Below are 144,179 nucleotides of genomic sequence, written 5' to 3'. Positions count from 1 at the left end.
TACAGCCAAGGTCAAGTTGATGTCCATGGCCAGTGTTACTGCAGAAGACAAAGTAGAAATCCTTAGCCGGCACTGCTACCCAAAGCCATATTCATGTTCGTGATTCATGCTATCCCAGCGGGCCATGACTGACTATGTGATCTTATTGCAGCTTGGTGTGTGTTGATGTCCATAGCCGCTGCTACCACTGAAAGCCACGGGGATGTCGGTGGTCTATGCTGCAGCCTGAAGCCATGATGATGTTTGTAGGCAATGCTGCCCCCAGGCGGCCACAATGATGGAGGTAGCTTGTGCTGCCACCTGAGGCTATGGTAATGTCTGGGCCTGTGCTGATGCTGAGGACCATGTTTGGGTTCATGGTCCTACTGTGACCAGGTTCTTGATGATGTTCGTTGCCCATACTACCACGAAAAGCCAGGCACATGTCCATGATCCCAGCTGCATCAGAGGGCCCTATCTGGGTCCACGGCCCTGCTGCAAGCAGGGGTATTGTTTGTGGTCTGTGCTGACACCAGAAAGCATGTGGAAACCCATGATCTATCTATACTCCCACAAAACAGGGACCTGTACAGTGATATTGATGACTGCACAGACACAGCTGAGAAAGGGGAACACGGAAGATTTCTGTGACAACCTTTACCTCTGCTCCAACCCCCAACAAACAAACAAACAAACAAACAAACAAACAAAAAACAAAATACAAAAACAAAACAGGAAGCCATTGGAGAGAACTCTTAAAAACTACGATAGGCTCTGGGGTGTCCCACTTTCTATCTCCTCTTCTGCAGGTTCCTTGAGTGGAGGAATTGAGTGACAAAATCTCACTTAGAGTAGAGCTGTGTTTCTCAAGGTCTCTCTCTCTCTCTCACTCTCTCATGTGTGTATGTGTGTCTGTATTTATTTCCATCTTTTGCAGGTGGAAGCTTCTGTGATGATGGCCGAATCTATGACATTAGGACATTAAGAGTCAGTCTATTGTTACATTTTGTTGGTTTGTTTGTTTTTCTTCTTTTGGTTCTATCCTAGGTATCTGGGCTATCTAGTCTCTGAGTCTTGGCCACCCAAGCAGTGTTCAGTATGGGGTCCATCTCATGGAGTAGGACTTAAGTCAAACCAGACATTCGTTGGTTACTCCCATAAGCTTTGTGCCACCATTGTCCCAACATATTTTACATGAAGGACAGAGCGAATGTCAAAAGTTTTGTGACTGGGTTGGTGTTTACAATTTTCTTTTGGCAGCCTTCAGAATATGCTTCTATACCAAACACACTAGAATGCAGGAATGAAGCTCTGTGGAGGCACTGGCTTGACCTCACTATGTTTAAGGAGTTGTATGGGTGTTGTCTTCAGCAATTTGGGCCTTGCTGTTAATTTGTGGAGAGCAACCTATTGCCTTGGCAACAGGCTGGGTAGTTTGGGGATTTTTATGGGACCCCTTTGGCCAACAATTCATTGGCCATTCCCGGTACTAGAAGATTAATGTTCTGACAAGAAATGGCTTGTTGGGACTCCATGTTCGTTACTATTTGGAGACCTCATTAGGATTGCCTTCATATAACTTAGCAAGCTCTCACTACTTTAGTTTTTCCATAATAGCCCTCAAATGCCTCTCAATTTCAGTTGTCCCTCCTTGCATTCTGTCCCTCAAGTGATGAATTTTAATCCAACAACATACTGTTCTGACAAGGGATTATATCCAAAGACCTTCTGTGTGATCTAACTGGAACACAGACACACTCTGGATTACAGTATGATCTGGCTGGAATACGGATATGCCCTTAGTAAGCAGCTTTAATCCCTAACAATGAAGGTTCAGTTAGTATGTGGAAGCAGGCAGTGATGTTTAAAAGTGACATCTAATTGAGTGGCAGACAATGTGGCAAATCAGTGAAAGGTTTGACAGAATGAGTCAGAGATAGGATACACCCAAACTCTCATGAGAACAGACAGGAAGGAGAGGGTACTTAAGAGCATCGAGAGAAGAAGGTAGTGTGTGTGTGACAATTATCTCTAATAAGTAAAAGTTGCTTTTATACTCAAATCCATTTTCCTCTCCATCTTCACATGATCCTCCTATCCCCAATCTACCCATAACATTTATTCTATTTCCCCCTCACAGGGAGATCCATATGTCTCCAATAGTCCTTTCATCTATAGCCTAACCTATCTGGGTCTACTGATTGTAGCTCGTTACCATTTATTTAAACTATAATATCCATATACAAAACAAATATATTCTATGTTTAGCTTTCTGGATCTGAGTTACCTCACTAAGCTGATTTTTTTTCTAGTTCTTTCCATTTCCCTGCAAATTTCATGATGTAGTTGTTTTTAACAGCTAAGTAATACTCCATTCTGTAAATGTGCCACATTTTCTTTATCCATTCTTCTATTGAGGGACATCTATGTTGTTTCTAGTTTTTGTCTAGTATAAATAGAGCAATAATGAACATAGTTTAGCAAGTGTCCTTATGGTAGGATGGAGTATCCTTTGGCTGTGTCCCCAGGAATGGTAGAGCTGGATCTTGAGGTAGATCAAGCCCCATCTTCCTGAAGTACTATCATACGAATTTCCTTAGGGGTTGTATAAGTTTCTGTGTCTCTTGTTCTGTCACACTTTCATTTCTGATTTTGTAGTCTGGATTCTGTCTCTTTGCCTTTTAGTTAATTTGGATAAGAGTTTGTTCATCTTACTAATTTTCTCAAAGAACCAACTCGTTGTTTCATTGATTCTTTGTCTTGTTCACTTGCTATCTAATATAGTCCGTAAGTAGTGCAGCAAAAGCCATCAAAGTGTTATTCAGGCCCTCCTTTCCATCCCAGTCTATGGCCATTGTAAGATGCCAAAATGGTGGCATCTGTCAAAATGGCAGTACCTGTGGAAACAGAGCAGCACCTGTGCTAAGGAGAATTTCTCTCATAGCTGTGTGGCTCCTGAGCTCCCATGTCTCAGGATCCCTTCCACTAGGAGACCTTTTCCCCTCAGAGCTGGATGATTCTTGGGTTTCCAAGTCCCATGATTGCTTTCCATCCAAGTAGAAACACTTATAATTATTAGTACATTGTGTCCTTCCCTATCTCTTCTAATTAGATTTGGGGTGAAGTATGTTTTGTGAGACATTAAAATGGCTATACCAACTTGTTTCTTAGGTACATTTGCTTCAAATATCTTTTCCAACCCTTTTCCCTGAAGTAATGTCTATCATTAATGTTGAGTTATGTTTCTTGGATGCAGCAGAAGGATGAATCTTGCTTTCACATCGACTAGTCTGTGTCCTCTTATTGGAGAACTGACAAGATTGATATTGAAAGGTATCAATGACCAGTGACTGTTGATTCCTAATAGTCGATGGTACTATGTGTGCTTCCCTTCTTGGGATTTTTCTGGTCCTGAGCTTATTTATTCCCTGTGTTTTCTTGTGTGTAACTAAACTCCTTAGGATGAAATTTTTCTTCTAGCATTTTCTGTTGGAGGGAAAGATCTGTGGGATACACAGGAGATATAGACAAGAGGCAGGAATTCTGAAACAAGGGATGAAACAGGGACCTTGGATTTGGAGGACAGGAGGGAGTCTTGAAGTTCTTCAGCTAGGTGGACTATTTATTTCCCTGGACTATTCAGCTTATATCAATTTTTTTAAATTTCGTTTTAGTGTTAGTTTTTGTATTTACTGTTAAGTTATTTGTTTGTTTTGTTTTGGGTTACTTGCTTGTTTGCTTTTATACTGCTGTACTTTATATTTACAAGGTAATTGCTAACCAACCCACAGGTAGTTTCCAGGGAGCCATGGAGATAGTGCTACCTTGGGAAATGAAAGTAAGGACCCTATCAGATTTAGGATTGGGAAAAATCCTTTCTCAATCTAATGGTGGTCTTTTTGTCTTATTGACAGTATCTTTTTGTCTTACAAAAGCTTTGCAATTTTGTGAGGTCCCATTAGTCAATTCTTGCTCTTACAGCACAAGCCATCGCTGTTCTATTCAGGAATTTTTCCCCTGTGCCCATAGCTTCGAGGCTTTTCTCCACTTTCTCCTCTATAAATTTTAGTGTCTCTGGTCTTATGTGGAGTTCTTTGATCCACTTAGACTTGAGCTTTGTACAAGGAGATAAGAATGTATCAATTTGAATTCTTCTACATGATAACTGCTAGTTGTGCCAGTACCATTTGTTGAAAATGCTGTCATTTTTCCACTGGATGGTCTTAGCCCTCTTTTCAAAGATCAAGTGGACATAGGTGTGTGGGTTCATTTCTGGGTCTTCAATTCTATTCCATTGATCTACCTGTCTGACGCTGTACCAGTACCATTCAGTTATTAGCACAATTGCTCTGGCGTACAGCTTGAGGTCAGGCATGGTGATTCCACCAGAGGTTCTTTTATTGTTTTTTTTTTTTTTTTTAGTTTTTAATATTTTTTATTACGTATTTTCCTCAATTACATTTCCAATGCTATCCCAAAAGTCCCCCGTACCCCCCCCCCACTTCCCTACCCACCCATTCCCATTCTTTTGGCCCTGGCATTCCCCTGTATTGGGGCATATAAAATATGCAAGTCCAATGGGCCTCTCTTTCCAGTGATGGCTGACTAGGCCATCTTTCGATACATATGCAGCTAGAGTCAAGAGCTCCGGGGTTCTGGTTAGTACATCATGTTGTTCCAACAATAGGGTTGCAGATCCCTTTAGCTCCTTGGGTACTTTCTCTAGCTTCTCCATTGGGAGCCCTGTGAGTTTATTGTTGAGAATAGCTTTTGCTATCTTGGCTTTTTTGTTGTTCCAGATGAATTTGCAAATTGCTCTTTCTAACTCACTGAAGAATTGAGTTGGAATTTTGATGGGGATTGCATTGAATCTGTAGATTGACTATATTAATCCTGCCAATCCATGAGAATGAAAGATCTTTCCAATATATACAAAGAGCTCAAGAAGCTGGAATCCAGAAATTCAAATAACCCCATTAAAAAATGCGGTACAGAGCTAAACAAAGAAGTCTCAACTGAGGAATACCGAATGGCTGAGAATCACCTGAAAAAAATGTTTAACATCCTTAATCATCAGGGAAATGCAAATCAAAACAACCTTGAGATTCTACCTCACACCAGTCAGAAATGGCTAAGATCAAAAATTCAGGTGACAGCAGATGCTGGAGAGGATGTGGAGAAAGAGGAACATTCCTCCATTGCTGGTGGGATTGCAAGATGGTACAACCACTCTGGAAATCAGTCTGGTGCTTCCTCAGAAAACTGAACATAGTAATACCGGCAGATCCAGCAATACCTTTCCTGGGCATATACCCAGAAGATGTTCCAACTGGTAATAAGGACACATGCTCCACTATGTTCATAGCAGCCTTATTTATAATAGCCAGAAGCTGGAAAGAACACAGATGTCACTCAACAGAGGAATGGATACAGAAAATATGGTACATTTACACAATGGAGTACTACTCAGCTACTAAAAACAATGAATTTATGAAATTCTTAGGCAAATGGATGGATCTGGAGAATATCACCCTGAGTGAGGTAACCCAATCACAAAAGAATTCACATGATATGCACTCACTGATAAGTGGATATTAGCCCAGAAACTTAGAATACCCAAGATACAATTTGCAAAACACAAGAAAATCAAGAAGAAGGAAGACCAACGTGTGGATACTTCATTCCTCCTTAGAAGAGGGAACAAAATACCCATGGAAGGAGTTACAGAGACAAAGTTTGGAGCTGAGATGAAAGGATGGACCATCCAGACATTGCCCCACCCAGGGATCCATCCCATAATCAGCCACCAAACACAGACATTATTGCATATGCCTGCAAGATTTTGCTGAAAGAATTCTGATATAGCTGTCTCTTGTGAGGCTTTGCCAGTATCTGGCAAATACAGAAATGGATGCTCACAGTCAGCTATTGGATAGATCACAGGGCCCCCAATGGAGGAGCTTGAGAAAGCACCCAAGGAGCTGAAGGGGTCTGCAATCCTATAGGTGGAACAACAGTATGAACTAATCAGTAGCCCCAGAGCTCGTGTCTTTAGCTGCATATGTAGCAGAAGATGGCCTAGTCGGCCATCATTGGGAAGAGAGGCCCCTTGGTATTGCAAACTTTATATGCCCCAGTACAGGGGAACACCAGGGCCAAGAAGTGAGAATGGGTGATTGAGTATATAATATCTGAGGAAGTGGGAAATTATGTCACAGTAGAGAGATAACCACAAGGAGCCTTAAAAGATTGACAGGAAGTTTGAATATACCTAACTCAGCCAAACAGCAAAGTAAGAGAAAATAAGAATGTTGGCAACAAATTCAATCTTTTGTTTTCCTAATAGTTATTAATAGGTAGCACAAATTTAGTTTTCATGGAAAAAAATTCATGAACTTGAGGACCTTCTCAAATATGTTCAGCTAAATGAATGTATATTCAACCATATTCCAAAGTGTAATAATCTCCACATCCTAATATTTGTCTGTTTTAAACAATTTAAATTAGACATCTGTGCTGGGGATCTAGCATGTGCCTGTAACCACAGCATTCAGGAGGCTGATGCACGAAGATCATCAGGAGTTCCTTTCTACATAGTGAATTCTGGATCAACCTAGGCCTATCCTGAAATTTATGAAGGAGATCAATGAAGAGGGAGTAAGATGAGATGGAGAACGAGAGGACTACTTTGTCATGATATTGAGTATACATTTCATGAGATAAAACTCATGAAATCTTGGGAAGCTGCTTAAGAAGCAAAATGGTATAAAGAGAAGAGAGACATCCCACCCTGTGGGGAAGCTCATTCAGACTCAGGGAGTAAACAACTCAGAAGATTCTGCAGGAAGTCCAGAAACTGACCAGACGTACTAGGTTCTTCCTCCCTACCTTAATATAAACAAGAATAATGCTTAAGAGACACTCTCTGACAAGACACGCTGCCTAGAAGAGACTCAAACTATCCAAGCCACATGGGAGAGGCAGAGAATAGCTGAGCTGTAGAAAGTGGCTTAGACCAGCTAAGATGTCTAGAAGAGAAACTGTCCAACCTGCTCCATACAGTTCAGTGAGCTCTAGCTTTGCAGCTTTCATAAGTCCTCCCATATTGGAGTGGAATTTTAGTGACATAACTGTCTTTAAATCGTTTGTGTGCCTCCAAGTAACCCCTTACCCATATTCCCATAAGTAACCCCAAGAAACTTATTCGTTCACCAAGTTGGTCTTTTGTAGTGTCTTGACTTTGGTCTATCATCAATTCTTTACCTTGAGTGAGTAGATAGTTCTTTATGTCTCCTCAGGGATACGGTCACATAACACATGGTACTATAAAGTATTTATCAATAGAGTTAGCATATATAAAATTACTATCACCTAAAAGGAAAAAAAATGACCTGTGTTTGTTCATTCAGCGACTTTCTGGAATGCCTAGTAAAAGCATTGCTCTTGACATAGACGATTCTGCATGCAAGCATTTCCTTTAGCTTCTCTTTGATAATAAAGGTTCAGATTCATTTTCAAACCAATTTTCTCAAGACTAAAACATTATGAAAGAATTATGGGAACTGATTGAGTCTTACTAGAGGAGAGAACATAAGAACAGTCATAGAATAGACTCCTCTGTACAGTCTAAGGGCCTAGAAGCCAGTACAACACTTCCAGTTGTTTGGTAAGTTACCTACTAACTTGAGACCTAATTCGAGTGTTTTAGTCCGAAAGATGAGCAGATTGAGCATTAGAGCAATTTTAAATTAAATTGGAAATGGAACCAATCATAAAGCAAGCTAAGTAATGAAAGTTTTTCTTCTCTTGTTAAAAAAGATTTATATCATTAAGAAAATTATTTTAATTCATTTATTATCCCATCTGTCTCTTACTGACTGAAAAGACTTCTTCCCACCCTTGGTAATTTTATTGCCAAAGAATTGAGTTCTATTGTACTGCTCTAATTTCATGGCAGATGGTTCTTCTCTTCCATTCACTAGGTACATTTAATTTCTCCAAGCATCTGTAGATTTTTTCCTATGTAAACTTGACCTTTATGATTATTTTAATTACATTTTTAAGGATTTTGTTGAGAACACGACCTCAGCCTTTGCTAAGAAAATGATCATTGACTGTATCTCAGGAACATGGCACAGTTTCAAGTTGGCTGAGCTGCACGGACATAACCATCTTGTGTTGAAGCCCTTTGCTGGAGTTCTGTCACTATGTAAATGTGCATATAGACGTTCAGATCTGTTTAAAAGATACTTTTTTTTTTTATAAAACTGAAAAGGGATTTCTGTAGGTTTTGTCCCATCAATTATCTTGCCTGTCGTCAAACATCTTTTTAAAACTATTTGTGAATTACATGTTTCCCTCTGCAAGGTCCTATGATAAAGAGTGACTACTCTCTGAGAGTGTAGCATCAGAATTAGATAGAACTCCTTAGGAGACAACTAGAACTCTAAAACTGCAAATCTGTTTTAAATAAGGGTGTACGTGGCATCTAATAAATATGGGATGAATTATGCATTCTGGTAGAAATATTAGTGACTGCTTAGAAGCTGTGCCTTGGACTGATCTTTAGCCTAGTAGTAGAAACACTAGATAAAACTAAGAGGACAGACAATGTTGTTGGTTTTCCCTGACCTCTGCCACTCCATCTCTTAATGATTTGGTTGGTGTCTCCTAAAAGCTTTGGTGTGTTGTCCAGCAGTTCACATAACTACCCTCTGGAAAGAAAAAAGTGCCATGGGCGTGGATAATTGCAGCTTTCTTGCCCTCAGTTCCCTCACTAACAAGGGCCATTCATTAATTGGATGATGTCCAAAAGCACCTTCCAGGGTTTCGGGGTTAAGCAGTTTCTGAGGAACAACTGTCACTTCTCATTGCATCAGGCTGACTTTAGAGTCTCCTCAATCCATCTCCTCCTAAAAGTCCTTGATTATTTTTTCTCTACTTTCTTCCTCAATTAAATTGTGCTATGACAGTGACACCCAGCCCTGATGTATGGAATTAGCTTCAAGAATGAGTTTCTGGTGCCTGAAAGTGAGCTGGAGTCTTGGAGCAGGTTGCAGAATGCAGAACTGGATGAGGCAATATATCAATCACTACAGGGACATGATCCAGTGAGACAGATCACATGCTCTCTAGCAAATACCAGGATGCCCCTCTGAGAAGTTTTGAGGGAACATGGGGAAGTATTAGCTCCTAGTAAGAGAACACAATACAAAAATTCCACTGGCAGAGGGCTGGAGGGAATTACAGGCACAGTGGAGCAGAGGTAGCTGGAAGGCTCCATTATGCAAGTTCTGTAAACACAATTGATTGTGTTTCCCTGCAGGACCTGGAGACATCCATTTCCCTTGGTTGGCCCAGCTTCTGTTCTTCCAGCAAGAAAGGAGGGAACAGATTTTAAAGGCAGCAGGCCTTGTATGGTGGGTAGATATCTCCAGAAAACATTTCAAAGAGAAATTTGACTAGTGTTACCGGACCAATCGCCTAAAAACAATATGGGTCACATGTCTTTAAAAATAAAAGTTTATGGGAAATGAACAACAACAACAAACACATAGGAATGCAAATGCTTTCAAGAAAATCAGTAGGCGCAAAAAAAAAAAAAAAAAAAAAAACCAAAAAAACAAACTTAGCATTGAGTAATAGTGTCTCTTCCTTAGAGAAAGGCAGCAGTCAGTAATGTTGACCCAATCTGGAAAGTATTGTATTGGGACAATTGAGTATTGACCTAATATAGTGGATTTTGTGTTGGTGCCAAAGCAGTAGCAACATCTCACTGATTTTTTTTCTTTCATCTCAGAATGGGAGAGCAGCAACTTGGTATGAAAGCACAAGACCCTGGAAGCAGCACAGAGAGCAGAGCCTCTACATGATCGTGGAAGTGCAAACCAACCAGGAAGGCAAGCATTTCAAATGGAGCAGAGTGTGCATAACAAGAGCAGTTACAGCCGGGCAATGGCAGCCTTGAGGATCAGTGCTTTTGTTATTGTGTCACAGAAAGGGAATTTGGAGTCATTGACACATGGTGTGTTAGGAAGGAACATAATGTTGGCCCCAGCGAAAGGTGCTCTGTAGGCATGAAAACCGTAGTCTGCCCCCACTCCTAACATCTGTCACCTTTGCCTATGCCCAAAATGTGGTTACTGTTGCTTTTCTCAGAATGTATTTTAGACTTTCATTTTCAGCGAGATCTCACACACACATCGCCCATCAATCCTTTTGCAACATTTGCTGAGACATATGGGTAGAGCAGTGAGCAACAGAAAATCATTGGCTAAGAGAAAAATAGCAGAGCCAAGATCAGTTGCCATCAGTTAACCCAGGATTCCTCTGGGATGGAGTCATGGGAGCAAGGAAGTTTGCAAAACAGAGGAAATACAAAACTCTTGAAGTGGACTCTGTCCAACTGCTGCCATGTCTGTGGTTAAACATGAACCAGCAGAACACAAACACGGTGCTCATCACTAAGCATGTACCAGCATCTCTACCCTGATGCCACTTAGGACTTACATGCATTCTGCACTCATCAGATCTTTCATTTTAATAGTTTCTCCTTCAAAACACTGAGCTGACCATTTTGGAAAGGCACCAAGAAAAGAAGGCAGGATTGTCTTGTCTTTATGAGGCACAGATTTATCATCTGAAAGAATGGTTGTCTTTATTAATCAATGCTCTTCTATTCTAGTATTTACCTTTCTCCACTCACCAATATCAGCATAATAGGATCATAAATGGCAGGGCAGGGAGCCCTGAAGTTGCATAGCATCTGATGGTGGTCAGTATCTCCTCTAAAAACTGATTTTTTTTTCTCCTTAGGAAATACATCTGCATAACTATTATCTTGGATAAAGGCCAAAGCTTTTATCCTTGAAGTGTCCTTTGGCAAAGCTGATCAGACACAAATTTTTCTAATAAAAGAAATGGTACTGGTGCCAGACCATTTTCAAATAGCTAACATATCTTATGGAGTGTACTTCCTTTCTTGCCTTGTTTTCTGAAATAATGGCATGGCCCACAGTAGCTAAAATTAAGACATTTCCTACTACATAGTGGGAAAGACTTCATAACCAAGAAAGAAGAGAAGAGGAAGAAGAGGAAAGTGCAGTAGCAGCAGCAGCAGCCTTCTTTGTCCTCTGGTTCAAATCAACTCAAATTACCCGGGAAAATAAATGCAGTTTTCACGCAAAGCCTCACCCAGGAGAAAATGAAATGCGAAGGAAATCTAAAACCTATGCAGCATAAAAAGCCTATAAATTTAGAGGGTTAAGGCTGTTCTGAAACTAGCAATATCTCATGGGACCTGGGTTATTCTATCCTTGGATGTTTTGGTTTAATGAAACAGACATAAAACCAGGAAATCGTATTATTGGAAGGTTGCATCAACGTTCCAGATAGATATGATGTACTGGAAGTCAAAGTCAATGTCTTGTACAGATAACAGTCATAGCCAAGCAAAGGCTAATGATAATACCAATAATAACAACAACAACAACCAAACAAAGTGATGTGTCTTCTAGATAGGCTGACACTGAGGAAAGGGACTTCCTCTTGAGAGTTCACAGCCAGCAGCTCTGAGAAGCACAGTCACTCATGATTTATAGCTTGAATCCACTTTTGGGTGAGGCTACAATCTCCTGAGTTGAAAATCAGCTTCCAGTGCACTCGACTGGCTGCTCCTCCAGTACATGGCGGATAAAAAGGCAATTTCTCTGTGAAGAGATGCAATTCACTTTAGCCCACTAAAGCCTAAATTCAGCCAAATGGGGATTTGTGAGGAACCTGGAGTTAGAGGTTTTTTAAATGTTCTGTGTGTGAGACAATGGTTGGGGGCTTGGATTACTACAACGTGAGAAGGATTCCCAACGCCTTTGTGCTCACTCTATGATCATTGTACAGAGAGCACTTTTCTAAAAGGTGTTCAGAGTTTTCTAGAAGTCAAGACACTGGCTCTGTAATAAATTAGAAATTCACCTAAGAGAACAAACTTTCCCAAGCAAATTAGCAGCTATGACTTTCAAACTAACAAATCCCTTGGGCCCAGCTGTCAGGGAGAGAATGTTAACGAGATAAAATTATGAATCCTGTTGACCACTAATTAGTAAAATTCCCGAGGGTACCTTCTCTATTTTTTTTCTTGAAAATACATCTTTTTTTCTCACATGATATATCTTGATTATGATTTCCCCTAATTGTATTCCAACTAGTTCCTCTCCATCTCATCTCCCATTCAGCTCCATCCCCCTTCTGTCTCTCATTGGAACATAAAGATGCTTCTAAAGGAAAATAATAAAATAGAGTATGACAAAATAAAATATAAGATAAGAAAAAAACTAACCCAACAGGATTAGACAAAACAAGCAAACAGAAGGAATGAGCAAAAAAAAAAGGGGGGGGGGGGGGCATAAGAACACACTTGTTTCCAAACTCAGGAATCCCATAAAAATTCTTAACTGAAAGCCTAACACAAAGGGCATGTAGGCTAACAAGAGAAGAAAACATATATATAAATAAAATAAAATCATAAAAAAATAAGAAGATAAAATTAGCAACAGTAACAAAAACATTGACAGGAGATTGTGAGACTAGGACCCTCCAAATATGGCCTTAAGTTCATTTTCTGTTGACCACCTACTGCTGGTCATGCAACCTACCCTTGTTAGTAGTTTGTCCCCCAGTGAGTCTACCTTGTAGAAACCTAAATTTACATTTGCAGTGGTTATTAATTGAAGATTACTTCTGGGTTAAGGATGGAGACATTTGTCTGCTTTTCTCTTAAGCCCCAAAGCCCAATCTAATACAAACCACTGTATGCCTTGTGCATGCTGCCTAGGTTTCTCTGAGTTCCTACATGTATCAGACCTGCTTTGTTAGAGTTCCTTGTTTTCACGGTGTCCTTCATCCCCCCTGGCTCATACATTCTTTCTGCCTTCTCCTCCATAGGGTTTCCTGAGTCCTGAGGGGGTGTATTTTGTGAAGACATCCCATTTAGGGCTGAGTGTTCCATGGTCTCTCACTCTCTGCATAATGTCTGGCTGTGAGTCTCTATATTTTTTTTCCTATATGCTGCAGGTAGAGGAAGCTTCTCTTACGATGGCTGAACAAGGCACTGATGAGTATAGTAAAATGTCATTAGGCGTCATTTTATTGCTATGGATTTTTTGTTTATTTGTTTTTTGTTTTTAGAATGGTGGTATTCCTATGTACCCATTATGGAAATGAAAGCACTGGTTCCTCAGAAAGATGGGAATTGATCCATCCCAAGATCCAGGTCTTTAGCAAATACCCAGGGATGGTTCATCATACCATATACTTGCTCAACCATGTTCACTGTTGCCCTCTTCATAATCATCAGAAAATGGAAACAAACTAGATGTTTCTCAACAACAACTGAGTGAAGAAAATGTGGCACATTTACCCAATGACATATTATTATTCAACTGTTGACAAAAATGACATCATAAAATTTGCAGGTGATGGATAGAAAAATATCACTACGAGTGAGGTTCTCAAACCCAGAAAGACAAATTTGCTATGTATTTGCTTATATGAGGATATTAGCTGCTAAGTCAATGATAACCAAGCTACAGTCTATCTATACAGAAAGAGAGTAAGTACAGAGTTGGGGAATAGAGGGAACAGATAACTCTCCCACCCTAGGAAAGGGAAGTAAAATAGATAATTATGGATGGATGGGGGTGGTAGAAAGGGAGATCAAGTGGGGACAGGGATGGAAGAGAGACTTGAGGGAGCAAATATGGGGAGAGGCAGCTAAAATCAAAGGCATTTGAGGAGTCATGTGAAAGCTAATGTAGTAAAAACTTCTAAAATATACATGAAGAAAATCTCAATGAAATAACCAAATAATGAGGCAGGCAGAATCCTAACTGGATATTGCTTTTCACAGATTCTTGTATGGAGATTGGATTACATCTAGTTGAGTGGTTGGCCAAAAGAGTCCCATGGGAATCCCCAAACAACTCAGACTATTGTCAAGATTACAAGTTGTTCTCCACAAACTGACAACAAGACCCCACTGCTGAAGACAACACCCACACCATTCATTGAACATGGAGGAGTTGAACTGGTGCCTACATAGAGCCTTTCTTTACTTCTATCTTCAGTGTCTTTGACACAAGAACATATTCTACAAACTACCAAAAGAGAAGCATAAACACCAAGCTAGTCACAAACTCTCTGATCTATAGTGGTGTCCTCCCTGATGATATGCTAGGGCAATGGTAGCACAAACCTTGGTAAGTAACCAGCCAATATCTGATTTGACCAAAGGCCCATTCCTTCTAGTTCCTGACTCCGTACCTACCCTCTGTGGTTCTATGGATTATAGCTTGACTATCATTGAGTTAACAGCTAATATCTACTTATAAGTGAACACATAACAAAATTGTCTTTCTGAGTCTGAGGTATGACATAGAATAATTTTTTTCTAATTCTACCCATCTACCTGCAAATTTCACAATGTCATTTTTGTAAAACAGCCAAGTAATATCTCATTGTGTAAATGTATAGCATTTTCTTTTTGCATTTGTCTGCTGAGGGATAATCTAGGGTTTTTTTTCCCAATTTCTGGCTATTTTCAATAAAGCAGCAATGAACATGGCTAAGCATGTGTTTCTGTGGTAGGATGAAGCATGCCTTGGGTATATGGCCAAAGGTGGTGAAGCTGGATCTCGAGATCCTAAGAAACCACCACACTGATTTACATAGTGCTTCTACAAGGTTGCCTTTTCACCAGCAATGACCGAGTATTCTCCTTGCTCCACATTTCTGCTAACACAAACTGTCATTTATTTTATTGATCTTACTCATTCTAGGGAGTATAGGAAGAAACCTCAAAGTAGTTTTGATTTGCATTCCCCTAAACTAAGAATGTTGTAAATTTCTTTAAGTGTTTCTCAGCCATTTGAGTTTCCTCTTTTGAGAATTCTCTGTTTAGATATGTACCCCATTTTTAAACTGTTATTTGGTTTCTTTGAAATATATTTTAATATATTTTGGATATTAGCCCGCTATCAGGTGTGTAGTTGGTAAGAATTTTATGTCCTATTCTGTAGACTATCCTTTTATTTCAATGACTATGTCCTTTGCCATACAGAAGCATTTCTTCATGAAGTCCTATTTACTAATATTTGCCCTGTGCTAATGATGTTCTAATCATAAAATATTCTCCTGTGCCAATGAGTTCAAGGCTATCCCTCTACTTTCTCTTCTGTCAAGTTTAGCGTATCTGGTTTTATGTTGAATTCTTTGATCCATTTCGAGTTGACTTCTGTTCAGGGTGGTCACAGAGGATCTATGTTGGAGGCACAGAGGTCCTCGTACTTGAAGTGGAGCACTAAGAGACCCAGAAGTGTTAATCACACAGGAGGGGATAAAAATCTGGATTCCATCCAGAAAGCTGAAAGTGGATTTTGTTAGCAACTAGTAACCCTTGTGCTAAAAAGTGGGGGCAGGCCTCGCCCACTTTTTGCTATGGATGCAGACCTCATCCAAACCCTTCAGAAGGATTGTCTCAGACTCTTTCCTCCCTAGACCATTACCATCCTTAGGGGAAAAGTCATATGTACATTATGGCCTGCTGACCTCAAGCCATCTGTCAGAGACCACATTAGATTTTAGGCCTTTTAGCTAGAGAACACAACCTCATGGTCACACGTACTTTGTAAAAGAATGTTGATATAATCACACCATACACTTTATTGTATACCTGCAGCTGGACTGATTGAACTGATTGTTGCCTGGAAACCTTTCACAAATTGAACTGTATTTTAAATATGCTGACATTACACTTCCGTGGTCTGATTCAGGTTGACAAAGTCAATCTGAACCTGGTTTTCATTCTTTATCTATTGACACGATTGGCTTTTCTGTCATCAAATATATTTGGAATTTTCTACATGTAAACATACAGTTTAGGCACTAATAATTGCCCTTTTTCAAATATTGTGAAAAAAAGAAAATGCCTATATTTCTTAAAGCAAATAACTAGGATTTTATTATGTCAAAATGGTTTTCCCCTTTTCTTTCTTTTTTTTTTTAATTCATCTAATAATTTTTTGGTTTTGTATATAATTTTTTATTAGATATTCTCTTTATTTACATTTCAAATGCTATTCCCTTTCCTAGTTTCCTCTCTGAAAGTCCCCTATACCCTCCCCCTGCCCTGCTCCCCAACCCACCCATTCCTGCTTCCTGGCCCTGGCATCCCCTGTACTGGGGCATATAATCTTAGCAAGACCAAGGGCCTCTCCTTCCATTGATAGCTGACTAGGCCATCCTCTGCTACATATGCAACTAGAGACACGAATTCTGGGGAGTGGGTGGGGGTACTGGTTAGTTCATATTGCTGTTCCTCCTATAGGGTTGCAGACCCCTTCAGCTCCTTGGGTACTTTCTCTAGCTCTTTCATTGGGGGCCCTGTGTTCCATACAATAGATGACTATGAGCATCCACTTCTGTATTTGCCAGGCACTGGCATAGCCTCACAAATGATAGCTATATCAGGGTCCTGTCAGCACAATCTTGCTGGCATATGCAATAGTGTCTGGGTTTGGTGGTTGTTTATGGGATAGAAAAGTATTCTCAACTGAGGAATACTAAATGGCTGAAAAGTACCTGAAAAAAATGTTCAACATCCTTAATCATCAAGGAAATGCAAATCAAAACAATCCTGAGATTCCAACTCAGATAAAAAATTCAGGTGACAGCAGATGCTGGAGAGGATGCGGAGAAAGAGGAACACTCCTCCATTGCTGGTGGTATTGCAAGCTGCTACAACCACTCTGAAAATCAGTTTGGCGGTTCCTCAGAAAATTGGACATAGTACTGCCAGAGGATCCAGCAATACCACTCCTAGGCATATACCCAGAAGATGCTCCAACTGGTAATAAGGACACATCCTCCACTATGATCACAGCAGCCTTATTTATAATAGCCAGAAGCTGGAAAGAACACAGATGTCACTCAACAGAGGAATGGATACAGAAAATGTGGTACATTTACACAATGGAGTACTACTCAGCTATTAAAACAATGAATTTATGAAATTCCTAGGCAAATGGATGGATCTGGAGGATATCATCCTGAGTGAGGTAACCCAATCACAAAAGAACTCACTTGATATGCACTCCTCACTGATAAGTGGATATTAGCCCAGAAACTTAGAATACCCAAGATACAATTTATAAAACACATGAAATTCAAGAAGAAGGAAGACCAAAGTATGGATACTTCGCTCCTTCTTAGAATGGGGAACAAAATACCCATGGAAGGAGCTACAGAGACAAAGTTCGAAGATGAGACAGAAGGAAGGACCTTTACTTTCTTTCTAGATCACAAAGTCAATCCTTTATTACTAGTTTCCTGGTAATTAAATATCCAAGCCAAAAGTTACTTAGGGGAGAAAATTTCTATTTTTGTTTATAACTTCAGGTCATATTCCATCATTAAGGAAAGTTCAGGCAAATACTCAAGACAAAAACTTAAATGTAGGCTGCCTTACTGTTGTATATAGATAGTGTTACTACCAACTAAAAAATCTCACTTCACAGCCAAGAGTCATGGAGGATGCTAGTAGCTGGTTCTGGCTTATACTAAACAGCCTCCTTGCTCATTGTGGGCTATGCCCTGCTGAGTGAATTAACAAGCTTTCCCCTGTAGATATGTTGACAAGACAATCTATGCTCAGATGGCTCTAGTTTGAATCAAGTTCACAGTTAAATCTGACTAAGGCACATTATTGTTTATATTTTGCAAATTTTGTACTGCTCAGAGTAATTACATGGTTTTGTGTGTTACTTTGCTTTGGGAGATACTGTGTACTATAGGCTGGTCTTGAACATGAGAACTTTCTGCCTCAGTCCCCCAGTTATGGGATTTATAAGAATTCACTACTACAGCAGGCTATACATATTGAGTTTTAATAATGACTTTTCTATTACTTAAACAAAGCCTCAAGTTAATTCAAACATGTTAGAGATATTTATTTGCCCGTGTTCTAAAGGACCTTTCAGGGGATAAAAAAATCAAATAAAATCTTGCCATGATCTTAACCTTCAGACCTAGTGAAGGAGTGAAAGAAGTTGAGGCACCCTTTCCCATAGACCTGCAAAAACTAAGTCTACACAGAATGCCATTCTCAGAAAGATGCAAAAAGCAGCCATTGGTTTGCTTGTTGTGATTTTGAATAATTTGCCACACCAACGTCAAAAAGATTCATGCTTAAATGTTGAAAGCTCATCCCATCATTACTCATAATACTCTCATCTTGAAAGCAAATTTTCCATTCTAATGCAAGCCTCCTGCCTTCTCCCTATTTAGAACTGTAATTTGTGAGCATTAGAATTGCTAAACCTGGAAATTAGCAGTTATAGCCAATTCCCACAGTAGGAGAAAATCCCTTGGCATGTCTACAGACTTCTCAGCGCTTTTGAAGTAAATCATCTTCATTATGCCTTCCTGAATTTCGTAAAATCTATTGTCTTGCTTCAAGCTTTTGCAGGTGAGAAACCTTAAGAGTCTGTTCAATGAGCTCCCGAAGATTGAAGACTAATGCACTTGCATAGAGCACAAGAACTCACAGCTAACCAATTCAGTGGCAGATTTTTTCATTATTAGAGAGGAGGTTTGCTAAAATTCATTAGATACCTATGAAACAGCAAGCCATTTAAGACACTCTAGCTCTCCCTTCCTACACCTTTGCCTCCCCAAACAGTCTTCCTCTTTTGATAAATGCAGGCAGCAGGCTTGGTGTTCGACCTTGTCTCTTCCCCAGCCCCTCAGTAACATAGATTGACTTGATTTTCTTAATCTTTTTTCATATATGCCTCTCATCTGAATCTCTTTAGCACTCTGCTGACCCCATTCTGAGCCTAGCCCTTTCCATTTCTTCCAATGTCTGTTAAGTTGGATCTAGTTGAAAATATCAAAAAAGTTACCATCTTACCTGCTTTTTTTTCCAATTGCAAACTTCACAGTACACACACACACACACACACGCACGCACACACACACATGCACGCACACACACACACACACGTGCACAAACACACACGTGCGCGCACACACGGGCACACACACGCACACGTGCGCACGCACACACACACACACGCACGCACACACACGCGCACACACACGCACACACACACAGACACACACACACACGCGCGCACAAACACATGCACACACACACACATGCGCACACACACATGCGCACACATACAGGCACACACACGTGCGCACACACAGACACACACACGTGCGCACACACACATGCACACACACATACACACACACGCGCGCGCACACACACATGCACACACACACATGCCTGCACACACACACAGACACAGACACAGACACACACACACACACACACGCACGCGCACACACACACGCACACACACACAGACACAGACACACACACACACATGCACACACACACATGCGCGCGCACACACACACACACCCCAGAGGGGTGGGCAAAGGAAAATCAGACATAGAAACTTCCTTTTACCTAAAAACATTGGTAGAATTTTACAGCTTTTCTTTCCAACTATTTCTAAAGGCATTGCCACGTGAGAAGTTATGGGAATAGACTTTTTATATTTGTATCAAGTGTCTCTCTTTCTAGTAGAGCTATACTACATATTTGGATTATTTATTACAAAAAGAAAGGAAAAGGAAAAAGAGAAAAAGAAAGGAAAATCCCAAGTGGGAAAAATCCAGAATGAGTATATTCAGCCCTCCCCTTCCTCAGCTTCCTATCCAGTGCTAGCTTAGAAGTACAGGGGAACACCAGGGCCAAGATGTTGGAGTGGGTGGGTAGGGGAGAAGGGTTGGGGGAGGAGGGTATAGGGGACTTTTGGGATAGCATTTGAAATGTAAATGAAGAAAATATCTAACAAAAAATTGAAAAAGTAAGAAAAAAAAAGAAGTGTGCTAGTTTTTCTAACTTCTGGCTCATCACTGCACAGTAATAAGCTGACCAGTGTCTGTGCATCACCAAGGAAATGTAAGTCATACCTCTCCACGATTTGATCCCCATCACTGATCACTCATTTGCTATCCATCTACAAATATTTCTGTCATCCGATTTGTACTCACTGAAGAAGTGATGGTTCAGTCAGACTCCATGGATAGCTGAAAGTAAGTATGCCTCCATCTGCTGAAGTCTGACATCTACAGGAATGAGACAAGGAAAATCTACACATCATCTTCCTTCCTTCCACAAATACCAGATAGCTTTGAAGCAAGGACAGTCAAAGTCACCTCCTACATTTATTAGATCCCTTACTTTTCTATGTAGATTGTGAGGACATATTTCTGGTCACCCTATTATGTTGCCAGCGTTGTGGTGTATAGCTCCTTTTATAGTTTAATCTGCTTACAATTGAACATATATGATGTTTGGGTGTGTCAGCAGGATGTTGTCTAACTTGAACGGCAGTGTGCACAGGGTAGAAACTTAGAAACAAAAAGGTAGAAGAATATGACTTCTAGGTAAGTTTTAGTGAAGATTTGTGAATCCAGAACTTCACCTTGCCTTGTTAGTCAGTATACAATGGGAAACTCATAAACTACTCTAGAGATTATTAAGAAAGCAGCTGAATCTGGAAGCTTGGTGATGGATGTATTACAGAGGCTTCGAGGAAAAGACTCCTCTGGAGCAGAGACTTGCCACCACTGCTATACAGAGCCAGCAGCCTAGACTCTCCATTGACTCTGCGAAGGAGCTGTCCTCATTACCTCATACGGGGCATCCTGTTGCTAACTTGGTACAGCAGCAGATGTAGTGGGAAAGCAGGCAGCTTCCTGAGCATCAGAGCAAGATGTCCTCTACTTCATCCAACATGACACATTTCACACTCCATTGGCTGATTCAGAAGGTACCTGTAAAATGAACTAGTGAGTAATGGATGAGTGAATAACTGGATAGTTAGAGGAAGGTGTTCAGTATTGTAAAAGACACTGTTCAATAATGGTTTTCATGACTGAAATGGAGGCTGCCAGAGGCAGAGATGGGAATGACAGTCTTGTAGCGTTGGAAATAGGAAGAAGCAAGCTAAGTCAGAAGTCTGTGTAGGAAAAGAGACGCTAATATTAGGATATCAGGTTCTGATGTTTGAAATTGAAGAAGTTCAGGCACAGTGGATGAACACAAAAAGAAAAGCTTGTGAGTTTTACCTGGAACTCACCCTCTGGCAAATGACCTTGGCATTATGTTCAATGGGCCCATGAGATTTATAAGAAAGAAATTTACCATCAGATCAATCAAATATGAGCTAAAAGGGGGAAAAATAGAGGCAGACACTTTCTTCTAAATACCATGGCCAGAATAAATTTTGCTAAAGATAAATATATCCCAGAACTCTGGCTGAATGACTGACTTGTGAAATGCCCTAGCCAGTTCCCCTTCCCAATCACAGTCACCCACAATAACAGCAGGGAAATCTCCTGGAGACATGTGTGGTAAATGGTGAGTCAGTTCCAAGCAGAGAGGTGGGAGAGGGAGTAGGGGGAGATAGAAATAAGCCCGATGACACGGCAAGTAAATTTAACATCAGGAAGAGAAAAGAGCTGGAAATCTTAAGTGTACACAACCGGCAGAGGCAACAACAGCTGTTCCTTGGCTTGGTGAGGAGACTGAAGAAGGCAGGCACAGCCCTTTTCCTTTCCAGAGAACTTCCAGATGGCCACCTGTAGCTTTGTACTACCCCTTCCCACCCATCCAGCCCATCCTCTGCCAGTCCCTCCCACTGCATGCATGACCTGGGCATGCTTGCCTTGGCTTGTGGCCAGCAAAGATGCAGATTCCACATGAATGCAGAACAGGGCACAGATGTTCCTCCGTGACAATGAACCCACTTGAGCAGGGTTTCCTGAATGCTTACTCAATGTGACCAGCATATAGATGTCCTCAATGTACTGAAATTTAGTACACTTAACCAAGGACATTAAATTAGAAAGCAATACATACCTTCTGCTCCTCTAGCAAGGCTTTGCCAGTTGGTTGGAACATAATACAAGCAGCTTGCCTTGTCACAATTACAATAGGCGCATAAATTATTAATGGATAAGCAAGGACAATAGTGAAATTAAAACGCTGTTAATGAATTTCACCCTCTACTACTGCCTGGTAAAATTCTAAAGTTCTCCAGAATAAAAAGCATGTGGTTTGGGTGGGAAAGCTTGTTAGAGTATATACATAATCTGAATAGTGTTTCTGGTTCAAGTCTATTGAAGGATCTCTTCAGTTCTCTACCTGTAGCCAAATGAGTCAAATACGTCAAGATCCTTGGTGGAGTTGCCAGGTTTGACACTGTGTGTGTGTGAGAGAGAGAGAGAGAGAGACAGACAGACAGACAGACAGAAAGAGAGAGAGAAAAAAACCTCTTTCCTATAGACTATAACATTGTAAGCAATACAAAGATTTTAAAGCTTATTTCTTGTAGGATCAGCTAGCAGTAGCACCCTTCCCGATATAATTGCTTAGGCAATTAAGTAATTTTTATTTAATATGAAACATAATGGTGTTTCCCATATAGAAAATAATATTACCATTATTTAAATAATGGTGATTTTTAAAAAATATTTTATTAGGTATTTTCTTCATTTACATTTCAAATATTATCTGAAAAGTTCCCCATACCCTCCCCACCCCAAACTCCCCTACCCACCCACTCCCACTTCTTGGCCCTGGTGTTCCCCCGTACTGAGGGATATAAAGTTTGCAAGACCAAGGGGGCCTCTCTTCCCAATGATGGCCTACTAGGCCATCTTCTGCTACATATGCAGCTAGAGACACGAGCTCTGGGGGTACTGGTTAGTTCATATTGTTGTTCCACGTATAGGGTTGCAGACTCCTTTAGCTCTTGGGTACTTTCTCTAGCTCCTCCATTGGGGGCCCTGTGTTCCATCCCATAGCTCATTGTGAGCATCCACTTCTGTGTTTGCCAGGCACCGGCATAGCCTCACAAGAGACAGCTATATCAAGGTCCTTTCAGCAAAATCTTGCTGGCATATGCGATGGTGTCTACCTTTGGAGGCTGACTATGGGATGGATCCCTGGTGATTTTTAAAAATCAATACATGAAACTATTTAGATTATTTGCAAGTAAGATTCAACCCAACGTCACTGGGTTGGTTTGGTTTTGTTGTTTTTAAGAATAAGCTGCATCTATAAGTATTACACAAATAAGGAAAATATCTATACCTCAGTTCTACACTGGTTACCTAAGAGGGCACCAAAATCTACAGTGGCTCTCCTTCCAACACACCTCCATCCACTAGGGACTCTACCTCTTATGAGGATGTAGGGTTTCCTATCACACATTTAACCTTCCCTTCTAGCCTACCCCTCCATTCCTTTGTGATGCCTGCTTACTAGCAGAACCATGTCTCTCAGTGACCCCCGAGGCCACACTTGCCTGAGACTCAGGTAAGTGCATTGCTTACCTTCATCAGAGAAGCTTTCAGAGACCACAGATGGACCAGAGGCTTTGGAGCACCCAGCCCAAAAGTCTTTATCATACCCATACTCAAGGCTCAGGGACACATGTACAAGAGGAGGCAGGAAAAGCTCTAAGAGCCAGGATGTGATGGATAACTCCAAGGAAATAGTGTTTCACACACTCACAACAGAACTGTAACAGCACACATAAGACCTTCACAGGAAGTCCCAGCACTGAGAAGAGAAGGCATATACTAAGTCCCTTCTCTAATAACATTGCTATTTATAATTGCTACACACTGGGAAAGGAAAAGTCAACTTTCTCTGATGGTATGCATGGGTACATTAACTACACTCTAAGGTGGGCCTCATACCCAGGAATAGCTGTCCAACACAAAATAGACTTCATGTTTTGCTTTGTTGTAGGTTTGTGTTATTGGGGGGTTGGGGAGTCTTGGGTTTTTTGTTTGTTTTGGGGTCTTATTTATTTTTTGTTTATGTTGAAAGATAGAGAGTATAAAGTTGGGTAGCTGGGTGGTGGGAAGGATGTGGGAGGAACTGGGAGAAGAAAAAAAGAATATGATCAAAATATATTTATGAAAAAGAATTTTAATTAAAAGAAGAAAATTAAAAAAATAGAAAAAAGAAGAAAATCGATAATGGAGAGGATACAAAGAAGAACAAAATGATCAAGTCAAAGACAAGCATGCGAGGCTCATCTGGCATGCACGGCATTTTAAAGGGAATGGTTTTCCAACATTTAAACCTGAAAAGAATGTAATAAATATATGCTGCTTGGTCTACGCTGGGCAAGCTGAAAGTCTCCCCCTCCCCCACCAAGCTACCAAAGAAATTGCCTCTTGAATTTCATGCCAGCCCCACTGTCCGCTGGCACCTCGGGTGAGTTTGGTCACACTGATCAGTGCTCATAAGCTGTTGCTTTTTTTTTTTTTTAATTCTATCGGCCTGGATCAGTGATACACTCACTCCCAGTGTGGTTTAGGATCATACTTGCCCTGCAAACAGTCTCCAACTGCAAGTTCACCTTCAAACCACACAAGTGAAGGTGCAACGGAGTGATGAAACCATGGTGTTGGAGGGGCAGAGCCTTTTGCATCAGATCCTCTAGATCAAGAGATTCCAAATTTTTATGTTCAAACACAGCCTCAAGGAATGTTGAAAACTTTGGTTCACTGAACATTTCTATACAGAAATCCAGTTTTTGCCCGAGTTTTTAAGCAGTGGAGATGATGTGAGTTCTCAAATGTCAGCCTACCTTTTGGCTTGAGTCACCCCCCCCCCATATATTGGTTAGTTTTCTATTAATATATGATAAATTCTGTCTTGGTGATAAAGCTGTATGGATTTTTACACTGTCATCTACTGAATGGCATTGTCCCATCCCTCTGAAGCTGAACAGTCATTGTCCCCAGGTTCCCATCTGAAGTCATTTACCACTAGTCCTTACTATGTATTCTTCTTCCACAGAACAGAAACACCTGAAGAGTCATAAGTACAGAAACTGAATTACAAAGCAAGAAAAATTACATCTCACCTATGGCAAACAGTACCCTTTAACATCTGATAGACATTTGTCCTTTCTCCTATGGTAGAGAACTGCCAACTTTAGTGGAACACTCCGTCTGTCAGAATAAAGTTTATACTTCTCATGCCTCCTTAAATCTGCCTTCTCCACATAGCTGGGTTCTAGTCCAAGAAAAAATGAGGAAGTGTTGCCGAACAACAACAACAGATCTCACAAGGTAGCATCTATAACTTTTCCTCTCCCTCTACCACTTCAGCTGAATCTTTGACATGATGATTCACCTCTTGCCTCTATAGCTGCCATTTTGGGCCACTGGGACAAGAGTCACACTGTGCAGAGCCCTTGTCCTATAGGATGTCTTAGGGCTCATCTACCATTCTGATCCTTAACTATTCCCTTAGCCTTCAATGAAAAAAATCTCTCTCTCTCTCTCTCTCTCGTTAAACACACTGTATTTCATTTTATTTAGGTTTTCGTTTAATTGTAGTTGTTTCTAATTATAGCTGTTATTCCAGCTGTGCTTGGAGTAATATTAATTTGAGTAATATAACATCATCACTTGAAGTTATTAAGTGACAAGTTATTGAAAATTCCTTGGGTGCAGCCCACACCATGCTCATAAGGGAGAAAGATATGACAAAGAATCTTAAGTACATAAAGAGAGGAAGAGAAATAATCTTTAGCTACATCCCTTGGAGATAATCTTAACATTTTCCACACTTACTAAGCTATCTCTGTGCCTGTATGTGCCAAGATTAACTCGGTGTTGCTGTTGTTACCCCCACCTACAGAGCAACATACAATGAGAGCAAAATGATTATTTTCCAGATTGTCGCCTTTGTTCAAAATATTCAGTATTGTTTTCCCGAAAGGTCAAATGAGGCTGTCCTATAACTTTAAGCTTGGTAACAGAAACAAAACAAAACAAAAACACAACAAACAAACAAACAAAACAAAACAAAAAGAAAGAGAGAAGAAAAAGAAAGAAAAATTGGCTTCTACTCTTGTTTTATCACACATGTCCTCCTTCCATGGAAATACAATTTTGGCTCCACTGGGAATTAAAATTTATAAATTCATCTTCACAAATAAACTGAAATAAAAATAAGCAGATCTTCCATTATCCGAGCTTATTATAGGCACTCTGTGATCCATATGTTGATTCTAAAGATATTTCTCAAAAGCCAGACCGTACATAAATTTCCACTGCAACATTTCTCTCTTCCTGCTGCAGAGCTTTAAAATTCAAATGCAAACAGGCCATCCTTAAATTATCTCGCCTTGTGAGTGACATTCTCCATTACGGCCTAAATTTACCTCCAGCCCACATAGATGCAGTGTCCACGGTCACTGCTGTGAATTTTAATAGCTGCAATGAAGAATAGTGAAATGGAGGTTTGAGAAATTACTTCTGTGGAAAAGACTTTGCCTCACGTCACGTTAGATATTCTTTCTGAACAGTCAGCCTCGGAGGAAGATATTTACCAAAGAGTCGACTGTGTCTTGGTGTTCACAGAAGAACAGGAAGCACAGACAGGAAATGTCCCACCAGCCACCTGTGTTGCCCCTTGAGATGAGGCAGAGCCCTGTGACACCTTCAAGATGATAAAGCTGGACCGGGGTTGGGGGCTAGAATCCGGTGCTGTGTTCTACCCAGTGTCAAGAAAGGTCAAATGAATCATAAGCATATCTATAGAAATGAGGGGAAGAACCATGCGGAAAAAGCTAACAGTGAGTAATGAGGAGAGAGCTGTGCTACCTACCATGAGCAATCAGCAGAAGAGAAAAAGACGCTGGGAACCGCAGCTTGGATGGAACCAGGCAAGGAATGGACCCAGGTACCCTGTTTCTCCCGGATGAGAGAGGAGAAGCAGAATTCACGGGGAAGTGTAGCTCTAGAAATGTTTTAGAGGTGTATGGTGTGTCAGCAGCACAATATCCCTTCTAATCTTCTCTCTCTGCCTTTTGACTGAGGTCCTAACCAGCCTTGGCAGACTCCATCCCTGAACCTCCTGCCTCACCTGTTTAAGCATCCCTTATCTCTAGCCTTCTAAAGTCACATAGAAGGAGATCTGTAAACTTACGGCTCTTTTCCTGATTCTTTTTCTTAAATACGCTTAGGAAAAGGTAAATCTATCATTATTTATTCATTTGTTACTTCCTAGAAATTTCTGGTTTTCTCCTTTCCCTGTCACCCTCCCTTAGTGTTTCCATACTGCATTTGCAGTTTTCTGGACCTTGAAGTTTCTTATGTAAGGGCATTCATATACAGAAAAATGGTGGTTGTTCACACAACTTAAGCTATTCCAGGATTCTATTCCCCACTCCAAAGGGCAATAAGTAGGGCTAAAACACGCGGCCAGGATTGATATATATTTTTAAAGTCCCTTTGGTGATTCTAATGGACACCTTACTTGGGAGGAACTAGATCAAGAGAAAGTTACAATTCATCATAATATTCTCATCAGTCTCCGTGAGCCCCAATGAGCCCAGGCTAGCTGAATCTGTGGGCCATGCAGTGTCATTGGTTGTCATTCTTCTTTTTTTTTTTATTCCATGTGTATTAGTATTGTTTTCTCCCAATAAATAAAATGATATCTACATACTTCTCGTTTTTTTCTATCTTTATCTATTTATTTTTTCCATGTCTCCTCTGGCTGCACTTTGGATTTGCAAGCTCCAATCTCTTCTTTACTCAAGAGTAACTAAGGACCAGCAACAATCTAGAAAAAAAGACAACATGAAATCTTCTACCAGGGAATGCATGACCCAGAGATGGGGGAAAGGGCAAACAGGGAGAGTTCCAAAAGCTGTAGGATGCCTGTGATTTAAAAGGCATCAACTTCCAATCCCTGTAAAGTACTCTTGCATTCTTTCCTAGTATCACGTGACTCTCTTTTTTTCTCTTATCATAATATTCCCTATTCTATGATATCCTTAGCCATTAGGAATCTCACTGTAAGACATTTCTCCTAGAGAAACAAGTTACACAATTAAAAAATAAAATAAAATAAACAAATGTTTTTTTAAAAACTGAGTAAGAGTAAATTGTTAAAGTTATTGTTGAGAAATACCCTCTGAAGAGTAGGAAAAGTAGTTTAATGCCACTGTAAATAGTTTTCCTCTATCTTCCATGAATGTGAGGCAAGAACGATAAAAGTGGATGTTCCTGGAGCTTACTAGAGTGATCTAACGTTATATATATTATAGAGTAGTGTTTCTCTCTTCATAGTTTAATCCCAATACCCTTATACTAACAGCAAATTGCTCAGGAGCATGAAAGAGAAGAAAACAGATAAAATACACATAAAGGCAAAAAAAAAAAAAAAACTTTAAAAAGTGGTGTATTTCTCTCGCCATTTTTCTCAGTTTTCATATTCAGAAAGCACAGTTGGCTAGAACAGGGAGAACCACTGAAGAGTGAAAAAGACAGATACATGCCCATCATTCTAACTATAACAAAAACTTGCGGGTGCAAAGTTAATGTGAAAACATAAATTTAATAAAATTAAAACTTCATTAGACAAAACCATATATATATATATATATATATATATATATATATACACACACGCGCGTGTGTGTGTGTGTGTGTGTGTGTGTGTGTGTGTGTGTTATTTATATGGCAAATTCATCCTTTCATTTATCCTCTTATTTCATCTTATGAAGTGTTTTTCCTTCCCAAACTCTAGTAAAAATACATAAAATACTAGTATCCACAGTTTAGAGTTCATGCATTTCTTTTGCTTTTGAGTATTCAGGGAAATTAAGTATGATTTTTATTAAAGTTAATAGAATTCTTTCTGACTTTTCATACATAATTCTTTGTAATTATTCCCAAAAGCTAAACATCAACCCAATATATGCAAATGCAGTGATTTAGTTGACACTGTGCCTTTTATCATGATTTTTGCATTGTAAACAAATGGTTATTTTAACTACTTATGCAATGCATTATTGAAAGGCAGCTAATAGCAATCTATATATTTATTAATATTATATTCAAAATAATAATCTCCCCAGAATATGGATTATGTAAGGTGACAGAAGTGTTAATTTCCGTTAACTCCTATATCATATAAATTTTTATTTGCTGTTTTTATAAAATATAGCCCATAATATGTCTTCAATGTTTTTATTATGTTCCAAAAGTCATATTAACAATTTTATGTAAAATGGTGAGCTACGCTTTTCTGACAGAAATAATGTCCAATTTGATTAACTTGACTATGAGAACTGGCTTTTAAAAATCATGTCATACATACATACATACATGTAATGACAATGAATAAAAATGGCAATAAATTTGAAGAAGATCAAAGAGTGGTATGTGGGAAGGTTTCAATGAAGGGAAGAGAAAAATGAAATATCTCAAAAACTAAGTACTGAAAAATATTCTTTAATATTTTAAATCAGTCGGTGGAAATATGTGAAAAATCTGTGTTAGGATTCTCTGCTATGCACATGGCAATACTAGACATATAAGGGGTTGATTGGGGGTAAACTTTTATGGAGACTAATGAGAGAATTAGCGATGTAAGTGTAACTACCACATCATAGTTCTGATACATGGAAAAGGAAAGGAGAAACAAATTGAATAAGCAGACTCACACAGCAATTCAGACCTGAAAAGGTTTTGGCCAACACACTTCATATATTTTGTCTGTTACCATTACTAATATCTCCATTGGTTGGAAGCAATTCAAGGGCAGGGCAGCCTAAGTGTAAACCCTGTGGCAGGTGACCGGAACATTCCACTACTATCTCCTTGAGGTTTGTTCCATAACTGTTGTACACTAAGATAAACCTATAATCAATGGTTTTAAATTTTAAAGGGAGTATTTTACAACATGACTATGTAACATTCTTACATTTTACATAGGTTTACAACATTTCTATTGATGGTGTCATTTGTTGGATGTTGTTTAAGCGGACATGTTTTTTTGAGAATTTATGGGCATAGCTTCCCTGATAATTCTAGGAGACACAATCTCACAGCACACTTGCTGTTCCTCTGGCTCTTAGAATCTTTCCACATCCTCTTCTGAGATGTTCTTTGAGCCTTATGTGCAATAACTGTGTTGCAGACCTATCAGTCAGGGCTGGATACCACACGGTCACTTGTTCTCTGCATTTTGATTGGTTGTGGTTTTCTGTAATGGTGTCCATCTGTTGCAAAACCAAGTTTCCTCATTATAGCATCTTCTTTTCAAATGAAATAAGTAGGAAACAAGGATAGAAGTCTAAAGGCCCAGGAATACTAGAAAGTTCCTAGACAAGAAGCTGAAAAACAGGGTGCTAAGCACACATCTCAATAAAGGTATCCCCTCCTTGATTTGTTCAAAAAGAGATTGGATTTCCTGTGTAATCAAAAAGAAAAATTTTCTTCTCTCTGGATCTCTGAAATCACTACCAGCCACAGAACCCCAGACCATGTAGAGTTCCTTATATTCCCACAAGGTCACAAATACATGACTTTCCACTGGGACTGCTTAATCACTAAACGTGCTCCATTTTAAGAAAAACTTGATCTGACTATACATGACTTGTAATATCAATTACCAGCACCCATGATTTTGGCAAATGTGACCTTGATACAATCTTAAGGCCTAATTTTTTTTTTATCAAAGGATGAGATTATCAAACAATTCTACCATGAGAATACCACTCAGTGAACATTTCTAACTCATGGAATGTTCATCTCCACTTCCCACAGTCTTGACCCATCCTCGCATTATCACTCACTTGGTGGTCACTCATTGTTACTGCTCTCAGGGTACATATATTTGCTTCACCTTTTAAGCAAAGCATTTGATGGCCACTGGGCCAGTCTATAAATCTTTTACTGGTGAGACTAAGAATCTATACAAACTTCTTCAGGCAACCTTCCTGTATTAGTCAGGGTTCTCTAACAGAACTTGTCAGATGAATAGATAGGAGATAGATAGAGATTTTACATATTTTATATATTTTAACTTGAGAGTTATTAGAATGGCTTACAAGATGTGGTTCAGATAATCCAACAGTAGTTGTCTATGAACAGAAAGTCCAAGAATCCAGTAGTTGCTTAGTCCATCAGGCTAGGGGTCTCAGCTGGTCTTGGGATACCCTGGCATCCTGAAGAAGTGGGGTCTAATGCCAATGAAAAATGGACTTGGCAGGAACAAGCAGGCAAAAGGAGATAGATTCCTTCTTCCATAGTCTTCAACTAATTTTCCAGCAAATGGTGTGGCACAGATTAGAAGTGGGTTTTCCCAGCTCAAAAGATCCATATTAAAGGCATGTCTTTCTACTTCAAAAATTCAGATTAACAGTGGATCTTCCTACATGTGTGACTTCCGTTTTTGGTTTTAGTTAATTCCAGATGTAGTCAAGTTGACAACCAAGAATAGCCATCACAAGTCTACCTCTTATGGACACTTGACATACAATCACATCTCCATATTTTGTGATTCATTTCCAAGTGAAAACAATAACCTAATATAATTATGCCTAACATGACATAACTATCCCTCATACAACACAAACGCATCATAAATGTATAATAGTGGCAATGTCCCTTGAGGGACATTCTCTTTCAGTACCCCAAACTTAAATATAACAACCAGTGATATTCTCTTAATTGATGTTACATCACATGATAAAGAGATTGAGAAAAGAAAACACAAATATCTGTGCAAACACATACATAAAAATATGACAAAACACCCATGTCAATTATAATTCTCAGTTCAGTAACTGGTCACATGGACTTAGCTGATATTTATAACTGCCTTCCTCTGCTACCCATTTGGAATTTTCTCCAGCCTCAGAAAGAAACATAGCAGGTCTTGACTCTTTTTTCTGAAGGAGTTACCCATTTCTTCGCTCCTGATGGGTCTGCTCCTTTTATCAGTCTGCCTGGATGAGGTTATTGTAGTTTCCCATTGACTTTAATCACAGGACATGGTAGCACCAAGAGACACCTTAAAGGACCTCCTGCACTTCATTAACTGTCTTACTTCCATTGTGTAAAAACAATCCAGTTTCCACGTGGTAACCTGGACCCCCCCCCCACACACACACACCAATAACAACAACAACTACAACAACAACAACAACAAAACAAAATACCTTTCTTCCCCTAGATCCACTCCCCCTCTCTTTCCGCTTCAGAAAAGAACAGGCCTCCAAGAGACAACAGTCAAACAGGACAAAACAAGACACACAAGGCAAAAGCCCTCATATCAAGGCTGAACAAAGCAACCCAATATAAGAGAAAGGCCCCAAGACCAGGCTAAAGATTCAGAGACATGCCCACTCCTACTGTTAGGAGTCTCATGAAAACACCAAGCTAACAGTCATACAATACACACAGACCATGTGGTGTAGACCCATTCAGGCCTGTGCTTGTTGCTTCAATCTCTGTGAGCCCATGTGGGCCCTGCTTAGTTGATTCAGTGGGCTATGATTTCCTGGTGTCCTCCATCTTCTCTGACTCCTACAATCTTTCCTCCCACTCTTCCATGGGGTTCCCAGATTTCTGAGGGGAAGAACCCAATGGAGACTTCCAATGTAGAGTCTCTCTCTGCAAAATCTCTAGCTCTGAGTCTCTGCATTTTCACCCCTACCTGCTGACACAGGAAGCCTTTCTGATGACTAGACAAGACACAACTCTATAAGTATAGCAGTTTATCATTAGGAATTATTTCATAGATTTTTTTTCCAGTCATGTTTGGTCTCTAAGCTATCCAGTCTCTGGTTCATAGCCACCCAGGCAGTATAGGTAGGAAATGGTCTCTCTTTTTCATAGTATGGCCCTCAAGTTAATGCAAACATTAGTGAGCCACTCCCAGGTTTGTGCCACCATTGCCACAGCACATCCTGCTGGCAAGATAGACTATAGGTGGATGGGTTTTGAGGCATTGGAGCCCTGATATCAGTTTTCAAAGAGCAAACTTTTATCGAATCATCACCCTGGGTTACATTTGGTTGAGTTGTTGACTGACAAGTTCCCACAGGTGTGCCTTTCATTAAGGTCCTTCCTCAAGGGAACCTGGATGTTCTTTCATTCAAGAATTTCTGGGTCTGCAAACTAGCTCAAATCTGAAAATTGATTCATAAGACAAATTCCCTTTTGCCATGATCCAAAGGAGCCTTTTTTCCCATTTGTTTGAGAGTTTTTCCATGTATGCAGATCAAACACAGATTCTGTAGGCTTCTTATCTATTTCATATCTGAAAACTCCATGATTGGATAGTACCATGCCACCATAAAATTCATTTTGCTTTAGCTGGTTATTGTACGATGGGCCACTCCAGGCATTACTTTCTCTGTTCTTATTACCATAATTATGATCACCTTGCCTTGCTGACACCTGGCCCCTGCTACCTCGGGGACCAATTAAATCATTGCATTTAATTTATTCAACTGAGCAACAGCATCTCCAATCCTAAGGTCTGGCACAAGAAAAGAGGCCACAACAAATCTCTTCAAATGTGCTGGTGCCCCTCTCACCATTGTTTCTTATAGGATTAGTGAAGGCCTTATCTTCTAGGTCTTCCCATTGTGGAAAATTAGGCTTTTATAAAAAATACATACTCTAGAATTGCAGTTTCCCTGAACTTTAAAAATCCCTTCAACAGCACTAACCCAAGGGATACCAGGTATCTCCAACTCCTTTTCAGTAGGCCTTTTTTTGACACCCATGTTTCAGCCAACCAATCAAACAAACTTTTGACACCTTTTTAAACTGTACAACCTTCCATATTAAATCTAGAATCTTCAATCAAACTGCCCATATCAACAAACTCAGGCTGATCCAGTTTTATGTTCCTTCCACAATTATTCAACACCCTTAAAATCTGTTCCCACACATATTCCCCAGACTTCTGTCTGAATGAATTAGCAAACTCGTCAGTTTTATCTCTGTACTCATCGCTTCCCTTCATTGTATTCTGAGATGCTGAAAATTGGTTGATTTTCATCACAGGGCTCATTCTTATCCTTTGTTGGTTTATCCAGAGAGGCTAGGAGCAATCAAGCAGCATCATTACTTTCTTTATTTTTCACAAACTGTCAAAGTTTTATGTACAGAGCCAAATAAACTCTGTGTGTGTGTGTGTGTGTGTGTGTGTGTTGCTGCCCACAATCAGTGAATCAGGATAATCAAATGCATTAATCCCTCTTGTATGTAATATAGTTCACACCATGGGCTTCCAGGACTCTCTGAGCTCCCAGGAGAGGCTTCAGGAATTGGAAAAGCTTTGATAAGTCTAGGTGTTGATGAATCTGAAAGCTTATTCACAAACGTAACCATTCATTGTTATACTTCTAGTACTCTAGAACCATTTTGGAACCAAACTCTGTATTTTAGAGTAACAGAACTTACAGAATATATATAGAGCAATAGATACATAGATGATAGATTATTATGTTTATAGATTATGTTATTATATATTATATGTCTAATATATTTTATTATATAGACAATATATACTCTGGCTTGTAGAATAAACATAAGTAACATAAGTTCAAATGTTAGTTTCTGAAGGAGTGATATATATATATATATAGAGAGAGAGAGAGAGAGAGAGAGAAAGAGAGAGAGAGAGAGAGAGAGAGAGAGAGAGAGAGAGAGAGAGAATGTCAAACAGAAGCTGAAGTTAAACAAATATTCCCAAATATTAAATCTCCCTGAATTCATAGTCACTGGGAAGACATAAACATTAAAGCCAAACATGAAAACATTCTGGCCAGTGGCTCTTCTCAGGGTGAGTGAGAACGGGCTGCAGTTATTTACTTTCCTAAGGAATACTAGAAAATGAGAATCCAGACCCGCTGAGGGTTTATGACTTTGTTTCTGACTAGAACTGCTTTCTCATGGCTATAACTGATCTTTCCAAAGGGCTGAGCTTCGCTGAAGCATGCTTACCCTGTCCCACAGTGCAGTATAAGAGCAACTCAGAGAACAGGAGAGAAGAGTAAGTGGGAAGGGAAATGACTGCAGTCCTGGAACATATTGATATGATTTGAAGACATTCCCCATCTAGATTCATAGTTGATTAAACTTCTAAAATAAATCACTTTGAGTTAACATTTTTATTTGAGTAGTTTTAAAATCTAATAAATTCAGTCAATGATACTCTTATAAATTATTTCAGAGGAAGTCATTTTATGCCAAAAATTAAATTATGCATTACACATATAATTGCATATGAATAAAAATCTGCCTTAATTTTTCCTTCCCAGAAATACACATTTAATTCATAGTGAATCTGAGGACCATAATGTGCACTGAGTGAATCTGAGGGATCAACTCAATTAAAGATGTATAATTAATCACTTTTTAAATTTTTGAGTTACTGTACCATTTGCTGTCGACTTTTCACATATTTCTATCATTACACTTTGTTCCTTTATCCAGCTCCCTCTGCTATCACCTTTGTCCCCCTCCTGCTGGCCTCCTTTCTCCTACCAGAGACATCACATCTACCCTAGTCACAAATATTCATACCTCACTTCTCTTTCCTTTAAGATCCTCTCCTCCCCTTATAGATTCACACACTCACACTCAATCACATAACACAATCATACACATCATACATTAAAACATATACTTATATACACACTCACATACATGCATTCATACACTCGCACATGCACAAATACACACACTTACACAAATATATACATATACACACTGACATAATACACATTTACACACACTAAAACATACACTCACGCAAACATATACACAAATACACTTACACTCACACATACATACTCTCTCACACACACACATATACTCAATGAAATTCACACATACCCACACTCACACAATACACACAGACTTACTTATTCACTCATACACATACTACACACACACACACACACACACACACGTCTGCATTTTCACTTAACATAATGATCTCCAAGTTGCATCTTTTTTCCTCAAACTGATATGGTTTCATATTTATTATTCATAATCTACATGTGTGTATATATACATATACATACATTTTAATATTGCACTAATATTGTTTAAACCAAATGTTTTATGATGTGTCAGTTACTGAGGGCTGCTTTCTCCTTCTCCATTCTCAGGTATTTGCTGGAGAAACCAGGCCTAGCCTGACATTTTAGCTTAATTAATCTTTTTCCTAGTCATCATTCAAGACTAAAATATAAAGGAGGGCTAGAAATGCAAATCAGAGGGGCTGGGGAGGTAGCTGAGAGGTTAAGAGTGCTTGTTCCACAATAATGAGGACCTGAGTTCCAATCCCAACTACACACAAGAACAACCAAAAATGTTCATAGCTGAGGGTAATTATAATACAGCATTACAGGGTGGGGCTGTCAGATCCCAAGAGCTCACCTGGGCAGTCAGCCCAGCCAACCAGCTTCAGGCTCAGAGAGCACCTGCTCCAAGTCAAAATTCATGGCAGTGGATGGGGTCCTGCTCTAGCCTCCTTATGCAGGCACAGTGACCCACGCACCCATATACACACATACAGGCACCATAAACATGAACAAACACATGCACCCTACACACAACAGGCAGAACAAGAAGAAATGAGCCAAATGATATAACCTAAAAGATGAAAACAAATTCTAGACATGAGATTTATTGAAGAAATTGCTAATGGAGAAATCTCTAGAATTTTCTCCACTAAAAATAATTGCAAAAATGTATTGTTGACATAAAAATAAATAAGATTTTCTTTAGAAGGCAGGAATTCTATAGTCTTTATCCTAAGGCAAACTAAAAAGGTTTTTTTTTCAACTTCTGAATCCATTTCTAGGTATTTACTGTGAATAACAGAGAATAAACACTTTCATATAATAATGAGACAGCTATGATGTGTTCATAGTGTTCAACTTAGAAATGCCATATAAAATAGCACTGTATATAATGCTTGTTTATTCAGATAGTCGATAATTTTTCAAACATATACATTGTTACAGAATATTTATAAAATAACAAAGTCTAAAAATGTTTAAGACTATAATTATTTGCTCTGAAGGAAAATCAGTCTCCTAAAGTTTGCAAGAATTACTGGTTTTGCAAATTAGCAAAGAGAGATTAGTGAGTTGTTGTCTCCTAAAATTGCCCAGCTGCCTCTAATTTGGGAAAGATAAATGCAGGTTAGGAATACCACTGGAGACCAACAAACAAGCATTAGCAGGGAGCCAAGCTGAGGGGAAGAAGAGACCATTTGTAGAAGAAAAAGAAAATCTTGAGAAGCTGAGGAAGTTTGTGCTGAGGAATTGTCATAGAGCACTTATTTTGAAAACCACTTTAATATGTGTAACTGTTCCAACTGCAAAGGTGGAACAGCTGCTCATAGCTGATACACCTGGAAACTCCATGGATGGGCAGCTGCTCACAGCTGTTACACAGCTGTGACACCTGGAAACTTCACCTCTACAGAACATTGTGCTGTCTCTTTACAGTAGCTTTTGTATATATTGAAAGGAAGAAGTAAGGACAAGGGAGGACACTTGGGGGAAACAGGGCACAGGGTCATGGTATTAGTCTGCAGTAAGTGTCAGCTCTGTAGAATCCTAGAACAATGGTGCCATGTGCATGTTAGAATTGTAATTAAGTATGTTTTGTACAAGATTATAAGGAAGCTCAAATTCAGTCTTTGTTTCATAAACCTCCTAGAGCAGCTATCTTCATGACACTGTGGATTATGATTCGGTCGCTGCTGCAAACTGTTCATATCTGAAAGACTTGGCCCATGGCTGACATGTGTTTTCATGTCCTGACTACAAGAATGCATAACACTTATAAAACTTTCTCCTTCTGAATCATTGGGACTAAAACTTGAATATCTGCATATATCAAAAGAAGAGGCCAATTTCAACTGGATTCTTATTGCCAGTTGGGATGGTTACTCTCAATTTCAAAAGGAAGAAATGTGTAATGACTTAGGAGGCAGGCCTCTTGGCTTCCCTGACAGGGGTTATTGAGATTAGCTGAAATGTGAAGACCTATCCACTATGGGTAGGACCATCCCCTGAGCTGAGATCCCAGACTGTTTTACAAAAGAGAGAGTGAACTGAGTATAAGTGTTTATCTACGTCTCTTGACAGTGGATGCAAAGTGACCAATGGTCTTAAGCTCCCTGCTGCTTTGGCTTCCCAATAATAGTGGAATAGAAGCTCAAACTGTGAGTCAGAATAAACCCTTTTCCCTTACCCTAGTCAGATGATAAGATACCATAGCAACAGAATAAGTAACCAAGAAACAGGCCCATGTGTTCTGAAGATATGCTGAAAAAAAAAAAAACCTGAACTGAAGAGCTTTGCTCATTTCACACTACGTACTGACCCAAGGTTTCAGCCATACATGGCCTCCTGTAACACAAGACTCCAGCTGTACGGTGTTGTCAAATGACTACAGTGCCTTTTCCTTGCTGGAGTGCCACTCTTAGCTGAGTGTGGTGGCACATGGTGGCACATGCCTATTTGATGTGTATGATGTCCTATTTCCACCAAATATTCCATATTTTCTTTGTCCTCAGTCATCCACAATTGTCAGAATTTGTTATCTGCTAGTAGAAATAAAAAAAAATATTTTTGAAGAGTTGGGTTCCCAGATCTTGCTTTCTTTGATTGCTTGCCACGAACACTCCAGTGAAGTCTGCTTGACAGGCCGATCGAGAGGCCTGGAAGCGCTCACAAGGCAAAGAGTTTCACAGAGACTCACCTCCTGGGTTTTGGCGTTCTCATTAACCCATATACTCATACCCTATCCCCGTGTTAGTCTGCTGTATGGATCCGCGTGCTCTCTTTTAGTATAAGTGCCTTTTAAGATTGAATTCTGACATAGCTAAGCCTTCGCCAGTGTTCCAATGTCCTAGAAAGTCTTTGAGCTGACCATGGGCTTGGAATTCTATGTTGCCTATTCAGTGCCATTCAGAATTGCCTCTGGTATTACACTATCACTTAGAATAAAAGCCAAGTCACTCCCATATACAGGAATTTACAATGGTTTAGGAAGTAGATCGGGCTGTGGTTTTAGAGTATTGCATTATTCATGAGATGGTTAGCTAGAATGGAACTCCCTAATTAGAACTATGACTTAGGTGTGAAAACCCTTGCCCTAGGAGTGTAAAGACCTCACACCTGGCTTCTAAGACTATGGCTGAACTTAGATAGGGCTGACTTTGTCTCAGTTATTTTATTGCCCAGTTCCTACCAGTCTTTGTGTTTACATTCCTCTTTTTTGTGTAAGAGTCATTAAGCATCTGGTAACCTCATTTGTACCTTGCCGATGTGTCACTTAACTTCCCTATTCCCTATTTTCTTCTGTATAAAAGGTTTGATGCTCAATTTGACAAATTACATTCAGATTCTACACAATCTCGTGTGTTGGTCTGTCTGTCATTCACTGACTCTTTGCCCACCTGTGACCAGAGACCCGTTCCACGCAGACAAAGGGACCCAGAGCGTCTGCAGCAATTGCTGTAGTTTTCCATTGACCTTTGCTTTTGGAGAGAAAGTATTACTCGGCTTTACATAGCTCCCTGTGAAGCATCTACATGATTTCTACCTATAAAATGGTTTTAATCACCCCAGCCTTTGTGCTGAGCTCTTGAATTCTCATGAGATTTATCTCCCACTCTCTAACATCCAGATTACTAAGACTTGAAGGGCATTTGTTGTGTCAGGATTACTAAAGCCGACACAGCACACAGTGTAATGGACCAGCATAGTATTCTATGATATATAAAGCCATGTAAGATCCCTCTGGTTTATCAGAAGAAATAGGAAAGTTGAAAGTGACCTGAGGAAATGTAATGAAAATTGGCTGATCTCTCTGCCTCATGGAGACTCAATATTTGTGATACATTCTTCCTATTAGAAATTGATAGCATTCACAATCTGGATGTAGACTTGTTTTAATAAAGATGCCTATCTGTAAGGATAACTGCAGTTGGTACCATAATCTGATTGCCCCAATAGTACTCTAACTTTCCTTTGAGATCTGGATAGGATTATATCAACCTAAAGCATAGCTATATGGGAATATGGTGGGAGTCACCACCCATCTTGTCTCTGATGGTGTCTTAGTCAGGGTTTCTATTCCTGCACAAACATCATGAACCAAAAGCAAGTTGGGGAGGAAAGGATTTATTCAGCTTACAATTCCACATTACTGCTCATCACCAAAGGAAGTCAGGACTGGAACTCAAGCAGGTCAGGAAGCAGAAACTGATGCAGAGGCCATGGAGGGATGATACTTACTGGCTTGCTTCCACTGGTGTGCTCAGCTGACTATTTTTATAGAACCCAAGACAACCAGCCCCGGATCATTCATAATGGGCCCTCCCCACCCTTGATCACTAATTGATAAAATGTCTTACAGCTGGACCTCATGGAGGCATTTCCTCAAGGGAGGCTCCTTTCACTGTGATAACTCCAACTTGTATCAAGTTGACACACAAAGCAAGCCAGTACAGTGGTATCAGTAATCTCCTGAATGTGGTACACTTTTGGCTAACACTTTCGACAAAAGTAGATGGGAGGGTTACTCTCAAGGGATTTCACTGGGCTTCCCTACTATAGCAGTAGGAATGTTCACCACAGGTGAGAGAAAATATATACAGAAATATTGCTTCTAACTAACTGTATGTATTTCTGCTTTGCATTCTAGGTGTGAAAATGAACACAGGAGGAGTCATTGTTAAAGATTGTATTTAGGTCAATCAATGTATCAACTATCTATCAAAGACTCTGATCAGCAGGACCATTCTGCTTTGACTCTAGACAACAGAGTAATTTCAGAGGCAATTTCTGTGACTCTGCAACAGTTTGGGGCATTTTCCTTTCCCTGAAAGACTCCCTCCTGGTAAAGAGCAGAGCTGCCGATGGAGACTTGTATGAGCATTCACAATAAACATTCCTTAGTGTCTTTTCATTTATAAGTGAAGAGGTTTCCACACAAGAATGTTGGGAATGATTGTAACTCTCTACTCCATGGCCTTGAACACATTATTTGGTACTTCAGTACTAAAAGATTATCTGCTCAGATGCAGTAAATCCAACTATACATGGTTGCAATAATGGGTTGAATGGTGGTGCTTGCAAAGACATTTTCATATTTTGGCATCATAAATGGAATCTTGTTTTGGATAATGGGTCTTTATAAATAGAGCTAAGTTGACAATCAGGGTAGGATATCGAGGCTAGAAAGATGAGGCAACAGCTGAAAGAACATGTTGCTCTTATACAAGACCAGGAACCGGAACCCACATAACAGTTCACAATAGCCTATGACTTCAGTTTCAAATGACCTTCCATGGCCCCCGGGGATACCAGACACATACATACATGTGTGTGAACATTTTTTATTTCATATTTTCTTACACTTACATTTCAAATTTTATCCCATTTCCTGGTTGCCCCTCTGAAAACACCCTACCCCCTCCCCCCTCGCCCTTCTCACCAACCCACCCACTCCTGTTTCCCTGTTCTGGCATTCCCCTACACTGGGGTATCAAGCCTTCACAGGAACAAAGGCCTTTCCTCCCATTGATGTCCAACAAGGTCGTCCTTTGCTACATATGCAGCTGGAGTGATGGGTCCCTCCATGTGTAGTCTTTGGTTGTTTGTATAGTCCCTAGGACCTTGGAGGTACTGGTTGGTTCATATTGTTGTTCCTCCTATGGGTCTGCAAACCCCTTCAGCTACTTCAGTCCTTCAGTCTCTGCTCCACCCTTTGTCTCTGTATCTCCTCCTAAGGGTATTTTGTTCCCCCTTCTAAGAAGGACCTAAGTATCTATACTTTGGCCTTCCTTCTTCTTGAGCTTCATTTAGTCTGTGAATTGTATCTTGGGAATTCTGAGTTTCTGGACTAATCACTTATCAGTGAGTGCACACCATGTGTGTTCTTTGTGACTGGGTTACCTCACTCAGGATGATATTTTCTGGTTCCATCCATTTGCCTAAGAATTTAATGAATTCAGCCGGGCGTGGTGGCGCATGCCTTTAATCCCAGCATTCGGGAGGCAGAGGCAGGCGGATTTCTGAGTTCGAGGCCAGCCTGGTCTACAAAGTGAGTGCCAGGACAGTCAGGGCTACACAGAGAAACCCTGTCTCGAAAAACCAAAAAAAAAAAAAAAAAAGAAGAAGAAGAATTTAATGAATTCATTGTTCTTAATAGCTGAGTAGTGCTCCATTGTGTAAATGTACCACATTTTCTGTATCCATTCCTCTGTTGAGGAGCATCTGGGTTCTTTCCAGCTTCTTGCTATTATAAATAAGGCTGCTATGAACATAGTGGAGCATGTGTCCTTATTACATGTTGGAGTATCTTCTGCATATATGCCCAGGAGTGATATTGCTGGATCCTCAGGTAGTACTATGTTAAATTTTCTGAGGAACCACAAAACTGATTTCCAGAGTGGTTGTACCAGCTTGCAATCCCACCAGCAATGGAGGAATGTTCCTCTTTCTCCACATTCTCACCAGCATCTGCTGTCACCTGAGTTTTTGATCTTAGCTATTCTGACTGATGTGAGGGAGAATCTCAAAGTTCTTTTGATTTGCATATCCCTGATGACTAAGGATGTTGAACATTTCTTTAGGTGCTTCTCAGTCATTCAGTATTCCCCAATTGAGAATTCTTTGTTTAGCTCTCCATTGCATTTTTTAATAGGGCTATTTGGTTCTCTGGAGTCTATTGAATTCTTTGTATATATTGGATATTAGCCCTCTATCGGATGTAGGGTTGGTAAAGATCTTTTCCCAATCTGTTGATTGCCATTTTGTCCTATTGACAGTGTCCTTTGCCTTACAGAAGCTTTGTAATTTTATGAAGTCCCATTTATCAATTCTTGAACTTAGAGCATAAGCTATTGGTGTTCTGTTCAAGAAAATTTCCCTGTGCCTTCAAGAAAATTTCCCTGTGCCTTCAAGAAAATTTCCCTGTGCCTGCGTTGTTGAGGCTCTTCCCCACTTTCTTTTCTATTAGTTTCAATGTATCCAGTTTTATGTGAAGGTCCTTGATTCACTTGGACTTGAGCTTTGTACAAGGAGATAAGAATGGATCAATTTGCATTCTTCTACATGCTAACCGCCTGTTGAACCAGCACCATTTGTTGAAAATGCTGTCTTTTTTCCACTGGATGGTCTTAGCCCCCTTTTCAAAGATCAAGTGACCATAGGTTTGTGGGTTCATTTCTGGGTCTTAAATTCTATTCCATTGATCTCCCTGACTGTCACTGTACCAATACCCTGCAGTTTTTTTTAACATAATTGCTTTGTAGTATAGCTTGAGGTCAGGATGGGGATTCCCCAAAAAGTTCTTTTATTGTTGAGAATAGTTTTCACTGTCCTGGGTTTTTTGCTATTCCAGACGAATTTGCAAATTTCTCTTTCTAACTCTATGAAGAATTGAGTTGGAATTTTGATGGGACTATGGGACTGTTTAGATCGCTTATTTGATCCTGATTTGGTACCTGGAATCTGTCTAGAAAATTGCCCAATTCATCCAGATTTTTCAGTTTTGTTGAGTATAGGCTTTTGTAGTAGGGTCTGATGATTTTTTGGATTTCCTCCATTTCTGTTGTTATGTCTCCCTTTTCATTTCTGATTTTATTGATTTGGATACTGTCTCTGTACCCTCTGGTTAGTCTGGCCAAGAGTTTGCCTATCTTGTTGATTTTTTTTCAAAGCAGCAGCTCTTGGTCTTGTTGATTCTTTGTATAGTTCTTTCTGTTTCCACTTGGTTGATTTCAGCACTCAATTTTTTTTATTTCCTGTCATCGACTCCTCTTGGGTGTATTTGCTTCTTTTTGTTCTAGAGCTTTCAGGTGTGCTGTCAAGCTGCTAGTGTAAGTTCTCTCCAGTTTCTTTTTGGAGGCACTCAGAGCTATGTTTTTTTTTTTTCCTCTTAACACTGTTTTCATTATGTTCCATCAGTTTGGGTATGTTGTACCTTCATTTTCATTGAATTCTAAAACGTCTAATTTCTTTATTTTTTCCTTGACCAAGTTATCATTGAGTAGAGTGTTGTTCAGCTTCCACATGTATATGGGGTTTCTATTGGTTTTGGTTTTATTGAAGACAAGCCTTAGTCCATGGTGATCTGATAGGATGCATGGGATTATTTCAATCTTCTTGAGGCCTGTTTTGTCACCAATTATATGATCAATCTTGGAGAAGGTACCATGACTTCCTGAGAAGAAGGTATATCCTTTTATTTTAAGATAAAATGTTCTATAGATACCTGTTAGATCCATTTAGTTCATAACTTCTGTTAGTTTCACTGTGTCTCTGTTTAGTTTCTCTTTCCATAATCTGTCCGTTGATGAGAGAGTGGGGTGTTGAAGTTTCCCATTATTATTGTGTGAAGTACAATGTGTGCTTTGAGCTTTAGTAAGCTTTCTTTTATGAATGTGGGTGCCCTTGCATTTGGAGCACAGATGTTCAGAATTGAGTTCATCTTAGTAGATTTTTCCTTTGATGAGTATGATGTGTCCTTCATTATCCTTTTTGATGCCTTTTGGTTGAAAGTCCATTTTACTTGATATTGGAATGGCTACTTTAGCTTGTTTCTTGGGACCAGTTGCTTGGAAAATTGTTTTCCAATTTTTTACTCTGAGATGGTATCTGTCTTTGTCACTGAGGAGGGCTTCCTGAATGTAGCAAAATGTTGGGTCCTGTTTATGTAGCCAATCTGTTAGTCTGTGTCTTTTATTGGGTAGTTGAGTCCATTGATATTAAGAGGTATTAAGAAAAAGTAATTGTTGCTCCCTGTTATTTTTGTTGTTACAGGTGAAATTATGTTTATGTGGGTATCTTCTTTTTGCTTTGTTAAAAGATTATTTTCTTGCTTTTTCTACAGTGTAGTTTCCCTCATTGTGTTGGAGTTTTCCACTTATTATCCTTTGAAGGGCTAGATTTGTGAAAAGATATTGTGTAAATTTGGTTTTGTCATGGAATATCTTGGTTTCTCCATCTATGGTAATTGATAGTTTTGCTGGGTATAGTAGCCTGGGCTGGCATTTGTGTCCTCTTATAGTCCCTGGCGAGAAGTCTGGTGTAGTTCTGGTAGGTCTGCCTTTATATGTTACTTGACCTTTTTCCCTTATTACTTTTAATATTCTTTCTTTGTTTTGTGCATTTGGTGTTTTGATTATTATGTGACAGGAGGAATTTCTTTTCTGGTCCAATCTATGTGGATTTCTGTAGGCTTCTTGTATGTTCATGGGCATCTCTTTCTTTAGGTTAGGGAAGTTTTCTTCTATAATTTTGTTGAAGATATTTACTGGCCCTTTAAGTTGGGAATCTTTGCTCTCTTCTATACCTATAATCCTTAGGTTTCATCTTCTCATTGTGTCCTTGATTTCCTAGATGTTTTGTGTTAGGAGCTTTTTGCTTTTTTCTTTAATTGTTGTATCAATGATATCTCTGGTATCTTCTGCATCTGAGATTCTCTCTTCTATGTCTTATATTCTATTGGTGATGTTTGCATCTACAACTCCTCTCTTTCCTAGGTTTTCTATCTCCAGAATTGTCTCCCTTTGTGATTTCTTTATTGTTTCTCCTTCCATTTTTCCTTCATCTGGTTGGTTATGTTTTCCTGTAACCCTCTAAGGGATTTTTGTGTTTCCTCTTTAAGGACTTCTATCTGTTTACCTGTGTTCTCCTGTATTTCTTTAAGGGAGTTATTTATGTCCTTCTTAAAGTCTTCTATCAGTATCATGTGATGTGATTTTTAGACCTAAATCTTGCTTTTCCAGTGTGTTGGCATATCCAGGACTTGCTGTGGTGGGAAAACTGGGTTCTGATGATGCCAAGTAGCCTTGGTTTCTGTTGGTAAGGTTCTTGCTCTTGCTTTTTGCCATCTAGTTATGTCTGGTGTTAGTTGGTCTTGCTGTCTCTGGCTAGAGCTTGTCCCTCTTGTGGACCTGTATGCCTGCATCAGCACTCTTGGGAGACCAGTTCTCTCCTAGTGGGACCTGTGTCCAGTGGGTTGTGGAACAGCTTTAGCTCCTGTGTGCAGATGGTGACTGGCACTTGTAAACATTAATGTGTATAAAATAGAAGTAATTATTCTATAGATATGAGAACATCCTAAATTAGGTGGGCAGGCCCAATCAAGTGAGAAGTGTCATTTTAAGGCACAAGAATGTAGAAAGGAAGCATTTTGAAAAGGTCCATCTTGGAAATATAGCCAATAGACAAAGAGGTGTCAAAAGCCACCATAGACTGCCAGGGGTAATGTTTGATGTCCCATATGGATTCCAGAGGAGACCAGAGGTTGAACACAGCAGTGGCGAGCTCACCTAGATCCACAAATACCCAAACTTAATTCCTATGTCTCAACAGTAATACAAGATTTGAGAGAACTTGCAGTTCTGCAAACACCCGTAAGACTTCTGGACTCTAAAAAGAAAAAAAAAAAAATTTTTGTTCTTTTAATCTACCAAATTCATGGCAGTTAGCTATGATAACCCTGGGAAAACAATACAACTACTCATTTTAATCATTATGGTTCTGATTACCAGTATTTAAATGATCAATCATTGTTATAATTTTCAACAGAGCCAAGTTATTCTGTCTCTGGGGCCTCTTTTCATTTTATTTTTGGTACAATTAGATCTAAACCTAACTTTAGCCATATAATGTTGCATTAAGTTATTAGGAGACTGGTATAGCTGATATCTAGCACTCATTTTATCTTTTCTCAGTGAGTTCTATATTCATTTCTTAGCAGACTGAGTTTTTCACTCCCTCCTTGAACCAATGAGAAAAGCACTTCTGTATTTTGAATGTAGTTATTTTAGATATCTCAGAGTTGGAATTATACAATTTTTGTCTTTTATGAATGACTTTTTTCACTTAATGTCTTCAAAGTTCATCAATATAGTTGAATATTGCAGAACTTTTTAGAAGGCTGAGTAATTGTCCATTAAATTGTTTCATGATTGGTTGGGTGCAAATTATTTAGTTATTTAGTTATTGCTGATAGTATTTCACTAACAGGGAAGAACCTTTCTTTGAATATTTCTTTGTAATCCTAATTATCAAGAAATGAGATGGGTGGAACAATCAACTCTCAATTCTGAGAAAAGGCTTCACTCTGTAATCCAGACTGCCCTGGAACTCACTCACTGTACAGCCCAGGCTGACCTCAAACTCACAGCAATCCTCTTGACCTCAGACCCCAGAATGCTGGGATTGCAGGTGTGAGCTATTATGCCTGGTGACTCTCAATCTCTGAGAAAGTTTTATATTATTTTTCACAGAACTTGTATGATTTTGCATTCCTGCTGTTAGTGTGCAAGGTTCCAATTTCTATATAACTTTCATCAATACAGGCTTTGTATTTGTTTGCTTTCTTACTTTTATCCTTCAGGTTTCTCATATCTTCTAAGTCTCTTTCTCAGATATTTAAGTTTAACCACCCTGGATTCTAATATAAAACATCATATTATTTCCATTAAGCCAAATTATCAGTTTCTCTCCCTATCATTACCTCAAGAGAATGGGGACCAGCAATCCTAGCTATTTTCAACAATGCTGAAAATCTACTAACCAAATCCATTCTTCTTTTCTTCCTTTCTTCTTCCCTTCTTCCTCTCTTGAAAAGGATTCATTATGAAGCCCATCATGCCTTGGGATCTTGCTATACTGTCCACACTGACATTAAGCTTACCAGCCACCAGTCTCTGTACCTCCAGTGCTCAGACAACAATTATCTTAAGAAACCATTTGGAGGAGTATCATATTTGGAGTTCATACATATACTTTCACTCTAACCCACCTATCATCGGTAGAGGCCATATTTAATATAGGATTCAGTTAAATATATCTAGTCATATTCCCAGCCTCATTATAACACATGCAATCCTGGGCTCCAGGCAAGAACATAAATTTAACGTGTGTATTGGGGTTTTACTGCTGTGAACAGATACCATGACCTAGGCAACTCTTATAAGGACAACATTTAATTGGGGATGGCTTACCGGTTCAGAGATTCAGTCCATTATTATCAAGGTGGGAGCATGGTAGAACCCAGGCAAGAATGGTTCAGGAGGAGCTGAGAGTTCTACATCTTGATCAGAAGGCAACCAGGAGAATACTGGATTCCAGACAGCTAGGACAAGAGTCTTAAAGCACACTCCCACGGTGATACATTCCTCCAACAAGGCCACACCTACTCCAACAAGACCACACCTCTAAATAGTTTCAATCTCTGGGCCAAGCATATTCAAACCACCACAGCTTGATTCATCTTTAACTTCATATTTTACTATATAAATTATTACAAAACATACTGTTATGTATACTCTTCCTATACTTAATTTTTAAAAAATGTTACTACTCTGCAACTCCTCCACTGTTCAGGCTAATTCTCAACAGTCACACGTGGTTTTCTTACTCAAGACCCTTACCTTAACATCAAATCTAACATGCATTCACATTTAATTGGCATGTTGCCCTGTACACTGTACACTAACACTCCAGGTTTAACTATTAGTTACATCGCCCTCATATAAACAAGAGGTAAGAAATCTCTCCATGGTTGCCATCTCAATTTTTGACAGGGTCACTTTCAAGTTATCATTTTTTTTTCTATGAATACTCTCTAACTTATGAGATACTCACATTACGGCATTCTTTGTCATCAAAGTGGCTATGATGGTATAAATTGAAATGCCTTGGTAACTAGTTGATGGAGTAGTTTGAGTAGTGATGGAATAGTGAGTGGTGTAACATAATTAGTGCAGTAATTCACTGGTGAATTCACAATGTGAGGGCATTATTAGGAGGAATCTGGGAAGTGGGATTTGGATGGAAAAAGTAGTTCCTTGAAACTCTCTCAGGCTTATATTTTTCAAAACCTACTATAATAAAGGTTCTTAGATGCTTTAACCTCCTTTCTAGCCCACCCCCCCTACAGAGGTAGTGGAAGGAAAAGCTTAACAGGGCAAAGGAGGAAGTTCTGTGGAGCAATTCTAATCTCCATTGAAGGGGCTAAAATATCATGAGAAGTTCTTTGATGCGTTTCTCTCTATGAAGTCAGCAAAGACTGCAAGGTGAACCAATGCAACAGCATTGTCAGCAAAGACCAGCATCAGTCAAGCCCAACAGAGACCGTCAAAGAGTAGCTAGACAAACCAATACTCACAGCATCATCCACTGTCTGTTATATCTATACCCTTTCCAAACATCACATGCGCTCTCAAGTATCCATTCTACCAAAATATCACATGCCCCTTTCCAGGCAGCTTCCAGAAAACCACCATGAATCTATTCTCAGCAAAACTTCCACCTATAAGACAATTTCCAGAAAAACATCACATGACACAACTGAGTCTCCAAAGAAACCAGAAATTTCCCCTTCAACTCTCTGTCTCTCTGTGTCTCTCTGTCTCTCTGTGTCTCTCTCTCTCTGTCTCTGTCTCTCTGTCTCTGTCACTCTGTCTCTCTCTGTCTCTCTCTCTCTCTCTCTCTCTCTCTCTCTGTCTCTCTCTCTCTCTCTCTCTCTCTCTCTCTCACACACACACACACACACACACGGAAAGACAGAGACAGAGGGACAGAGAGAGACAGAGACAAAGGCAGACAGACAGACACACACACACACACACACACACAGAGAGAGAGAGAGAGAGAGAGAGAGAGAGAGAGAGAGAGAGAGAGAGATGTACTGGAATCACACACATAATACATTTCTTCTTCCATGATGTTCTGTCTCACTGCAAGCCTATACTAACACTGCCAAGTAAACACATCCTCACACTTCTGAAAACATGAGCTCAAAAAAAAAAATAATAACCTTTCCTAATCAGATTGTTTTTCTGAAGTATTTTGTCACAATGATGGGAAATGGAATGGAGCTAAGCCCTGTGTTCAAGGAGATAAACAGATTAATGATATTAAATGGAATTAAGGGAGTGGAGTCAAAGGGGACTGGGGCAAGATTCCACCTAGCTAAGTTTCCATCTTGTAAAGAGGATGTTCCTCAAGGGACATTGCCACCTATTCTAAATTCACAACGCATTTGCAGTTGTACAGTGATAGTTATATTATGTTAGGTGGTATTATGACCTGATTATTGTTTTCATATGGACATATGGAGATATGTGTGTCAAGGTGACAAGGGGTGGATTGTGATGACTAGTTTAAATTGTCATCTTGCCCATATTTGGAATGAACTAAAATTCAGAAATGAAGGCAACACCTGATTTGGATCTTGAGGCAGAAAGAAAATATGCCTTTGATGGGTATCTTGAAGCTAGAAGACACAAGCTTTTGATCTAGATCTTGGGATGAGATCATGAATGCTTTTGATGTGGATCAACATAGGTTTAATCCAGAGTTAAGACATAGTAGCCATGGTAATAAAGATCTATAATGAAAAATAAATTAAAGAAAATCTTAAGTCCAAGTGTGGTGGTTACTGGCCTTTAAACCCAGCATTTAGTAGACAGAGGCATGCAGATCTCTGAGTTCAAGGCCAGCCTGCTTTGTAGAGCAAGTTCTATGACAGCCAAGCTTAAGCAGTGAAGGCAAACACTGAAAACATCAAGCTGCTGAAGATGTGACTGAACAAGGGAGACATGTTCCAGCCTCAGCAAGCAGCAGAACTTGGCAGCTTCAGCCATGTCATTCTGGCTTTCCAGTCAAGAATCTGCCTCCAAGTCTAAGTAAAGTTGTTGAGGCCAAGTATGTGCCATTGGAATCCCTGCCTGGAGGCTCAGAGAGACTGTTTTGTGAAACTGGTTATGGAATCTCCCTCCAAGACTAAAGAAGTCTGCTGAGGTCAGGCATGTGACAGGGGTGTCCCTGCATGGAGGTCCAGAGAGGCCACTGTGCGAAGCTGTGATGGTGAAGCCTGAATTGTGTCGCATACCCCAAGAGATGCTAGAGCTGTGGGATCCCTGTCACAGAAAGCTGTTAACAGGGAGTTGAACCAGCCTAACAGAAAAAGTGCATCACAGTCAACAAAGCTGAGAGGAATTGAGATCTGCAGAGCATTTTGACATCAGATGTGAGCCTCAGAGTGGGGTTTGCCCAGCTGGGTTTTGGTCTTGCTTTGTTCCAGCATTTCCTCACTGTGCTCCTGTCCCTGTATTTAATGATTTAATGATGTAACTAGCAATAGTAATGTATATCTTGTGCCATACGTTGAATGTATGGAATCTTCATATTTATTTTGATTTTACAGGGGATTACAGTAAAGAGATTGCATGAATCTCAGAAGAGAATTCGAACTTTTTAGACTTTTAAACATTGTTCTGACTGTGATAGATTATGTGGACTTTTGTGTTGGACTAAATGCATTAAGCATTGTGTTATAGCTCATGGAGTAGAATGTAATAGTTTGAATAGGTATGGTCCCATAGACTCATGTATTTGGATGCTTTACCATAGGGAGTGGCATTATTAGGAGATGTAGCCTAGTTGAAGGAGGTGTGACCTTGTTAGACCAAGCATATCACTGTGTAGGTGGAACTTTGAGGTCTTAAATGCTCAAGCTACACCCAGGGTGAAACACATCCAGTCTCCTCCTTGATGCCTTCAGATCAAGATGTAAAACTCTTGACTTCTCCAGCAGAATGTCTGCCTGCGCACTGCCATGATGATAATGGACTGAACCTCTGAAACTGTAAGCCAGCCCCAATCAAATGTTGTCTTGAGTTCCCCCAAAGAGTTCCTTTGGTCATAGTGTCTGTTCACAGCAATGAGACCCAAATGAAGACAGACATGTTCTTGCTATGTAAGGAAAAATTGTAGATATTCTAGATAGGTGTTGTTAATATATCAAATATTTATAGCAGCAAATACTTATAATAAATTTATTAATCACTAGACTTGAAAGAACAACATAATTTACATAGAATTACAGTAAAATGTGTGTTTTCTATAGTTCTATAACATGAGATTTTACTAATTTGAATTATATCCCCATTTTGTTTTTTTTCTTCCCCAATGCTTTCTATTTAGCCCTCCATAACTGTTCTGCCATTAACTCCCCTTCTCTTCCCTCTAAAACCATGTAAACTTGTATGCTTTTCCTCTGTTTCCAAATGGAGAAGGCAATTGGAGCAAAGGAGGGTGTGAGACTGGGGGGTTGTTATCTAGTTCTTGAGGTCATCTTAGTTTGGTTGTTCTTTTGCAGACTGGTTACCAGTCCTCGCAGTGATCTACTTATCTTCTTTCCATTCTCTCTGGGTTCTCTGGCTTCTCCATCAGATTTTGTATACCTGAAACATGACCCTGGATTCCTTCTGTTTCCCTGTGTCATGTATGTATTAGTGTAGGGCCTTTTTGTAAATAAGCTCTTCTTGAACCATGCTCTTTGGGGTGTGCCACATTTGGATACATCATCAGCACATATTTCAGACAGATATGGAGTCAGTGGTTATTGATTAGTTTATTGAGAAGCAGTGGACAGTTGATTTGATCAAGTTTATGCTTCTTACAGAATCTCAACACTACCCCGTAGGAAGCTTTTAACATAACATTTCTACTGTCTGCCTTGTTTCATGGCATGCAATGCAGATTTTTCTCTTTGTTTGCTATAGTTTCTTTTCTTGTATTATGCAGTTAAAAGGTAAAAGTAGACAATAAAAGTAAAATATTCAAATACGTATATCAAAATACAGGCTTATGTATAGAAAGTGAATATACTCATAAAGTATATGTTAAATAAATATATTACTTTCACTGAAGGTTAAGCCAAAGTTTTGTTTCACTGATGTATTTTGACTATAAAGCATTTTTTCTTAAATTAACATGAAAATAGATAAAAAAGTAAAATGTTCTCTTTAACTATTAATGTTAGTATCAATTTTATAGATTACTAACCACCTAACAAGGGTGGTTTTTTTGTGTATACAGATTTTTTCTATTCATATAACAAAGTATTCAGTAAAGCAAATAATACAAATAGAAGTATATAGCTGGTTTTCCATGTCACATGACCTCTGTATTACTCTCATCATAGAGAACAAAACCGCTCATCTTCAAATTGATATTCTTGAATCTAATGACGTTGAATCCCACGGGTTATTATGACTTTGGGTGGACTCTTTGTGGAGTGTTTACTCCTGATATCTTCTATTTCATCATCAGTAAGCATAAGTGATGCCAACGTTGGGATCTGTGAAAAATAGTTTTTAGCCAGGATATGTTTGTGCTTGATCTTGTGAACAAAATGGTGTCCATACCCCTGCAAATAAAGGAAAATAAAGTTTTATGAAAATCCATAAATATATATTTTGCCAGATGAAACACGACCATGTCCCAGTATCTTTGCTTATCAGTTTATTCAACCTGGGATACTTTTCTTCTTCTCACTTTGTCTCTTCGTTTCTGTGATGCTTCAGCTTCGAATCTACCAAGACTCTGTGTTTCTCTGTCTCTTTCTCTCTCTCTCTCCAAACTACTATTGTTATTAGTTCTTTACTCTTTCTCTCCTCCATTTGTACTTACAGTAATTACCTGGTATGGGGTAGGATGTACCCAGGTTTCTATTTTATTTCAGTGGCATGTAATAATCAACAGTTTTATACATGCCTATACATACATACATACATACATACATACATACATACATTGGACTCATGCTCCAAGGAGGGTCTGCTCCATGGAGTCAGTCTGCAGAGCTGTGCAGTAGCTCCAGAACAACTCAAGGAGGGGAGTGGGTGAGACAAGTTTTATGGGAAGATGCTTTTAAAAAATGGGCTCACAAAATTGCAAGGGAAGATGGTAGGACAGAGCTGGGTGCAGTAGAGAACGACTAATCTATATCCTTCTCCACAGCATCTCTGCAAGCAGCCGGAAAGCACAAAGCCCCCATGAACCTTGGCGCTATCTGCACCAATAGGGAGATGTGTAGTAGCCTTGAACTCCAAAGGGAAAGTGCGGGGCAGCATTACTGCCCTCAGCCTACAAGCACAAGAGTCAAGCCCAGCCAGCCTTGGGGTATCAGACATCAAGCTGGGAGCTTGCACGAAACCGACCCGTGGACACCCTGAGTAGCAGTAGTATCACCCTGACTCTGAGCAGCAGCAAGATATCAGAGATGAGTCTTGGCAATGGTTCAGTATTTACCATGTTTATAAAGATGGAGAAACAGACTGGTGTGTGCTCAATGGAGAGAGGTGGAACGGGAGATGAGACGGCTTTGACAGGTGTGAGAGAAGGCTGCAGTAGGCAGTCAAATAGCTCATTGCTGATAGGGGCCAGCAAGGTGGTGTGCGGCAGCCTGGAGCTTGCACACGCTCACCACTGCCAACACAGCTCCGCCCCCAACAAACTGTCCATCTGTACAACTGCCCTGTTTCTGAGCAATGATGGGACATGAGAAAGGAGGAACAGTTCATTTTCTGGATTGGACTCCCTTGGAAGGTTTTGCCGATTCCACATCTTTAGCCAATCTTCTAAAATTCCTTAATGTAAAGTAAATATGTCCGACAGGTTGATAGTGACAGACAGGAAAGAAACTGGGACGTGGTAGATGACTTTTAGCGAATCACTGGCCCAACTTTAGCCAGATTGCGTGGAGAAAGTTTAATCAGCGTCACTCCCACCCTCTCAGAACAGAACCCTCTCCTCTGCCAAAGAATGAGATCATTTTAAATTCTCTTGTTGCTGTTGTTGTGTTTGTTTCTTTGCTCTGTTGTTGCTTCGGGGGGGTTGGGGAGGATTAGGGGGATTCTGGAATTGCTTTGACTTGCTGCACAGACTTGAACTGTTCAGAACAGAATGGACAGTAACGTAACGCTTGCAGGACAGCACAAACTGGAGACCCTGGAGAGCGGCAAAGGTTTGGAGTCAGGACGAGAGCCTCTGCTCCACTTGCGGAAATTAAGAGCGACTGGTATCCTGAGACGAGAAATGCACATGGATGGAACATTTAATCTGAGAGTGCAGTGATTTGATTAGATCCACAAAGGAGTTGTGTGGATTAATTGAGGAAGAACCGGAATATAAGCCTTGGGAATGAACTTCAATTTCATTGTGGGTCCTAGATGAAATGATATTGCTAGTATTGGCTGTGCTTCCAGTGATTAAATATTTATGCAGCAGCTTAGTTTACTAAATATAACATTTAACACAGCTTCAATTTCTTTCTGCGCATTCTTTCAGTCCCTAGAGTGAATGTTTTCATAGCCTGGGTTCTTAGAACTCAGAAATTATTGGAAATGGCTAAAGTTGTAACTAGTTTCCTCCGTTTATATCATCCCTCGCCTTCCTTAATAATCAAACAAGCAGCAGCAGCATCTTGGGACAGCACTGTTCTTGATCCATGGCTTTAGTCTCCTTTAATGGTGTCGTGCATGGAATTAAAGATACCACAATATAATAAATTGAGAGAGAAGCAGGGCCAGCTCTTGGAGACCTGCACTCAGAGTGTACATGGAGCCCGTCAGGATTACCTCAACTTTATTCACCAGAATGCTTTTCAGAGTGCATCTTAAGAGTTAGTAAAATGAAGTACTAGTCCCACTTTGTGGTGCTGTCATCTCTCCTGGTTAGGCGGAAGCAAATGGAAGAATGAATCCCATATGTGTGACTCCCAAAGTTATAAAAAGAATTTGACAACTGAGTACTTTTTAAGGCAGACACCTGCCATTAAATCAAAGGACAATGTCTGGGTTCCCTAATATTTATATATTGATAATTAGCATTATTTAGTATACAGAGACTTTGGACTTCATGTTTTTCAATTAATATGCAAAAGAGTAAGTTTCATCATGGTGTCTTCACGCAAGTATGTCTTGCACTTCATTAAGGCTCACTCATCTCTTCTCTGCTTCTCTTACCACTGTGGACTCCTCCCTGCCCTGCAAAGACGTCCTAGTCTCCTTTTACATGGCTTTTATTTGCAAATTTTAGATTTCATATGTAGAAGGAAAACGTGTGCTATTCATCTTTTCCAGTCCAACTTATTTTAACATTACACTCTGAATAAAACTCTAATGCAATACATACAAGCAACACAAACATTTGTATATCCATCCATCAATTGATTGAACCTAAGTTAATTCTATACCTTATCTGTGGTGAATAGCACACACACACACACACACACACACACACACACATTGTTTACAGATCTCTCTGGGGTATTCAGACTTAGATCCCATCAGACATAAACTGTCATAGCTTCACCATAGGACAGTTCGATCACTTGCACTTTGGGGAAGCTCTGTGCTGATTTCCATAGTGGGTGCACCAGCTGAAGTTCCCCCAGATGTGCCCCACCACCACATCCTTGTCAAAATTTATTCAACAAATACTTAAACAAGGCCCTGGTCTTCAACAGGCCTTACTATAGGTATGAAAAGGATAGAAATATGTGAGTGAAACAAAGTCCTTCCTAGAACCTCCTGTGCACTGGATGTGCTTGAACTTGTTAGAAAAGAATGAGATGACGTTTATATATTCAAATTTCTCATCCTTACCCTATATACCTTAGCTTCCTGTTAATTTTCACATCTTTAGCACACATCATCTCCGTATCTTGCTCTTGTCACTCCACGTAGCCCCATATAACTGTCTATTGATTCAGTAGAAACACTTCAGCCACTGGTATATTAAAGGGCACTCGGACTGCCTGTTGTAATCAATTGGCTAACTTAAAATCTCCAAGTCCAGCATCTTACCTTTTCAATACTCGGTAGCCTGAGGTGAGCTGTGCTTTCATCCTTGGTGAGAAGAATGCAGTTCCAGGGAGACCACTCCACGTGTTTATCCCACCTGACCATGACCAGGTCATTGAGATCATCCCAGGCACTGAGGGCTGACTGGGATGCCCAGATGTTCTCTGTCAAGTATTTAATATCCTGAAGCTACATGCCAAAAGAAGTTCAAACAATAATTTAGTTTGCTTCTAAGTAATTGGTTTAAATATCATCATGTTAATTGGGGAAATAATTAAATAGTGATGAGTAAATTTTTTTTTCAAGGGGTGCAGCATTCATCAGACTTTAGGATTTGTGTGTTTTGTGTGTGTGTGTGTGTGTGTGTGTGTGCCACACTTTGTCATCTTTCAACATCGCCCACATGAAATCTGCTATCAGACATCTCAGGCATCTTATTCCCTGACTGTGAATGCCAGTCTCTTAAAGCTCACAGGCTTCATGATCTTTGCCATCATTCTTTTTAAACATCTGCCTTCTTTTCTAAGGTGTGCTATCTGGTTTACCAGTGAATTTTCAGAGTGTAGTATGGAATGTAAACACCAAGAACACATCTATGCCAGAATATCAGAAATTCAATAGCTGTCTGCTTTAGGAAGTCCTAATACGGTTTCCACAGCCCTTTAGAACCTCTCTAAGCCCTAAGAGCCTCTCTGACAGATAAATTTCATGGGCATGGTTGTTTTGTCCGCGTGCATGGCCGGTGCAGTGACTACAGAGGCCAGAAGAGGGCATCAGATTCCCCTCAGACAGGAGTTATGAGGACTTGTCAACTGCTGTGTGGGTGATGGAAATGGAACCTGGGTCCTTTGGAAAAGCAGCCCGGGCTCTTACCTACTGAGCCATCTCAAGGGCCCCCCAGCTCTGTTTCATAATTAGCACCTTTTAAAGCTCATACCTGCATCAGAAAAGCAACCTGGGAGTTATCCCCATAATCAGCTTCAGAGTGGTAGAGCCGCTGAAGTAAACACTTGTACTTCAAAAACGATTCCCGCCTCTGAGTCTCATTTTCCAGGCTTACACAGTGCCGGCAGCGGTGCACACGGTGGGAGGTGGGCGAGACAGAAAACTCCACAGACGGCAAATACATTTGACAACTGTGGCAAAAGTAAATCGTGTCATAAAACTTCAGTGGGTCTTGAGGGACCTAAATAGAAAGAAAAAAGAAGATGGAAACCCAAGACACATACTAAGCAGAAGGATGAGGAGTGCTCAAAATTAACTCTAAAATCACTTGCTCTAAAAAACAACAACAAAAAAAAAAAACTTCCTTTTCTTTGAACTGCCTATTGTGTGTGAGACTTAAATCCCAAGCAAAATTTGTTTTCCTGGCCAAAATATTAAAAATCTATGCCACACACCAACCGCTAGACAGACGTAGGTAGAGTCTTTAGAAAATCAATCACTGAGTCTTAGCACATTTTTTAAAACCTATTTTTCTCATCTACTACTGGGAACAAGCGATGGCTATCTGCCCTCAGTGATCCCATTCAGTAGTATATTGAAAGGTGTTTCCTGTGTGATAAGGAAGGAAAATAAATCAATTCAACTGGAAGAGACAGAGGGTAACATTTATCTCGCTGTGGTTGACCTGAGAGCTTCGCCCAGCTGACTGGCTGTCTTTTCCCCTGTGATGTTTCCACTGAGAAATCGGCTTCCGTCCTTATTTTTGTCCCACTGTACACGAGCTGCTCTTTCTCCTTGGCCAGAGCTTTGGCTTGTTGTCCTTTGTTCCTTGTATGTCATGCTGCACTGGCTTCTCCTGAATCTATGAGTTTAGTTTGTTCATCAAATTCAGAAGAATGACAGCCATTATTTTAACAAAATGTTTCCTTTATCCTTTGCTCTCTAATTTGAGCCTCTGACATACACTGGGGTACTTGAACCTTTTCAACAGCCTGATGGCGCTCATGTTGTTTCTCATTCTGTCTGCACGTGTGCCACTGTGAACAGTTTCTATAGTGGTCTTCTAGTTCAGTGATTACTGGCTTCTTCTTCAATGTCACCAATCTCCACTTAATTTAATCAAGTGTGGTTTTCCGGCTCATGGGTGATAGCTTTCTTCTTCAGAAGTTTTACAGCGCTTATCTTGAATGTCTTCGCTTAATTTATGAACCTCTGAAATCTTATGACCTGACCAAATGTCTTCCTCAGGTAATTCCAACATTTGTCATTTGAATCATGGTTTAGCTGCTTGTTTTACTATCACATTTTGTTTTCTCATCTGTTTTTGGATGTGAAACATTATGAAGTTTACTTTAATTGTGAATATTTTTATTTCCATCAGTAGCTTTATATATTTATTTTTTGGAGGAACAGTTAAAATTTTAATAATAGCTTGATCAGTTAATGTCATGGTTTTAAGTTTGTGGGGTTTTGTTGGTTTTTGTTGTTTTGTTTTTTAATCAAGAATAAAGCAGTTCTCCATTTGGGGCCAATCACTTCCCACTACTGACTCAGTCCCCTTTGTATGCCTGCCAATTGCTCCATGAACTGGAGTGTTCCAGTCTGTCTTGGGAACAGAGAACAGGTAACTAGCTTGTGTTAAGTGTTGATGTTGTTACCATTTATCCTTTAAGGGGTGTCTCTCTTCACATGTTATCCTCAGATTCCGGCTCTGAGGGGAACGCAGCTGACTGTGTAAGTGGGGCACTGTTGACCTGTGAGCTTCTGACCTACGCAATCCATTCATAGCCCTGTGTCCTTCAAGCTTCTGTCACGTGGGTGTGAGGGATAGAGAGAGCCTCATGCTTTCAACCCAGCTTAAGGAACCCAGAGCTTCTCTTTGCCCTCCTGCTCTAGTACAGCACGGTTCTCCTTCACAACCAAGTGGGATCAGCATAGGCTTACTTCATTCATTTATCTTCTTCCAGGAATCACAATCTGCCACTGCCTCATGGCTAGTGCCTTGAAAAACTGGTTAACTTTCTTTACTTCAAGCAGGTAGGCAACTCCAAACTAGCCCATGGTGGCCAGAAATTTTAAAAAGGGATGCTATACATGACAAAGGAGTCATGGCAATTCTGTGAGGATTTACCTTTTTTAAAAAATATAAAAACGGTTAACAAAGCTGAACTTTGTAACTTGACTAACCTTTGTACTGTAAGGAAAAAAAAAAAAAAACTCAAAATAAGTCAAAGTCCCAGCTGCAAATCAGAATGGCAAAAGAAAAAAGGAAAAGAAAAAAAACCCTAAAATAAAACAGAAGACAAGTGTTGTTCCCTGAAGTGAGAAGATAAGAATCAAACTCCTGCATCTCGGGATTGTATCTTTGGCTTCTGAGCTGTAACGACCAACCACTGATACATCTAAGCATGGGCAAATTTCAAATGAAATGAGAGGAAGGAAGTTTGTCTCAAGAGACTGCATGTGGTTCCACAATAGAATTATTCTGTTTATTAAGGCATCCTGGAATAAATAAAGCCATCGAAATAAAACACAGGTTGGCTAAGAGCTGATGACAGCAGGGCCGCCTGTGAGAGTGAAGTTTTCTTTGGATTCGATGTATTGCTAGTTACATGACTTTATGCATTATTAAAACTTACTGGAAGAGTGAACTTCTATCAAAGAAATTTCAAAAGCAGCAACATAACATGACGTAATGGTGTAGAGTACAAATTCTCTTATTATATCGCTGCAACGCTATATAAACAAACCAACTTAGACACAGGGAAAACTATGAAGTGATACAGTGGGAAACTTTTCTCCCAGTCTTTTTAACAGCATAATTATTTTTAATTAATTGAAAAAGAATATGAACAGTAAGCACTTTTTATTTTTCTAGATTTTTGTCTGCATTATGAGGTTTTGGTTTTGCTTAAATTCTAAAGATCGTCAGCTTCCTAGATTATAATTCGAAAAATAATCCTACAACTATAACTCTTTAGCGAAACTTCCCAATTTACTAAAAGTGTTTCAACTAGCTTTGAAAAAAAACAAAGAGGTATGCGCGTCCCCTGGAAAGCTAATCGTACTTGTGGCGAGGGCATAATGGAACCCAAACTCCAGCTGTCTGTAGCTCTTTGGGATGTCTTCGTGGATCCAGTCACTGACACTTACAGTTATGTAAGTGCTGAAGACAGACAGACCAGGCACACTGGGAGAGTAGGGAGAAACGGAAAGGCCACCTTTCTCCGTGGCCTCGTGAGAGAGAAGGACGAAGAGTTTCATTTTTGAAAAATGAGAGAGAGTTGGCAAGATCAAATAGAGCACAGCACTGCAGGTGGGAGCGACGGTATGAAAGCTGGGGGTGTGAGGGAAAATTCATGTGCCAAAGAGGGGGATGGGGGACCTCAGCTTGTCAACGGAATGATAAGGCTGGGGAGCTCAGCAAAGGGGCAGCGGCGCTTAGATTTGACATAAAGCACAGAAGCAAACTTCGAATATCTTTCAGCTAATGACATAGCATCTTAGGATCTGGAAAATCAGGACAGTATGTAGTGTACCTTAAGGTACTTTGCAACTTCAGGATTAAACAGAGGCGTTTTGATGTAGTGAATAAAGAGCGTTGTGATTCTCTTTCTGAGTCCTTCGAGATTCTGAGGTTTGACTCCTCTCATCATAAGGTCAACTTCCCTGTCAATCAGTTCTAGGATTTCTTGGGTCAGTTTACACTCGTGTTCCTAAACAAAACGCAAAGCACGCAGTATAATTATCTTAAAACACTATTTTTAAAGCCACCACCCAAACAAACTGGAACCCACATCCTGAAACATTTTAAAAGGTGACAGAAGTAAAATTTGGCACAATTAACAGACAATTTAAATAGCTAGTTTGATAATATGTAACACATGACTCAGAAACTCTTTACATAGGTGCTTTAAAGTATTTAAAGAGATATTGTTCATTGTAGCCAAAAGTTAGAAACAACTAAAAAAATGTTAGAAAATTATATATATATTATAGCTTATCAATATACTGGACTTTATGGAAACGAATAAATTATACTATAGCTATAAATCTTAATGCTTACATCTTATAAAGTAAAGAAGCAAAATGAACAAGGTTTAAACTGGTGCATGCAGTATAATTTCACAATAGATCAAAACTAAAAATGATGAACCAAATTATTTATAGGCTGTACAGAGAAATGAAAATCATTCAGAGAAACCAAGGGAAGACACTCGTGGAAATGGCTGTTCTTTGATGATTACTTCAAGGAGACAAAAGGAAGTCTAAAATGAGGAAGAAAGGGGTGGAAAATGCATAGCGTTTACAAGGATGAATTGTCCTGTTCAGCACTGCTGAACTTTGATGTATTTTGTGTCTGTCTATCATACCACCCAATACTTTTTAGTAAAGTCCTAAAACTGGACAGTTTGAGAAGCAAACTGTGCGTGAAGTTAGGGGCTTAGGACAGAGCTACGGTCATTCCACTATCTGGAGGAAACCGGATGGGACACAGTTTGTATGGAGGAGAAAAGGGTAAAGAGAGTCACTGTAAGGCACACTTGGTAATAGTAATAAGTTGAAGAGTTGAAATGGGTGAGGAATCACCCTGGAAGCATTTTATGAGGGCCTTGGAAAAATAGATTTCCATTAATCCCGCTTTCATGCCTAAAAATCTAATGTAGCTCTCTGAAACGGTGTCTTCCTTATACAGTCCCATAATCATAATCTCAAGATCTCTCCTCTCTCTCTCTCTCTCTCTCTCCCCCCCCCCTCTCTCTCTCTCCCTCTCTCTCTCTCTCTCCTCCCTCTCTCTCTCTCCCCCTCTCTGTCTCTCCACCCCCCCCCCCAATCTGATGACCCTTATTTCTTGCCTCTGCACCTTTGCTTCTCTTTTGCTAAGTAAGTTTCAATCAAAACTGTTTACACCACCATCACCACGATCTTTGCAAAGGTAGTCGAGAGAAAATGCAGCATGTGAAACACGAAACCTGTGAACCAATTACCTGACTCTATAATGTGTCTTAAAACCTTTGTGTATCTGGGTTCTGATTCTCCTCAATCCAAGGTGAGGAAACAATAAAATGAGTAAAAGAAGAAACATGAGGGAATCTGCTGCGGCCTTGGTGCTGATAAGCACGACAGAGTCTGTACTTTGCCCATTAACCTCACTACTATAATTTTATTCCCGGGAATCAGGGACAGGAGTGGTTGCATCTGTCCAGATTGTAGGAACTGATAGCAAAGCAGTAGATCAGAACAGCCAGTACCCAGGGTTCTGTAGCCGCACTGGAAGCTCTCACGCGCCCCCTCATGGGGAGTCATGGGAAGACAACTCTCAGCCCGGTCACTTTGGAGCGCTACTTGTGAAGATATGTTTAGTCAGCTAGGGCAAACTCACACCCTTGATTCAGCAAAACAAAGAACAGTCCTACTCCTTGCTCTGACACCGGGCAAATCCTCAAAGTGGGCCCAACTTCAAGATTCTGGTGTACTGACACGATTGCTACGATTCTAAGAGTCCGAAATTGACCCTGGAGTTTTTCCTCTTCCTAGCAAGGACCGTTTTCCTATCTGCTTTCTGTGCTTGAGCATGGACACCCGGAAACGTCCAAACTCAAACTAATGTGGAAGTCAGTTTCTGAAGAAAACCGGACTGCATGGCATCCACTATCTTAACTTTTCATTTAAAAGTAGAAAATTAATAATATATGAGGGGGAAAACAAACATACTTACATCAATATGACATTACAACCTCTAAAAGGCAGGAGATCGGGAAAATTCAGTGGGTAGGGCACTTGCAATGAAGGTGTGAGATCTTACTTCCATCTTCGCAACTCAGAGAAAGGAAGGAGAAAACCAATCCTGAAAATATCCTGCGACCTCTATGTGTGCACTGTAACACGCCATGTACCGACACATGCACGCAGACACACACACACACACACACATGAACAATAACAATAGATTAAAATGTTAATGACTAAGCATAGTTTTTCACTGAAAACGGTTCAAACTGTAGACAATAATTGCTATTTTTTTTATTCGTAAAGCATGTTATGTTACACGGCTATACAAAGATGAATTTGTATTTGAACATACTATGTTTACATTTTATTATACTATCATAAAGTATTTATGAAATTATTTACAGATCAGACCCACAACTTTACACATGACTGCCATCCACATAGCACAGATCTTGAAAGCTTCTAGTTAAGTATTCATTCATTGGATATATCTATCCCCAAACTTGGCAAAATAGGTTAGCTGTCTATACAATTTAATGTATGCAAGCATTTATTAATAGTTATATAATCGCTTAGTGACAAGAAACATGTTGAGTCTAGTATCCAGCTGATCTTTCTGTTGATGGTGGGTGTGACATACCTTCACAGTGTGCTTAAGCGTCAGGAGTATATCCAGCCTCTCGTCTTGAGAGAGGTCTTTCAGCAGGATACACTTGTAGATGCTTTGCAGCTCTCTGGCTCTTATCGTGAACTGTGTATCCATTTCAATAGTTTTGCCATCAGGTCTTCTCCAGACATTTGAAGCTGAACACTTGAAAAATAAGATCATTGTTGCAATTATGATTAATTAAAGACTGAAAATAACTATTTTGTCCCATCCACTAGAAATCCATCCTCAGCCATAACTAAGAAGATCACTAAGTTTAAAAAAAAAAAAATCAGCCGGGCGTGGTGGCGCACGCCTTTAATCCCAGCACTTGGGAGGCAGAGGCAGGTGGATTTCTGAGTTCGAGGCCAGCCTGGTCTACAGAGTGAGTTCCAGGACAGCCAGGACTACACAGAGAAACCCTGTCTCGAAAAACCAAAAAAAAGAAAAAAAAATCAAAATGAAAACAGTGCTAATAGGAAAACTCATAGCCAAAACAACACAGTGGAAAAAAGAAAGCATCCTCACCAAATGGTTCTGTTCTAACTGGTGGTCTGCAAGCAGAAAAATGAAAACTCATCCATACTTATCACCTTGTACAGAGCTCAAGTCTAAGTGGATCAAGGACCTCCACATAAAGTCAGATACACTGAATCTAATAGAAGAAAAAGTGAGAAATAACCTCAAATGCATCGACACAAAGGAAATTTTTCTGAACAGAACACCAATGGCTCAGGCTCTAAAATCAACAATTGACAAATGGGACCTCATGAAACTGAAAAACTTCTCTAAGGCAAAGGATACCGTCAATAAGACAAAACAGCAACCTACAGGTTGAGAAAAAGATCTTCACTAACCCTACATCTGATAGAGGGTTAATATCCAAAATATACAAAGAACTCAAGAAGTTAAACTTCAGAAAACCAAATAACCCAGTTTAAAAATGGGGTACAGAGCTAAACAGAGAATTCTCAACTGAGGAAACTCAAATGGTGGAGAAGCAACTAAAGAAATGTCCAACATCCTTAGTCATCAGGGAAATGCAAATCAAAACAATCTTGAGATTCCACCTCACACCGGTCAGAATGGCTAAGATCAAAAACCTCAAAAGACAGCAGATGCTGGCGAGGATGTGGGAAGAGGAACACTCCTCCATTGCTGGTGGGATTGCAAACTGGCAAAACCACTGTGGAACTCAATCTGGTGGTTCTTTAGAAAACTGGAAATAGTTCTACCTGAAGACCCCGCTGTACCCCTCCTGTATATATACACAAAAGATCACAAGGACGCATGCTCCACTATATTCATAGCAGCATTATTTGTAATAGCCAGAAGCTGGAAACAACCTAGATGTCCCTCAACAGATGAATGGATACAGAAAATGTGGCTCATTTACACAATGGAGTACTACTCAGCTATTAAAAACAAAGACATCATGAATTTTACAGGCAAATTGGGTAGAACTAGAAAATATGAGTGAGGTAACCTAGACAGAAAGGACACACATGGTATGCACACGCTGATAAGTGAATATTAGCCAAAAACTTCAAAATACCCATGATACAACTCACAGACCATATGAAGCTTAACAAGAAAGAAGGCCCAAATGTGGATACTTCAAACCCACTTACAAGGGGGAACAAAATAATCTTGGGAGGTGGATGGAAAGAAAGACCTGGCTAGGAGTGGGGATGGGGAAGAAAAAATGGGGGCAGAATCAGGTACAGGGGGAAGCAGGAGAGAATTCTAGAGGGCCAGAAATAGAAATAGAAATATGCAGCAGTATGTCATTGGCTGGGGACACCTCTAGAAAGTTTCAGACACCAATGATGAAAGAGGCTCCCAGGACCCAATGGAGATGGCCTTAGCCTAAATACCAAACAGTGGGGAGATGGAACCTAAAGAGACCACCTTCAGTAGATAGACATGGCCCCCATTTGAGACATGGGGCCACCCACCCATCTTCAAAATTTTTGACCCAGAATTCTTCCTATCTAAAGGAAATGCAGGGATGAAAATGGAGCCAAGACTGAAGGAAAGGCCAGTCAGAGGCCGGCCCAACTTGGGATCCATCCCATGCATAGGCACCAAATCCCAACACTATTACTGATGCCATGTTGTGCTTGCAGACAGGAGCCTAGTACAGCTGTCTTCTCAGAGGCTCTACCAGCAGCTGATTAAGACAGATGCAGATACTTACAGCCAACCATTGGACTGAGCCCACGGACCCCAATGGAGGAGGTAGAGAAAGTACTGAAGGAGCTGAAGAGGATTGCAAGCCCATAGGAAGAACAACAGTTCCAACTAACCCAGACCCCTCAGACCTCCCAGAGACTAAGCCACCAACCAAAGAGCATACATGGGCTGATCTGTAGCCCCACTATATATTTAGCAAAGGACGGCCGTATCTGGCTTCAGTGGAAAAGGACACACTTAATCTTGTAGAAATTTGATGTCCCCGAGAAGGGGGGTAGTAGCAGGTGAGGTGTGTGGGTGGATGGGCAGGTAAGTACCCACTCAAAAGCAAAGGGGAGTGGGAAGGGAGGATGGAGTGAAGAACTTGTGGAGGGGCTACAAAGAAGGGAGGCCACATTTGAAATGTAAATAAATTTAATTTAATTTAAAAAGAAAGATAATCATACTTATAGACCATGGAATAGTAAAACAATTTTTATTCATCTATTTATCTTTGATGAACTGAAGATTGAACTTGGGGTTTCTTATATGCTAGGTAAGGACTCTATTGCTAAGGCCTAAACTCATGGCGCCCTGGATTAAAACATGTTGCTATATACTGGAGGAGAGAGTGTGTACTCCTCTGGACCCAGCATCCTTGACAGGGAGGAGAAAAAGACAGAGTGAAATGTTGTTGGGCTCCATTGAACATATCATGTAACCAATATGTTTATATTGAAAACGAAACCTTTTAAAAAAAACACTTAAAGGTGCTTCCATGGCACATGAAAAGCCCTGTCAGTCTCTGTGGCAGAGGGTTATTATTTAGTCTGCAGAAAGAAAAACGCATCACCAGGATTGACTTATATTACTTCTCATAAAGAATGGCTTAATTTATATTGGAAATTACTTATTGAGCCCCATAGGGAGAATAGCATATGTTTTAACATGTATTTTTTTTTATTATCTGCCTAACGCTATCTTGAATGTGTGTTCATGTGTCTTGCTCATGTGTCTTGCCACATTAAGACAAGTTTCATAGAGCAGTGGTGGTAACCCATATTTGAAGACCTACAGACATCTCAGAAAGGGGCTGTGGGAATCTCAGCACCTTGCATAGAATAAGTCTGTAACAAGTTCAAAGCTCTTCACAAAGCAGATGCCCATAGTGAATCAGCTGTACCTTTGATCCTCTGACTGTGTGTGTTCTGCATCCTCAGATTCAACTAACCATCTGTCAAAAAATACTTTTTACAAGAATTGTTTCCTGGAAGGGCAAGTTCCACCCTGTCCCCTCTGCACTCCATCCCTCAGGCCACAGCTCAGCCTGTATCCTTGGAGGCCTGTTGCTACCCAGGAGAGATTGCCATGCCCCATTGCCCAGCCAGTTGGGTCTCCAGCATGCCCAGCAGCTGTGAGGTCTGCCCTGTTGCCTCTGAGCTCCAACAAGACAACCAAAGGAGATCAAGGGGATGCAAATTGGAAAGGAAGAAATCAAAATAGTGCTATCCACAGATGACATGATACTATATATAAGTGACCCCAAATTTTCTATGAGAGAACTCCTACAGCTGATAAACATCTGCAATTAAAGTGGCTGGATGCAAAATTACCTAAAAAAAAAAAAAATCAGTAGCCCTCTATTACCCAAATGATAAACAGGCTGAGAAAGAAATTAGGGAAGCAACACTCTTTACAATAGCCACAAATAATATAAAATATCTTGGTGCAACTCTATCCAAGCAAGTGAAAAACCTGTATGACAAGAACTTCAAGTCTTGAAGAAAGAAATTGAGAAAGATAACAGAAGATGGGAAGATCTTCCATGCTCATGGACCAGTAAGATTAAACGTAGTAAAAATGGCCATTTTACCAAAAGCAATCTACAGATTCAATGCAACTCCCATCAAAATTATAACACAATTGTTTACAGTCCTTGAAAAAGCAATTTTCTGATTAATATGGCAAACAACAAACAAAAGAAGACAGGATAGTTAAAACAATCCTGTACAATAAAAGTTTCTGGAGCTATCACCATCCCTGATTTCAAGTTGTACTACAGAGCAATAGAAATAAGACTACATGATATTAATATAGTAACAAATAGGTTGGTCAATGAAATAAAATCAAAGACCCAGAAATAAACCCACACACCTATGGACACTTGATTTTTGACAGAGAGACCAAAACCATACAATGGAAAAAAAGAAAGCAACTTCAACAAGTGGTGCTGGTCTAACTGGCTGTCTGCATGTAGAATAATGAAAATAGACCCATATCTATCATCCTCCACAAAAGTCAAGTTCACGTGGATCAAGGACCTCAACATGAAACCAGATACACTGAATCTAACAGAAGAGAAAGAGGGAGAAATTTCCTGAAGAGAACACCAATGGCTCAGGCTCTAAGGTCAACAATTGATAAAAGTGACTTCATGAAACTCAAATGCTTTGGTAAGGCAAAGCATGCCATCAATAGGACAAAATGGCAGCATACAGCATAGAAAAATATCTTCACCAACCTTACATCTAACAGAGGGTTAAAATCCAAAATATATAAAGAACTAGAGAAGTTAGACACCAACAAGACAAATAACTCAATTAAAAAAGGTGATACAGTTAGTCAGAGAACTCTCAACAGAGGAACCTTGAATGGCCAAGAAACACTTAAAGAAATGTTCAACAACCTTCATCATTTGGGAAATGCAAATCAAAATATCTCTGAGGTTCCATCTTATACCAATCAGAAAAGGCTTAAATAAAAGCCTCAATTACATGCTAGCTAGGATTTAGACACAGCATCCAAGCTAGGGGAAAGGGAGCCAAAGGAGGCTGCAGAGTCATAGATGGCCCCTGCTTCAGTTGCTATGGGCCCCACATAAAGACCAAGCAGTACACATGCCACGCATTTGCAGTGAGCCTAGGCCCATCCTGTGCATGCTTCTTGGTTGGAGGTTCAGTCTCTGTGAGCCCCTATGGGCACAGGCTAGTTGATTCTGTAGGTTTTCTTATGGCGACCTTGATCTCTCTGTCTCCTCCCCTTCCCCAATACTTCCCTCTCCTCTTCTACAAGACTCCCTGGGTGCTACCCAACACTTGCTTGTGGGTCTCTGCATCTGCCTTCATTAGCTGCTGGGCAAAGCCTCCCTGAGGACAGTTATGCTAAAGGTCCTGTGTGCAAGCAGAGCAGAATATCTTTAATAGTGTCAGGGGTTGGTGGCTGTTGATTGCTGTTGGTCTCGGTTTGTTAAGTGTTGTGCACAAAGAAGAAACAACTAGAAGAATTAATTAGATATCCTGACGGTAAAGATCAAACTTGCCCCCCAAGGAACATGATGACCTTAATCATCAAGATGTAGTCTAAAGATGTCATCCTTTTCCCTCTATTCTTTCTTCTCTCCTTTCTACTGTTAGGGAGTTAAAGAGTAGAAGAGTAGAGAAGGGTAGGGGGTGGAACGAACTCACAAAGCAGCCAAAGTGCAACTATAGTGTCCATCTGAGCATGATGCTACAAGTCTAATAATTCCAAAATTTGGGAGATGGAGACAGGAGAGACAAGAGTTCGAGTCCAGTTTCTGCATAGTGAGTTGGAGACCAGCCTGAGCTACATGAAGATTCTCCCAAAACCACAAGAACTGTATCTGGGCACAGCATACATAGACCATTTTGGGGGTTGTCATTACTCTCTAAACAAGTCAGTACAACAATAAATTATTTGCACAGTATTTGTAATGGATTTTGTGTTAAAAAAAAAAAAAGTCACCTAGAGCTGAGAATCTAGCTCAGTGGTAGAGTGCTTACCTAGAAAGCATATAGCCTAGCTTCAGTCCCCAGTTCTTTACAAAGAAAAAGGGAATGTGGAGACAAAAAAAATCTACACAGGGATGTAAATATTGGAAGCCAATATAGTGTCCTTTTATACACGACTGGAGCAACACTGGAACTAGTATCTGCAGGCTCTGGGAACCAATCTGTTGTACATATGAGGGACAACCGCCTGAGCAGCACTGTGATCACTACCACACAGGTGTCACCAGAAGTTCTCACTTTCCATTAACAAATATGGCATAGCACCCCAGCCTAGTGTACATCCTGAATTGAGGGGTGGAAGATGGGGTACTTTTGCCCTAACGCTCATCGAAGAATTCCCAGGATAACAGGTCAGAAACACAGTCTGGGCTCTGTGATCAATGCAGAGCCAGGGTGGCTTTACTTTTTGTTTTCAGTACATCCTGACCACAGCCTCCCCTCCTTCTACTCCTCCCAGTCCTCCCACCCCCACTTCCCCTCTTCCCTCTTCTTCCTCCCCCTCCTCATCCTCATCCTCCATTTCCCTTTAGAAAGAGCAGGCCTCCCAGGGACATCCACTGAACATAGCATAACAAGATTCAATAAGACACAGCACAAATCCTCAAATCAAGGCTGGGCTGGGCAACCCAGTAGCCACAGACACCAACTAAGTAGGGAAGACTCTTACAGGCTCACAAACACTGAAGCACCATAGTTCAGAACTAGGTCCTCTCCGTATATGATGTGGTTGTTAGCTTGATGTTTCTGTGGGACTCTTAACAGTGAGAATGTGGGCATCTCCGATTCTTTCATCTGCCCTTGGGAGCCTTTCCTTCCAGAATGGCTTTTAAGGATGCCCGCGGTGCTTAGCACTAATCTGTCTCCTCCTATCAAGACTTTAAGAGCAGAGGATTCAGCTAGATACCTCTCAGGAATAGCTAACTATTTTGTTTTCTCTTTTACTTTAGAGTAGAAAAGCTGCTTTATTTCTTTGCCTGATTACAGTCCTTCAGAAACAAGCCTATGTTGATCACAATTACTGGTTTTTCAGATATTGGATGTTTTTTGTGGGCTAATTAGTCATTGCTTTGGGGTCCTTGTATCCTGATTTATGCCATAATTGCAACCATTTAAGTCTTAGATGTGGTTTAATTTTCAATTTAAGTGGAATTCTCTGTGTGTTTGAGCAAATTATTAGAAGTTTGTAATGATACCACACTGCATTTAGAATGACAGTTTATAAAGAAGATTTTTAGTTACGGCATCAATTTCCCTCCACTGTTTGCATGTGAGACTGAGAAATGCAAGGTCACCCCTTACAATTATGTCTGATACTTTTTCAAAACAGCAGTATCATTAAAGTTACAGACAAAAGACAAGTTGCTTACAGCTAGTGACCTCTAGTAGATTGAAGCTTCAGATTCTTACTTTAAATTTTGATCTGGCAAATACCGCAGGACTAACACCGGTTTATAACGTCAGATCAGAAACAGAGCAATAGGTAATGTTAGTTAGAGAGCTGATAGGCTAGAGTTGAGCTGGCTGAAGAGCTATAAAAATAAAACGGGTTAGTAATAAGATACGTTAATTGTTATCACTTATAAGTAATGCAACCGAAAGAGTCTTTCTCTTTGAGTATTTTGCTCAACTACAATGCTTGTTTCAATGCTCATTTCTAAAGATTTAAAGAATAATTAGGATAGATTTCATACTGTAATATCCTCTAGCCTAACTAATAGCTTAATCTCCATATGCTAATTTCCACAGCAGGGTTCTATAAAATACAATTTCTTTTCTACCACTTGTAAGGACAACATCTTTTACTATGCAGGATGGTAACCTATTTCATTTGTAATAATCCTTCTAACAACACGTTTCTGAAATGTCTGCTTTATCTAATTTATCAGATGTTGGCAGTCGGTGCACTGTGTAATTCCACTTCCAAATGAGTGCTTATCATGCTCACTGGCCTTTATGGCTCTATTGAATACAAGATACCATAGAAGTGTTTTAGGCTCTTTCAAATGTACGTCCAAACCCTGCTAACATTTTAACTCTGAAGTCCATCTTTACATTTTCCAAGAAATATCCTCTAGTACTATAGCTGGAACCCATAGCGTTGCTCCCATTTGAAATCCTTTTACAGTTGTAAACGCCCAGACGTGTGCACACACATGGGCACATGCGCACACATGTCTTGTATCTGTAATTCAGAAACCTAAGGCAAAGGAAGTTGGATCTCAACAATGTTATGCTTTCAAATTTTATTTTCCTAAAAGGTTATAACGGGTAAATTTTACATGTAATTCTGTATATTTCACAGGGTCTACAGTGCTCATCCATTCATCTAACAAATATTTACTGTATCTACTATACATTAGATATACTGTACAGTGGGCCCTGAATAAACAAAAGGCCATCCTGATGTCAAAAGTGTTCAAGTCTCATGGGCTATAAAGGTAAGAACATAACTAATTGAAATAGATGGGGAGCATGCTTGATGCTTCAGACAGGCAGGTAGAGGTGGAGCTGTCTATCAAGCACTTGACTTGACTCCTCAGAAGAAAGCTATGCCTATGATGAAACTAAGAGAATAAACAGGCGTTAGCCAGATTCAAGAGAACTGAATGATATAATCACATAATCCTACATAGGAAGTTCCAGTTTCCAAGAGTTGGCACAAAGAAGATATATATAAATCTGTGCAGCAAAGCTGTTTTTATCTTTGGCTGTCCTTCTGCCAACACTGATAACTTCATCTTCAAGTACAGGCTTCTTTGATTTCAGGCCTTAAGGGTTTTTTTTTTTTTTTCCTCCTCTGATGACGGAAAATGTCAACTTTGCTTATTTCCCTTCCCCAGTTCCTTTTTCTTTGAATGCCTTGGCTATAATAAGAGATGCACAACAATCATGGTCTTAAATGGCTTCAGAAATGGAAGCGTAATAAATTCCACTTAGCGGCCAACAAATGAGGCAGCAGAGGCTGTGGAGCAGAGCAACTGAAGAACAGCAGGACAGACTGGAGGGTGGGGAGATGACAAAGGCTTCCAAAGCAGCAGGCCTCCCCAGGAGAAGAAAAAATGGCTGCACTGGGAGAATAGCTCCTTTCTTCTTCCTGAATTAATTCTCAGGTCCCCAAGGGTACAAATGAAGCATAAAGTTAAGCCCCCAAAAGCCACTGGGTAGTGATCAACTTTTCTTTTATACAGCAACAGGGCTTTATTCATCCACAATGACCCCCTGTTAAATGCACAGTTCAGAGAGAGAGAGAGAGAGAGAGAGAGAGAGAGAGATATGGGGGTAGATGCATTTTCTATCCCATTAGCTAGCTGTTGGCCACCAGAACATGGAGAAAAAGCATGTACACAGCACAGCTCACAGAAATTGCAGGTTTCTTAAGCTTGTGACTCAGAGAAATGATGTATGAAAAAAAAAGGGGGGTGCATGGATGAACAGCCTCAACTCTAGGGATGAGCTCTTGCAGAAATGCAAATGATGTCTTCATACAGTTTGCTAAAATGCACCCCAAACATTAAAACCAGAAGGCAACTGCTGACCTTCCGTTTAGATGTCGTAACCTGAATTCCCTTAAGTCAGTATACCTGTCAGTTCTAAATGCTTGATAACCTTCAGAAATGTTTTCAAAAATCCTCAGAGGGAACTTTTTTTTATCATTATTAAGAATTAGAACTGTAGGGACCATTTGTTCAATTTCTAGATTTTACCAACAAAAGCATGTCCATCACTATTCAGAGAAACCATATGTTCAGTATAAGATTTTTTAAAGAATGTGGTTTCAATAAATCCAACAGTTGGAGTAAATGAGTTTAAACTGAAACTAAATATAGATGTTTATTCTCCTAAGTTATTCCTAAATAATAACAAAAGTAAAATATTGCTTTAAATGTCTGTCTACTTTACAGTGCTGCTGACGATAAATGTAGCATTGTGACTCTGCTTGTTTGTTAAATTTAGCATCTAAGATAAAGTGACTGTGACCTTTGCTGTGACCTTGACTGACTTTTGGGATTAACTATAAGCTGTTTTATCAGCAATCTAAAGAGTCCTGTACAACAGTGCGTTGCTCCAGCATTTAGGGACCAAACTCCAACTCCCTGGTGTTAGTGATGAGGGCAGGCATGAGCATGAAGATGGACAGAATGGACAGACATGGAGACTCCAACTCCCTGGTGTTAGTGATGAGGGCAGGCATGAGCATGAAGATGGACAGAATGGACAGACATGGAGACTCCAACTCCCTGATGTTAGTGATGAGGGCAGGCATGAGCATGAGGATGGACAGAATGGACAGACATGGAGAACATACCTAGCATAAGTAATTCCTACTAAAGCCTCAGTCATCCACCTTTTTATCTAGTTATTTAGTACAGCTTTGTATAAAAAAAAAAAAAAACATACTTTAGATGACCCTATATTAGAGTGGTGTCAAGGTTGTCAGCTTGACTAGCTCAGAATACAAGAACACTAAGTCAGTTGTTGCTCTGCTTTTCCTTGACCTTACAACCTTACACACACACACACTCACTCACACAAGCACTTGGTATTTAATGTTTTATTTTCTTAATAGTAAAGTCAAATGAACAGCCTCCCTGCCTTCCAGCTGTCTACTTAGTCTACTTCATTGCCCCAGCCTTACCACCTTGCCCCTGTTACAGGGCAGATCTCTATACATTCAGAGTCCTTCAAGGCCTTGGATTCCACTCCTTATGAAGTATTTTGAATTCAAAACCAGATCTTCCTCATAGAAATTCTTTTTAACAATATCTCTCCATCTTATCTTTACTTTGGATGACATTCAAGTAAGAATTTTCTTAGCATGTCATACTTCATGAGAAAGGATGATGATATCAATCGACTCTAGAGTCAGTTTCACATTTGGGCTTTGCTCCACTGATGGACTCTACACATAAATAATTTCAAACACTGCTTAGAGTCAGTAAAACCATAGTTCCTAGTCATAAAGCAGGTGCAAGATGAGCACCTTGTTGAGACTTTAAATTTAGTTCAAATTATGATTGTGAAAAATACTGTCCTAGTTGTTATCCTATTGCTGTGAAGAGATGCTGTGGTCAAGGTAACGCTTATAAGAGCAAGCATGTAATTGTAGGTTTACTTAGTTTCCGAGGTTTCAGTCCATCATCACCATGGTTGGCAGTGTGGTAGCAGGCATAAAAAGCATGATTCTGGAAAAATATCTGAGAGCTATCCTGATCTACAAGCAGAGAGGCAGAGAGACTGGGCCTAGCATGGGCTTTTTAAAACCCAAAGCCCATGACACACTTTCTCCAATGAGGTCATACCTCCTAATTCTTCTAATCATATCAAAGAGTTCCACTCCCTGATGACTACACATCCAAATATTTGAGCCTATAGGACCATTGTTGTCCAAACTACCCCAAATAAGTCTTTTCTAGAACAATAATATTTGAGAATTTTAACAATGGCAGTTACATGATTTGTTCTATATTTGGAATATGAAATCTATACCGTTATTGTCTGTCTATATTTTCCTGTCTTCCTCCATAAACAAGCATTGATAATCTTTGTAAGGAATGTTTTAAGGGTATGAGGACATAGAGATAAAACATATCTCTCACCTTAAGAATATCATGATTGGGGGCTGGTGAGATGGCTCAGTGGGTAAGAGCACCCGACTGCTCTTCCAAAGGTCCAGAGTTCAAATCCCAGCAACCACATGGTGGCTCACAACCATCCGTAACGAGATCTGGCGCCCTCTTCTGGAGTGTCTGAAGACAGCTACAGTGTACTTACATATAATAAATAAATAAATCTTTAAAAAAAAAAAAAAAAAAGAATATCATGATTGGCCAGATGTGTATGCTCCACAAGCAGAGGCAATTGGATGTCTGTGACTTTGAGGTTAGCCTGGTCTACACAATGAAGTGCAACGTCATCCCAAGGCTACGTAGTAAGACCCTGTCTTAAAAGAAAAATCTCAAAAGTCTATCACAAGCTACGAATTTTGAAGGGATATCTTAACCTATTTCTTAAGTAAATAAAACATTAAATTCAAAATGTGTGTGTGTGTGTTGTGTGTATGTGAGTGATTAAAAGGTTGTAAGGGCATATTATAATATATTACATACAATAAAATTAAGCTATGATACCTTTTCAAGGTTTTTCTTTAGAGACAGGGTCTTAATATGTATCCTTGTTTGGCCTACACCTCATTATGTAGACCAGGTTATATTAGATACAATAATAAATTACTGCATATAAAGTCAGAGAAGAGAATGAGTCCCATAAAAGCAATGAGTGCAATTTCAAAAAAGGAGGGTGTATTAGTTAGGGTTTTACTGCTGTGAACAGACACCATGACCAAGGCAAGTCTTATAAAAAACAACATTTACTTGGGGCTGGCTTACAGGTTCAGAGGTTCAGTCCATTATCATCATGGTGGGAGCATGGCAGTATCCAGGCAGGCATGGCACAGGCAAAGCCTAGAGTTCTACATCTTCATCCAAAGGCTGCTGGTGGAAGACTGACTTCCAGACACCTAGGGTGAGAGTATTAAGCCCACACCCACAGTGACTCACCTACTCCAACCAGGTCACATCTATTCCAACAAGGCCACACCTCCAGATGGTGCCACTCCCTGGTGCAAGAATATACAAACCATCACATTTCACTCCCTGGCCCCCATACACTTGTTCAAACACATGAGTCTATGAGGGCCATACTTAAACATAGCATAAGGCAAAAGTGCATTTACTCCAACTTTTAAAATCCTCATAGTCTATAGCAGTCTCAACAATATTAAAAGTCCAAAGTTCAAGGCCTCTTCTGAGATTCATCCAATCACTTAACTGAAATCCCCAAAGAAAGACAGGAAACCAGTTGGGCAAACTCCAAACTGCATCTCCATGGCTGATGTCAAAGTGGTCTTCAGATCTCCACTCCTTTTTCATCTTTGTTGACTGCAACAAACTGCTTTCTCCTGGGCTGGTTCCACTCCCTGTTAGCAGCTTTCCTCACCATGTATCCCATGGCTCTGGCATCTGTAACATCTTTGAGTCTCCAAGGTAATTTCAATGTTACTGCTTCTTGTTTCAGTGTCTGGGATTCCACTTGATCTTTTGGGCTCCTCCTAAAGGCTGGCATCACTTCTCCAGCTCTGCCCTCTGTAGCACTCTAAGTTCATGTTGATCTGCTCCACTATAGCTGCTGTTCTTGGTGATCATCCCATGGTACTGTCATCTCCAATACACAAGGGTGTTCCACTCCAACTAGGCTTCACCAATAGCCTCTCACCAAAAGGCTCTCTTCATGGTGCCAAGCCTCAAATCCTTTGCATAACCCCTTCAGTCCTGGGCCATCAACTACAGCTGAGGCTATACCTTCTCCAATGGCCTTCCATGACCTCTCAACAGTGCCGAGCCTCAGCTGTTCTTCATGACACCTTCATGTCTTCAAAACCAGTACCACTTAGGTGACTCTTAGACATTACCAAGTCCAGCCACCGCACAAAGTACAACCTTGGCTATCTCTGGAACACAGCTTCTTTGTGCTCCCAGAAAACAATTCCCAGATTTCAACTCAGTGATGCTGGTCTCTTCTTAATCACTGCTAATTTCTTAGCTCCAGCTAACCAGCATCAATTGTCCCAGTAGTTCCTTCCATTCTTAACGCTAGAGCCAAAGCCACATGACTGAAGCTGCCAAGTTCTGCTGCTTACAGAACTAGAACATGACCCCCTTGTACTATTACATTATCACTGGCTTTATGTTTTCCAAATCCTTCACTGCCTAAGCTTGGCTATCCTGGTTCTTGCTCTGTAGATTGGCCTTGAATACAGAGATCTGCATGGCTGTCTCCTGGGATTAAAGGTGTGTACCCCATGCCTGAATCTAAATTCAGCTGGGTAGGATCTTACTCCCTTAATCTGTTATCTCCTAGAACACAGAATTTTGCTCCATTTAACTTCCTGGTACCCCTTTAATACTCGAACCATGTATTTTATATTTTTCCTTTCTAAGCTTGCTATGCTAGTTTAAACTTCTCTTCATAAGACTTAACCAAAGAACAAAGTCTCTGCTGGGCTTTTTTGAAACTTCCCTTGTCAATGCAATTAATCTGAGGCTCTTCTCAGGCAGACTTTTCAGTCTAGGGCAAAAAGTAGCCACATTCTTCACCAAAATACCACAAAAACAGTCTTTATGCCACATTCTGAAATTCTTCTCCTTTGAAATCTCTTGGGCCAGGTCAACACAGTTCAAATCACTCCCAGCAACTAAGTCTTCCATATTCCTACTAGGATGACCCATTAAGCCCCAATTTAAAGCATTCCACTGCTTTCCAAATCCAAAGTCCCCAAATCCACATTCTTTCAAATAAAAGCATGGTCAGGCCAATCACAGCAATACCCCCGACCCTGGTACCAACTTCTGTCTTAGTTAGGGTTTTACTGCTGTGAACAGACACCATGACCAAGGCAAGTCTTATAAAAAACAACATTTACTTGGGGCTGGCTTACAGGTTCAGAGGTTCAGTCCATTATCATCATGGTGGGAGCATGGCAGTATTCAGGCAGGCATGGCACAGACAAAGCTGAGAGTTTTACATCTTCATCCAAAGGCTGCTGGTGGAAGACTGACTTCCAGACACCTAGGGTGAGAGTATTAAGCCCACACCCACAGTGACACACCTACTCCAACCAGGTCACGCCTATTCTAACAAGGCCACACCTCCATATGGTGCCATTCCTGGTGCAAGAATATATAGACCATCACAGGAGGTATTAACCCTTCCTTCCCTGGAAGAAGGAGAGCATTCATGTTCACTTGAAAGGGAAAGTATCTGACAACTAAGAGAAGTCAGAAAGAGGAAGTCCTGAAGAAGACAAGTTTCACATAAGGATAGATGAGTGCTCCCTGTCTTTCTTGTCCATTGGTACCCAGAGGCCTCCATCTCTCACAAATACCCCAGATGCATCAGGTGGGTGCCTGATATAAAAGCACCACACAGAAGTGAGTTAGATGCAAAAGCATCAAAGTACATGGTCTTTCTGGAGATGAGCAAGCAACTGAGCATGACTGAGCTGAGTAGTGTAGTAGACAAAAAAATATGATGATAAGACAACAATGGGATAAGGGGGCTGCACAGACAAGAGGTGATTAAAATCATAGCTCCTACGTGGAAATACAAAAGGACAGGATCCAGGTGTCCCTATGAAGATCTTCCCAGTAGTCATTTGGATGATAGAACAGAGCTCTGAGAACTTAAACTGGAATAATGGCCTCATGTGGAAACAAAATAATCCAGTTGAGTAGGATATCCAGAATCACTTAAATTTTGCTGTTGTTATGAATTATAATGTAACTATCTGTACTTTACAATGGTCTTAGACAACCCCTGTGAAAGGGTTATTTTGACCTCCGGAGGTGGTCACAAAGCACATATTGAGAACTGCTGATGTAGAGCAAGTGAGTAGATGTGGCACTCACAGAGAGAGGTTCCATGAGCTCTACAGAACAGGGTACATACGGGGTCCCCAATGGAAGAGTTAAGAGACGGACTGAAGAAACTGAAGGGCTTTGCAGTCCCATAGGAAGAACAACAATACCAACCAATCAGACCCCTCCAGAGCTCCTAGGACTAAACCACCAACCTAAGAGTACACATGGAGGGACCCATGACTCCAGCTGTATATGTAGCAGAGGATGGCCTTGTCAGGCATCAATGGGAAGGGGGATCCTTGATCCAGTGAAAGCTTGATGCCCCAGCATAGAGGAGTGCTAGGTTGTTGAGGTGGGAGCACCCTCATAGAAGCAGGGAAATGGGGTGGGATAGGGGGGTTTTGAAGGGTAAACTGGGAAGGGGAATAACATTTGAAATGTGAGTAAATAAAATAACCAATAAAAAGTTTAAAAACAAAAAGAACAGGGCTCATGTAGAGGTTCAGGTTACCACATCACCCTGAGGTGTATGCCTGGGATGTCCAAAGGGCAGAAGACAGTAGGAATTGGATGTGTGATTTAGAAGTTCCTGAGGATCCAGTCTGGAGCCAGAACTAAAATCAAAGCCAGTTATAATCACATAGCCACGTAGAAGATTGGCCAAACGAGATGACAGAAGGACATTTAAAGGAATAAACAATGTAGTTTTAAAAAATGTTCTAAGATGACAAGAGTCAGTGAAAGAGAATTGTGACCATCAAGTATCACAGAAAACTGTATCCTTTTCTTCTTCCTTTCTGGATGGATGGATGGATGGATGGATGGATGGATGGATGGATGGATGGATGGATTAGCTTTTGATTGTCTGGAAATATCAGGTTTATAAAAGGAAATTTGTTACTGTGGAAACGGGCTTTCAGTATCAACAGGCAGTTTGACGACAAAAGGGTAACTGGTTTATTTTTCTCCTTAATTGCACATTTTCTTGCCTTTCAACAGTAAAATAGTCATTGGTCAGAAATGTCAAATCAACTAGAACTATGGTGAGTCAAAGCATAAGCACAGGTCTCCAGCTAACTACCAAAGTGGTGACCACTAGGTGCCCCAGGCCCAGGCATTCAGGGACTTTACTACTTTGTACACTATCAGAGTGTAAAACTCTCCAAATTCAAATAATCACTTCACCTTTTCTCCCATAACCAAAGCCCCTTAGTTAGGAGCATGGGACTCTCATGTTCTCTGTTATTTGAGGGTATAGTTTGACTAGTCAGCTGTATTAAAAGAGCAAATATGTAGGATTTAAAGAACTATCCAAATGTCAAAATTTTATGGAAGTTCTTGTGGTATAGGTCTCTCCTTTAGTTTATTATTCCTAGTGGTTAAACTCTAAATACATTCCAGTTAAAATCTCTTCACTAACCTTATCCAGAAAAGCTTGGATAGCTGCATCCTGCCTCTCCATACGAGCAGCGGATCTATGTCTCCCGATGGAAGCAATCATCTGTGTCTCTTTTTCCAATAGCTCACACAGAGCAGCCTTCCTTTCAGCTTCACTTGAATAATGGCAAATTTGTGCAACTTCTTCTTGCCGCCAGACTAGAGGAATAACATGAAAGGTTCTTGAGTTGTCAAAATTTGCAGCTTTTTTTTTCAAGAGATTTATTTTTATTTTTTAAAACTGTGGCTGTGTGAGGATGTACACATGAGTACAGATGCCCTTGGAGGCCAGATGTGTCTCATCTGGAGCCAAAACTACCAGTGACTATAAGCCACCTTATGTGAATCTTGGAAATCAAACTCGGGTCCTTGCCCTCCAACATTCAAACTAAAATAATTTTATAAGAATTGTAACTCAGGAGCATTAAGTATTCCTAAGAGTTTTGCATCTTCTACAACCAATGCTCTTCCTTTTCAGCTTCTACAAGTCTGAAGACTTCCTCTGACGTTCTCTCTTCTCTCTGCCTTTCCTCTATTACTTCTTATTTCATCTTAGTACATGACTCTTCAAAGACCCAAAATTGTAGCTTTATACAGAATAGCTTATATTACTTACCACATGTATTGCATCATGTTCTATTTCTTACAAAATCCCAAATCACATCACCGAATTTTATACAGTAACTGCATTTACTCTGAAGTCAATCCAGTGTCTTGCACTATGATACTCTTTTAAGGTATTTTAAAGCATTGGTCACTATAAATAACGATGATGTTATGTGACTGTATCACAAGACTATATCATAAAATTCCCAAAGAAAACAATTTAGTAAACTCATCCTATCTAAATACTGACCTATATCATCACATAGGAATTTCTACATCATACCTCAAACTTAAATCAAAATTTCTAGATGCAGATATGTTCTTCATAAGGATTCTACTCAAATCCTTATGTAAAGTAAATGTGGGGAAGAAAACTATTTTTCATTTCACATTTAAAAAGTGTCAGGCTTACACTGACAGAAGCATGGGATAGGAAAATACCTTAGACATTAAATTGCTCAGTTCTACATTTGAATCACCCATCCTCCTCTCAGTGAGTTGGACAGGAATAATTTGCCTGCCACAGAACCAATTTCTTGAGCTACATGCCATCCCTTTGGGCGACTGAAGGTTGTATCATGTCTCTCTTAACATTTTCCTTTCTTGAGACACAAACACTTTCATTTTAAATTGTACATTATGTGACATTATTTCTTCTCACATCTTGGTCAACCTTTTCTTGTTTCCTATCACACCACTCAAAATACACTGTCAAATTTCTGCCAAGATAGAAACTTCTGCACAACCCTCCGAACATTCTCCTGACTGAAGTGACAAGAAATACAAAGGAGGGAGAAGGATAGAGGTGTAAAGCAGGAATGAAAATAAGAAAAGAATTTGATATGTCAATGGCATGTAGAATCCACAGAAGATATAATGAAGATTTATTTGGGTCAATAAACTGTCCCCAGAATCTACAAGCACTGTTCCGAGGACTTTAGCAGTGTCATCCCACAAAGTGGGTCTTGTAGAAGGAAGTGGTAAATCTCAGCTTGCATGAGTGAAAGCTAGAGAAAAGAGTGGACTTTGAAGGTGTTTGATAGTGACCATACCTTAAAAACCTAAAGAGAATGTCAGATGTTTTAAATTAAAATCGAAAACAATGGTAACTGTGTTGGTTTGTACAGGAATGAGAGAGAGGGACAGAGAGAGAGAGAGAGAGAGAGAGAGAGAGAGAGAGAGAGAGAGAGAGAGAGAGAGAGAGAGAGAGAGAGAGAGAACAGGAAATAGTGGGCAATAGTTACGTTTAAATATGAGATAATTATATTTACATATTTCTGTTGCAGATTAAAACAGAAGAATCTTGGAGATTTCTCCTAGTTATTTTTATTTATATCCATGTGTGTGTGTCTGGTGTGTGTGTGTGTGTGTGCTACATGTGTCCAGAGAGACCAGAAGAGGGCGACAAATCCCCTAGAGCTGGAGTTGCAGGTGGTTGTGGACCAGCCAACATAGGTGCCTTGAACCAAACTCAAGTCCTATAGGAAAACAGCAGGCACCCTTCACCACTGAGCCACCTTTCCAACAGTCAAAACAGAGGAATCTTTTATGGGTACAAGGGCATGATACTCTCAGGAGGTATGCTTGAAACAAAATGACACCAAAATTAAAACATGGAAATTTGGCCAGGATAAACAACATGAAATCAGAATATGTAACATTCATCCAGTGCCTGACATAAAAGAAAATTTTATGCACTGGCTATTGTGAATGTTTATACCAAAAATCATGTGATCATGTTGCATCCATCCTCGAGAAGGGAAACTACCAGTTACAAACATAGCTGTGGTAAGACAAAATATAATTGGTTTATCTATAAGCTCTACACACATAGAATTTTGTTGAATCTCCTGACAAGCCAAAGGAGCTTGTGCTATCATCTCTTGTCTTGGTGAAAGGGAAACTGGGGTAAAGAGTGCTCTGTAATCTGCCCAAGGACACAGAGCTAGAGAGTGGGCCAGGGCCCAAACTCAGGCAGTCTAGCTTTGTGAGATGCACTCTTATATCAAAAGCCATGATATCTTTCCTTGTGAAGATGTTTACAACAAAGAGCTCCCTTCAGTGGTCAGCTAAGTCTTCCCTCTTCATGGAAATAGCATGTGAGTGCAGTATTAGGATGACATTTCTAAGGAAGCTCCCAAAATCCATTAGGCTCACACAATCAAACCTATTCTTTCTCTGAAATTTAAAAAGCCTTTTCTTTTATATGGTTATTGTACCTACCAATATCCTGTCACTTCTTTGTTGATTAAAAAAAAATACTCACCAATATGTCTGTAGTTATCATGTAAACGTAACTCTGTAAGATTCTATGGTGCATAAAGCGAAATGGCTCTACTTTGTTCTTCAAGGAATTAACACATTTCCTGGTCTCTCTCTAATTGGATGGGTGATTAAAAAAAATAAAACAAAAACAAAAACAAAAAACAAAAAGCAAACAAAAAACAAACCCAGAGTTTCTTCTTCTCTTTCCATTTATCATCATTTAATGCCAAGCATTTTTCACCGTTGGGCTTTAGAGTTTGTTTGAATAGATACCTCTTGACAGAAGAGTCTATTTATTGTTCTATAGACATATCCCAAGCGTAAGTATTCCCTACTGTTGTGTTACAGGTGTGGTTACTCTCCTGTAAAAGGTTGCAGGAATATTTCAAAATGTATTTCATTTATATGAACTTACGTAGTTAAAAGGCATTCGCGTTTTATTAAAGATTCAGATTTTCTTTAATACTCAGGAGGAATTATAAAGTAAGCACCTGAGACTTGAGTGTGGGTTTTGGCCTCCCAAGTCTGCTATCAGACTGTGTTTTGCAATTTTATGAGGATATTTCCTTGACCTCTCATATTTCAAGTTGAAACCACCCAAATCAGGTCAAGGATTGCTAGTCCAGCTCTTTGTAGGAATCTACTCTATCACTTATCAGGGATACATTATTCAAACACTATACAGCTTAAATCTATCCAGCAAGAGGATTTTGAAATGTAAAAGCTAAATTATCTTCAGCAAAAGGATTGTAAATTTGAGAACTAAACTATATTATGAAAGTCCAGGAAATCTATGATTGATGAGTTTGTTATTTGAAAGTAGCTTTACCAACCAGAATGACTTTAAGGAACATGACAAACCCCATATTCTGAAAGTCAGTTGATGAATAAAGGAAAATTTTTTTCTTGTAGAAATTACAACTGAGAATATTTATCTCACAGAATTACTAAGTTGCTCCCAGAAAGAGAATAAAATCTCTTCCTGACTGGGTGTTGTGGGTGGGTGACTGGGAAGGGGGATATCATTTGAAATGTAAACTAACAAAATCATTAATAATTTTTTAATTACAAGAAAAAGCACCCCATTAGATGGTGAAACACATCTATTCAGTGTGCCAACCACCAAAGAGTAGTAGAAAGTCACAGGGCAGAGTCCTCTGAGCTATAACAAGGTGGGAAGTGTGGAGGGCGTCTTCCCCTTTGGTATGACATACGCTCCCTGAAGATGATAATGAGAGCAGTCGGAACACTGAAACCCTGTGCTAGTTTCCTGGGCCTGACACAACAAAGCACAGACAGAGCTTCATGTGTCAAACAACAAAGTTCCATTTCCCCAATAATGCTGGAGACCATGAGCCTAAGGTTAAAACGCTGGCAGCCTTCTTTGCTCCTGAAGCCTCTCTTCTGGTGGCTATTTTCTCCTAATAATGCTCTGTTCTATATTCTACCGATGTACTCATCAAATATTTTTATAGGTACGCCAGTCCTTATTGTGTTAAGGCATGCTTATATGTCTATTTTTTTTTCTTTATTTGGTCCTTAAAAAAAGGCACCAACATATATCCAGAAGATGTTCCAACCGGTAAGAAGGACACATGCTCCACTATGTTCATAGCAGCCTTATTTATAATAGCCAGAAGCTGGAAAGAACCCAGATGCCCCTCAACAGAGGAATGGATACAGAAAATGTGGTACATTTAGACAATGGAGTACTACTCAGCTATTAAAAAGAATGAATTTATGAAATTCCTAGGCAAATGGATGGACCTGGAGGGCATCATCCTGAGTGAGGTAACAGAATCACAAAGGAACTCACACAATATGTACTCACTGATAAGTGGATATTAGCCCAAAACTTAGGATACCCAAGATATATAATACAATCTGCTAAACACATGAAACTCAAGAAGAATGAAGACCAAAGTGGGGTCACTGTACCCCTTCTTAGAATTGGGAACAAAACATCCATGAAAGGAGTTACAGAAACAAAGATTGGAGCTGTGACGAAAGGATGGACCATCTAGAGACTGCCATACCCAGGGATCCATCCCATAATCAGCTTCCAAACGCTGACACCATTGCATACACTAGCAAGATTTTGCTGAAAGAACCCTGATATAGCTGTCTCTTGTGAGACGATGCCGGGGCCTAGCAAACACAGAAGTGGATACTCACAGGCAGCTAGTGGATGGATCACAGGGCTCCCAATGGAGGAGCTGGAGAAAGTACCCAAGGAGCTAAAGGGACCTGCAACCCTATAGGTGGTACAACATTATGAACTAACCAGTACCCCGGAGCTCTTGACTCTAGCTCCATATGTATCAAAAGATCGCCTAGAAAGAGAGGCCCATTGGACACACAAACTTTATATGCCCCAGTACAGGGGAACGCCAGGGCCAAAAAAAAAAAAAAATGGGAATGGGTGGGTAGGGAAATGGGGGAGAGGGGGGAGGGTATGGGGGACTTTTGGGATAGCATTGGAAATGTAATTGAGGAAAATATGTATTAAAATATATTTTTTTTAAAAAGGCACCAAATAAAACCACACTTGAGGTACAAAGAATTCAGATGTCAACATCAGAATTTTGGAGAAACACAATTTTAGCTGATAAGGAAGACAGTAACTACAAATAATTTTGAGGAAAAACATATCAAAGGAACTGGTTAATTGGACTTGATTGGTTGGTTGGTTAACTGGAAATAATAAAGTTGATTACTCCATTATTCTTCAACAAGTTAGGATGTTGAACAAGAACTATCTATGTTCACTCTGAAACATCTTATTTGAACTTGTAATCTCTAAGAAAGAAATCTCGGGAGCTACAATAGTTTATCTCCCATGGCAGTTTACACACATCTATATTTTTAAAATACTTAATGCAAGCTGGAAGGTCAAATGGCCTGAAAAGGGACAACACACACCTAACAAGACCATCAAATGAGGAGCTAGAAAGAGAAAGTGATAAGGTAGATAAAGGTGGGTAAATTTAAACACATGACAGTAAACAGGTGAACATCTAAATAAAATGGACCTTTAAAATAAAGGCAAATATGGAAGAAAGAGTAATAAACCATATAGATGTATGTGTATGTGTGTGTGTGTGTGTGTGTCTCAATAACACATTAAATGTAAATTATTATCCAAACATTCCAATGAAAAGGCACAGGTCATCTGATTAGGTTTTAAAGATAATATCAAATGGAGACACAAAGATCAAAAAGTCACAGAATAAAGAAAGGTATATCATGCTACAGTGATCTAAAGTAAACTGAGGTGGGCATAGAGACGTACACTTGGAATCTTGATATGAGCAGGAGGATCGCAAGTTCTAAGCTAGCTTACATTACAAAAATGAGATGATCTGAACAGAAGAAAGCAGAAAGAGGGTGGGGTGGGTGGGGTATGAGGAAAGGGGAAAGGGATGCAGGGAGAGAGGAGAGAAAGGGAAGGAGGAAAGGAGGGAGAGAAAAGAGGAATGTATTGATATCAGTCCAAGTTTATCATAGTAAAGAATGTTCTAAGAAATAATGAAATTCATAATGATAAAATTTCATTCCGTCATTAGTATATGTATTAGTACATCATTCTAAGTATCTCTGCATCTAACAAGACATTCAAACTACATCAAGCAATATCTGAACTGTAAAGGAAAATTAAAGAAAGCAAAAAGAAAGCTAAGGATTGAAATACTTCTCTCCTGATATTGGATTAATATGTAAGTGGGAAATTAGTGACTACACTGATTAGCACAACTCTCTAAACCAAATCGTGGTGACTGATATGTACCAACCATCTCTTCGAGCTGTAGCAGAACACACATTCTTCTCAGGTACAACAGAACATTTCCCAAAATGACGTCTATGTTATACTAAAACAAGCCTCAATAAATTTAGGACTCAGGTGATGGAGAAGTATATTCCATAACAAAATTAGAAATCAGTAACAACAATCTATGAAAAAAGCTGTAAACAGCCTACTTCTAAATAATCTGTGGGTCAAAAGCAAATTACAAAATGATCATAAAGTATTTTGAAACTGGATATATTGTAAACGTGGAATATAGATAACACAGCAGTCATGAAGGGCATTTACACCATCAAACTCCTCAATCAGAAATGAATCCAGGTCTCAGAACACTGGCTGTCACTTTCACCGTATGCTGAGGAAACAAGAGGTGAGTTAAGCCAAAAGAAAACAGACGCGAGGAGATAATAATAAAAGATGTGATGAACAATAATGAAAACAAAAGAAATATAAAAGAGAGAGAGAGATCAATTTAAAAGTAATAAAATTGGTAAATTTATAGTCTAGTTGTTCAGGAAACAAAGAATAAAGACAGAGTTACTGGTATTAGGAGATTGGAGTCATATTATTACAGATGCTACAGGTAGCAAAAGGATAATGTGGGAAACCGCTAATGTTTATGATAATATATCATAAATATACATGAAATAGACAACTTACTTAAACTATGCAAGCTTACAAAGCTCAGTTCATAACAACTATACACCATGACTAGGGGTGTATGTAACGAAGACACTGCATTTAGAATCTCAAGCTTTCCCACAAAGAAACTCACAGCCTGGGTACCCTCATTGGTAACTTAGAAACATTTGAAAAACTAGATGCTGACTGATACAAAGTTGGAAAGGAAAAAAAAAAAAAAGAGTGCCAAAACTCACAGAGAACATTTCTCCTCAAGGCACTGGAAATGAGTAGGTAGTGAAACTCTCACTAATTAGAGGAAGCTCTTGTGAATCAGGCCTAAACAAGCAAAGCATGCTTGAATGTGTACTGTTCATAAGCTGCACAGCCTATAGTCTTTGCTTTAGGAGCCGACAGAGAGTAAGGCATTGACAAAGACATGAAGACCAGGCTGTGTCTTCAACAAATAGAGAGAGAACAAGTGGATGCCTGAGACCAAAGCGCTTAAAAATTCACTTCAGCTTATGTGAGGTGTGACTCATGTGTCATTTCATATTGAATTATATCTCTAAACATAAAACTATAAAATTTTAGAAGAAAACACAGAAGGAAAGCCATGTGACCCCGTGTTTAAAGAATTTTTAGATATAACACTAAGTACATGATCTGTATAAAAACAAATTGATAAATTGAACTTTGTCAAAGGTGAAGACCTTCATTCGCTCTAGCAAAGACTCCACTAGAAGAATGAAAGACACGCTGTTATGAAGTGCCTACTCGCCCTGGGGTACAAAAATAATGACAGACAGAGAAATTAACATCTCCAAGTACAATCTGGGGGACTAGTTATTACAGTTACCTATGGTCTGAGTGACTTGAGCAGCTAGGTGCATCACACACACAAAAAAAAGTCCTACCACCCTGAGTGAGGACTCCCAGAGACTGGAAATAAGGATGGGAAGTTTGATACACTAGAGGAGCCTCCTCCTCTGCCAGGCGACTGTTAACATGATTATAACACACAGCCACCGGGAGGAGCTGCAGAAGTTAAGTTCCTGGCGAGTTTTGTGAGCTTCCTGAGCCCTCCCGCTACAGTATCAGGACTATTTTGATCCAGAGGAAACAGCTATACAACAGAGGTAAAAGGTGTGAAGGGCAGAGCCCACAGAGGTGGTTTGGAGAAAGGATAGATGCCTCTGGAGCTAGGCTCTCCTAACCGCTCATCTTCAGGCTTTTTCTCTTTGCCCATTGTTTAGGAGAAGGGTGAGAATGTGCATTCTTGCTTAGCTAAGAAGAAGAGCCCCTCTTCTCCCAACCTAACAGACATCCCTGCTTACTAGCCTGGAGGACTTTAGCTAAACCTCCGCATTCTCCAAGTCCACTGGCCCAGAGATTGATGCCTAAGCTGCAGGCAAACTTCTAAGGGTGCGGGCAGTTAAGAGTTGAGCCTCTTACTGACAAAATCCCATTATTACTCCAACTGACTCATGGAACAAGACAGGGAAAGACTCTCTCCTGTGTGGTTTCATGGACAGCTGTGGGCTTCTGCTCAGAATATCCTGGGAGTCGTATACCAGCAATGTTCTCTTCCTAGCATCCTGCATCACGGGCAGGCAGACACCAGCCTTCCAGGACCAGGGTTACCACCAAGTCCTCTGTTTTCTTCAAACCAAAGGAGCTTATTTCAAAGACCCCCCAAGAGGGCTCCCTTGAAATACCTCTCACAATCCTCTTGGAAACGACTTCAAAGTAATGATGCACTTTTAAGAAATAAAAAAATAAAAAAATAAAAAACATTTTTTACTAGCTTCGTCTTATCTTTCCTTCTTTTTTATTTCTTTGATCTTATTGAGTGGTCCATGGGCCAAGGATTAGTTCTCAATTTATTTCTTCCCTAAAACCCTTATGAGGGGGACAGACTGTCTTACACTGACTCTCATATGCTATCAGATCTCTCAGGCTGTCAGTCAAAAATAAGTCAGGGCGATAGTGTTGTGCATCCGTCAGAAGAAGCACAATGAAGACGACGACAGAAATGCCTAAGATCACATAGGATGGTGGAGTAATGAAAGCTTATACTTTCTTTGGAAGTGCAAACTTGTACGATCTTTGGAAGGCTGTCTATCAGCCCACTAAAGCTGAACAATGCATGTCTTGTGAGCTAGACTCTCCACGCCGAGGTTTTATGCCCTAGAGAAATGCATACGTGTTTTCTTCAACAAAGGTCACTACTTTTTTAAAAAAAAAATTTATTAGATATTTTCTGCATTTACATTTCAAATGCTATCCCAAAAGTCCCCTATACCCTCCCCCCACCCTGCTCCCCAACCTACCCACTCCTGCTTCCTGGCTCTGGCATTCCCCTGTACTGGGGCATATGATCTTTGCAAGACCAAAGGCTTTTCCTCTCAATGATGTCCGACTAGTCCATCAAAGGTCACTACTTATATGTTGAAAAACAGAGCCTGGGTACAAATCCACAGTGAAATTGATAAAATAATTGCGACCCTTTTCTGCAATGGCACACTCCATAGATATGTAGATGGAATCCTGAATCACGTAGGATAACACCGTCAGAACTCACATTATAATACTGAAGTTTAAAAGACAGGCGTAACATTCATTCTGAATAATTCTACTTATATAAAAATTGAAAGGACACAAGACAAGCCCTGGTACTCCTGGCCCTCCTTAGAAGCCTGATGCTCAGGGGCTGGCTACTGGGAGTGTGGCCATGCTCCACTGAGTATGTGAGTAGCACAAACTGCACTTATTCTGTGGGGAGGCAAGTCTTTCTTCTTTTGGGGAGAGTGGTAATGAAGATAGGGGGCAGACCTGGGAGGAAAATGAGTGTAATCAGAGTGCATTGTATGAAATTCCAAAGGAATCAGTAAAATATGTTGAAAAAAAAAGAATACAGATACTCAAACCAAAGTTTTTCAGCTGTTGGCACTCATGGAAATTTAAGTTCGTGAAAATTAGCCTTACTGCTATAAAAAGGATACGAACATCAATATCAGCTGGAGACAATCTTACCTGGTGTATATTAGATGATAATGTTTAGCATCTTAAGTAAATATCATTTTGCTTTTATTTCTGAGGAAAGACTGTCTTTAAAAAGAAAACACCAATGACTTGTGCTCTAAGATCAACAATCAGCAAATGGGACTTCATAAAATTGCAAAGCTTCTGTAAGGTAAAGAACACTGTCAATAGAACAAAAAGGCAACCAACAGATTGGGAAAAGATCTTTACCAATCCTAACTCTGATAGAGGGCTAATATCCAATAAATTCAAAGAACTCAAGAAGTTAGACTCCAGAAAAACCAAATAACACTATTAAAAATGGGGTGCAGAGCTAAACAAAGAATTCACAACTGAGGCATATTGAATGACTGAGAAGCACCTAAAGAAATGTTCAGCATCCTTAGTCATTAGAGAAACGAAAATCAAAGCAACCCTGAGATTCCACCTCACACCAGTCAGAATGGCGAAGATCAAAAACTGAGATGACAGCAGATGCTGGTGAGGATGCAGAGAAAGGGGAACACTCCTCCATTGTTGGTGGGATTGCAAGCTGGTACAACCACTCTGGAAATCAGTTTGGCGGTTCCTCAGAAAATTGGATATAGTACTACCTGAGGACCCAGCTATACCACTCCTGGGCATATACCCAAAAGATGCTCCAACATATAACAAGGACACATGCTCCACTATGTTCATAGCAGCCTTATTTATAATAGCCAGAAGCTGGAAACAACCCAGATGTCCTTTAACAGAGGAATGGATACAGAAAATGTGGAACATTTACACAATGGGGTACTACTAAGCTATTAAAAACAATGACTTCATGAAATTCTTAGGCAAATGGATGGACCTAGAAAATATCATCCTGAGTGAGGTAACCCAGTCACAAAAGAACACACATGGTATGCACTCACTGATAAGTGGAAACTAGCCCCAAATCTCGGAATGCTCAAGATACAATTCACAGACCACATGAAGCTCAAGAAGAAGGAAGACCAAACTGTGGGTACTTCAGTCTTTCTTAGAAGGGGGAACAAAATATTCATTGGAGGAAATATGGAGGCAAAGTGTGGATCAGGGAATGAAGGAAAGGCCATCCAGAGACTGCCCCACCTGGGGATCCATCTCATATACAGATACCAAACCCAGACATTATTGTGGATGCCAAAAAGTGCTTGCTGACAGCAGCCTGCTATATCTGTCTCCTGAGAGGCTCTGCCAAAGCCTGACAAATACAGAGGCAGATGCTCTCAGCCAACCATTGGACTGAGTACAGGGTCCCCAACATAGGAGTTAGAGAAAGGACTGAAGGAGCTGAAGGGGTTTGCAGCCCCATAGGAGGAACAACAATATCAACCAACCAGAACCCCCAGAACTCCCAGGAACTAAACCACCAACCAAAGAGTGCATGGAGCCATCCATGGCTCCAGACGCATATGTAGCAGAGGATGGCTTTGTGGGACATCAATGGGAAGAGATGCCCTTGGTCCTTGGAAGGCTCAGTGAGTGCCCCAGTGGAATAGGGGAATGCCAAGGTGGGAGGCAGGGTGGGTGGGTGAACACCCTCATAGAAGCATTGGGAGGGGGTAGTATAATTGGTTTCTTGGGGGAGGGGAACCGAGAAAGAAGCTAACATTTGAAATGTAAATAAATAAAATATCCAATTTAAAAAATAAAAATATATAAAATAAGAAAACTTTTGATTTATGAATTGCAGTTGAAACCATGCAATTATCACTATGAGCCACAAGAGGGCAGTAGTTACAAGGCACAGTTAGAGAAATGGCATGAAAATCTTGTATTAAATTGAAGAGTGGCAAGAAACACATATGTAAACAGATATTGAATAATACCCACAATTTATTTAATTTTTCTAAATATTTTCATTCATAATTCTAATGTGTAAAAACTGACAAATTTCCTATGTAAGAATTTTCTATTTTCATTTTCTCTATACAATTCTTATATAGTCATGTATAAAACAGGTTAAGATGAGTCACTACAAAAAGGAACTCACATATGTATTTCCATTAAGTGTTATATTCTGTGTTTTTTGCTTTATTGAATAAGATTTAACTTAAATTGTGTGTTTTAATCAGAGTTAGGGAAACAGGTTTGCAAGAAGTGAGCGATTTGTATTATATAAGACAATTTGGTATTTTCTGATATTTTCACAAATGTCCATCAACATGACAAAATAATAGTGACATCTTTGGCTAACTCACATATGATTTGAAACATTATTCTCATAAATTCCTGCTATAATACAACATCAGTCTTATGATTATAGGATTTTTTAAAAACTACCAATCTTCTCTACTGAATCATCAATTTAAGAATTGATTCTTGAGCTGGAGAGATGGCTCAGTCATTAAGAGCACTGACTGCTCCTTCCAAACGTCCTGTGTTCAATTCCCAGCAACCACATGATGGCTTACAACCATCTGTAATGTGTGTGTATGTGTATGTGTATGCGTATGTATAGGTGTATAGGTGTATAGGTGTATACATGTATGTGTACGTGTACGTGTATGTGTATATGTATATATACACCCATATAAATATAAATATATACACATACACATGTGTATAAATGTAAATATGTAAATACATATTTTATACATGTATATAGATATACATGTATACATGTATAGAATTTTACAGATTTTTCTAACGGAGATCCCTACAACAACAGTCTCTTTCTTTTGTCCCCATCAAGCCTGCTTGAGCGTCAAGGCGCCTGTGGCACTTACGTTCCAGAGCATTGTAAAGGAGCTCAAAATCTTCGGTTGTTTTAGGGTTGTGCCTCCGGTAATAGTCCATTCGTATCCATTCTTCCTTCTCTTGAATCTTCAGGAGTTCTTGCTCTTCTTCCCACTCCAACCTCAATTTCTTTTGTTTTCTTAAGCCCTCTACATAGCGCTTAGCGTGCCACCGCCTGTAGGAAGTTTGTATCACTATCACCTGGGTTGAAGGCAACAGAAGGTGTGATTGGCTTGCTGATCACAGCATAAAGAAAGGTAGAAAGGATCGTGTCAGCTCAAATTCTATAACGAAACAATACTGGCAGTCTGGCTTTATTTCTTTCTGAGACCTTATTTATGCACAATAATATAAAACTATGAATAATGAGCCACTATGTTTGGCCTTGAAATCCTAGCCATACAGTACTATAAGACTATGTGTATGTGTGTAAGAGCACAGACTCTAGAGTGACAGTCACTGTAAATCTCCTGCTTTCCCTCCCTGTCTGGCTTTGCATAAGGACCTCCTATTGTCTCTACAATAGCAATAGGCGTGGAAAGCGTTCAGCGCAAGAGTTGCCGAGTAAACATTACAGCAGTTGGAAATCTTAAATGTCTCTAGCTCATGGGGTAGCTATGAGTTTGAATACATATTTAGAATATAATTGTATTTTCTAAACATAGCAAGGAGGTGCACATGTATGTCATCAAAAACAGGTTAGGGACTCTGTTAGAGTCCTCTGTCATTATTTCATTTGGAAGCATGAAGGAAATTTTTCCGCTGTGTAGACCTTGCCTTGTGTAGACTTGCACTAGATATAGTTTACCCAGTAGAGTCTCCATGGTCTCCCTGAACATGAAACCTGGTGATTTTTCCCCACAGTTACCTGATGTTGTGAGAGATGCCCCCCGGGTCCCAGGGGAAAATTAACATGGGTGGGCAAGAGGGGACATATTCTCTGTTTTAATCTCTCTACCTTTACATCAGAATTTCCTTTGAGTATATACCAAAGAAAAATTGATCATTTTTAAAGTGCTAATAAAAGAGAAGGCCCCTAATGGAACAGCAAGAGCAGTGTACCTTTGTGGAGAGCATCATTTGTAAAAGCAGTTAGCAGAGTATAGCCCAGACTAACAGCATCGGTGGTTATGTGGAAACTTCCGCCAGTGTGAATTCCCAGGTGCCACCCAGAGGTGCTGAAGAACAAGTACCCAACACAGAAACGAGCTCTCCACTGGATTCTAAAGCTAAAGTTTCTGAACCACTTTACTAACGTGAAACACAATAGAAATAAGACCAAACTAGGCACAGTGAGTGTCTTTAGAGTAAAGGGAAAGATGTTGGTATAAACCAGCCAATATTAAAAGAACAAATACATTTCAAACATAAAAATAAGTAAATAAATAGGATATGTATTAGCATGTGGTGCTTTGGAATTTGCTAAAGGAATTGAGGCTTCAAAAAAAAAAAACACTATTTAAATACTACAAAAGCTTTCCCGTTCTTACATAAGAAACCAGGACAACGTCAATGGGCTGAATGGTTTGAGAGCCTATTGGTCAGCCTTGAGCAACAACTCAAAAGAAGGCTTCTCATGTCTGGTATTGGAGGGGGGAATGGTTGTTCAGTGGTCTTCGACTTGGAGGGAGCATTATCAGTCCAGATTAGAAAATTTCATTAAAATTATAAATATATATTTATACGTAGAATTGCATGCATTATAGTTTTTAAGTAGCTAGCTAATAAAATGATTACTTGTGACTTTTCAGGCATTTATATTATTTCACCTGTCTCCTTCTCCTATATGACCTCTCTCCACCTTCCCTAGGGAGCCTTCTTTTTTATCTCTCTTCCCCTTTCACATCACTTTAGCCTTATACTCCTCCTTACCCCCATCCTTCTCTACTTTGCGCTCTCCCTCCAAAAGACTTCCCACTTTGCCATTTTCCTGACTAGATTAACAGTACTGGGATATTCCCCACTCTATTGCTTCTCTTTTCTGTGATGCTAGCAATGGTCCCATTTTACTCTCTGGGTTTCCGTAGTTACTGTAGGCTATGTACTTCCACCTGATGGTTTGGAGCTAGGAGCCTCCAATGAAAGAGAGCATGCAACATTTGTCTCTCTGAGTCTGCGTTACCTCACTCAATATGATCTTTCCTAGTTGCTATCGCCTTTGGTTATGATCAAGAGGTGGACAGCCCATCTCTGTTGCTTAAGAGACTATACACTGCAGAAACAGGATCCAAAGATCCCTGAGTTGGAACTCACTTGAATGCTGTCTCCCTGCGGGCTAGCTTTCATGGTATCAGAAGGTACCATACAAGCTTCCAAAGGAGGGAAGTTACTATAAATCCTACCCAGATATGGCAACTGTGAATCACATCGATGGCAGGCATAGTATGGTAACGTTAAGAGTGCAATAATGGCACACACACACAAAATGGTGGTAAGCAGCAGCTCTATAATTGGACTTAAGACCTTCTCAATATGACTATGTCTGATACAGGAAACTTAGCTAACTGCCCAGTGCTACTGAAGACACAGTTATTGAAGGAGAATCTACAACTAGTACATTACTAAGCCTCCTCCCTTCCCTAAACTTCTAAAGTCCATGGGCTTCCTTCTCCCACAGATGCCCATCCTTGTAACCCCACTATTTCTGCTATGCACTCTCGTGCTCGGGCCTCTCTTTGTCTCCATATCTTGCTCTTCTCTCTGTCTCTCTGCTCTGTTCCTGCTTCTCTCTTGGCCAGGTCCAGTCTACTGATCATCTTCAGTCTACTCCCTTCTCTCCCTCCTCTCTGCACTCTTGCAGATGCCTATGTTGTTTTCTCCCTCATATCTATGATTAAACACCTTGCCCTTAATCATGTCATGGAGCGGTCATGTAGTCAATTTATATAGGTGGGGAAAAGTCCAAAGGCCTCAACATCAAAAACTATAGTCAAGTGAGGAAAGCTGGAAGCAAGGGAAGTGGTTTTCCCCAGGGGAAAAATAAAGCCTACAAATTGGTTGTCCAGTGATAAATGGTCAGCTCTAAAAGTAAAATACACATAACAAGCAGTATTATACAGACTGAGAGACACACACACATAGGTATGTGTGTGTGCATATATAACAATTAGTGAAAAAAGAGGCCATGAATTTGAAGGAGGGTAGGAAGAGGTATATGGGAAAGTTTGGAGGGAGGAAAGGGAAGAGAGAAATGTAATTATATTGTAATCTCAAAAATAAAAGAAAAACTAAAAAGAAAAAAAAAAAAAAACAAGGGCTGGCAATCCAATGGCACTAATGAAGCCAGCTGCAGACTAAAAAAAAGCAAGATTCTTTCTTCTTTCTCCTGGGGACTCTGCACCTTCAAGATGTCACATTGCAACCCCCCTCTTTGAATGACTACTGTTCTTTTCCTCACTGAGAAACTTTGTTCTCTCTCTGAAATCATAAACTGTCAAGAACTTCGCTGTTCGACCTGAGATCGGTGAGAATGCAGCATCTGAGGCCTGCCTGGAAGGTCTAAAACTCTTTAACAAGGAAACACAGTCCTGATGCATAACCGAGGCGCTGTGCTAGTCTTCAGAGAGTGGACGCATCTCACAACCCTTCTCACTGAGCTCCAGAGGAAGCTGGACCTTTGTCCGTGCTGCAGTTGATGCTGGCCCATTTCCAAACAGCGTTGACAGCGCCAAGAGATATAGCCGGGTTAGTAAGCTAGCCCAGAATTGGCTCCGGTAGAGTTCCCAGAGAAGAGAGTTAACAGGCTTGAGGTTTTTTTGAATTCCATGTTCACTTCTGAATATCTAGGTTTGGTTAGGGTAGAAAAGAGCCTGGCATCAGAATGTGTGTGTGTGTGTGTGTGTGTGTGTGTGTGTGTGTGTGTGTGTGTGTGTATCTACTTTCAGGTCAATTTTACTCACTCCCAAGTGATGGTAGATGATCGATATACTATTGTAATTTATCTGTAAAAGATCAATTATGTTGGAAATGGTGAAAAAAAAAAAGATAAATCATCCAAACAATTAAAAAAAATTGAAGAGATTATATATTTATCAGAGAATACAAACTGCCTTGTCCTCATGTGACTAGAATGGCATAAAGGTAAGGGACAGAAGTGTTGATAAGTCTCATAATGGCGAGAGGCTACACAAGAGCATCTGAGGCGATTCCTTAGGGGACAGAAGGAATTATTAGTAAAGGTTTCAATTTTGGTTATCTCTGTAGAGGGATGTTCAGCATGGTTGCCTTTAGAAGCAGTAGAATGCAACTCACTCACACTTATGCTTAGGGAAATACACAGAGAACAGTTCGCATACACTTCTAATTCTCAGTGTGCGACCCCAATGAACACCCTCTTACCGCATTCAACCGTCGAGCGTGGTACTCTGCTGCTGAAAAGTAATTTCCTGGCTTGAGCAGTTTGTCGGTCATGTTTGATACATACACACCAATTTTAGTCATCTGAGTAGAGGTGGTATTTGTGGTTTGTTGTAGCTTTTTTTTCTGAAAAACTGTCTAAAATGAAAACATGAAGAGTAAGCACCTACCACATGACTTCTATAATAAAGAAAATCTTACAAGCACAGGCAAGTGGAGAGTGACTATTTTAGTTGTCATTATTTATGTGGGGAGTGGATGGATGGCATCCTGAGTGAATGTCTATCGTTGTCATGAGCATGGCCGTGGTAAGGACCCCAGTGCCTCGGATCCTGGGAATGGTCAGGCTTTTCCAGATCAGCCTCAGAGCAATAGCAAAGCCTTCCTTCCATAGATCACAGTGAGGAAGCTGACAGTATGTGAAGAGAATATCATTCCCAGCTTCCTCCTCTCCAATGGCTGCAATCTGAAACTGTTCCCCTAGACACCCGCTAAGAGCTGAGCCGCCTTCCACAGTAGATTCCATATCCAGTGGTATATAATAAGTGTACCGAGTCTCTGGGCCACTGGTACGTCTCTATCAGAGCACATGACTCAACAGATCCCAGCTTTTCCATCGTCTCTTCATTACCTGTCACCTCAGTGAGGTCAGTCCCAAACCTGTGCAGATTGGGGCACAGTTAAAGAGAAATTCGAGGGGATCACCCAGTATACCATTGCCACACACAAAAATAGAAAAATAAAAATATTACCTGGGTGTCCCTACAGAACAGATTGTCTTTTTCAGGAATCTTTCTAGGTACAGTTTGTGTTCCAGCGTTGTGATATTCTAGTCCTGTTATTTTATGTCTAAATCCACCAAGAAATGGCTTATGGAAGTCAGATTTTATTATCTCAACTGCTACGTCCTCATAGCGATCGATGCCTAAGGGATGAAAGCCAAGGCTGAAAGAGAGTTCAACAAAGGCATACTAAAACACTTGGTCTAACAGATGTTAAGGACTCACCGGTCTGAATGGTGACCGTTATGATATGGGAGCCCTCACTCAAGCCCTCTATTCTTCTGACTGGATATTGGTCAGGAAGTGTGGAAAACACCTCCAGTTGAGCAATTTCTTGTGGTTTGATTCCATATTGTATTAGAGACTCATTATTCCCAACAATGATGCCTAAGAAAAATGAAAACGTTAGGGTGTTTTATGTCAAAGAGATAGAAATTTCTGTTCATTCTTTATTTTAAATTGAAAATGTTATATATGTTTAAATTTGTAACAAAGGATGTTTCAATCAACATATGCCCATGCTGTGAAATGGTTAAAGAAAGCTAACAAATCCACTACTCACGCACTTACCTTCTTTGGTGAGAACACTTCAATTTTACTGTATTAGTAATTTTCAAGCATATAATGCATGCTGTTAGCTATAGTCACCATTATATGCAGTGATCAACCAGATATTCCTATTTTAAGGAAATGGAAAATAACAAAGCTGACTGTAGGCACACATGTCAGTAAATTACTAAATGTAATAGTAATGATTTCTACCTCATACTATAATGTTCGTGCAGACAAGTCCACAAGGCAGAAACAATAGCTAAAGACAACTTAGTAGATTTTATAGATAATTGGAAAATAAATACATTGAAATTTCAATTAACTTGCTTTAACCAATTCATGTATTACAACCTATTGAAGCATCATGCTATCATAAATATGCATTTGGTTGCAAATTAATAAAAAAGAATAAAGTGTAAAGAAAATGTAATCCAGCATCATGGCTACTCTGGCAAGGGATCACATCTAAAGACCTAGGCCTGTGTGATCCAGACAGGATGACACACCTAGACACACATTTCATGAGCTTGCCTCAGAACTCTGTTCTTCTCCAGAGTGGGCACAGACTTTAGAGCCTGAGCTACAGCCCTCGTGCTGGAATAAAGCAAGCACCAGTTTTGAAGGATGCTGGGTTGGCATAGAACCTCACATTTCTCTGCTTGGTGCCAACGCACACTTGGTACCCAGTGGTCACTACAATGGTAACTATAAAGAAGAATGGCTGCTCATAAAACGCTAAGAATTGAGCCCCTTCAGGGTCTCTAGCCTCTCCTGGAGCTCTGCATTCTTTATGGCCTCCAACTTTAAACTTCATGTTTGAATAAATGTCCCATATTTAAACTTTCTCTTTGATGTCATACAGTTCAACCTCTGCCACTGACTAGCACACTGATGGTAGAGAGGTTCCCTAAGTTTTCTTTCCAGTGAGTTAGCAACAGTATCTCCCTCAAGAAGGTTGTTGTGTAAATTAATGATGAAATCATCAGAGTCTTTTAGAGAAGTACTAACATGCTTAAGGACTCAACACACCAGCCTTTGTGATCACCGTTAGTCACCACTTTTGTTGATAGTCACTGGACAGCTCAGCCTGGGTTGCTCCACCCACCTGGCTGTTTCAATACATCTTAATGTTTGCAGGTCATTCAGTCTTGTAGGGTTTAAAGCTTTTGAGTGCATTTTATTCACTTATTTATTCAGTGTGGGTGTGTGGGGTGGGAGTGTGTGTGGGTGTGTGTGGGGGGGTGTGTACACATATGTGCATGTCATGGCACAGGAGCGATAGTCACTGGACAGCTTGAAGGAGTCCGTTCTCTCATTCCACCATGTGGTCCCAGGGATAGAAGTGGCAAGGCTTAAAGTATCTTGACCTGCTGTGCCACCATTCCACCCCCAGGCTCTTAAAATTTAATTTAGAACTAAACTTGTTCTTTGGAAACTATGTATAGCATCTTTATAAGTCAATACACAAAAACTATTTTAATATAAACATTAGGACTGGTTCATGTGTGTCCTACATAAACTTATCAGTTATGCTAACTTGACAGACTACCACAGTTACAAACACATTATCTAATTACAACCTAAGGCTGAGTGACTTAAGCAGATACTCTCAGCAACATCTGCAAAATGTAAGCATAGAAAACTCAGAAACCATCTTTATTTACACTTTATGGGTTCTTCTTCATTGCCCATTTTTGTTCAATCTCATTTCCCCTCCACCCATGCAAAATTTCTTGCCACTTTCCTAAAGTACCAAGTTCCCCCACCCCTTTGGGACTTATTCCAATAGTTACCACCTTTATTGACTGAAACAGTCTATAGCTGCCCAGGTTCCTTCCTCTGTAAACTTCACGTTTAGGAGGCTGCTGCCGTGAAAGTGCCTCCACGGTACATTGACACTCCAGGCACTCCTTCCTTGCTAGTCTGTAGATGACTTGAGGACATGATTCTGAGAATGCTCAGTTATATCCAAAGGATACAGAATAAAACATATATTCATGAAAGTGTGGTAAATGAACGTTAACGTGCTGCCACAATATAACTCGGAAACAGTAAATATTAAGATAGTTTTACAATCAAAGATCTTTGGTGAGTTACAAGTTAAAGCCAGAACAATCTTGATAAAATCATTAGCCTTCAAACTTACCTTCATGTGTTATTTGCAGTACATAGTGTGGGATACGTAATAAGTGTGCAAAGTGCTCCTTGAGGAATCTAAATGGAGCATCAACTCTAAAAGGCATTTTTATTTCCTGGCCTGCAGGAATAAGTACAATTTTTACTGTAAACAAAAAAGAGAAAAAAATCATCATCAAATACAGTAAGGGTCAGCAAATTATATCTAGAGAAGTGGGTAGCAGTACACAGAATATTATTGTTGTTGTTGTTGTTATTTCACTCACTATGTGTTTGCTATAAATCAAGAATTACTGAAATATCCAAAATGGCACCAAAAATGCACAATGGAGTAACTAAATTGATAGCTACTGAGCTCTGTCTGGCTCATTTCATCTTCTCACCCTGCTCCTTATGCAGACATGGCATGCAGGGATTATCTGAGCTGCCTTCTCTATATTCCAGAGTTATATTTCATAAAAATAAACTGCTTGTTGTTGAGGTGGAATAGAAAGACAGGGGAAACCATAGGGACGTTAGAGAGAAAACAAAGCCACTCACCCATCAGATTGCCACCACTCTCTGGGGAGAAGCAAGGATTCTGGCACAATTGCAACTGCTTACAGCCTTTCTCCCAGCTTGGCTCTTTGCCTTCAGTCCCCTAGGAATCTCACCAGAAAAGCCCATATACTAAGAATGGACATATACTGAATCCCATTATGTAATCCTACTGATTCCTGATTCTACTTTATCAGGCTATATCATTCGGTCCAGTGCAAACTAAAGCCATCCTATAATCCCACTGATGAAAAGAGAGAAAAGGAAATAGATGTTCCTTAGCAACCTTTTGAGGTGTTGCTTGAAAACCACAAATGGTATATACAGGCAAAAGGTGAGACAATTAATTAGGACTTTATTCCCGGGGCCCACACTCTCAGGTGTAGCTTGGTTTCACCTGAGGGTCTCTCTTTCTCCTCACCTTCATGCTTAAAGCCTGTAGTAAAATATCTTTAATAAAGTCTCCATCTCTGCACTATCTTGGCTTATTCTGAAACTGCTTTCTGGGTTGAAGTTACAAATCCTAGCTTGGCTTAAGTTGAGTGAGGTCATTAAGAGGTTGAGGGGACCTGTCCTGAGCTCAAGATGACCCTGTGGAGCTCTCAGTGTCCCTTCCCGCTGACACTGTTCCTGTCATAGGTATTTACTGGCAAAGAAGAAAAGGAGCAGCCAGCGACTGCCCTGATCCCCGACACTGTTATCAGGTAATGACAACGCCTACGTAAGATTCACATGGTTCTGTGGATGTCATCAAAACTGACCTTCAATGAAAACCAAAATGTGTTTTCCTAAGCTGTATATAATACAGTTTGTACCAGTCAGACAAAAGCAAAACAAACAAACAAACAAACAACAACAAAGCAAAAAAAAAAAAAAAAAAAAAACCCAACCATGTAAAAGCATCATGTTATATATGGGAACAGCAAATGCAAAGGGGAATCTGGGCTCCAGTTCCACACTAGATCTTGATAGCTAAGTACAGCAATTACCTCCAAATTCACAAGCCAAAAAATCAGTTATACTCAGAACCTGCTCCTACTCACTCTATTTGAAACACACACACACACACACACACACACACACACACACACACACACACGAGAGAGAGAGAGAGAGAGAGAGAGAGAGAGAGAGAGAGAGAGAGAGATATTTTAATTGAAAATTTTTAAACTTTTCCATTGAAGTTTAAATGAAACAAAAAAACTACCATTTGAAACAAAGAAATAAACTATGTGGTCTCCTACAGCTGATACCTGTTGCTACAGACTCTCTCACTGACGTCTGCAAAGTCTCCTTTATAGCTTTTATCTTATTCAGAAATGACAGCTCATCATCTTCTGCTTTCTGGTAATCTGAAAGTCTGTAATCTTCATCCTGAGATCCTGAGGCACTTCCAAGGGACATGTCCTCTTCCCTGGGTTTGGAGTCGTCGGATTTGGGGGTTGACATACTAAATTCACTGTGCCTCTCCGCGTTCTCCTCGCTCTCGGTGGTGAGTTTCTCCACTTCATCGTCTTGCTCTGGCATCACATCCGAACCTTCTGCTTCGTCTGAAGGACGAGGAATACTGATGACTTCGCCAGCCTCTTCATAGTTGGCGGTGGAGACACGGTCCTCCTCCGTATCAGACATTGTCCTAAATTAAGACAAACAAAGTTACTACGTCTTTAAGTGTTTCTTCTCTGGGGTTGAACAGGTAGCTCTGTGGTTAAGAGCACTTGCTGACCATGCAGAGGACCTAGGTTTGGTTTCCAGCACCACAGGTGTGGCTCAGAAAGGCCTGAAGCTCCAGTTCTAGGGCATCCGATGCTCTCTTCTGCCACCCAAGAACACTAGCCACACATGCGGTACCCATAAACATGTACAAAACTCTCAGAAACCTAAAATACTGATACATATTTTTGTTTATTGGATACTTTCTTTATTTACATTTCAAATGCTATCCCCTTTCCTGGTTCCCCTTCCGAAAAACACCCTCCCCCTATTCCCTCCCCCCTGCACCCCAACCCACCCATTCCCACTTCCTGGCATTCCACCACACTGAGGCATACATCCTTCATAGGACAAAGGGCCTCTCCACCAACTAGGCCATCCTCTGCTGCATATGCAGCTGGAACCATGAGTTCCACCCTGTGTAGCATTTGAAGTGTAAATTAAGAAAATATCCACCATGCTCTTTGGTTGGTTTAGTCCCAGGGAGCTCTGGGGATACTGGCTGGTTCATATTGTTGTTCCTCCTATGGGGCTGCAAACCCCTTCAGCTCCTTGGGTCCTTTCTCTAGCTGCTTCATTGGGGACCCCATGCTCAGTCCAATGGATGGCTGTGAGCATCCACTTCTGTATTTGTCAGGCACTGGCAGAGCCTCTCAGGAGACAGCTATATCAGGCTTCTATCAGCAAGCTCTTGTTGGCATCCACAACAGTGTCTGGGCTTGGTGATTGTAGATGGGATGGATCCCCAGGAGGGGCAGTCTCTAGATGGTCATTTCCTCAGTCTCTACTCTACACTTTGTCTCTACAACTCCTTCCATGGGTATTTTGTTCCCCCCTTCTAAGATGGATAGAAGTATCCACACTATGGTCTTTCTTCTTCTTGAGTTTCATGTGGTTTGTGAATTGATACGTATTTTTTTTAAGTTTATTTTCTTATGGGTGACGGGCATCAGATAAGATTTTAATTTTAAAAAATTACAGAATATTAAAAATAACCAAGAATCTTATAAATGGGATTTGGAATATGACATTTTCTGAGAGCATTTGGTGGAAAACATTATTTTTTATTTCTTTCTTATTCAGTGAAGCATCTCTTTAAGAAAGGCCTTGCTCATCTCCCATGCTCATGGATTGGCAGGATCAACATTGTAAAAATGGCTATCTTGCCAAAAGCAATCTACAGATTCAATGCAATCCCCATCAAAATTCCAAATCAATTCTTCAACGAATTAGAAAGTGCAATCTGCAAATTCATCTGGAATAACAAAAAACCTAGGATAGCAAAAACTCTTCTCAAGGATAAAAGAACCTCTGGTGGAATCACCATGCCGGACCTAAAGCTCTACTACAGAGCAATTGTGATAAAAACTGCATGGTACTGGTATAGTGACAGACAAATAGACCAATGGAATAGAATTGAAGACCCAGAAATGAAGCCACACACCTATGGTCACTTGATCTTCGACAAGGGAGCTAAAAACATCCAGTGGAAGAAAGACAGCATTTTCAACAAATGGTGCTGGCACAACTGGTTGTTAACATGTAGAAGAATGAGAATCGATCCATTCCTATCTCCTTGTACTAAGGTCAAGTCTAAGTGGATCAAGGAACTTCACATAAAACCAGAGACACTGAAACTTATAGAGGAGAAAGTGGGGAAAAGCCTTGAAGATATGGGCACAGGGGAAAAATTCCTGAATAGAACAGTAATGGCTTGTGCTGTAAGATCGAGAATTGACAAGTGGGACCTTATGAAACTACAAAGCTTCTGCAAGGCTAAAGACACCATCAATAAGACAAAAAAAACACCAACAGATTGGGAAAGGATCTTCACCTATCCTAAATCAGATAAGGGACTAATATCCAATATATATAAAGAACTCAAGAAGGTGGACTCCAGAAAGTCAAATAACCCCATTAAAAAATGGGGCTCAGAACTGAACAAAGAATTCTCACCTGAGGAATACCGAATGGCAGAGAAACACCTGAAAAAATGTTCAACATCCTTAATCATCAGGGAAATGCAAATCAAAACAACCCTGAGATTCCACCTCACACCAGTCAGAATGGCTAAGATCAAAAATTCAGGTGACAGCAGATGCTGGCGAGGATGTGGAGAAAGAGGAACACTCCTCCATTGTTGGTGGGATTGCAAGCTTGTACAACCACTCTGGAAATCAGTCTGGCGGTTCCTCAGAAAATTGGACATAGTACTACCGGAGGATCCAGCAATACCTCTCCTGGGCATATATCCAGAAGATGTCCCAACCGGTAAAAAGGACACATGCTCCACTATGTTCATAGCAGCCCTATTTATAATAGCCAGAAGCTGGAAAGAACCCAGATGTCCCTCAACAGAGGAATGGATACAGAAATTATGGTACATTTACACAATGGAGTACTACTCAGCTATTAAAAAGAATGAATTTATGAAATTCCTAGCCAAATGGATGGACCTGGAGGGCATCATCTTGAGTGAAGTAACACAATCACAAAAGAACTCACACAATATGTATTCATTGATAAGTGGATATTAGCCCAAAACTTAGGATACCCAAGATATAAGATACAATTTGATAAACGCATGAAACTCAAGAAGAATGAAGACCAAAGTGTGGACACTGTGCACCTTCTTAGAATTGGGAACAAAACACCCAGGGAAGGAGTTACAGAGACAAAGTTCGTAGCTGTGATGAAAGGATGGACCATTTAGAGACTGCCGTATCCAGGGATCCGTCCCATAATCAGCTTCTAAACGCTGACACCATTGCATACACTAGCAAGATTTTGCTGAAAGGACCCAAATATAGCTGTCTCTTGTGAGACGATGCCGGGGCCTAGCAAACACAGGAGTGGATGTTCACAGTCAGCTATTGGATGTATCACAGGGCTCCCAATGGAGAAACTAGAGAAAGTACCCAAGGAGCTAAAGGGATCTGCAACCCTATTGTTGGAACAACATGATGTACTAACCAGAACCCCGGAGCTCTTGTCTCTAGCTGCATATGTATCGAAAGATGGCCTAGTCGGCCATCAATGGAAAGAGAGGCCCATTGGACTTGCAAACTTTATATGCCCCAATATAGGGGAATGCCAGAGCCAAAAGAATGGGAATGGGTGGGTAGGGAAGTGGGGGGCGCTATGGGGGACTTTTGGGATAGCATTGGAAATGTAATTGAGGAAAATATGTAATAAAAATATTAAAAATAAAAAAAAAATAAAAAAAATAAAAAAAAAGAAAGGCCTTGCTCATTTTTTTCAGAATATATAATATGGTATTTATGCTTTTGCCAATAGAAAGGATTCAACATTTCAAGAGAGCCAGCCAGACAATGTACCCTGGATAAAAAATACACTCTGCATTAGCTCTGCTCTCACAAATAGAAGCAGAGACCTCAATGACCTCTGATCCCACATAGATATCCTTTCAACTGTAGGACATGCTGCAGGGTAATTTGAGTCAAATTTATAGTAACCGAGGACTTGACCTTGGGAAGCAAAATGACAGTGCCTCAGTGTTTAGCCCAATGTGGTCCAGGTCATCCCAAAGCCAGTGTGCATAATGATTAGTTGAGAGCAGGAGAAGCCAGGACAGAAAGAAGTCAATCAATAGAAGGGGGAATTTCTATGGCTGTGCCCAGTGTAGATTAAACCCAGCAGCCTGAGGGGTAGAATGAGGGGTAAAATCTCTTTCTGGGTCTTCCATTTTGAGTACTATCCTTATGGGAAAACAAAAATAATAGAATTATCACCCTACTAGAAGATGAGTTATCTCCATCCTAGAAGATGCATACACACACACACACACACATATATACATATGTATGTGTGTGTTCGACATAAAATATACAATTGCTGAAGTAGACAGATATGATATAAAGCTTCCTGTTGACAGAGGCAATCTGCCACAGACAGACCCAGGATGTTCTTTTTGGCCCTTAGCTCAGTGTGACAAAGTAGAGGCTATGACCACTGCTTACACTGTTACTTTGGGGTTTTGGTTTACTGGGGGAGAGAAATCCATGACTGCTAAGAAAAGAAGAGCAGAGCAGAGCAGAGCAGAGCAGAGCAGAGCAGAGCAGAGCAGAGCAGAGCAGAGAAGAGAAGAGAAGAGAAGAGAAGAGAAGAGAAGAGAAGAGAAGAGAAGAGAAGAGAAGAGAAGAGAAGAGAAGAAGAGAAACCTCTTCTTCAAACAATAGCAGGATTTCTTTGGTTTACCACAAGAAGCATTTAGAGTACCATGTACAGCTATCCATGCAGTCTCACTACACTGGTATAGGTTTGTACTGAGTGTGTAACCTCATTCAAAGGTTGGCCTTACATGATTCTAGAAGAATTTTTTTTTTAAATATTTACTTTATTTACATTTCAAATGTTGTCCCTTTCCTGGTTTCCCTCCCCCTCCCCCAACTCACTAACCCACCCATACCTGCTTCCTGGCCCTGGCATTCCCCTATACTGGGGCATAGAGCCTTCACAGGACCAAGGGCCTCTCCGCCCATTGATGACTGACTAGGCCATCCTCTGCTACATATGCAGCTGGAGCCATGAGTCCCACCATCTGTACTCATTGGTTGGTGGTTTAGTCCCTGGGAGCTTGGGGGTACTGGTTAGATCATATTGTTGTTCCTCCTATGGGGCTGCAAACCCCTTCAGCTCCTTGGGTCCTTTCTCTAGCTGCTTCATTGGGGACCCTGTGCTCAGTCCAATGGATAGCTATGAGCATCCACTTCTGTATTTGTCAGGCACTGGCAGAGCCTCTCAGGAGACAGCTATATCAGGCCCCCATCAGCAAACACTTGTTGGCATCCACAAAAATCTCTGGGTTTGGTGACTGTATATGGGATGGATCCCAAGGTAGGACAGGCTCTGGATGACATTTCTTCAGTCTCTGCTCCACACTTTGTCTCTTTAACTTTTTTCATGGGCATTTAGCTCCCCCTTCTAAGAAGGATAGAAGTATCCACACTTTGGTCTTCCTTCTTCTTGAGTTTCATGTGGTTTGTGAATTGTATCTTGGGTGTTCCAAGCTTCTTTAAATGATGGAACCTAGTGGGAAGTCACCAGGGTGCTCCCTTCAGAAGGGACTGAGGCAACTATCCTAAGATCCTGAGATTGATGTTTTAAAAAGAAAGGTAGCTTTATCTAACTCACAGTCCTGAAGACTGAAAGCCCAAGCAACATGGTGCCAATCTGACAAGGTATCCTCTGACTGTATCACTTCATTTCAGGCGGCACCATGGCACCATAATGACAGGAATGCTCTTGGGACTGCCAATTCCATCATACGAACAAGCTGATATTTGTTTGTCCCACTATATGCGACAGGTGGTCACCTCCCGCAGCTAAATGCTAATTTCACAATCAGAGACTGTCCTGTATTTGGTATTCCGAAACACGGGAATGATTTAAAATGGAGTAGAACGTATCCAGCAGGTTTCCATCTTCAGTCTGCTGCTAATTAATACCTATTCCTAACACTCCCCATATGTCTATTAACACACTCCACTTGCACACAGAAATGTGTATAAACACTCACCGCAGCAAGTTTTACATGTAAATGATCAAGCACACATATTACAGGATGAGCTGGGAATGCAGGGATGCTCCTAGCGTAAAGAGTATCAACAGCATCCCAGGTACAATTTGAAAAGATGTTCTTAATTAGGTTTCAACTTTATAAACTTTAGTACAGTTTTTAATAACAAAAGCCAGGAAGGGAAATATAAAGATAACTATTTTGTAATTCTAATTTTGTCATGACCAAATTTGGGTTTGGTGGTGAATAAGTACGTAAAATCTATTCAGTCTGGGAAGTGTCAAATTGAACGTGAAGGTCCACAACTTCTACTCTGGATGCCTGTTCTCATGGTACAGAAGAAGTTAAGTTCATTGAGTTTTATAGACTTTGCATCTGCTTAATTTTGATTTGTGGTGTTTTTATTCATTTGCAATTTTTTCAATTAATTTTAAAAGATTACTGTTAATTAAGTTAATATAGTTTTTAAGAACACAGAATATGCTTAAAAGGAAAAAAAATTAAGCCAATAGAACAGAAAGGGAGAAAATAAACAGTAAAATAAACCTCCATTGTTAATACTCTAGTTTTACTCCTTAGAGTCAAGCAATATAATTTTACAAACTGTTCCTTGATCAATTTATAATTGGAACCCTATATCCTAAAATATATAAACTTTTCTGCATTTTTAAACATTGATGCAGCTTTGTGGTTTTTACTCATTCTATATTTAATATTTTAAAATATTTATTTCTACCTCATTTTTCTCAATAATTGTATAGTAACTTCATTACAGAGATAAGTAAGCCACATTATATTCTATTGTTGCTCTACTGATGAACATTTAAACCGTCTTCATTTTTTTAAGATTTTATTTATTTTATGTATATGAATACACTGTAGCTGTTTTCAGACACACCCGAAGAGGGCATCAGATCCTATTACAGATGGTTGTGAGCCACCCATGTGGTTGCTGGGAATTGAACTCAGGACCTCAGGAAGAAGAGTTAGTGCTCTTAACCACTATGCCATCTCTCCAGCCCCCTGTCTTCAATTTTTATGCAAGTAAAAAATAGGGCTGCAACAAATGTACATCATTTTATTTACAAATTTAAACACACTATGAAGTTTTTATAATTAGGTGAAAAGACACAAAGATCTCCATTAAAGTCCAAATATAAAATTCTTTTCTTAAAATTTGACACTGTCTTTGTTGGGTCTTTTTGTGGTTTAGGTATCAGAGTAATTGTGGCTTCATAGAGTGAGTTGGGTAGAGTACCTTCTGTTTCTATTTTGTGGAATAGTTTGTGAAGAACTGGGATTAGATCTTCTTTGAAGGTCTGATAGAACTCTGCACTAAACCCATCTGGTCCTGAGCTTTTTTTGGTTGGGAGACTATTAATGTCTGCTTCTATTTCTTTAGGGGATATAGGACTGTTTAGATCATTAACCTGATCTTGATTTAACTTTGGTACCTGGCATCTGTCTAGAAACTTGTCCATTTCATCAAAGGTTCAAAGATAGAGAACTTCAGACCAATTTCCCTTATGAATATCAATGCAAAAATCCTCAATAAAGTTCTCACTAACCGAATCCAAGAACACATGAAAACAATCATCCATCCTGACCAAGTAGGTTTCATCCCAGGGATGCAGGGATGGTTCAATATACGGAAATCCATCAACCTAATCCATTATATAAACAAACTCAAAGACAAAAAGCACATGATCATCTCGTTAGATGCAGAGAAAGCATTTGACAAAATGCAACACCCATTCATGATAAAAGTCTTGGAAAGATCAGGAATTCAAGGCCCATACCTAAACATGATAAAAGCAATCTACAACAAACCAGTAGCCAACATCAAAGTAAATGGTGAGAAGCTGGAAGCAATCCCACTAAAATCAGGGACTAGACAAGGCTGCCCACTTTCTCCCTACCTATTCAACATTGAACTTGAAGTCCTAGCCAGACCAATTTGACAACAAAAGGAGATCAAGGGGATACAGATTGGAAAGGAAGAAGTCAAAATATCACTTTTTGAAGATGATATGATAGTACATATAAGTGACCCTAAAAATTCCACCAGAGAACTCCCAAGCCTGATAAACAGCTTCAGTGAAGTAGCTGGATATAAAATTAACTCAAACAAGTCAATGGCCTTCCTGTACACAAAGGATAAACAGGCTGAGGAAGAAATTAGGGAAACAACATCCTTCTCAATAGTCACAAACAATATAAAATACCTTGGCGTGACTCTAACTAAGGAAGTGAAAGATCTGTATGATAAGAACTTCAAGTCTCTGATGAAAGAAATTAAAGAAGAACTCAGAAGATGGAAAGATCTCCCATGCTCATGGATTGGCAGGAACAATATAGTAAAAATGGCTATCTTGCCAAAAGCAATCTACAGATTCAATGCAATCCCCATCAAAATTCCAAATCAATTCTTCAACGAATTAGAAAGGGCAATTTGCAAACTCATCTGGAATAACAAAAAAACTAGGATAGCAAAAACTCTTCTCAAGGATAAAAGAACCTCTGGTGAAATCACCAGGCCTGACCTAAAGCTGTACTACAGAGCAATTGTGATAAAAACTGTATGGTACTGGTATAGTGAGAGACAAGTAGACCAATGGAATAGAATTGAAGACCCAGAAATGAACCCACACACCTATGGTCACTTGATCTTTGACAAGGGAGCAAAAACCATCCAGTGGAAAAAAGACAGCATCTTCAATAAATGGTGCTGGCACAACTGGCAGTTATCATGTAGAAGAATGCGAATTAATCCATTCCTATCTCCTTGTACGAAGGTCAAATCTAAGTGGATTAAGGAACTCCACATAAAACCAGAGACACTGAAATTTATTGAGGAGAGAGTAGGGAAAACCCGTGAAGATATGGGCACAGGGGAAAAATTCCTGAATAGAACAGCAATGGCTTGTGCTGTAAGATCGAGAATCTACAAATGGGACCTAATAAAATTGCAAAGCTTCTGCAAGGCAAAAGACACCGTCAATAAGACAAAAAGGCCACCAACAGATTGGGAAAGGATCTTTACCTATCCTAAATCAGATAAGGGACTAATATCCAATATATATAAAGAACTCCAGAAGGTTGACTCCAGAAAATCAAATAACCCCATTAAAAATGGGGAACAGAGCTAAACAAAGAATTCTCACCTGAGGAATACCGAATGGTTGAGAAGCACCTGAAAAAAATGTTCAACATCCTTAATCATCAGGGAAATGCAAATCAAAACAACCCTGAGATTCCATCTCACACCAGTCAGAATGGCTAAGATAAAAAATTCAGGTGACAGCAGATGTGAAGAAAGAGGAACACTCCTCCATTGTTGGTGGGATTGCAAGCTTGTATAACCACTCTGGAAATCAGTCTGGCAGTTCCTCAGAAAATCGGACATAGTACTACCGGAGGATCCTGCAATACCTCTCCTGGGCATATATCCAGAAGATGTTCCAACTGGTAAGAAGGACACATGGTCCACTATGTTCATAGCAGCCTTATTTATAATAGCCAGAAGCTGGAAAGAACCCAGATGCCCCTCAACAGAGGAATGGATACAGAAAATGTGGTACATTTATGTCGCAGACCCTCTGGGCCCCTTTGTCTGCGTGGAATGGGTCTCTTGTCTTGGGTGGGCAAAGCGTCGGATGAATGACAAACAGATGCACACAGGAGAGGTCCTGTGGAATTTGAATGTATTTTTCAAATCGAGTATCAGACTTTTTATGTAGAAGACAATAAGGAAGTTGGGTGACATATTTGCAAGGTACAAATGAGGTAACTGGAATCTTACATAAAACAGAGGAATGTAAACACAAAAGGTCTAACAGGAACCACCTCGGATAGAATTCATAGTTAACAACTGGGATCAACAAGGGCTCTATCTAAGATTTGCTTAATCTTAGAAGCTAGTGTCAAGGGCTTCGTGCCCTTGCCATAGTTTCTATTTTGGTCTATTGTATAGTCCACCTTTCCCTTAGGCCATTGTAAATAAATGTGTATGGGTGTAAGTCAGCTATAGTCTTAGAAGCCAGGTGTGAGGTCTTTACTCCTCTTAGGGCAAGGGCTTTTACACCCAAGTCATGGTTTTAACTAGGGAGTTCCGTTTTAGCTAACTATCTCATGAATAATGCAATACTCTAAAACTACAGCCCGATCTACTTCCTAAACCATTGTAAATTCCTGTATATGGGAGCAACTTAGCTTTTATTCAAAGTGATAGTGTAGTACCAGAGGCTATTCTGATTATCAACATTCTTACTGAATTTCAAGCCCATGGTCTTGTTCAAGGACGTTCTAGGACTGTTGGAACACTGGCAGAAGGCTTTAGCTATGTCAGAATTCAATCTTAAAAGGCACTTATAATAAAGAGAGCACATGGATCCATCCACTAGATTCCAAGAGCGAGTTTCCGTGAAACTCTTTTGTCTCGAGAGTAGCTTTCAAGCCTCTCGGCTTGTCAAGCTAACTCAGCCAGAGCGGGTCACACATTTACACAATGGAGTACTACTCAGCTATTAAAAAGAATGAATTTATGAAATTCCTAGGCAAATGGATGGATCTGGAGGGCATCATCCTGAGTGAGGTAACACAATCACAAAAGAACTCGCACAATATGTACTCACTGATAAGTGGATATTAACCCAGAAATTTAGGATACCCAAGATATAAGATACAATTTGCTAAACGCATGAAACTCAAGAAGAACAAAGACCAAAGTGTGGACACTTTGCCCCTTCTTAGAATTGAGACCAAAACACCCATGGAAGGAGTTTCAGAGACAAAGTTTGGAGCTGAGACGAAAGGATTGACCATCTAGAGACTGCCATATCCAGGGATCCATCCCATAATCAGCTTCCAAACGCTAACACCATTGCATACACTAGCAAGATTTTGCTGAAAGGACCCAGATATAGCTGTCTCTTGTGAGACTATGCCGGGGCCTGGCAAACACAGTAGTGGATGCTCACAGTCAGCTAGTGGATGGATCACAGGGCCCCCCAGTGGAGGAGCTAGGGAAAGTACTCAAGGAGCTGAAGGCATCTGCAACCCTATAGGTGGAACAACAATATGAACTAACCAATTACCCCCCCCACTCCCGGAGCTCATGTCTCTAGCTGCATATGTATCAGAAGATGGCCTAGTCGGCCATCAGTGGAAAGAGAGGCCCATTGGTCGTGCAAACTTTACATGCCTCAGTACAGGGGAACGCCAGGGCCAAGAAGTGGGAGTGGGTGGGTAGGGGAGTGGGTGGGGGACTTTTGGGATAGCATTGGAAATGTAATTGAAATAAATACCCAATTAAAAAATATGGAAAAAAATTGACACCGTACCGTATTCCAGCCCTTTGATATTTGTGTGGAGGGAAGGTCTGAAATGGTTTAAGATGTTTACAGTTCAGTGTTTCATTGTTAAAATATGAGGTGGTTTGAGGAAGAATGGCCCCTATAGGCTCATATAGTTGAATCCTTAGTCACCAGGGAGTGGAACTCTTTGATAGGATTAGAAGGATTTGGAGGTTTGACCTTGTTGGAGGGTATGTCACTGGGGGTGGGCTTTGAGGTTTCAAAAGCTCATGCCTCTCTGCCCACCACCCTCTTTCTCCCTGGGAACCAGGATGTAGTACTCTCAGCTACTGCTCTAGTATCATGCCTGTATGCTCACCCACCATGATGAGAAGGGACTAACTTACTAAGCGTAAGCGAGCCTCCAATTAAGTGCTTTCTTTTCTAGGAGTTGTCTTGGTCATGGTGTCTCCTCAAAGCAATAGAACAGTGACTAAGACAGAGTGTCACACTATTGGATGGAGGTATGGACCTCTTGGCACAGCATCTCATTATGCATCCCAGACTGGCCTTAAATTTGCCATCCTCCTGCCTCATCTCCCCATGCTAAGGGCATGCATCTCCACGGATGCTGAATTTCCTTCATTTTTATATATTATCCATTCAAATATGTTTCAGTCTTTATTTTAAAAATAAAACTCAGTGGCTATTAAGATTGTATATAAAAAGCTTGCCACTTCACCTTTAATTCATGATATCATCTCTTCCCATTAAAGCCTGCTACATGTAAGACAGAGAGATTCTGTCTTGTCTTCTATTTTATAGGCCTACTGAAGTTTTTGTTAGTAGGTAAGACAATGACTGGAGGAAAGCAGCATTCCTGGTAAGGAAAGTCTAAAGGCTGAATTCCCTGCAGACTGGAAATGGTGTCCATAGACCAGTACCAGATGCGGGCACTCTCCTCTCCTCAGCACCCAGGAGGCAGGGTGGTGTAAACTCCTCTAGTGATCTTGTTGATTCAAGATACCATATCAGTGGGGAGGGGGTAACTAGAGAAGGGTCAAAAGCGGTGTGAAGCTTTGTAAGTTTTCTGTTTTTAAGTAAAGTTAAGGAGCATTGTCCTCTGACCAGAGAGCCCTGTGTCCAAGAGAGATCCGCACCCCTGCAAGGCCTAGCACGCCAGGCTCACCCCCAATTAGAACCAGCAGCCATCTAGGAAAGGGTTGCCAAATGTGTCCTCTTACCTGTTCAAGAAACAGCTATTACAGACCAAGAGGTTTCTCCAGTCCTCGGAAGCAGCTCCTTTCTGCTAAGATGTTCTGTTGCTGGCGTATCCTAGCAACTGGCAGCTTCCTCCGCCAGGGCACCGCCCCCGCGCAGTGGGAAAGGAACCAGCCAGCAAGAGCAAAAGCAGAGGAGCCAGAAGTAGAGATTGTTAGGTGCCAGGAACCGAGACCTTAAGATTATTCCAAGTTAACCTTTCTCCGAGAGTTCTCTCACACTTCTGAAAAGGCAGTCCTGTAAACAGTCTAAGCTCACGGGTTACCTTCTTTAAAAAATGCAAATGTGAACACTGAGAGACGGGGATTATAAAGGAAAACAACTGTGTGCTACCTAATTTCTTTTGTCCAGTTAAGATCTTTCCTTTAGCTTCCTGGCAGCCAGAAAGAACAGGAAGAATTGATAATTACTGTGCTTTTATGAGTCAGGAGAAGCAAAGCTTTGATTTTTCTATCACCACGTTCTTTAGTCTTAAAATCAGTTTTAGAGAAAGGATCAAATATGCTCCCTGCACAAATTTCACGTGGTTATCTCACAATAACAGCAAATGTTTAGTAATATCATTAAGCATAGCACCATATCTGTATTTCGAATAGCCAATGCAATGATTCTATTTAAGGATTGCTATTAGCACTGCCATACTATTTTTAAAAAAATGAAACACACGAAGATTAAATAAGAGCCAGTATTAAAATCCAGTCTGAATCGAGAGCCCAGATTTTTTTTTAAATCCTTACTATGTGCTATGTTTAACATCCTTTGATATTTAAAGAGCTTAATGAAATTAAAAACGTGTTATAAAGTCCATTCCCCTCCTTATAAAAGCCGTTACCGTCTTTATACCTTGTTGCTACAAATCCACTCTCATTAATTCGCTGACATCACTTTCCTACCCCATCACCTTCAAAGGCTTATCATTCATTATTCTCCTGTTAGGGGCAGTATGCAAACACCAGGGTTAGGAATAGAGGCAGCAGAAAAATTCATATTCTTTCCACTGCTAAGTGTAGCTTGATACCTACCACCTGTCTTAATAACTTACTGATAATGTACTACAAACTTAGCTTTATATGCTCAATTTTAACACAGCCTTACCTAGAATGAACTTTTCTTAGGTGGTCTATATACATAGGTTACTTGGATAGGTTACTAATACATCAAAAGCACACATACATACACACACACACACACACACACACACACATATAGGTTACTAACACATCAAAAGCACACATACACACACACACACACACACACACCTTTCTTTCTCACAAATACATAAACGTGCTTGGCTATATAAATGTCAATGTCCCCTGAATTAAAACAGCAATAGAAAAATAGTATTAATCAGAAAATAAAAGCAAATCCATGCTTTTTAATCCAATTTTACTTTTTATCCTAAATCTATGCCTTTGCTTAGGTCTTGTTCAAAATGACTCGTCTACCTTGTCATCTTGCACTTAGTCATAGGCTGTTTCTTTTAATGTGCTTCCACTTTTACAAAGTCGCCACCTAGTGGCTTTATGAAATCAAGCATTTCAAAGTAACTCCACATGGAAATGTATCTCGATAAAAACAGGTAAGTAGAAAAGCTATTATAATGAATATTTATAATACTAAAGACCTAAAAATTGTTTTGAAGTTATCCCTGACTTAATTTGCATCATTTGTGAACTTGTGAAGCCCCATCCTCATGTTCTTGAAATTTTTGAGGTACAGCAGATGTTCAAGATGCCACTGAATTTTGAAAGATAATGTAGATAGTTTGTACTAATACATCTTCAATCCTCAAATACATTGACAGTTGTGACAAAGCCACTTGTTTATACTAAAGTGGGATAGAGACCACAAACAGCCTTGTATCAACTTAGGTTGGGTTTATTTACAAATGAGCTATGGAAAACTTTCTCTTGCAGAGATCTGAAGGCCTGTTTTACTCTGGAGAAAAGGAATCCAGAGTAAAATGTGATATTCTGTAACAAGGTAGTATATGTTTATCTCTAAGAAAGCTACAAGGTGAGAGAGAGAGAGAGAGAGAGAGAGAGAGAGAGAGAGAGAGAGAGACTGACTGACTCATGATATCCTGAGGCATATCTTGCAATTTACAATCATATACAGAAATTAATATAACATTGTTACACTTAGATATGCAACATTTGAAGACTGCTTTGAAAATTAAATAACAGTGTAGGGAACACAATTATGAGTTCTACGGCACATTCAAAACACACTCTGTCTTTATTCATGTGGTTTGCTGTTTGCATTCCATACAGCCATGTACACAGAAGAATATTCTGGTAGTAGCAGCTCAGTCTGTGTCCCTGGTAGACCTCTTAGCTCTTCTTGCACTCGAGCTATGAAAAACCAAGGAATTCACACCAGGAACCTGGAGAGAGGCAGTCTGTAGAATGCTTGATTTGCAAGAACCTAAATCTGCCTTCTAGAAGCTATGTTTACAAAACAAAGCAGAGTTGTGGCATATATCTGTAATCCCAATGCAGAACCTTCCAGAGCCAATGAGATAATTCTCTCTTTAAAAATAAAAAAAAGTAAATTAAAAGAAGATATGAATGCTGCTTGGGAATAACACACTTCAAGTTGTCCTATGGTTCTGGTTCTGCACACACACACACACACAGTGTGCTTGCCTCACTTATGTGAAGGCCTAGGTTCAATTCAAGCACCATTAAACACACACACACACACAAACACATGCACACTTCTGATTTGAGGATGGACTATGTTTCACTAACTAGTTTTAGTTGACTACCTTCTCCATCAACTAACTTCAACCTGAATGTATAATTTAGGATCTCACTATCCAGGTTTTTATGGAAAACTTTAACATAAACAAAAATGTGTGATGTTTAGCATATTCACTAACGTCCAGTGCATGTGTATACAAGGGCATAACTTGTATACCTCTAAGAAGCTATCAGTAGACTTTACATGAGCCTTGCCCCACAGATGTAAATTTGCATCCTTTTAAAGAAACACCCAGACTTAGCAGCACTCTTCTTTAGGAAAGGGAGAAAAATCAGGACAAGCCTTCTTCTGTTCTGCAGATCTGAAAGTCGAGGGTGAGACTAGGGGCACAATGGAAACTGCCTCTTGCTGGAAGTCACATACAACGGATGTAGCCTCCAGTAAGTGGCAGCCTAACATCACTCTAGTAGGGTATTATACACTGTTTGTTCAGGATAGTCCCAGTGTATACCTGCCATCTTTATGAAACCATTACACACCCATTCACAATCACACCCAAGCTGAATATATCTATGGTAAACGTCATTTTCATTCCAAAAGGAAGACTGTCCAGTACCTGGAATATTCAGCCTTAAGTCCAGATGTGCAAAGCAAGGACAGGAGACACCAAAGTTGAAAGTCAGTTTCTTGTCTGCTGAACTACATCTGTCAAAGATGCCCAACACTAACAGGAGAAATTCAATGAAGAATGACAGAGGCACAGCACGCTCACTGTGTGACATCGGAAACGAAGAAGGGCAAGCCAGGGTGCCAGTGTTAAAGGATTCAGAAGACCGCGTTGTCTTAACCAATGTTGTTCCCTAAGCATCTCCAAAATATAATACACACTACTTCCTTTAAGTAAGAAGTCAATAACATGGACACATTTTAGCATCACAGAGTATTTAATTGCACATTTAATTCCCATCCATCATCCGACACTGAGGTCATATTGGCCACTTCCACTGGTTAGCAGGCGGCTCTTCCACCAATGGCTCCCATGGCTTCCATTGCAACATTTTCCTTGCCAGACTTAGTTCTTTTTCAGCCTGTTAATAAAGAAAATTGAAAAATAAGCTCATCTGATTAATTATTCCAGAGGTATTTTCAGAATAATGGCAAGAAGTTAACTGCTAGAACACAGACCTTCATAGTCAGGATTCTAAAGTCATATAGTACACCATCAAATGCTGAATATTGCACAAATTTCACAGTCACTACTAAGAAAGGTCACCTCTGAATTCTGAGATTGAAATCTGTAGGAATTAGTGTTCATAAGCTCTTAGACACTTAAAAGCTTGTCCTTATCCACACCTGTGGCTTTCAAATTTCACCCAAAGTCTCCCTTAGCCACAGGCTGCAAGTCAAACCCAGTGCTAGACGCCCAAGATTAAATGTCCAATGCTCTTTACCTGAAGAATCACCTCTTCTACTTCACCACCCTGAAGCAAGGCTTCTAACTTTTTAACATCTGGTTCCTATAATTTCAAGGAGAAAAGAAAAAAAGGCTAAACACAGAAGTACATATGAATATTTTAATATCCTGTATGTTAAAAAGCCATTTATAAAAGCCCTTATAAGTAATTTTTCTCTCACTATGGTTTTATGTTTTATCAAAATTTGATAGAAATTCATTTCACTTCTCTATTTCATTACTTTTGTCTTAATATTAAAAATTATTAAAGCATTCTTAGCAAAGGTGAGACAAATGATGCACAACTTAGTCTTTCTAAAATAGATTTTTAAGTATTTTATTTTTGTAAATATTTTCTATATTCATGTAAAAGAATTAATAATAAGTGCTATCATATGACCAAAAAAACCCTCTTCTGGGTATATACCAAATAATGAATAAATAAACAAACAACATTATAGCAGCCACAAATTACAACCCCAACTAGAAATAACCTAAATTACCTCCAACAGAACTGATCTGTCAATCATGGTACTGAGATATAAGAGACGACTACATGGCAATGATAAGGGACATATAACTATACGGTATAACCCAGATAGCTACTTCAAATATACTATTAAGTAGGAAAATATAGACATGAATGGGTATATGAAAACTATTCCATTCCTAAAAAGTTTAGAAATAGAAAAATAAAAAATAAAACAGTAGTTATCATTCGGAAGTTAGTAACTTTGGAAAAAGTTTTTTGGTGATGTGGAAATGTCACTTTTTTTTGCCTAGTATTAATTAGAATTTGTTGATTCTGAAAATCCATCAAGCCCTACACTTGTGACTTCTGCATATTTTAAATGGACACTATTCTATACTTTAAGAAAATTGTTAATATGCTACCTAAGGAAATGTTTTTCTAATAGGCTGAATTTTTTGAAATCCAGACACTGTCATTTATACATATATATGTAAATAAGACAGTCATTATCAGGGTGTTTTTGTTCCAAAACTGAAAAGAGTGTTAACGATAACAACCGTTTACTTCTGATGGTATGGGAAAGCAGAACACATGAAGTAATGTTCGAGTACTGAACTACACCCTCAGGTTTTTGGAGCGTGCACATTCCAACAGATCAAACAAGGTAACAGACATTCAAGGATGAAAATAAAGTAACCACAAAAATTAAGCTCCATGGCTTCCACAGAACTGTATCAGCTTCAAACTGCTAAAGTGTAAGGCCTAACAAGATGATGGTAGATTAAGACCATAAACACAAGCTAGACCTTAGCAGACCTTACAGACCAAGTCACAATTAACCTGTGAGACCGTAGTTCCCACCACGACTCTGCCCTCCAGCTCTATCAGTTAAAGCTGGGTTTCAGAAACCTAACTCGGAAAGAAACATGGGAGAGAAAATCACAAGATCATTCTTCAACAGGAAAAAGACAAAATTTACAGCCTGAGAACATAGTCCATCCCTGGCAATGAGACACTGCAAATAAATCACTTTTAAAAGCAGCTGAAGTGACAGCAAAGGCCTTAAGTCCTATATGAAGAGGCGATGCAGAGACCTGTGACACTGACTATCAACAAATCAAAAGACTTAAAATGGTAAGCGAAAGGGAATTCTGAGATAAGTGGGAGCCAAAGTAGACATCACAGACTACAGAAACAGCGATAAAAGGGAAAGGGGAGAAAAGGGAACACACGATAAATGAATAAGGGTCACTGAGAGGGAAAGTTGAGCAAGCATCCAAGGTAGTGGGACGGACTCACGGATGAACAGCAGGGTCATTCATATTCTGTGAGGGAACAAGACATCAGCTCATTTTCTTTAAGCAAATCAAGCTAACATTAACCTCATAAGTTTCTTCCAAACTTGGCAAGCTAAGACTCAGGCAAGTTAAAACTCAAACTGCTATTTAACTCTCAGGAAGAGGATTTATTGACTGACCTTCTGGTAACCTAATAACAATTCATTTTCAGTTATCACTTGTGCCTGGGTGAACAGTTTATTAGTTCTTCAGAGTCTGAAATAACTGGGGATGAAAACTCAGTCACAGTTGGACAGAGTTCTGTGCAGCATGTCACTTCTCTCACTGTCTCCCCACCAGACGCTGGACTTAAAGCTGTAAAGTCCCATGTAGTTGGCCACCACAACAAAACACATAGACTGGATTAAACATTGGAAATTTCAGCTGAGCCAGGTGATACACATGTGTAATCTCACCTATTCTGGCTACTGAGGCAGGAGGATTGCAAGCTTTAGGCATGCCTGAACCATACTTAGAGCAAGCTCAAGTTCTTCCTGAGCACTTTAGTGAAAGTTTGGTTTTATGTCAAAACAGAAAGTAAAAGGAGGGACTGGGATACAGACGGTATGCTTGCCTTACCTGTGTGAGCGCCTAGGTTCAATCTCAAGCACCATTACACACACACACACACACACACACACACACACAATTTTCTAATAGTTAGAGAGAAAAGTCCAAAGTCACTGTGACAACCCAGTTGGGTCTATGAGGATTTTCCCCTCAAGTCCCCGACAGCTGGTACTTTGCTATGTGCTCTTACATCCTTCACTTGCTGGGCACTCGAGTGCAAGGGGCAAACACTGGCTGCCTAGTGTCTATTTTATATTTTATATACAAGCTAATCCTTATGGGGCCACGGCCCCTCCCTTATGAATTTAATTTTAATTATTTCCATTGATGATTTACTTCTAAATAAAGCAATACTATTATATACTAAAGCTTTGACATACAGACTTCTGGGGACGGAGTACTCAGTGTTAGTGTCAGCACTGTTCAGTATAGCTTTGGGTAGATTTGAAAACCAAATGTGGCACTCTTCCTATACAACAAAGTGCTTGGTTTATAGTATTAGCTGAACCCAGGGCTCATCCACGCTATGAGTTCCACCACTGAGCCACACCTCTAGCCTTTTATTTTCAAACAGAGCCCCACAAAGTTACCCAGCCTGGCTTTGCACTTCCTCTGTAGCCCAAGGCAGACTGAACTTGTGATCCTCCTGCCTCAGTCTCCTAGAAGCTGGGAATTATAGGCCTGTACCATTAGGCCCAGGAAAAGTACTTTTTTTCAAATAATTGTCTTGATAGCTTTCTGTAACATCACCACCATCCAATTCTCCTGCGCACTGTTCTCTACTGTGATTAGAGGTCGGGTGGATGATGCAAGAGTCAGAGGTAAATGATCACTGACAACCAGACAAGAAAAGTGGTACAAAGCACACCACAATGGGTCCAGTCTTCTTCCTGCCCTCCAACAGGCCTTATACAGTAGTCAGTCAAAATACACATTTGCTGAATGCAAAGGAGAAAAAGCAGAACAGCACTAAGGAAGAATAGTACAAACTGAAAGTTAAAACAAGCAACTGAAATACTCCTTACCAGCCATACTGGATTTACAAATAAACCCAACAAACCAAGCTGACTCAGCTACTTACCGCCTTGACCATATCCAGCTTCTCGTTGGTGATCTGTTCTGTGTATTTTCTATAGGCTGCATGTTTAGGAAAGTGCTTCAGAATATCAAGAGTCTTTGTATACAATATTGTGAGCCGCTGTAAAACCAAACCGTACACAGTTCAGTAAGCTGAAATACCGCCAAAGTTTAGACAGAACACATTTAAGTATCTTACAGGAAAAACTAAAAGAGGATCCACAATTTTAAACAGGGCTTTCCTAAAATGTATATTTATACTCAATCTCATTCTTTACAACCTAAGAAAAAGTCATATATAAATATGGAAATTCTTTCTACATGTGATAACATAAAAATTATGTGTGTATATATCAAAAGTAAAATAAAAAGCCAAATTAAATTAACATATAGCTAATGGCCTTTTTTGGAAATCAAATCATCTATTAAAAGCATAATTCCTCATCTTTAGGTAATGGATATTACAAATTGAGCACATCAGAGATGCCAGGACTATAGGCAGACCACCAAGGCCAGCAGCAGATGTAGAATGAAGCCTACCAGAGAAGCTGTTTATACTGTGGCTCACAGAGCCGAAGGAGTGAGTCTACTCCAAGCTCTCAGGAGCCCAGAAGGTCATGAGTACATCCCAGATGTCAGACAATGAACTATTTACACTGTTGGGTTTTAGTGTTCCATTGATCTGGTTCTAATTGTGCCCTGTTCTTCTTTCTTGGAATAGGAGAGTAAGTATGTAACTTGCTGATCTTATTAGTGTCCACGATTAAAGAGACTGTGGATAGCATGTGTATGCAGTATGCATGCATATGTGTGCATGGCTGCACGTGTAAGCATGCAGGTCTGTATGGACGTGTGTGCTTGTGTATGTACAGAGCCCAGGGTGATGTTGGGCATCTACCTCCATCTCTTTCCACGTGATTCATTGAGGCAGGGTCTTGTGATTCAACCTAGAGTTAGTAGACAGGAATGGCCTAGCTATAGCTTACTCTAAAGATCCCACCTTTGCCTTCTGAATGTCAGAATTATAGGTAACTTCACACCAACACAACATTTAAGTGGTTTCTGAGGATGTAAACTTGGCAAGTTGAAATTTTCTTTTAAAGAAATTTGAAAGGATGTGATCTGATTTAAACTATTAATTTTGGCACCATTTTAATCTTACCCTCTCAAATTTATGAATATAATACATATATTCATCTTTAATATAGCGCTTTATTAAGCTTCAATCTGATTCAAATTTTGAGGTTTTTGAACAAGATATGGCAGGGGGTGGGGAGTGACTGGAGAGATGGCTCAGTAGTTAAAAGCACTGACTGCCCTTCTAGAAGACTTGGGTTCTATTCCCAGCATCTACACGGCAGCCTAAAACATCTGGAACCCCAGTCCTAGGGGATGTGACACCTTCTTCACTGGCACCAGGCACACAAGTGGTGCATAGGCACACATGCAGGCAAAACACTCATATACACAAATATCAAATAAGTTGAAAACACATTTTTTTCATCTTTCAGGATAAGACTGAATGCATCTAGTTTTAGAAAAATTCAGAGGAGAGTCAGAATGATCAGCATAGGACAATGAAAAGAATAAAAACCTAACTGGGACACCCCATAGAAGTAACCCAGAGCTGTCCTCTCAAGCAGGAATGCGCTCACCCTACACCTGAGTGTATCAGTAATCACGAGCAATCACCACTTCTACAGAACACTTTTCCTTTTCCAGTAAGAATGAATTTTTCAGTGTTCCTATGTAGAGAGCACCATGTGTTGTTTGGATATAAAGACAGACTGGACATGGATCCCACTATATATATATGAGTGTATACATAAGAGGCTGTATGGTAAAAAACAGAAGAGGAAAAGATGATTAACATCATAAAACAAAATCAACTTATGGCAGTCCAGGGTAAGATATAGGGCAGAGAAGAGCGCTAAACAACAGAAGAGTCAACTACCTACACTCACACAGCCCCACTGCCTGGTTGCCTAGACAATTTCTGTCCAGATGCCCTCATTCTTCATCTGTAAAATGTGCAGAACTTTATAGGATGCTGGATCAGAGCAGTACCAGCCACATATTGTCTCACTCTCAGTATTAGCATCCTATAAGGGAACAATCACTCCAGCGGAAAATAGAATGGTTCCTTAAAAAAATATACATCTGAGACAGAGTTTGGGGGATAGCAAGTGGGAAACTTGAAGATGTTGGAAAAAATAATTTATATATGAAGTAATAAAGAAATAGATGGAAAAAAACCATCAAGAACATGAAGTAAATAGTGCATAGCTCTACAGCTGTGCTGTGCAGTAGGCAAACACGGCTGAAGAATACTTGAAATGAGATTAATTCAGACTAAAATATGATGTAAGTAAAATATACTGAAAAAAGGCTGCAGACTAGCGTTAGTTTTCATACTGATTATATCATGAAGTAATAGTTACGTTTAATGTTAGGTTACATCATAAAGAAGAAATTTCCTGAAAACTCTTAGCTTACACACGTGGTGCTCAGATTTCCTTGGAGAGCGCTTCACTAGAAATCACTATAAAGCAAGCACTTAGGAAATAAGTAAGTGGGAGAACAAGTTAGACGGCACAGTGTTTTCTCTCACAAGTCCAAGCACTTGGGCCTTTTTGTGGGGAAAACTAAAGGACTTAAGGACAAGGTTTGTGTTTAAGGAAAACCAACCTGGTGGTCATGAGCTAAAGAACAACAGACACAGATCAGGAAGGGCAGGAATAAAGCTGCTGCAGTGACTTAATCAAGAACAAGGACTTAAGCTGCACTTGTATCTGACGGAAGACGAAAGAGGACAAACTGGAGACTGCTGCAGAAAAATGTAGCACAATTCACTACTAGGATAAATATGAAAGTAGAAGGTTTTGATATCAATAACAACATCCAAATTCAGAGCTGGGGACAGAACGATTCATATACCATCAAGAGACATTCAACCCATAGAAGAAGAATATCTAGAAATAGAAAAGTGTGAGTTCTGTTATCCACAAGTCTGAAGTTCATAAAGAATGCAAGAAAGCCAATCAGTATTCACTAACTATGAACTATGTACTAGTCAGAGTTCTAGCAGGGAACGCAAAATAAAGTCTTTGTGAAACCTGGAACAGACAAGACGTGTCAGTGGAGTGTGGTCTGTTATAGTCATCTGACAACCCCTAAAATAAAAAGCCACAGGAGGGTTTAAAGAAAGATTTGCATACCCAACATGTTTTAGCCCTTGCAAACCAGCTGAAAGAAAGCAGGGAAAAGCAGTTACAAGAGAAATGTTAATTGTCACAGGGGTAAGGATGGTGGCAGAGAAAATGGTAGCAGTCAAGGAGGTGGTGAGATGTGAACAGAGGCTGCATAACCTAGGGGTGAACCCAGAGGATTTCCTTAGTGGCAAGTGAGGTGTGGGGTCATGCAAGCAATCCAGGATCATTTCAAATGAGACATCCCAGCTGGCTATGCTAACCCTAGCTAGCTGCCTGACACGAGTGAAGATGTCAACTAAGAGCATATGTGTAATACATACACACACACACACACACACACACACACATATGACTATAAAAGGTCAGTACTTGATATGGAAATATAAACGTTAACTGTTGTCTGTACCCCATGAGAGCAAACCTAAACCTAAAAACTGTCTAAGAGCTAGGTCTTCAATACTACAACATGGGAAATGAAGGAACAACTGGAAAAGGCAAAGAATTAGGGGGAAAAAACAATGAACAACAAAACAAACAAACAAAAAACCCAAACCAAGAAACTGCGGAGCTCTGACATCCAGTAAACAAAGTACTTAATGCAGATTATCAAGAGTGTCAAAAATGCTGCACTTGGGTCATCGAGGGGGCACAGAGGGTAAAGGTGCTTGCCAACAGCCCCATGACCTGAAAGATCCCCAGGATCTACAAGGAGCGAGGAGAGAGCCAACTTCAGAAAGTTGTTTTCTGACGGACAAACACTGGCATGCACACAAATAAATAAACCTAAGGATATTTTCAATGCCACTCTCGGTACAATTACGAGAAATGTGAATTGACTAGCAGATTTAGCATCACTGGTAACTCCTAAAAAAAAAAAAAAAGTTTGGGTCAGGTCTGGCTTAAGTGTACTCAAGAAGTAAGAGACAGTGGGCACTGACAACGCTTTCTAGTTATGTGTGTAGACGGGAAGGAAAGAAATGGTGCAATTGCTGAAAGTGGGGATAAATCACAGTGGTTCTGTTTAGGTTTGTTTGGTCTTGGTTGTGTTTATGTTTCCCCAATGGATACCGAAGGAGGCTACCGTGAGTACGACAGGGTCAGCCAGTGTGCGAAAGGCAAGGCAGAAATGTCGGTAGGGAAAGGATGGAAAATGAAAATGCGACTCTGAAGGGAGCTGAGAATACTCCACACCACTGAAGCTAAGAGAATGCCGTGAAAAACGCGTCTTAATAAAGAGATCACGGCGAAGGCAAAAGGAGGCATCGCAAAAAGGATGCCACAAGGTCGGCGAAGCTCAGAGCTGCTCCGGAGGCCAGAGCTTGCGGGGGTCCCGTTAACCTTGCAAGGACAAGTTCGCTCGATCACAGTCTTGCTTGAGAAGGACGACACAAAAAGTCGCACTTACCTCGTGTGGAGTGTCGCACACCGCCAACCCCACCAGGCCAGTTGTCTGTGCAGAGACAAAACAGGACCGTGCTGTTTACCGTAATCCCCTGATTAGCCCACCCTCCCGACACAACTACGCACCCTGTCGCCCCCTGCCAGGACAGCGGAACACTCCCCCAACCCGTCCTCTTAGCGTCTCTGCCCACCGATGAGGGAGACGCGGCTGCCTACGGTCCCCATTCGCAGCATCACGGTGACCTCCACACGCTCACCTTCTTCAGCAAGCCCGCCATGACAGCGTCCAGCGCCTCCAACGCACAGCCCTCTGGGAACCTTTCCCAAGCCCGCTCAATCGAGCGACGATGCTGCCCCTGCGTCACCTAAGAACACTCTTGGCTTCAACAGCTCGGGCGGGGTAGGGGCAGCTCCCGCCCACCTAGGAAGGGAAGATTTGCGCCTGCGCAGCTCACACACGCGGCTCTACGCAGAGCTTTGGCGTAGCGGAGGCCGATTGACGTCTCTGTGAGGACTAAAGGTTAAGAAAAACGCTACACTGCGGGAAAATTTGCAATGTAGTCACTACAGGGACTTTGATTTTGCTCAGTTTTACCCGCACTTCCTCTGCTTATGGAAATGAGGGTGGAAGGAGGCCTGAGCACCTTGAAGAATGCTCTCTCCCTCCACATGTGTGAATGCATACTCATAAGTGGAAATTATAAAGTGGAATTAACCTTCTGATGCATCCATTTTCTCCAGAGGAGACTGATGAATGAAAGGTTATGAAGTCATAGTCTTTGTTCCAATGAGTGTTTATGAGGTCATAGTCTGTTCTCTGTCCCTTCAGATCCCAAGAACATCTGTTATTGTTGAGTGTGTTCTAGAATGTGGAATCATGGCTTTATAAAAGATGCATGTGTTCTTTGTAACTTTGGATTCAAGCGTCTGCAGGGCAGTATTTGCTAAAGACATCGAGAGTAGACAGACTTGACTGATCCAGGCTATGAGGTACTACAAAACGGATCGCTTCCCTGTGGTACAAAAATAAGTAGATTTCTGAACCAACCCGTTGTAGAGGACCACACTGAATGAAAGCTTGCTAGTGGTATTCTAAGCTAGAGACAGTAGAATTCGCTATAAAGGGACACATCCCATGGCATCTGTGATATCAGAAGGGGGTCTAGGAATGCATTAACAAACATTGTAAGAATAGAATGTTCTGGGTTCTCAGGTGGTAGAAGTGCACTGTATGATCCACCCAGAGAAGTAAATGTCCCAGTCCTGGGAAAGGTGGATTTTAGGAAAGTTTGAAAATGCCAGAGAAGAGTTTGAGGCAGGAGAACTAGAGCCAAGCTCTCGACCTACTACATCTTACAGAATTTTTTCTTCAGGCCCTCTAACCTCCAACCTGAGTTGGAGCCTGTGGCTCTGCTTCTCAGTGGTTAGAGGCTTTATTGTGAGAGGTTCCATTTTTAACAAAATTAGGTAGTTAATGAAATCCAAGGGTTCTGATTCAACGGAGGAAAAAAAAAAAACAAAACAAAACTAGGAAAAACAACTGAAAGAGAGTGTCTTGGTGCCCAGGTAATGGTGAGGTCATTTGCCCGAGGGGACAGAACTCTCTTATCATTCCTGGCATGTACCAGAAGTGATAACAATGCCAAACCAGACAGTTTACACCCCTCTCCAAAACCTAACTAGGCCTGTTTGAGTTAAGTTAACCACCCCAGACACTTGGAGATTTTCTCTCATACCACTTGTTCAGAAAGAGGCTCAACAAAATTAATGAGTAAAATTGTCCAGTATGACCATTTTCAAAAGGAATGAGCAGGGCACAGCCTGTCTCTGTCTGAGAAGGTGGTATTTATGTGCAAATGTGAGACTGAGTAAAAAACGGTTGTTACACAGAACCAGCTAAAGGATGCTGCAGCCTGAGGGAACAGTCAGTGTAAGCATCCATGCTTCACTGAAGAATGGTACTCCAGACTCTAATAGTATGTAAGCACAAGGTGTTTTATTCTGCAGAAGTCCAGCATGTTGGGATCGCCCATTACCAAGATAGAGAGACAAGCAAGTGTACTCCAGGCCTGATTTAAAGCACATTAGGGCATTCTGGGGTAGATGACCTTTATTTTACTCCATCTCTAGGGACTTCCATTACCAGCGTGGGGGCTGGAAGCTGTTTCTGAGGAAGTAGCTGAGGAGGTCTGGGAACTGCTGCTGACCTCATTGTCCTTGCCTCGGGCCAGGTGGCAGGACAGTTTCTGAGGCCTGGACTTGCTTGGAATTGCCCAGTTCTTGGAAACAAAGATTTAGGCCTAGTCTCCTTAACTGCCAATCTGAAGCCTGACATGAGATCAGCCTAGTCTTCTCATCAGAACTGAGGACTGAGAGTCCTGTTCCCTGGACAGTTCCAAGGCCAAAAATCACTTAACCAGAGCACCTTGTGGATAAATGAAAAACCTTCAACTGTCAGATCGATCTGACTAGACTGCATTCTCCCACCTTTCACTTTAGCCAAGCCTACTTCTTTGGAAATTTTCCACTAAGGAAAAAAAAAGAAAGAAACAAAAACAAAAATGTTATGTTTACTAACATAACATATGACTATGGTCAAGACATTTAAAGAGCAGTACAATGGGGTAACAAAACAATGGATTTAAAGTGTGGTGCTTGCTTTCAGAGGTGACAGGGAAATGAAGATGTTAAGCACTGGGGTAAAGAAACATCAGAACCTCCCTAATTCTTCCTAAAATTATATATATGTAATATATATATATATAATGTATAAAATTTTATATATATATATATACATATATATATATATATATATATATATATATATATATATACATAAGCTTTTACAATGATACAGGGTGGAATTCTCATACTAATTCACATGTTTTGAAAGCCTGGGTAAATGATGCAATCATATTCTCCCCCAGTACCTCAAAATGTCATAGTGAGCATAGCTTTGGGGTCTAAGAGCTTCCTTGCTTGTAATATACAATATTAAATAAAACAATATATAACGTATAATGAAGAAAGAAATAATCTTAGGAGTCTTTATATTTAAACAACTTGTCCTTTCTCTGCTACATATAATCCTGTGATGCAAATATAGTTGAAACATCCCAAATGCTGCCTCTTCCCTTTCCAGCTAATTCATGAGCCATACAGCTTTTTGACCAGCAGGTGGCGACAAAAGTTAATGACAATCTTCCATCACTTAGATAATGGAGGATTTTGCTGGTTGTTTTTTCTGTTTGGTGTGTGTGTGTGTGTGTGTGTGTGTGTGTGTGTGTGTGTGTGTGTGTGTTCTTTTACATGTTCTGGCAGAGTCGTTTGTGATGAAATATTGTCCGTACACCATAAAAGAGTGTGGCCCAGCATCGTGTAGGTGGTGGGGGAAGAAAGTCCGTTTCAAAGTAGCAGGGACTCAAAGCCCACCTGGCATTCAAACAATCATAGCTAATAGCAGTCAGTAACTAAAGAAGCCTCGATCTTGTGACCTTGTATGTAACTTAAGTGTGTTCCGTCACATGCATTTTTAATACAGACTGTGAGACTGACTTACGGGGCTGGAGAAATAAGGTGTTAAAGGAGTCAGAACCTAGAATGAGAATGGGCTGGAGAAAGGTGCATATATTACAGTGTAATCCTGCTGAGCAAGAGGTATGGCAGGAACGTCCACAGCAGCTCGACACCAAAGGAGGGGGAGGAAGGAAATTAAGCGGACTTTACATCATATCTTAAGAGCATAGCTGTTTGTGTTGGCTGTGGGGGAGCTGGCCAAGAGACTCTGAGGGAAACTGGGAGAGAAGCAAACCAAACAAAACTGTTTCTTGTAGCTGGGAAGTTACAAGACCAAGGATGCAGTAGGGAGTACGGCCTGGAGAAAAAGACTTACGTGATTTAGACAACTAGAAAGATGAAGCGAACAATGTTTCTGTGAGGGACAATGCGTTCTGATGGGGCATGGTTAAATCTTGGCCAGCTCCTAGGTGCTTCCCTTTTTCACACCATGTGATTCCTCCTGGTGGTTTTCATTCCCTCCTTTCACAACAGGCTGCTGGGCATGTTGTCATTCTTGGACCCGTATGAGCCCTCCGGGCTTGCTTCTGCTCAGTAATCCTGTCCCCTCTTACAGCCTGTTTAAGAGAGGACCAGGTAAAGCTGAATATCATTGGAAACTGCCTCTGAGTCTCCTCACTCTAGCACGTGTGCTTTGTGCTTACACGTCTCTCCCTGTCCCTTGAGGTTTGAAATTAGTTTTTTGCATGTTTACATCTTACTAATTTAACCAAACAGCAAAAAGCTGTCATTGCTTTGCTTGGGGTGGGGGGGGGGGGAGGGGTAAAAGGGAAGGAAATTACAAACTTAGCCATATGATTCTGACTGAATTTTATTCAATAGTCACGTTTATAAATCTTTGATGATATTACAGACAAATGAAAGTTATATTTTGAAGATGCATGAAAAATAAAACATATCTATTTCCAGTGATTCTTAATTCAGTGCTCAACCTCTTTACTCATTCAGTCTTTCCCCAAAATGTCCCTTGGAGTCACTTTATCGGTTGTTTCTTTTGTGGATAATTGGCCCCCAAACCCTATCTTCTCTTGTGTGGCTGGCTGAGTACTTCTCCTTACTCTGTGCAAGTTTCTCAACACGTTAATTACTTTAGTTACTTCTAACTAACTCACTAACCCAGACGCCATCCAAAACACTGACACTCCGCCCTTGAAGGGAGCTAGAGTCCTCTGAAGGTTTATTCAGAGAATGCTAGACCTCAGCCAATACCTATCCCAAACTGTACCCCCTCCCCGTCCCCCAATCCAAGTTTCTGATGCTTTTCAGGGTTTTGAAGTCTAGGGTAAGACCTAACTGTGAGTTTCTAACAACTTTCCAGATGATAATGTTAGGAAAGGGGTGGGGACCAGGCCCCGGAAACACTGTTTCACTTGTGTTTACATAGGATGCTACCTACATCCCAGCACTGTCCTACTGTATACCCTGCAGCAGTCCCATAGCCAGGAGCATCAATGCCTACAGGCCCACATTTGAAGCCTCCCCTACACAGTGTCTCATCCTACCTTGCCATTTCATTGCCTGCCTCTCCCAAAATGTAACACTCCAGCCTTTCTTCCCCTCAATCCCCAGTACTTTGCATAAAATATTTTATGTCATGCAACAAGGTTTTGAGAAATGAACTTCACTTCTTCCTCAGGAGCAAGCAGGCCACAAAATGTGGAAGTGGTCCCTGTCTCATTTTACCTGGATGCACTCATATTTCTTTATCTCCTTTTTTTTTTCAGTCTTTGATTCTTCATTGGATTTTTATTGATCTTGTTAGTTCCTGGGTCCTTTGGATTCTAGGACACAAAAGAGAGAAAATAAGGAGAGAGGTAAACATATAATGTGCATATGTTAATCTCTTAGTCAATGAGGTTCATTTACATTTTGGGTATGAAAGATATAGCTAGACTCTGGTCATTTAAAAAATATTTTCCTATACTTCAGTTTTTATTTGTAGTTTATTAAGTGTTTAGGAGGGCTGACTTTTTTTTAATTTAATGGATAACTCTAATATACATACCTCCCTTGATTTTTGGTTTTGTTGTATAGTGCCTGATGGGGGAAAATATGTGATATCCCTCCTCCTGCCTCCTCTGCATCTCTTCGTCTATGGATGTCAGTAAAAGCTTGAGTCGCTCAGCATTTGTTTTTATGTAGATATGCTTGAACTTCCAGTATCTGCCACATCATACAGGGTATCTCCTTTCACCTTCACCACTCTAGCTGAGACATCCAATACCGCTTGACTTCCCTCTCCTCTCTAAAGCATATTCATAGACTCAGCTCTGATTTCAGGGCCTAGAACAGCAGCATTCTACTTGGTAATCCTGGCGCTGTGTTTATACAGTCATTGGTCCTATAGTAGAGTGTTTCCAATGGCCTATACTTCTCATGCTTGTTTCTGTTTTTATAATTTGGTTGAATTCAGTCTCTAGCAATCTAAAGATCTTGTAAGACTCTTCCTGTAACTCAGGTGCAAGCGTTGCAACTTTGGGCATTTGGAAGACATAACTTTGGAGACCTGTTACACACAGCCATGTTTTCTCTTATAAATGATTGGATTTAAAAAAAAAAAAAAAACTGAACTCACTTTCTTGTTTCTTCAAAATTCACTGGTAAAGCTAGTTCATGTCTCTGTACTGGCAGCTCTGGTGACTCCCCCCTGGCATCTGTCTTAGGCTTACATTAAAATCTTCTTTTACGAGCTGGTGAGATGGCTCAGAGGTTAAGAGCACTCACTGACTGTTCTTCTGAAGGTCCTGAGTTTAAATCCCAGCAACCACATGGTAGCTCACAACCATCTGTAATGAGAACTGACTTCCTCTTCTGGAGTGTCTGAAGACAGCTACAGTGTACTTACATATAATAAATAAATAAATAACAAATAAATAAATATTTTAAAAAAATCTTCTTTTACTTCAGGATATTTCCTTGATGTAGGTCCCAATTCTTGCTTGTTATTTTCAATCTTCCTTCTTTATGGTCTCCAGTTATACCTCTTGAGGGCCTTTCTCAGCTATTTTATTTGCATATGATATAAGCGTATGACAGAAATATTAGAGTGACAAGGAGGGCCTGTGACCTAAGTGGCAGATGACCAAGAACCTAGAATGGATGTCAGGAGCAGCAAGAGGTCCAGCCTGAGGCAATGGGCTACAGTGTAAGAAGCACCTTGCTTATGGACCTCAGTGAGCCCAGTACCCTGAGTTGCTCTAAAGATTAGAATTCTTTATTCTCAAGGTGTCTTAGTTACTTTTCTATCATTGTGCAAAGATGTCATGACCAAGGCACCTCATAGAAGAAAGTGTTTATTTGAGGCTTTCAGTTTCAGGGATAAGTCCATGACCATCATGGTAGGGAGCATGGCCAAAGGTGGGCAGGCTTGACTCTTGAGTAGTAGCTAAGATTTTACATCTAATCCTAAAACATGAGGCAGAAAGGGCACTAACTGGAAATAATATGGGCATCTGACCTCAAAGCCCTCCCCAAGTGACATAACCTCTTCCAACAAGACCACACCTCCTAATCCTTCCCAAATAGTTTCACCAACTGGCAACTGAATATTCAAATATATGAACCTATGGGAGCCATTGTTAGTTAAAATGACTATACAGAGTAAGTCAATGTGACACAAAGTTTGTTCGTTTGTTTTTGTTTTGTTTTTGTTTTTAAAGAAAAAGATAGCACATACTTTACGTTTAAGCACTACCCACTGTTAAGCAAGAGGCAGACCTCTTTTAACATCTATAATCAAGATTAAACAAGGTTTTTAAAAAGTTAGGTAAAGATTGAAGTTCGGTTAAGAATATAAGCTGGCTTGTTTATTGCTCTTAAAGAATTTTTTCTTGTAAATGAAACAGTATGGCAGCTTATAAGGAAGAACATTCAGGTACAGAGATGGAAGAGGAGTGCTAACAGGTTAAATTCACAGACTGAGTAGTTTTGGCTTTAAGCCTGATCATGTGCCCTTTTAACAGTCTTGTTTGAGATGTTTCTCAAATGCCAGGTTGTTGTTCTCATTTAGTCTACCTTAACAGCAGCTGTGTAGAAAATTGTTGACTTTTACCCAGCAAGAATGGAAAACCAGATCACTGAGGGTGAGGGAGGTCCTTTTACCCACCTTTCCTTCTTGTCCAGGAATCCTGTATACCTGCCTGTTTAATGAGGGAAATCCCCTAAGGTGTGTTACATATTCAGGTTCTGAAACACAGAACATATATATTTGGTTTTTGAGACAGGGTTTCTCTGTGTAGCCCTGGCTGTCCTGGAACTCGCTTTGTAGACCAGGCTGGCCTCGAACTCAGAAATCCGCTTGCCTCTGCCTCCCAAGTGTTGGGATTAAAGGCGTGTGCCACCACGGCCTGGCTTGACAACGTTCCTTAAGTGGCTCAAGTACCTAAGAGAAATAACCATCACAGCCAAACTTGCTAGTCACAGGGATAGCTCTTAATGTGCCTCTGCTTCCCATCATTTAGGCAACCACTCATCGTGATGGGAAGACACAGCATCTCTGGCTCTACTAAGAGCAGAATGGCTGTGAATATGCCAAGTAATGTCTGGGAATCTATTCACAAACAGATCCCCACTTCTGAAAATATCTAGCATAAAATGATTAACTCTATCTGGGTTAAAGTCCTGGCTGGTCTTCCCATTAGTTAAACAACTGTGCAGAATTTTAAATAACCCGTTGACTTAACCCTCCACCCTGGAAAATGGTCACAGTGTTAGGACATGCCACCTACCTTCGAGGAAGGCTGTGGCAATTAAATGAGAATTGCACACAGAGAAGATAAAAATTGCTTTGTGCAGGTCAGAAACTCTGAAACTGTTTTCTTGGTGGAGACAACCCTTCACCAAAGTACCACATAGGTGCCTGGAAAGTAGATTTAATGTTTTTGTTCCTTCACCTAAGTTTATAGTATAGTATACTTTGTATAGTATAAAGCTGTATCCCTGCCCAGACGCCCCAAACAAAGAACTTGGTGTAATGCTTAGTTATAACAAAAGCTCACTAAATACCACCCAACATTATGATTACTAAGGGACAAGCCACTTGAAAGGCAACAGTGCTGAGGGATTGTAGGAGACTGCTATGCTATGAGAAGAGACCAATATTTATATATTTATAATAGATATCTTCATCATGGAAGAGTTCAAAATCATAACTGGGAAGCAAGCTGAACCTAAATCTATGTTGTGTTCATCTCCTATTAGATAGTTCTGGCTGCATTGTGACACAGCATAAGCTGTAGTGAGCTGTAGTCGACCTTACTCTCCTTTAAAAGTGTCTTCTACTTCTGACAACTCAATAGCTATGTGGAATCTGTCTCCCCCCAAGTTCCTTCAGCTCTCTGCTGTGAGGGATGGATCATGTCTCTCACAGAGAGCACATGATACGCAATATTCTTAAACATAACCAGTGGGAGTCTATGGCTCTGTAAGCTGTTTGTAGAACCCCTCACTTCCCAACACTTAGAATTTAAAAACAGAGTATCATCAATGTATTAGTCAGGGTTCTTCAGAGTCACAGAAGTTATGGACTGTCTCTACATATTAAGGGAATTTATTGTGATGACTTACAGTCTGTAGTCCAACTAACCCAACAATGGGTCTCTGTGGATGGGAAGGCCAAGAATCTAGTAGTTGCTCAGTCCCGGAAAGCTAGTTGTATAAGCCAGTCTTCTTCTGTAGAAGTAGGTTAAGTGCAAACAGTCAAAAAAGAGTAAATCTTTCTTTTTCCAATGTCCCTATGTAGGCTTTTAGCAGACAATGTGGCTCAGAATAAAGATATGCACTTGCTTTGTCCCAGCTGATCTTGTACTCAGAGATATCTTTGCCTCAGTCTCCTGGGATTAAAGGCATGTACTTTCTTGCCTGGGCTTAAGCTTTTCATGGCCACTATGCCTCAAGATCCCCATGCCAAGATCCAGGTCAGAACTTATGTCTTCCAATCTCAAGGTCTGGATCACAGGTGTGCCCTCCAATTCTGGATTGTAGTTCAATTCCATTTAGAGTCAAGTTGACAACGAGGAATAGCCATTATAATCAATAACTCATTTATGAAACAATGATTTCACTTTACTATTTGTGCTCATTGGTAATTGTTAGATTTCTGGAGTGAAGGTGTGATGTAACCACTTAATTATGAAACTATAAATATTAAGATGAAGTTCTAGATGCCTAAATTCTAGCTGTGGAAGGAGGACCCTGCTGAACAAAAGTCCTAAGAGTGTATTTTTGTACCTTCATCTGACTCCTGATGCTCTGGCTTCTAAAATGTTTATGAACTTCACTACACAACAGACAAATTTCTAAATGTTCTTTAAAACATTGTACGTGTGAGTGGTGGGGGTGGGGTGTAGAACAGAAGTCAACATTGGGTGTCTTCCTCTATGGATGTCCATGTTACTTTTTTAAAGACTGTCTCTCTCACTGATCCTGAAGATCATTAGATATCCAGCAAGATCCAAGAATCTGTTTGTCTTTATATCCTGCCTCCTTCTTCACAACACCAGGATTGCAGATATCTATCACCTTGCCAACTTGTATAAAGGTGCTGGAGATCAGAACGCAGGTCTCCATGCTCCGTGGCAGGCCCTGTACTGGCTAAGCCATCTCTCCAACCTTCAATGTTCTTTGATTTAAGCATGTACAAATCTAATTATGAGATCCTGCTCTACAGTCTTATGTGTGGCACATGGTAACTAATATGTACATGCTTAGTAGATGAATGGATCTTGTATGCAAGCAGGAGATGTATCTTATTCAGGTGTCCAGAGGCCATAAGAGGGCTGTGAAACAAAATATTGCTTAGGAAATTATTATCCCCTCATTTAAAATATAATTCATATAAAAGGAAAAGACATGGTAAAAACTACATAAATATGGCAATCACTAGATGGTCCATCCTTTCCTCACAGCTCCAAATTTTGTCTCTGTAACTCCTTCCATGGGTGTTTTGTTCCCCTTTCTAGGAAGGGGCAAAGCGTCCACACTTTGGTCTCCGTTCTTCTTGAATTTCATGCGTTTAGCAAATTGTATCTTATATCTTGGGTATCCTAAGTTTCTGGGCTAATATCCACTTATCAGTGAATACATATTGTGCAAGTTCCTTTGTGATTGGGTTACCTCACTCAGGATGATGCCCTCCAGGTCCATCCATTTGCCTAGGAATTTCATAAATTCATTTTTTTAATAGCTGAGTAGTACTCCATTGTGTAAATGTACCACATTTTCTGTATCCATTCCTCTATTGAGGGGCATCTGGGTTCTTTCCAGCTTCTGGCTATTATAAATAAGGCTGCTATGAACATAGTGGAGCATGTGTCCTTCTTACCGGTTGGGACATCTTCTGGATATATGCCCAGGAGAGGTATTGCGGGATCCTCCGGTAGTACTATGTCCAATTTTCTGAGGAACCGCCAGACTGATTTCCAGAGTGGTTGTACAAGCTTGCAATTCCACCAACAATGGAGGAGTGTTCCTCTTTCTCCACATCCTCGCCAGCATCTGCTGTCACCTGAATTTTTGATCTTAGCCATTCTGACTGGAGTGAAGTGGAATCTCAGGGTTGTTTTGATTTTCATTTCCCTGATGATTAAGGATGTTGAACATTTTTTCAGGTGCTTCTCAGCCATTCGGTATTCCTCAGGTGAGAATTCTTTGTTCAGCTCTGAGCCCCATTTTTTAATGGGGTTATTTGATTTTCTGGAGTCCACCATCTTAGGGATCCATCCCATAATCAGCTTCCAAACACTGACACCATTGCATACACTAGTAAGATTTTGCTGAAAGGACCCAGATATAGCTGTCTCTTGTGAGACTATGTCGGGGCCTAGCAAACACAGAAGTGGATGCTCACATTCAGCTATTGGATGGATCACAGGGCCCCCAATGGAGGAGCTAGAGAAAGTACCCAAGGAGTTAAAGGGGTCTGCAACCCTATAGGTGGAACAACAATATGAACTAACCAGTACCCTGGAGCTCTTGTCTCTAGCTGCATATGTAACAAAAGATGGCCTAGTCGGCCATCACTGCAAAGAGAGGACCATTGGACTTGCAAACTTTATATGCCCCAGTACAGGGGAACACCAGGGCCAAAAAGGGGGAGTGGGTGGGTAGAGGATTGGGGGGTGGGTATGGGGGACTTTTGGGATAGCATTGAAAATGTAAACAAGGAAAATACCTAATTAAAAAAAATAAAGTACTTGTTTGTGTTCTAAAAAAAAAAAAAAAAAAAAAAAAACTACATAAATATTTTAGCAAAGTTTCAAACGGTAGAATTAGAAGATGCTGAGAAGGTAGAATATTGGAAAATGGAGTTCTAGATCATAAAATTAAGTAGAAATCAGACCTCATTCAACTCCTAAGCCAGACAACAGCATTTCATCAGAATGGGAAACTCCAGGCAGCATCCAGGCACTATTTTCTGACGGTCTTAGGAGCTTTGGTGAGGATGTGGAGGCCCTTCCTTCTTCTCTGTTTAGCCCTGCAATGTCTATTTTATGTTTACTTCATGATCTTTTCAAAAGACATATTGCTGCATACATACTAATTACTTGTTCAAAAATTTTGGTAGAATCTATCTTCCTCCTACCCCCACCACAAGTTAGTTGTAGATATATATCTCCAACCTTTTGGTATCCATAGTGCTCAGACACTACACACACAGGGAAGTTAAGAAAAACAACCTGAAATCATTAGACCAGATAAGAGCTCTGTAAGCACCTGAGTCAAAACTAACATACAAACGTTAGTTTTTAATATATCAAAATCTATTATTTCAAAAATATTAAAGACAGCTCTACTCACAATGCATTAAAGAATTAAATGCTAAAACTTTGAAACTTTATTAAATCAAAATAAAATTTTAAATAAATTGAGATATGTCCTTTTCCTGAGGTAAAGAGTCAATATTTTGCACATGTCGATTTTTTCCTGAATGAGACTATTCTTGGCATCCTTTCAGTAGTAACTTCATTCTTATTACTGGAAATGATTCTGAAAATCATGTGTAAGAAACATGTGACATAAAGGATTCTGAAATAAAAATAAAGGCCGTCTCTTCCAAATGTCACATCATTCTGTGAGCTTCTGCAATAATTAAAATACCATCGTCCTAATAAAGGGAATAGACAGGCAAATGACTGTGTTAGCATTCCCTTAACAGTTCTTTAGATGTAGGATATAATTAAGTGAACAAAGAAATCAAGTAACCTTGCATTTGAATTATATATGTTCCTCCTCTTACAGAGTCTCTGTTGTAGACTAATAGTTCTGAAAAATAAGCTGTTTAACTTGCTTAGATGTTGATGAAACAAATTTATTCACACAAGAGAGAAAGTTCCTTTCCCCTTTGCCCTAAAGAACAATTTAGGAATTGCTCGTATAGACAGGTAATAATTAACATATAATGCAGCTAGACTATCGTTTGTACCATCTGGCCTGGGTTTCAATCTTATTATTGTTTTTATTTTTAAAAGATTTCCAGCTTCATGACCCCACCAGGCTTCGGTGAATACTTCTAATCCAGTCACCACACTGATGTCCCTGGATAAAGTAAATATGTCACAAAACTAAATCAAAAGTTATAAAACTAGAAAATGGATAGTAGGGGTGTCAGGCAGTAGGGGGATCAATAGACCTGGGAGGGAGATGAAGTGGGGGGGAATAGTGATCAGAAAGCCTTGTATTAACATATGAAATCGTCAAACAACAGCATGGAGGATGGGAAATTGTCAAAGTCTACTCCTAACCAAAAACTATTTGCAATTGATACCTGAAGGGAGAGGGAAAGTCCATTTTATTCAATAGGTCCATCAACTACATTCTAGGGTAGACATCATGCTCAGGAGTAGATGACCAATACAGAATGGACTCCTTTATAAAAAGGTACTGCAGTTGGAGTATTATAAATGGCTCTGAGGGACAGTGCATGGATTATGTGTAATGGTAGCAAGAGATGTATTTCATTTCATGATGACAAGCCTGCAGACCTCATGCTTGTTTTCAGGAACATAAAGTACCTGGGGTAAAGTGAGGCACTCAGGGCCTACGTGTGCCTTAATTAAATATGGATACAGGGATACTCCACCGCTCCCTTGGAATTCCCATTCAATACCACCCAAATTCTCTTATCCTCTAAATAGAAATGGCTGAGTCTGAGTCCAAGGGCAGTCTCTAAAAGTACATCTCAGGCATTCTAACCTCAGATTCTCCATGTCCTTTACTATAATTATCCCCTTGAACCAGGACATGCATGTGTTCCTAAATATAGAGAGAAGGGAGGTGTCTCTGGATGTCGTTCACATTACGTTTACCTTCATCAGGGTGGTGCTATTCAGTAATGCTTTGGTCTTCAGTCATACCTTTCTGAAACTCACCCTCACCAGCAAACCAAAGACACAGTTACACAAATTATTTACTAATTTACAATTTTACACACACATTGTCTGAAATCAGATTCATTTATCTTAACTTTGAGAAATGACACTTTCAAAAATGGCAGTTGTGAAAGTAATTATTAATAACATGAGCAGATCACTTTTTACTCAAAGGGTGTTATTACATATGTGTATGGATGGCTGCATACTTGAGGAATAGGCCTAATAAAGGTTGTGGATGACATAGGCACATTATTATTACTGTTTTCATAATACTGGTGAGTACATTGAGTCTCGATATTTCTTATTATTTGGGAAGGGGTCTTAGTCTGTAGGCCAAGCTGGTCTTGAGCAAATGATACCTCTGCATCTGCCTCTGCCTCTTCTGCCTTCTCTGCCTCTGCCTCTTCTGCCTTCTCTGCCTCTGCCTCTTCTGCCTTCTCTGCCTCTGCCTCTTCTGCCTTCTCTGCCTCTGCCTCTTCTGCCTTCTCTGCCTCTGCCTCTGCCTCTGCCTCTGCCTCTGCCTCTGCCTCTGCCTCTGCCTCTGCCTCTGCCTCTGCCTCTGCCTCTGCCTCTGCCTCTGCCTCTGCCTCTGCCTCTGCCTCTGCCTCTGCCTCTGCCTCTGCCTCTGCCTCTGCCTCTGCCTATGCCTCCCCAGTCAGTGTTAGCATCACAGGCATTTGCTACTACACATGACTCAAACTCTAAAGCAAATAGAGTTTGCTTTAACACTCTAAAGGTGATTGAGACAATGAGGTAAAGCAGTATTTATTTGTAAGTGTGTTATTCAATACATCAAGTCCTTAATCACAAAGGTTCTCATTTCTCTCTCTCTCTCTCTCTCTCTCTCTCTCTCTCTCTCTCTCTCTCTCTCTCTCTCTCTCTGTGTGTGTGTGTGTGTGTGTGTGTGCGTGTGTGTGTATGAGCCACTTTAAATACTCTATTGAATCTGATTTGGGACAGAAATATACAGTAACTATTCTATATATGTGATAGCACAAAATGCTTTAAGATCAAAAGACATCACTGCAATGTGCTGAACCACATTTGAACATGTTTTCTCTTTTTTCCATAAATTCTACTAAACTCCAAATATTTACTTGAATTTTTAAGATAGACATTAAAACAACATTGTATAAAAACTGAAGCAGATAGCATCTTGAGTGTCTTTGATAACAATTTTATGAAAAAGTTCCATCAGGTTAATAATTTTAAAAATGTACATAACTCTTAATCCACATCCCTTACTTTGCAGTCTTCAGTTTACAGTGTTATAAATGTAAATTGTCTTTCAAAGTTTGCTCCAAGGATGACAGAAGCACTCCTTGTTTATCACAGCTAAAGGGCAGGCAGGAGGCCTGCTCCTTCCATACTGTGTCTTTCTGAAGTAGAAGGTCAATGGCAGATTTACTACAGTATTCATATTTCCTCAATGGCTCCAAAGACAAAGAGGTGAAAAGAAAACTCAAGTCTAACCTGTTTCTTCTCCCAGAATCCTACAGTAGGAAAAGGCAGGAAGGTCAATGCCAATGAAGCCAATTTGGAGCTGTGGGATGAGGGCTGGGAAATGTCACTCAACCCCAGAAGTCTGGAGGCCAGAGATCCTTGGGCAGGGTTGTGTCACTGGAAAAGGGAGAGGGACAGACAGAAGCCAGATGGCTCTGTGAATGTTGACAGTGGTTGGGTAACAAAGATAGCCCTGTCAAAAAAATCTCCAGGCAGGTTGTTCCCACCAGGAAACTGGTAAATAAAACAGCAGGTTTTATTAGCTGTAGTTAATTTTTTTCTTCTGATTTTGTGGCCCTTTAAGGATATAGCCCCTTAAACGAAAATATTTTTCTGTTTTGTTTTTGCTTGCTTTACATCTGCTACATATTTGAAAAAAAACCCCACTATTCCATATACTTGCTTATTGACCTGTGCACTTTTGGTCAGAATGGATACAGCTGAGAGCTC

At 40.1% G+C, this 144,179-nt stretch overlaps 2 protein-coding genes across 2 annotated transcripts; both read right to left on the bottom strand.

Moving 5' to 3' along the window:
* Positions 1-52,367: 52,367 nt before the first annotated feature.
* Positions 52,368-116,100, bottom strand: Iqub (IQ motif and ubiquitin domain containing). Its single transcript, XM_021164903.2, has 13 exons — positions 116,016-116,100; positions 103,479-103,861; positions 101,699-101,833; positions 99,226-99,387; positions 98,971-99,143; positions 98,201-98,356; positions 93,853-94,063; positions 80,759-80,934; positions 63,933-64,103; positions 61,099-61,275; positions 57,552-57,800; positions 56,618-56,803; positions 52,368-53,175 (listed from the first exon to the last, which is right to left on the bottom strand). The coding sequence occupies exons 2-13, from the start codon at positions 103,855-103,857 to the stop codon at positions 52,990-52,992; spliced, it is 2,361 nt and encodes a 786-aa protein (XP_021020562.1). The 5' UTR covers positions 103,858-103,861; positions 116,016-116,100; the 3' UTR covers positions 52,368-52,989.
* A 3,583-nt stretch (positions 116,101-119,683) lies between these two features.
* On the bottom strand, positions 119,684-128,644 carry Ndufa5 (NADH:ubiquinone oxidoreductase subunit A5). The gene is made up of 5 exons (XM_021164855.3): positions 128,538-128,644; positions 128,285-128,329; positions 123,672-123,788; positions 120,210-120,275; positions 119,684-119,846 (listed from the first exon to the last, which is right to left on the bottom strand). Exons 1-5 carry the CDS (start codon positions 128,556-128,558, stop codon positions 119,745-119,747), a joined length of 351 nt encoding a protein of 116 aa, XP_021020514.1. The 5' UTR covers positions 128,559-128,644; the 3' UTR covers positions 119,684-119,744.
* Positions 128,645-144,179: the final 15,535 nt, after the last annotated feature.

The sequence above is a fragment of the Mus caroli genome, unplaced genomic scaffold, assembly GCF_978045245.1.
Source record: "Mus caroli unplaced genomic scaffold, Mus_caroli_1 scaffold_7, whole genome shotgun sequence".
In the NCBI taxonomy this organism is placed as follows: Eukaryota; Metazoa; Chordata; class Mammalia; order Rodentia; family Muridae; genus Mus; species Mus caroli.
Note: the sequence above shows the minus strand (reverse complement) of the source record. Positions and strands in the feature narration are given on the sequence as shown.

Excerpts from the sequence above, each read along its gene's own strand:
- Iqub (XM_021164903.2), bottom strand. The coding sequence starts at position 103,857 with ATGTCTGATACGGAGGAGGACCGTGTCTCCACCGCCAACTATGAAGAG. Across the intron at positions 99,144-99,225 it reads AACGGTCACCATTCAGACCG|GCATCGATCGCTATGAGGAC; the intron begins GTGAGTCCTTAA and ends TTCATCCCTTAG. Across the intron at positions 61,276-63,932 it reads CGCTTAAGCACACTGTGAAG|GAACACGAGTGTAAACTGAC; the intron begins GTATGTCACACC and ends CGTTTTGTTTAG.
- Ndufa5 (XM_021164855.3), bottom strand. The coding sequence starts at position 128,558 with ATGGCGGGCTTGCTGAAGAAG. Across the intron at positions 123,789-128,284 it reads TGTGCGACACTCCACACGAG|CGGCTCACAATATTGTATAC; the intron begins GTAAGTGCGACT and ends TTGGTTTTACAG. Across the intron at positions 119,847-120,209 it reads TAGAAGAGGTGATTCTTCAG|GCTGAAAAAGAACTAAGTCT; the intron begins GTAAAGAGCATT and ends CTTTATTAACAG.